Below are 121,896 nucleotides of genomic sequence, written 5' to 3'. Positions count from 1 at the left end.
TTGATTTAAGCCACTGTGGGGTGAACTCTTTCGAAAGCCCAGAGCAGACGGCTCTTGGTGTCTTGAAGGGCCAGTGGGTGCCTGGAATTCTGGGAGAATCCAGAGGGGGAATCCAGCTTTTTAGAGAAAGGGATGCTTTCTAAGGTGTAGGAAGGGTTGTTATCGACCTTCGCCATTGAAATCGCTTTGGTATCTTAAACAAAAAAAAAAGCAAGAAAGTTTATCTTTTTCTTTAGTCTATGAGTGAACAGGAAAAGGAAGGTAAAAACCAAGTTAGCTAGGGAACCCAATCGTGTCTGTTTCAGGCGGATTTGGCCAAGACAGTTCATCGTTTTTGTTAACTTAAAAAAAAATGACATTTCACATCATGAATGAATGATTTTAATATCTGAAACATATATGTACTTGCATTGTTTGGGACATATTCATACTAAAACATAACCTGAAAATTCAAATTTAACTGGGCATCCTGTATTTTGTCTGGCAGTTCTATGTGCAGGGTATCTTTATGGGCCACGGGCATTTGAAAGGTGGAGAAGGCCCATCTCAAGACAAAAAATACAGAGTAATCAGAAATAACTCTCTATGATCCTGTCATGTCTATTCAAGGCAGTTATAACCAACCTGCATTGTACTGTTTGATTTTAAAAACTTCTAAGGGAATGCTATAAAAAAGTGACTTCTTACCAACTAACCAGGATCTTATGTAGAAAAGGCATATTCCTCTCTAAGGTATACGTTGTTTTTACAGGAAAAGTTTGGCCTCAACCTTCCCAGCCTGTAGTTCATGTCTTCTTAGGACAGAAGTTTGTGTCCTTGAGACTCAGAGCTGCAAATTCATTCTCTTACTCCCCTAACGATGAGATTTTCAAGTTAGGAGTAGAGCTGCATGTCTATTTCAGTTGTCAAACCATGGAGCGAAATTTTTATTGAATGGAAAACGCTTGTTTTACTAGTCAGGTTGGAATTTAGCAGGTGAAGCTGGGGCAGGAGCAATTCTGCTTAGTTTGATTTTGCTGAGACGCCAACAAAGCAAGGCTTTTGCGTCAGTCAGACACATGGAATGCTCATTGTTTTTGCAGAAAGACAAGGACTGGAGTTTTAAGTTACTAACTTGTGTACAAGTCCTTGGGAACTCACGCACCCAAACTTCCAGTTAGTGAGTCTCATGCCAAGTTTCCCTGCTGTGTTTCTCGTTTACCTACGGAATGTCCATTGGGGTAGGCCTTAAAGAGGCCTCAAGTCGAAATATTTGGTTGAGAAACAATGTGTTCCTGTGGAAACCATGTTTCCATCTGCGTTCCACGGGAGAAAAGAGGTGAATAAGGTCCTATTTTAGTTCTATTTATACATATGTTTACTTCCAGAGGGTTTGAATCTGGGTTGACAATGTTTTTATGGGATGTACAAACCTATAACATTAGACTTAGGGAAGGGGAAATAGGAAGTTATTGTTTAATGGGGGTGGAGTTTCAGTTTGGAAGGTGAAAAAGTTCCCAACATTATGAATACACTTAATGCCACCAAAGGCACTTACTTAAACATGTCTAAAATGGTTGATTTTATGTTTTATATATCTGACTACAATAAAAAATAGATCAACATAGCAAAAGTTTTGTTTTTAGATACTTCAATTACATTGAAACATTTCCTGGGAAGCCCTCCTGTTAGGAAGGAAACACCACCCTAAATGTAATCAGAGTGATTTTTCACTTTAGTCTCAAGGGAATTTTGGAATCACAGAAGATTGAGGGCCTCATGGAAGATTCCTGGCCATTAGTACTCTGCAGCAGAGGTGGGAATTATTACTTCTCAACTAGTTGATCTTAATTGTCACTCAATTCACAATCTTTGATGTAATTTTCCAGCAAACTCTTAATATTCCAGGGAACATGCTGTTGTGATTTATCCAACTATAGACTAGTTTATTTGGCCACAGATGACTAAAGCACAACACGTGCAAAGGGGAGAGAGATTGTTTCAGATAGAACTGCTGCTGATGTTTTTCTTTTTTAAAAAGGAAAAAAGGGGGCTAGGTGTGCAAGAAGGTATTTATTAAACACTAGTAACAAGCAAGGAACTAGCAATAACGCTAACAGTATTCATTACTGTAGTTGACAATGAACTTGGCCCATTTCATGGTTCTCTGGGGCTGCAGCTGGCATCTCAGGGGATTGGGGGTGATTTGCCCAATTGGCAGCTTGAGGGGTCTGCGCCTTGGTGGGTCCTGCTTTTATAGGGTTGTAATAGGCATCCATTGCTTTTGCATATACATGGGTATGGCAGTTTGAGAATTCACCCTCAAGGGTAAAATGTTCTATCCATGATCTTTCCAGTTCTTATTTTTCTTTAACGACTAGGTCAGTCACCCTCGTCAACCCATAACTCACTGTTCCCCTAGAGAACACCCCTCCTCTTTCCTGTTGCATGGAGTCTGGAGTCCAAATTCCTTGATCTAATGCTCAACAGTCTTCCTGATCTGGCCCTGCCTCCTCTCGCTGTGCCTGCTCTTGCCTCTATGACCTCAGGCCTTGCTAAATGAACTGTGTATGTCCCTCCAGCTCCCTGATCCAGCCAAGCTTGCACTCTCTGGCAGCCTTCTCCTCTACATGCCCCTCCCCACCTTGTGTGACCTTTAACTCATTCATTGTGTTAGTTTCCACTGAAGAGGGTATCCCTTGAGGGTCTTTCTCTGCCCAATTCCCTACACCCCACTGTTCCCTATAGCACTACTATAGTTCCTTTAATGCTGGATGTTTCCATTGCCCCCGTTTGGTCATTCATGCATCTGTCTGTGTACTACACCAAGCTTCCTGAGGAACAGGCCACTGTTGGGACTTATTCTGTGCCTAGTTCACTGCCTTGAGCACCTCCCTCACTCCATAACATAGGGGCTCTCCTTTGTTTTGGTTGTTAGATGACTGATAATATAAGTAGGTGACAAAAACTTGAATTAAGGAATGAAGCAAGACCACCTTGTATTGTGATGTCTGTATCACACTTGCACTCCCTAGTGGTGTGATTAACCTCTGTTTAAATGTCAGCTTCCAGCCCCGCCAGCGTGGCTCAGTGGTTGAGCATAGACCTATGCACCAGGAGATCACGGTAGGACTCCAGGTCAGGGTTCGATCCCCGATGTGGGGCGTGCAGGAGGCAGGCAATCAATGGTTCTCATCATTGATGTTTCTCTCTCTCTCCCTTCCTCTCTGAAATCAATATATATATTTTTAAAAAAATAGTCAGCTTCCTCCTAGATTGGAGGGCAGGGCCAGTGTCTTAGCCATCCTGCTCTCCACAGGGCGCGAGCAGGGCAGATGCCTGGTCCAGTGATTGCACAGGGCAGACCCATCCCTGGAACGAGAGGAGCGCAGGGAATATACACATAGGTGCTGCCCCGAGCCACGGGAGGGCGGGACTTCCGGTCCCCTTCGCGGAGCCTTCCGGCGCGAGGCGGAAGCCGGGCTCGGTCCGGGTCGGAGCCGGAGCGCCCGGCGCTGCGTCCTCCGTGAACGCTTCCCGCCCCGCAGCCGCCGCGTGCCGCGGAGGGGAGACCGGGTAGGGACGGCGGCGTCGGGGGTCACCGCGCGGGGGAGGGAGCCTCCGGCCTCCGGGTTTGAGGGAGGGGACCGTGACGGGGGACAGGAACGGGGGAGCCCGCGGGGTAGCGGGCAGGGGCTGGGGAGGGAGGCGCCGGGACCCTGGGCGGGGAGGCCGGGGGCGGGGAGGGCGGAGGGGTAGGGGGCCGGGCGGGGATGCGGGGGGCGGGAGTGCGGTGACCGGGCGGGGGTGCGGCTGGGGGGGACAGCGTCCCGCGTGGGGGAGTGTCCCGGACTCGGTGACCGCGAGGGCGGCGCGCGGTGGCCCAGGTGGGCTCGCAGGGGCGGGATGGAGAGGAGGGTCCGCCCTGCGCGGGGCGCGCACGGGAGGGCGGCCGACCTAACGGGTCGGAAAGACGGCCGGGCACCTCCGAGTATCGGCGGCTGAGCGCGCATCGCTGCATTTTCAGTGCATGCTGTGTGTGTGTGTGTGTGTGTGTGTGTGTGTGTGTGTGTGTGTGTGTGTGTGTGTGTGTGTCAGGAAAACAGTTTGCATTCCTCGGGAAGCTGGCACCCTCCTTCATTCAGGTGCCAACCGAAGCTGCGTGTCTTTGTCAGACAGATACAGCTCTTGCAAGTCGTTTCATCCCGGCAAGCCCACCGGAGCTCTCCTTTGGAGTCCTGTCTGCCCTGCAGAGCGTGTGGGCTGTCTTGTCTCCTTTGTTGTGGAAATGAACTTTTAAGTGCATGTAGAATTAGGGTGATAATTGCATGGGAAACCCAGCTGTCAAACCGTTCGCAGTTAACAATTCATTATTTTTCGGTCTGACTCTCTCACACAGAATACTCAAAGTTGTCCTGTTGGGTTTAGTTTTAGATTAGGGTGCAATGACTAAACTACTAAGAACTTACTGTGGCTTTTGATTTCTGCTACAAGGAAATAAATCTCTTTGCCATGGGCAGTATTTAAAAAAGATATATCGGTAGCCCAAGATTTGTTGTTATATACACGTGGACACGTTTAGTTTTCCTTAATGGGCTTGTTTTTTTTTAATCATTACCGGAGATAATTATAATTATCGTCTACATTATATTTATGTTTTATTGGCTGCAATTAATATACACTTCCTAGTCTACATCATACAGTGTCTTACTTCACTGTGATGACAAAGGCTCTCTCAGCTGCAAGTAGATGGTAAGTGAATTGTTTGCCACAAACTGGGCAAGAGAGCCAGGGAGAGCCGTAGCGTTGTCATTGGTGGAGAGTGATACCAGGTGACTGTCTTCGTCCCAGAGTTTCATATTTCAAGTGTTACACTTGATTATTTTTAAAATTACTGTATTGGTGCAGCTCATTTTTAGATCTCATTTGGTCCTCTGACTTGCACTGATTCACATCAACTAGAATATTTTCTGTTTATTGGTGCCACGGTGTCTTGCTAGCTTATACATTCTTTTCCCCCAGCTTTTGGAGGTATAATTGACAAATAATAATTGTATATATTTAAGGTATAGAATGTGATGATTTGATATACATATAAATTTTGAAATGATGACCACAATCAAGCTAATCAACAGATCATAACCTCACGTTGTTACCATTTTATTTCTTTTTTGTGTGGTGAGAACACTTAGGATCTACTTTCTTCCAGATTTCAGATGTGTACAGTATTATTAGCTGTAGCTTATAAACTCTTGAGAAAAATATCTGTGCTTGAGTTTCTTATAAATTCTTAAAGCTTGTGTTGAGTCAGGGCTGCCTTTGGATTGATTGTAGCTAAGTTGCTAATGCTTTTTGTCGGGCTTAATGCTCCCTGTAGGGCTTACCCGGCAGATCATCTCCAGATTCTTCTATACAGAGTTTTCTGCAGAAAAGGGTGATCAGTGATGGTTCTCTGGACCTGGTGCCCTCACTCCCTGGGAGACCCAAGAATTACCTACAGGCTTTCCCCATGTTTGTAGTGGGTTTTCCGCTCCCTACCACTCACTTTTGCATGCATGTCTCTGAAGAACAGAAAAACACAAATCATTGGACTTACATTCTAACATACCTGCCTCCTCCTAGCCCTCACAATGAAATGTCACACTCACGTGTAGAATAGTTGAAAACCTGCTTGAAAGAAAGTATCTGGGACCCACCATTTCTCAAGTTTATGATTTTGCTTTGGAGTTTAGCCTTTGAACTCTATATGAACTCTCATCCATACTCTAAGGACTTTTAAAAACTGCCAAGAACTATAAAAAAGTAAAAAAAAAAAAAAAGACCTATAGAGGGAAAACGATCATTAATGTTCTTGGAAACTAGGCTTGCCAATGGCCTTAGTCCATTGTTATTATTATATAGATGTATAATTATGTATAGATTATATATAGACAGGCATAGATTGTATGCAGAGATTATTTCCATTTTTAGCCAATGTCAGACCTTTAAAACCCAAACTAATAGATGCATTTTTACAGCCTTGGTTCAAATCTTAGTTCTTCATCTCCATCTTTTTAAAGTTAAAATTGCCAGTAGCGAAGTCTAGCTGAGAAGAAAGCGTCTGTTAGTTGGTGAGATGAATGCTGTGTTTCTTGGCTAGTGAATGGGAAGCTAGACCTGCAGGCACTGGGTTTTCATTCCGTTAGCACCATCCTGGTAGAGGAATAGAAGGAACCCTGAACGGAGTGCTGGGATACCTGGGTTCTAGAAGCAGCTATGCTGCTAATGGGCCATGTGATTGGATGGGGTGTTTGGCCCCTTAGTCTCAGCAACTGCCTGTGAAAAGGACTGGATTCTACCAGTGTGCTGATTTCCCCCATTGCCATGGCAGTAGTATTCCTCTCTGCAGCTGCTGCTTAATTCCTAGCCATGGGAAGTCTTTTCCTAGGCTAAGCATGGCTCACTTATGGCACCCAGGGCCTCTTTCAGCTCTGATAGTCTAGAACTGTGCCTTCCAGCACAGCAGTCCCTTGCCCACAAAGCCGAGATACGACCAGCCCTTTACACAAAAAGTTTACAGTTACCTGGTATCACTAATACTTTTTAAAAAAAGATTTTTAATTGATTTTTAGAGGGAGAGGGAGAGAGAGAAACATCGATGTGAGAGCAAAACATCAATAGACTGCCTCCTGCATGCCCCCCACTGGGGATCGAGCTATAACCCGGACATGTGCCCTGACCAGGAGTCGAACTGACAACTTTTTTGGTACACGGGATGATGCTCAACCAACTGAGCCACACCAGTCAGGGCAGTAATACATTTTGAATGGAACCACAGTGTGATTTTAAGAAATTGGCTCATGAAATCGTGGGGATTGGCAAGCCCATCATTTGCAGGGCAGGCCAGTAGGCTGGAAGGTCAGGTAAGGGTTTTGCTGCGGTCTTGAGGTAGAATTCCTTCTTTGGGAAATCTTGCATTTTGCTCTTTTGGTCTACAACTCATTAAATGAGCCTCCCTGCCCCCCCTACACACACACACACACACACACACACACACACATTCAAGGGTAATCTTTACTTAAAGTCAACTTATTGCACATTAACCACAAAATACCTTTACTGCAACCCCTAGATTAATGTTTGATTAAATAACTGGGTATTATAACCTAGCCAAGTCAACACATAAGACTATCCACAGTTAGCATTTAAAACACGTTTGGTATATTAAATAACCGTCTGTATAAAGTATTGCGTAGAGATTAGCAAATAGGAGAGTATCTGTATTCATCATCGTTAAGGGATTACCTGGGTTTTTCATTCACGTATCAAAGAGTAGAAAATGGACAATTTAATGAACCTTGTCACCCTTTGAAACTTCAAAGTTATCTTCTTTTTTATCTGTCAAGCATTATTTTTTTAACTTAAGATGCCCTAGGTCATTTTAAAATGGTATAATGATTTTTGTTCTTATAAATTAATGCTCTTGCTAATCTTTTTGGATAAAACATTCTTGGAGCTGGGGGTTAGTTTACTCATGCCCATCGTTTATGGTGGAGAAACTGGTCCCAGAAGGTGGAGTGATTGGCTCGGGTAATGCCAGCGAGCAGAAGGACCAGGAGTGGAAGCCAGATCTGTTTTCCGAGCCAGTGGGCCTTCTGCTGCAAGAGGGACTACAGTTACATGAAGCGAGGAGTCAAGGGCAGGCTTTCTGAAGAGAGGGTCATTTTGAGTTTCTACTGAAGGGATTGAGTATGAATTGATAGTTAAGAGAATGGAGGGGTATACAGGCCATTCGGTGACAGGGCGGGGGGTGGGGGTGGGCAGAGAGAAGTGCGTATATCATAGGTATTTCCAAGTGGACAGCATATCCTGTTGAGGGCACATGGTGACATGTGGTACCCAGGGGGCTTGAAGAGATCTTACATGTCAGTACAAGCGAGCCATGGATGATTCACAGGGGATATTCCAAAGGGACGTAAGTAGAGAGAATGCATGGACCGAGACAGGGGACCGAGAGAGCTTGCTTGCTGGAGGAGTTGAGAAGAAGGGAACCTGCTGTGTTGGAACCCAAGTACTCCCAGGAAGCACAGGCCCGATTCGGGAAATCTAGAGGGGACCCTAGGATTCTGTGGGGCACTGAGAAAACAGTGTAGGACAGTGATGGCGAACCTGTGACACGCGTGTCAGAGGTGACACGCGAACTCATTGTTTTGGTTGATTTTTCTTTGTTAAATGGCATTTAAGTACATAAAATAAATATCAAAAATATAAATCTCTGTTTTACTATGGTTGCAAAGATCAAAAAATTTCTATATGTGACATGGCACCAGGTTAAGTTAGGGTTTTTCAAAATGCTGACACGCTGAGCTCAGAAGGTTCGCCATCGCTGGGGTAGGAGGTAAATGGAGCCTCTAGAAGGTTGCCAGGTTTTTGGCAGGATCTGAGTTTACTTCCTTACCTGCAAAATAAGCACAATGATGCCCACCGCATGCAGTTGTTCTAGAAGTGTTTTATGGTCCATTTGTTGCACTTTAAACTTCTATGAAATGCGATCAGTGTATCAGTGAATGTTTTTCCAAGGTACCAGAATTAACGTCGCATCGAAAGTAGTCGATGCTGTGACATTTGCTGCGTGGGTAACAGCAATAACAGAGAGGTGGCGGCGGACAGAGGGGGCTACTCACATAAAAATTCATTTCTTTTGGAATTCGAAGCAGGAACTTTCCTCATATTACAGGCTGCTGCAGGGCAGGGCTAGAATCCAAGCTTTGATTAAAAGCACCCAAACTCTCTTTCTCTTTTCTTTACAACCACAGTTATTGCCGGCTGAAAAGTATAATGGAGAGTAATGATGAATGCATTTCCATCTGCTGCAAAAAAATTTTTTTTAGGCCGTTTCATTCTTTTACACCTAGATAAAAAGGCCGCTTTGAAATGAAGAGTAAATTAGTGGCTGCCAAATAAGTGGTTATTAGATTCCTGCTCTGGAAACCTGTTTAGGTGATACTGACGGGGGCAGCTGCCAGTTAACAGTTCCGTCTGAAATACTTTCTCCCTGGGGGTGGGGGTGGTGGAATTCAAGCACTTAGAGACTTTCTTTCCTTTTCATCCCTAACTTGTGGGTTTCAGATAGAGGTGTTACTTTCCCTGAGACGTTCAGGTTTTATCGGCCTGTCAAGGCCAAATGCAAACCAAACTTTTGGAATGATCCGCAGTAGATCCTTTCATTCACTGGGGCGAGGACTGAGCTGGTGGAATAGGCCGTGGCTCTCATGCCCTCCTTGCCCGCTGTGGGAGGGGCTGTGGAATTGCTGTGCCTCCCCCATAGGTGATGGGTTTTGATGCTTTTTTACTTTAGTATGGTTTCATTACGGCTACCCGGCAAGATCATGTCAGCAGCAGTATATTATAGAAAAAATTTAATCAGTCCCTTAATACTGTAACCTAATTATTAGTAATTAGAACTCTGGGCTCCAGTGAGCAGATTAGTACTTTTCAAGGATTTTTTTTTTAAATATATTTTATTGATTTTTTACAGAGAGGAAGGGAGAGAGATAGAGAGTTAGAAACATCGATGAGAGAGAAATATCGATCAGCTGCCTCCTGCACACCTCCTACTGGGGATGTGCCCGCAACCCAGGTACATGCCCTCGACCGGAATCGAACCTGGGACCCTTCAGTCCACAGGCTGACGCTCTATCCACTGAGCCAAACCGGTTTCGGCCTTTTCAAGGATTTTTAAATTTGTGTTTGTTTGGTATGGGATCAGGTTATTGTATTTGCTGAATGTTGATGGGCATTAGGGTTATGTACTCCTATCAGGGAGTGAGGCACTAAAATATAATTTAACCTCAGTGCAAGGCGCTTTTTTATTATTTGTTGTTGTTAATCCTCACCCAAGGATAGTTTTTCATTGATTTTTAGAGAGAGTATAAGGGGGGTGGGATGGGAGAGACAGAGAGATAAACATCGATGTGAGAGAGACACACTGATTGGTTGCTCCCACCCGTGCCCTAACCAGGACCAGGGATCAAGCCTGCAACTGAGGTACGTGCTTTTGACCGGAATCGAACCCGGGACCCTTCAGGCCACCGGCTGATGCTCTATCCACTGAGCCAAACCAGCCAGGGCCAAGATGCTTTTTGACACTTCTGCTCCTGCGGTGTTGTAAAACAATTTTAGAAAGGGGATAATAATTCCACGCTGGCTGGCACGTATTAAATACTTACTGTGTGCCAGTTCCTGCGCTAAGTGCTTCACGTCTGTTCTATCTAATTTAATCCTCACTGTAATCCCATTAAGGGCCATTATTACGCCAACTTCACAGACATAGAAACTGAGGTAGATGGAGGCTAAATAACTTGGCCAAAAGAATAGTAATTGGAGCTGGGATTTGCATCCAGGCGACCTGACTTGAGGGCCAGGGCCCTTGCCTGCTCTGCTGTACGTCAAGCTGATGCCTCTGCTTCAGACATAAGGCAGCTCTGTGTAAGGTTTCCACTCATAAAGTTCCCCCTGTCGGTTCCCATTAGGGGCTGCGTACACAGGCCGAGTTTCCATTTCTCTTCTAATAAAACTTCATCTTTCGGTTCAGTGGTTGCCCATTGGTTTCTTGCAAAACATTCTCAGCGTCTAGCGTTTTTGTCCCAGGTGAGAGGATGGGGTCAGTTGGCTGACGCTTTGGCATCTGTGCTTGCAGGTCGGCGTGGTCAGAGCTTTGTTCTCGTAGAAATGAGCAGTCAAAGCAGTCTTTCCGTTGGGTTATAGTATAATTTGAACTCTATTTTAGACACATATGGAAATTAATTTTTATTTGATAAAATATGCAGATGGAGACATTCCGAAAGCAGCCTGTTGTAGAGGAGAAAAATCCACTCAGAATTTAAACTGGGCCATGGAGAATTAGAAGAGGGGGGGAGGGTATGGATCATCCATATGTGGGTTGTTGAATTCAAAGTTTCTCACCTTTTTCCTCCTTAGCGTTAACCTTGGAATAGTATTATTTGGAAATGCTTGACTTTCTAAACTTTAACTGAACACTTTAGGTTTGGGAGCACAATTCCTAAACCCATGACGTAATCTTCACACAGCATGATTTGATTTGATTTGTACTTTGGGATTACACACTCCTTCCTAATTTTCACAGGTTTGAATTAACTGAAGTGAGTTGCACATCTTCGAGGTGACATAATTCATAGTCTTTTTCTTTTTCTCCCAGAAAGTTTGGGGTTGGAGGGATAGGCAGCTATCTAATAAAGCAGCAACTGAGTTTTCTTTTGTTTTTAAATATGCTTTTATTGATTTTAGAGAGAGAGGGAGGGAGAGAGAGAGGGGCGAGAGAGAGAGAGAGAGAGAGAGAGAGAGAGAGAGAGAGACATTGAATGATTGCTTCCTACCTGCCCCCTACTGGGGATCGAGCCTTAACCCAGGCACGTGCCCTGACCTGGAATCGAATTAGTGACCTCTTGGTGCCCGGGATGACACAGCCACACCAACCAAGGCACAGTTGGATTTTCTTTATCTTATATGAAGTGTTAACCTTTACATTTTGCTGTGGAAGGGGCCTTGACTTTAGATTGAATTTAATCTGAAAACCTAAGCGCACATAGGCACACTTTTGAAATAGTAATGAGCTTTAGGTACTACACGTAATACAATTTCATACGGAAGCTTTTTAGTCCTGAATAAGGGAGGGATATATAGAAAGCCAAGGAGACGAGGATGGCTGAATTCTATGTAATAGTTGTGGTAGTCCTGATTGAAATAGTCTAATTCAGCAATCTAAAGCAATGCCTGCTGCTCAGTGAATACTTCACTGTCATGAAAAGAAGCGGAAGGAAATGGTATTTTGTAGATCGTGTGCCAGGCGCTGTGCTAAGATCCTGGCTTGCATGTGAAGGCCCTGGGCTCACCATCTCTTTTTTATGAAGACGAGGAAACTGATATTTCCTCATCTTTAAAAGCAATGGAAAAATATATCCTCGGCTGAGGATTAAAAAAAAAAAGTGATGGTAAACCTTCTTTAGGCTATATTTGTAAGGATATAGGTTATAGAAACATAAACACTGTTACTAGTAGAAGTTCATGCAAATTTGTCAATACCCTTGACACTCATGATATGTTCAGCATCATGTTATCAGTCCTATTCCAGTTACGTTAAGATATCGTATGTAACTGAAATAAGCAAATTTTCCTGTCAGTTACATTATAATGACCTCTTATGGGATCTCTAACCATGGCCATTTAAAAGTCTTTTGTCATTCACAGACAGTTGTTTTTCACTCCTAATCCTTTTCCAAAAGTGTTTACAATCAGCTTGAGGCGAGAATGTTCAGTGAAGCCATCACTTGACACCGTGCCAATGGACTGAATAATTTTCTAAACTAATGAAGAAGTTGATGGATTCATAGAACTGCTCACCCAAGATCAAACAGAACAAGAATTAATTACACGAACTGATGAGGATGATTGTAATTTTTAATGACTTTTTGTTTGAAACGTTGCTGGTTCTTTAATGTTTTGTTTTTCTCTTTTCTCTTAAGCTATCTATAATTTCCAGCAGTTTGGTAAAGTGTACCTTTGTGAACAAAGATGAAACAATTTTCTCCCTACGTGATCCCTCCAGAATTCAGAAAATCTTATTGAGTAATTTTAGTTTCATGGCAATATAGCTATTTACATAAGTCGAACAAGAATCCGTCTTCTGCCTTAGCCAGTTAGGCACAGCGGGCAGAGCGTTGGCTTGTGGACCGAAGGGTCCTGTGTTCGGTTGCAGGGCACATACCTTGGTTGCAGGCTGGATCCCTGGCCTGGTCAGGGTGGGTGCAGGAAGCAATCAGTCGATATGTCCCTCTCACATCAATGTTTCTTTCTCTCAGTCTCTTCTTGTCCCTTTCACTTTCTCTAAAAATCAATGGAAAAAAATATCCTCAGGTGAGGATAAAAAAATTAGGCTCAAAAAGCGTTTTGATATGAGTTTTCCTCATGTGTCTTCTGATGCATTTTTAAGTGAAAAATCATGCATGATAAAAATAATATGTGTACTGTATTTTACTTATTCTTCTTGTTTAAAGTATATATTAGGAGGGCATCTAGAATAGAAAATAACTTTAAGGCATGTTTTCTATATTCTTTCTTTGATGTAATCTTGTAATATGATTATCTACATATGATGTGATTTCCTTTGCTCACTAGATAAACACTGTTAAAAATAATATTTTAATTGAAAAGGCGCTTCACCCATCTATTTTGTAATGTGTTGAGGTTAATGCTTTATCAAGTTATTCAATCTGTAGCCGGCGGCCTTAATGTAGTGGTTCTTGGCAGTGGTTGTCAATGAGCTCTAATGGAGGAGATGAGCATTTGAGGGGAAACAATCGCTGGCTTTGTGAGCGGTGATGTTGAGCAATGACTAAGTACATTCATGTGCACGGCCAATGTAAACTCCAGACAGATTGCCCAGCCTTTTCCTCAAGTGGGTCATGTGAGTCGGTGTTTATCACCGACCTGAATAGCTTCAAGTCTTACAAACCACAAAACTTGACCATGAAACCAAGCAGCTGTTTCAAAGGACTCTTTGCAAGCAGATTTTATTTTTTATTTTTGGGGTCACTGCCATGAAAAGAAGATTGTGCAATGTGTGTATGCTCATTGGAACTGCCCTCCCCCCTCCCTTCCTTTCTTCCTCCCTTTGGCCCCTTTAAATCAGATTTCGTGCAGAGGTTTCTGCAGCACATTTGGTTGGTCCTCTCCACACGGTGCCTTCCATCAGCACAGTTGGCGTTGTGCTAAGGCTCATGGGCCATTGCATTGGAAAAAGTCAAGTAGTGTGCAGGGTACTTGGTCTCTGTCTTTCGGAAATGACAGTAGGTGATACTGTAACCTCTGTTTTATTTAGATCTGCTCTCTGCTTTGGTCGTAGGGCTAGTGGGGAAGGAGCCTAATCCCTAAACAACAGTATCTACGCTTTCAAAGAGCCTGCAAAGGTGGTTAAGTGGCACCTATGACTGATGGGTCTCTGGGATTTAGATGCCTGCGTTGTTTTCAACATAATGTTACTATTGAAATTATTCCTGGGCCCTATCTTTCTTTTGCAGGATGTGTGTACATCTTGGTTGTACAGAACCTTTAATATGCTGACCTCCAATTGCAGCAGTTCTCAACCTGTGGGTCGCGACCCCTTTGGGGGTCGAACGACCCTTTCATAGGGGTCGCTTAAGACCATCCTGCATATCAGATATTTACATGACGATTCATAACAGTAGCAACATTACAGTGATGAAGTAGAAACGAAAATAATTTTATGGTTGGGGGTCACCACATGAGGAACTGTATTTAAAAGGCCAGAAGGTTGAGAACCATTGCTAATGTGAGGTGCTTCTCTGATGATTCTCTTAAAAACTGGGCTGTTTCAACATGGAGAATGTCAGCATTATTATCTGGGTAGAGCTACTCCTCCAGGTTAAGTACCGCGCGGTTTGGCTTTTGTGTGTGTGCACGTTATGATTTTTAAGTTAGGTAATGATGTCAAAAATGGGGAGATTATTTCAGAGGCAATAAGTAGTTTATTTATTTTTTAAATCTTTTAAAAAAATTGATTTTAGAGAGAGAGGAAGGGAGAGGGATAGAGAGAGATAAACATTGATTGGCTGCCTCCTGCATGGGAGGAGCCTGTAGTGTGTGCATGTGCCCTGACGAGGAATTGAGCCAGAACCTCGAGTTCATGGATCAGTGCTGCACCACTGAGCCACACTGTCCAGGCAATAAGTTTATCTTTGGATAATAAAGGTATCTTAAATCACTTTAACAAATACATTCTAAATGTCCATGACGTATGTAGAACTCTGTTTGATGCTGGAGAATTTATAAACACCTGTAAGTTCTTATCTCTTATCCTTAAAGACCCTACATCCTATAATTGCTGAATGTAGTGTTGTAGTAGTTCAGATGAGAGAGATATTAGCACAGCACAAAGAGAGTAGAGAAAACTTTATGGACATCCTGAGCTGGGCTGGGACTCGAAGATAAGGAGACATAGCGTAGAGGAGGAAACACCCAGCAGAGGGAGCCTGAGTGAGGTGGGAATTGCAGGGTGTGCTGGAGGGACCAGTTTGGCTGTAGTAGGTGGCACAGGTGCGGGAGTAGGGAAGCCAGATCGGGGCTGGGACTCGGAGGACTTGCGTGCCATCCCGAGGAGACTCTACATCAGGGGTCCTCACACTGCGGCCCGCCGAAAACATTTATCCGGCCCACCGCAGTGTGCATAGGAATTTGTTCATAGTTTTTTTTAAACTATAGTCCGGCCCTCCAATGGTCTGAGGGACAGTGAACTGGCCTCCTGTTTAAAAAGTTTGAGGACCCCTGTTCTACATCTTGTGAAACAGTGAGATTCATTCATTTGTTAACCAACTGAATATTAATTGTGTGCCAAGTGCCAACGAGGCAGAAGAGTCTAGTGGGTAAGGGCAAGGCCCTAGAGCAGCGGTTCTCAACCTGTGGGTCGTGACCCCTTTGGCAGTCGAACGACCCTTTCACAGGGGTCGCCTAAGACCATCCTGCATATCAGATATTTACATGACGATTCATCACAGTAGCAACATGACAGTGATGAAGTAGCAACGAAAATAATTTTATGGTTGGGGGTCACAACATGAGGAACTGTATTTAAAGGGCCAGAAGGTTGAGAACCACTGCCCTAGAGCCTCTAAACTTCCTGCTGGAGTCCTGATCAACTACTTGATGGCTCACTGAGCTTGTGCACACTCTCACCCTCTGGCAGGGCTAGCCCGATCGGTGATGACAGATTTGTCAGATCACCAAGTCATTGATTCTTATCAAATTTTCTAATGTTTAAGGTCTTAATAAGAACATTCATTTTCTGGTTCCTGATCAGAAAATACGTAGAAAACTATTATTACTAACAAAAATTTTAGTATTTCACTTAGTAGTTTTTTCAGTTGAGAACCTTTTAAATGAAGGGTTGTTTTAGATATATATTTTTTTATTTCTTTTGGCTACTGTTAATTTTCAGTTAGATTTAAAATGAAAATAAAAATGAGTTAGAGTTAAGTTTTTAAGTGTAAATTTAAGTAAGTTAAAAATAAAATCCAAAAGCACTCCAAAGAAATCACAGTTAACCAGGACAGTCTTGCCCCCCTCCTGCGGGCCAGGCTGTTCAGGGTTCTGTGTGTGACCGCCCCACCTGTACCACACGGGGTGGGGAATGATTTTCACAGAGACGAGATGAATGATGGCTATTCCTTTGGTCATTGCTGTTGTTTTCTTACTCAGAAAAGGGAGTTTGGAAAGCATTGTGGACAGGCAGCCTTCGCTTCCTCTGCCTGCCTACAGCACACCCAGCTGGGCTAGACCCTGTGTCTGAGAATAGACTGAACGGAGTGGTAGGGCAGGGGAGGTGAAGTCTCTAGGACAGCCTCACAGGACGTCATCTCAGTGTGGCAGACGTGGGGGTATTGAGTGGGTCTCTCCAGATGTCCGCCTTTTTGTTCAAGTTCACTCCTTGGTCTTGGGTTGATGGCGTTTAACATTGGATGTCCCACAGGTACCCTCCAGTACTCGCTGCCTTTTTACCTTGAATTGCCTTTGGGTCTCTGATTTTAGAGACCAAATATGGACAGTTTAGTTCCATATTCAAACTGTGTGGAGAGACTCGTGTCGGAGAGTGGGAAGTGGGTTTGGCCTGAGGACAAGGGACCAGGGCAGGCCCAGGCCTGCTGTGCGCCTTGTTCCTTAGAATTTATGTCCCTTTAGTTGCTGACCGCTGCTTTGCCACGACTGCGTGAAACTTCAGTGTGATGTATGGGTTCCGAAGCGTGCGTTTCAGATGTTAGGAATTGAGCTCTAAATTCACTTGACAGAAACCAGACTCATTGTCCCTCCGAGACCCTTGGTGTAGCAGAATCGGAGCCAGAAGACCTGGGCTGGAAGCCTGGCTCCTCCTCGATTATTTGTGTCACTCTGAGCACGAAATACAGTTTTTCTTAATCTGATTTCTCTTTAATATCAAGGGAGGGATAGTTCTTCCTATCGTTGGTTGTTGCAATGAGACTTGAATAAGAGAGCATTTTATAGCATCCTAAAGAGCTATTTAATGCCAAATGTAAGGGGTGGACTCTGCCTTTGAAGACAGGCAGCGTGTCCCAAGTACCCATGTGCTAAGGATCAGATTTGAGGGCTGTGTGAGGGCAGAACCCTGTTTGCTGCCCTACTGTGTACCCAACATCTTTATAGAACTGTGCTTACACATTTATTTCTAAGTTTAAGAACTTTGCAGCATTTGTGGTCTGTTCACCAGCTTTTCTCAGATGTGTGATTGTCCCTTCCCCATCTCAGAATACATGGTTTAGGAAAGCACAGCGCCCTGTTCTGTAGCTGGACAGATAAGCTACCCCTGTGGGCTAATCCCGAACAGTAAAGAGGCAGGAGAGGCAACAGCAGGGTTCTCTCGAGTTCCCTGTCTGCCTCTGATTAAAATCAACATGATAGATGGGGATCTGGAGGACACAATACTGAAAAGAAAGATGTTTGGCGAGACTCTGTGGACAGACACAGGAATCCAGGCTTAGCAATTGAATGGAGAATCCAGAAAAGGAATTTGGTCTGCGTCCAGGGAAAGATAATGGGGCACATGAGGCTTTACCTTTGACACTCTGTCCCAGCCAGATAGTGTACTTTAAGCTTACACACCTGTAGCGCCCAGGCTGCACACTTTCAAATGCTACCCTGTTGATATTTTAAATATGCAAATCAGCATTCATATACTAATGGATGATAGTTAAGATTTTATGTATTTTAAGACAATGTCCTCTTTTTCAAAAAAATATTTTTATTGATTTCAGAGAGAAAGGGAGAGGAAGAGAGAGATAGAAACATTAATGAGGAGAGAGAATCATTGGCTGCCTCCTGTATACCCATACTGGGGGATCAAGCCCACAACCCAGGCATGTGCCCTCACAGGAAATCAAACTGTGACCTCCGGGTTCATAGGTCAGCACTCAATTAGTCAGAGAAATATATCCTAAAGTTAATTTTTTTGAAAGTGAAGTATTTGACTCTTGGCTCTATTACTCTATTACTCTATCAATCTATGAGCTGAGTGATATTGGGCAAGTTACTCAACCTCTTTTGAATGTTCTTTTTTTATTAGCTATAAAATGAAATAGTATCTTGCAGAGTTGTTGGAATGAAAAATAATATATGTAAGGTACCTAGTACAGTGGCAGGCACATAGTAGGGATTCAATTAATGATGGATTAGTTTTTGATCTTGGTTTCATGTGTAAGTATTTGTATATCATTGGCAATAAGTTTTATAGATATATGAGCATTCCAAATAGAGCCAGTCTTGTGAGTTTCAATATTTTTTTATAGACTAAATACATATTATGTTCCTTCATAGATTCCTGAGGGAGCATATACCATATTCTGTTGAATTATGTGCAGTAACTCAAAAGACATTTATCAGTTGTCAGAAGCAAAATTGTAATTTCACATTTGGAAAGGGTCACTTATTTTTAAATTTTACTTGGGTTATATCTGTATCCTTGACAAGAAAATTAATAGTCTTCGTGAACTAAATTGGAGTAATTTAGGCTATAGGACATACTAATTATATCATATTCTCTCTGTACTGGAGTCCTCATCCCTCTCCACCTTCCCATTCCCTTCCTTACCGTCTCCCTCCATCTTTGATAATACAGACAAATCTGCTAACTGTACCCCAGTAACTGGTCTTTTTTTCTTCTTTTGAGAAATAGAACTCCTAGTCCCTCCCCAGTGTGAGCTAACCCACGGCCACCCAACTACAATGTATCTCCCAGCGACACACACTAAATGGAGCTCCGTGACTCAGTGTGGGACCCTGGGATGGAAAAGGAAGAGACGTGGGCAACTTCTGGGGTCATCTCCTTACACACCAAGTCACTTGCCCTGGAAGTCCTTGTTTCCTTTTCCTCTTTGGCTGGGCAGTGACAAGAATGAAAGCAGCGGTCCTGGGCCCAGAGAGGACACTAAGTGATGGAGATGATGTACCAACCAGCTCTTCTGGGCTCCTTGGAGTAGAGCTCTCTGCCCACCCTAGATCACTCCCCCACCTGCGAACTGTTCTGAGAGAGAGAATTAAACGTCCATCTTAATGACACCCTGGTACTTTTGTATTTGTTTATTGCAGCTATTACAGTTTGTTGCAGTCTACCTAGTGGCCTAAACAAAACTCTGCTGTAAAGAGTTGTGGGTTGCTAGGGGACTGTCAAGGGTGGGGGGGAAAAAAGGACATATATGTAATACCCTTTGTAATACTTTAAGCAATAAAAAAAAAAAGAGTTGTGGGTTGTCTACTGCCTGGGAGAAAATATTTGCAAATCATATACCTGATAAGGAGTTGATATAAAAAGAGACATAAAGAACTCATACAAGCCAATAGCAAAAAACAATTTGATGAAAAAAGGGGCAGGGGATCTGAATACATTTTTCCAAAGATGACTTACAGATGGCCAACTGGTACGCAAGAAGACGCTTCATGTCATTAATCATCAGGGAAGCGCAAATCCAAAGCTAAATGATGTAGCACTTCATATCTGTTAGGATGGCTGTTATCAAAAAGACAAGAAATAGCAAATGTGGACGAGGTGTGGAGGAAAGGGAACACTTGTGCAGTGTTGGTGGGAATGGAAATTGGTTCAGCCACCATGGAAAACAGTATGGAGGTGCTTCAAAAAATTACAAATAGGACTACGATAGGATCTAGTAATTCCACTTCTGGGTATTTATCTGAAAACAAAGACATTAATCGAAAAGACATCTGCACCCCCATGTTTACTGTGGCATTATTTACAATAGCCAAGATATGGAAACAACCTAAATGTTCACTGATGGATGAATGGATGAAGAAGATGACACACACACACACACACACACACACACACACACACACACCACAAAGGCCAAGAAGTGTCAAATCACAAGAGCAACCAAAAAAGAAGAGAAAAACGAAACCATGCTGGGAAGGAAAGATGAGATGATTAGTGGTGGTTGTGGCAACCGAGATGGATCGATGTCGGGGAGGTCTGAACGTGGGTGCTGCCCCACAGAAGAGTCTGCAGCAAAAGCAGCAGCAAAAGCAGATACATGGTGTCACCATCATGGCTGCCTCCGAAGACAGTGGCAGATGCACCCTCCTTGGGGTGTGGTGTTGGGACTGGGAAAGACACCCTGGGAACTGCAGTTGTCCTTAAAGTGCTACCTTTTCACATGCTAAACACTCATCTCGGAATATAGCCCGAATAGCCCATTCGCTGCTCTGTGTTTGCGTATTTAAAATAGCATGCACACATTTGTTTCCCCAGATCTCATATCAGTGGTCCTGACCGGGATTAGCAGGCCTGGTATGTTGAGATTTCCTCTAACTGCTGTTGCTTCCTTTGATACTTTATGTTCGTTCCCAGCAGAAGGAAATACAGCCAAGATATAGTATTACCACCCATTTTACAGGAGTGGGGAAGTCAAGGTGAGGGCTCAGGGCTTCTGCACGGAATGAAGGGGAGGAGGGTTTCAAGTGTCGCTTAGAAGCCAGGAGTTTGGTGTTTTTATAGAGAAAAAGTAAGATGGCTAATTGAGCAGGCTTTCTGAATTTAACTTTTTTAATGCTGGATTCTACACTTAAGTACATTAAATCTTTCAAGTATTATCTATATCGGTACCAGCTAATCTACCTTTCGCTGTGTAATGGATGGCTGAGCCAGCCTCTCCTTTTAAGAAAATCCTTCATGTATTAGGTCGTTAAAACAAATTCTAACATTTGGTGCTCATTAGTGTTGTAACCGAAACAAAAACATTTTAATGGCTGATCCCAGAATATTTTGAAGTTAGTGTAACTTTGCTGGAAAGGTATTTAAGCTACGGTATCAGTTGCAAGTAGGCCATGAGCCAATTTTCAAAGCTGTTTCTAAGTAAGACATTGAGTTTCTCAGAATGCAGAAAACTGCATTATGTGGCACCGTGCCATGACGCAGAGCAACAGAATGAAGCAATTACAATGGGCTTTGTATCGATAATTGTATTTCTAAGTGAGTAGTTTAAGGTATTATGAAACAGAGTTTAGAATAACTCCCCAGTGTGTACAGCAGTTGCTTAATTTTAATTGTAGACCATGAAAGAGTTGTTTTGAATATAAAGAAGGAATAGCCAGATGACAAAAATTCAAACTCAATATTCAAATATTTTCCCCATTTTTTTAATTGGGTTGTCTTGTTATTGAATTTTAAGAGTTCTTTATATGTTCTGGATAGAAGTCCTTTGGTGGCTCTGTATATTTTGAATATTTTCTCCAGTGTATGGCTTGCCTTTTCATTTTCTTGGTGGTGTTTTGGGAGGGCATACATTTTTATTTTGATGTTTAGTTTATCAGTTATTCTTACCTGGTTCATACTTTTTGTACCTTGTCTAAGAAATCTTTGCCCAGCCTAGTTAAGGTCTTAAAGATTTCATCCTAGTTTTTTTGTTTTTGTTTTTGTTTTGTTTTTTTTAGAAATTTTATAATTTTTAGCTTTTACTTTTATGTCTGTAATCCATTTTGAGTTGTTTTTTGTGCATATTGAGTATGGTGTGTGTGTGTGTGTGTGTGTGTGTGTGTGTGTGTGTGTGTGTGGTTAGTAGAAACCCATTGAAAATGTTTGTACGTGGACAAACATTTAGTGACAGTGTAAAGATTGCAACCAAAAGTAAAAACATGGTGTGAGTTGATAATAACCCGAACTAGGAGAGCAGGGAAGAGGAGAGATTTGATGGCATTTTAGAGACAGAATAAATTGGATGGGGAGCGAGCATGAATTGGATGGCGAGCGAAGATGAGGCTAAGGCTTATGGTTCCAGGAAGTAGTATGGTCTGTGGCCAGGACTGGAATATAGGACAAGGAAAAGGAAAAGATTTATGATGAATGGAGAAGAGCTCTGTTCTCACACTCTTGACTCATGTGACAGCAGGGCATTTAGTCCTTGTCCCTATGCACACATGTTGGGGCATGGCCAGATTCTTAGTGAAAACACTTCTTTTTATCAACCCACTGTAACCAGTTTTCTATGTTGTTATATAGTCTCCATTCCGGTATTTTTTTTATAGCTTAACAATATTCTAGTTTTGTAATAAAGCGACGATATATCTGCTATATAAAAGAATTATCTTGTAAAAAGAAATAAATGATGCCACCAAAATGGTTTCCACTGTACTTCCCTCCTATTTCCATCACAGCATAACCACTTAGAAGGATATTCTTTCATTCTTTGTCTAGATATGCAGACATCTCACATCATACTTTTCATGCAAGTAAGATTGTGTTATCCTTATTTGTTTTTTTTTTTTAAATATATTTTTATTGATTTCAGGGAGGAAGGGAGAGGGAGAGAGAGAGAAACATCAGTGATGAGAGCGAATCACTGATCAGCTGCTTCCCGCACGCCCCCTACTGGAGATTGAGCCCGCAACCTGGGCATGTGCCCTTGACCAGAATCTAACCCGGGACCCTTCAGCAGGCTGACACTCTATCCACTGAGCCAAACCAGCTGGGGCTAGACCTCCTAATTTTTATACTGTGCTTATAGAATGGCAAGAGCTGATATTCTTTTTTTTTTTTTAATATATTTTATTGATTTTTTACAGAGAGGAAGGGAGAGAGATAGAGAGTTAGAAACATCGATGAGAGAGAAACATCGATCAGCCGCCTCCTGCACATCTCCCACTGGGGATGTGCCGGCAACCCAGGTACATGCCCTTGACCGGAATCGAACCTGGGACCCCTCAGTCCGCAGGCCGACGCTCCATCCACTGAGCCAAACCGGTTTCGGCTGATATTCTTTATGTATAGATAAATTAGGTGAAGAAATGCAACCAAGATTAGATGACAGTTATTTAGAATTGTAGGCGTTCAAGATTACAGCCTCTTTATAGGCAGAGATTATGTCTTATTTCATTTAACAAGTATTTTTTTTTTCATTTAACAAGTATTTATTGAGCACCGCAGTGTGCCAGTCGCTGAGCATAGAGCAGAACACAACTTCTACCTTGAGCACCTAAACAGCTCATATCTAAATGGGGAAACAGACATATAAAGAAATAAAATATAAACAGTGTGAAAAATACATATGTTTATATACACCAATGTTTTTAGTTGTTTTCTGCTGCTGTGGAAATATTTATATCAGAACAGCACACATTCACTGAGACATTTTCCTAAACATACGGATGGGATGATGAGAATACTTAAATAGTATTTTTATGCTAACTTCCTGGGAGCTATATTTCAAAGTACTTATTTGTCCCCCCACCTCCTACCCTCAAATTCTTATGTGATACCCATCACAAAGAAGGCAAAAGGCCACATTTTTGGAATGCTTCTTTTGTATGTTTTCTGCTTTGCAAGATGTTAACTCTGTATTCCACGTTGCATCCTGAAGAGGCACTGCATACACGCTACATATTAACGAAACGATGGTAGTTTCGGACCTCGTGCTAATATTGTTTTCTCTCACTGCCTCTTCTAGTTCTGTGACTCAAATCATGTAATTAATTTGTATTTTCATAAGGTAAATCAGTGCAGTTTAAAACCCTGGCATCTGTTCTCTATACGTTCCGCACCTGTGACACGATGATTTCAACCACTCACGTATAAAAGAGAAACACATTGTCAAGGGGCAGCCGGCTTTGAAGCATGCGTTCTATTTTTCGCTTGGTAACCATGTGAAAAACACCAATTACTGGAATTCTGAGAAGAATGAAGTTACTTGTAAACCTAGTATTCATACCAAGAAGGCTCTCTAAATCAAAACCATACAGGGATGCAATAGATCAAATCTGTGGAGCATAAACCTTTCAAGATCAATGTCGCTGAAAAAGTATCCGTGATTGGGGAAGGCAGCTTTAACAAAACAGTATTGTTACAAACAAGAAAAGTGAGACAGCTGGCGGCCAGTCCGACAAACACATACCATGCAGGGAAGCCACGCAATTCAGAGACCTCGGTGCGTGATCTGGGTGAAAGCCAGTGGACTGTTACAGGTCATACTTCTTTTCTTTTTTTATAATTTTAACTTAATTTTCAATACATGTTTTTATTGATTTCAGAGAGGAAGTGATAGGGAGAGGGAGATAGAAGCATCAGTGATGAGAGACAGTCATGGATCAGCTGCCTCCTGCACGCCCCCAACTGGGGATTGAGCCTGCAACCCAGGCATGTGCCCTGACCAGGAATCAAAACGTGACCTCCTGGTTCATGAGTCACCGCTCAACCACTGAGCCACACCGGCCAGGCATACAGGCCATATTTCTAGTACATTTTTGTTTTTATTTTAAAGCATATGAAATCTTTTGAATGGAATTTCCAGAAATTAAAAACATACATAAAAGTACCATTTCCGTTGGAATGAAAATCATGACACACAATGTTATATGTCAGTTCCATCTCAACAAAACTGGAAAATAAAATCGTGAGCCTTTCAGATCTTGAGGAGAATAATCTAGATTCTGGTTCAGTGTCTGTTAAGACAGATAATGTATTCTATGCAGCATCACTTTTCATTATTAGAAAATTGTCTTCAGGAAGAGTACAGATATGAGCGGTCTAGAGCTGCGTCTCAGAGTCAGGAAGACAGGCGGTAGAGGGGCATGGCTGTAAGGACTCCGCGGCTGGCGTTGGGATCAAACAGCAAGTCTCTGTTTATTTTTCTTTATTTACTTTTTTTGCAGGTCTCTGTTTAAATCCCAGCCCCGTCACTGGCTAGCCTACTGAACAGCAGACTCAGTCTTTGTGTGCCGGTTTCTTGAGCTGTGGAACATATAAGATAGGTCTTACACACTGACGATGTGTCAGCTTTAATTACATGAAAAATGCTGAGCTTATCATGGGCACATGAGCAGCACTGAGTAAACGCGGGCGGCCAAGGTCAGTGAGAGCAGACCTTCACCCCTCGTGTGCGTTCCCTCCATCTTCCTTTACTCCTCTGCTTGCTTTTATTTTCCCTTTTCTCTTTAGTTTTCTAATCTTCCCACCCTTTCTGTCTTTTAACTCTCTTTTCCCCCAAGTGCTTAATAGCTTTAAGTATTTCCCAATTGCTGTTATTTTGTTTGGCAGGCTCCGTGGCCATCCTTTCCTTTCCCTTCCTAGGCTTGCATCTCTGCCTCGGTGCCTCTTCACCTGAGACCTTTGAATGCCCTTCAGAGCCCTAAAAAACCCCTGACACTGAACACAAAATGGGATGAGGGGAAGGTTCCGTAGTTCTTCCCCTGGTTTCAGAGGATTTCACGCTTTCTCCAAGGTTAAGAACCACTGATCGATGGGCTGTCACTACCCTCCCTCCCAGATGACTTGTTGGGTCTCTTCACCAGTTGCCTCGTTGGTATGAGGGGACCTCTTTAGACTTGGGAAGATCTCACCACTCTGCTATCTAGACTCGGAGAGCATGCGAGATTTGTACCATAGTATTTATTATAAAGGCATTGAATTCCCAGGTAATTCATCAGCTATTGCCGTATTGTGTTGTGCTTCACTATTTGTGTAACAGCTTTGTTTTGCAAAATGTTACTGGTTTTAGAGAAACAACATTATGCATTCCATATGGCCAGCTCCATTTCAACCGAAGTAGATATTTCTCATTGTAATTTCTTTTCCATTTCTGTATGATACAGCCCAGCCAACTTGGAAACAAAGCATCCAATATTTTAGAAATCAGTTGTCTAGTGAGAAACCAATGAATTTGGAATGAGTTATAAATTCATTAGCGAAAATTCCAGATTGACAGCATTTGGGGTTTCTCTGAAGCCTTTGAAGGCAGGCATGTCAACGATAACAAAACAGTAACGTGGACTTTGGGGAGTTTTCTTCGAGTTGGCCAAAGAGCCCAAGTTGTTTTCTTAACTAAAAATCATCATTCACATGAGTCATCCTGACAGCCTGAAAAATTTCAAACTCCTCCAGGAAAAGAAGATACCCAAGAAGCACATTCTTCACACGTCCTACCATGTGCAAGAGTCCAGAGGAGAAAAACATCCCTTTGAAAAGGGCGCTGTTTTCATCTCTGTCCTGATAACTCTGGGCATAAAAATTAAACGCCCATTTTCCAGGGTGTGGATTCCACTGGGGAGTAATCAGACCCAATTACCAAACAGACCCCTTACCTCCTCACCGCCCCCACATACATAAAAAAATACGGGTAGTCAATCCTGCTTACTTAGTGTGTGGAGCTTAGCCAACACAGCAATATATATACATACATACATATACATACATACATATACATACATACATATACATACATATATATATATTTTTTAAATTATTGATTTTTTTTTTGCAGAGAGGAAGGGAGAGGGATAAAGAGTTAGAAACATCGATCAGCTGTCTCCTGCACACTCCCCACTGGGAATGTGCCCGCAACCAAGGTACATGCCCTTGACCAGAATCGGACCTGAGACCCTTCCGTCCACAGGCCGATGCTCTATCCACTGAGCCAAACCAGTTAGGGCACCATATGCATATTTATCAAAAATAAACTGAGTACCTAGCATGTGCTCTGGGTGTACAATGGTGAACATGACACTTGGGGTCCTTGCCCTTGAGAAAAACATAAATACACACACACACACATAAATACGTCTACACACATATGTATATATACATACACATACGTATGCACACGTATAGTGTGTGTGTTTCTGTACAGATAGTGGTAAGTGCAGTGAAGAAACGGATAGGGCCCGAGAAGGGTGCGTTTTCTTTAGAATGCCATCCACACCGGCCAGGGTGGCTCCGTTGGTTTGAGTGTCGTCCCCTGCACCAAGAGGCTGCAGGTTCCTTTCCTGGCCAGGGTATAAGCCCTGGTTGCAGACTCAATCCCCAGTAGGGGGCGTGCAGGAGGCTGCCAATCGATGTTTCTCTCATCATTGATGTTTCTATCTCTCTCTCCCTTTCTCTCTATAATCAAAAACATACATTAGAAAAAAAGACTTTCCTAAGAAGAGAGGGGTCGCTGCCCACCCCCTTTCCTTTATAACTAGGGAGCTACTACTGGAGACAAAGCAAAGCAACAACAACTTGAAAACAGTGAACCAATTCTTGCTTCTGTGCCAGAGGACCTTCCTGAGTAAGGGGGTTAGTGTACCAGGCGGGAGGGTTTCCTTGTATGACAAGGGGCCTCATCAGGACCCTCTCACCGGCTCCCCTATTCTTTCCTCCTACCATCCCTCCTGTGCCCTCTCCTCGTAGACAGGGAAGTGGGGAAAAGAAACAGGACACGAGTCCCACAGCGTATTTCTGTGTGTGTGTATGTGTATTTATGTTTTTCTGTGTGTGTGTGTGTATGTGTATTTATGTTTTTCTGTGTGTGTGTGTGTATGTGTATTTATGTTTTTCTGTGTGTGTGTGTGTATGTGTATTTATGTTTTTCTGTGTGTGTGTGTGTATGTGTATTTATGTTTTTTTCAAGGGCAAGGAATTGCAGAAGACCTGTTAGCAATGGCAGATTTAAGCAATTAATATTCAAAAGCCCTAAAAGTTACGTTCCTAAATCTTCTAACCCAATGGAAAAGTGCATTATGCTCATTAAGAAGGATCTACGGGGAAGTAACCGACACACTGAACTGTTTAGAAAGCAGCATATTTTAGCTAATAATGAGTCTTAACCTTTACAGGGTTAGCACATGGAAATGGTTACTGTGCACCAGCAGATAGAGCCACGACACCATACCTCTTAAGTCAAGGCCTAAGTCTTCATTCATTATGCCAGGGCGCTCTGCCTTTCCCAGTTAATCTCATTCGCCTGCTCGGTGTTTTCCATGCTTAAAGAAACGAAATGTAAAGGGATCGCTGGCTTAATTTTGCCGCGAGAAATGCTTCCTCCCTTTTATTTCTACCCTTGGAAGAGTTTTGACTGTTTCAAGTTTTGCATATGGTTAAGAGGACCCCAGTTTTTAAGCTCCGGAGGTATGCGATTTGAAGGCTCAATACCTAATGTGGCTGGAATTTTTCTCCAATTATAGAAGAGGCAGACCATCATTCTCCAGTTTCCAAAAAGGAATGCAGCTGCTTGCAAGAGGTCTAAACTAACAGGACATTTAATATTTTGAAAAATATGTCCTGGGGGGGAAAGACTTTTCTGTTCAAAAAGATATTAAATTATTTAGCTTGGCAGCTCCAAGATGTGAGTATGTTGAGCCCCGTGGATGTCACTGATGTTTTATCGAGTTCACATGGGAGCATTGAACACTTTATTCTTTATTCACACCGTCTTTTAGTAGATCTCACATTAGACCTTGGGCTGCAACTGCCTGCAGGTCCTGTGATCTGCACGGGCGCATCCTGCTTCCAGGGGATCCGTGTTTAATTTTCCAAATTCCCAGCAAATAGCAGCGCTGCAGCCTAAATCCCTTCACCGAGATTCCTTCCGGCCCAGATGCAACTAATAGTTGCAGGCTGCGTGGCTGTCACTCATGACTAATCCAGGTACGGCTGCTCACTGTTTTTAATTTTCTTGGTCGGGACCTGAAGGCAGGGTTTGCCTTTTTCCCATGAGAAGCCGGTGATCGTGGGCCTGACATTCCAGCAACTGGAGACGGCGGCCTCTCCACACCCACACAGCCCAGCTTTGTTTCAGGGCCGGCATAGACACCAGCTTGGTGATAGACATACTACAGCGGAGGACAGGCGTGTAATAGGGTGTTAAGGACAAGTAAGGATGCATGAGGGATTTCCCCTAAGTTTTTAAAGTTGGTGTCATGGAGAGCAGCCATTTCCTGCCACAAGATACCCATCGATGCCACTTGCCATTTTGGGTCAGAATGTTGAAGTGGGTGGACTGTATGTGTTTATGTTCAGGATAATTCTTGTTATAGAAATCATAGAACAAGACTGGGATGTCCTCAAGGGTAGGGATCTGTGTTCTGCTCGTCTGTGCCCACTGTCTGATGAATAGTAGAATCTTAACTGTTAACTGAATGGCTACATTTATGAATGAAAGAACTAGAATGTTTTGTTTATCACTTTTTAAAAAATATATATTTTATTGACATTTTACAGAGAGGAAGGGAGAGGGATAGAGAGTTAGAAACATCGATGAGAGAGAAACATCCACCAGCTGCCTCCTGCACCCCCCCCACTGGGGATGTGCCCGCAACCAAGGTACATGCCCTTAACTGGAATCAAACCTGGGACCCTTCAGTCCGCAGGCCGACGTTCTATCCACTGAGCCAAACCGATTAGGGCTCTTTATCACTTTTAATATTGATATAAATTCAAACTTAAAGAAGAATTACAAAATTGGTACAAGGAAATGCCATATAGTTATACTGTTTACTGAGATTTACCGATTGCGCACTCAGTTTTAAATGTATGCATAATGGTTTTCTGAACCACTTGAGAATTAGTTGCCAACATTGTGTTCATTTACCCTTATCCACTTCAGTACGTATTTCCTAAGAAGAGCATTCTCTTATAATAAAATACAGTACACTTATCAAAATCTGGAAATTTCACCTTGATATAATACCATTTTCTAGTCCATATGCAAATTTGTCCATTGTCTCAATAATATCTTTTGTAGCTATTTTTTTCTCAGTCCAGTATCCAATCCGGGAGGACACATTCCACTTGATTTTCATGTCTAATTGGCCTCCTTTAGTTTGGAATAGTTCATTAGCCTTTCTTTTTCTTTCTTGACCTGAACATATTTTGAAGGGTAGAGGCAGTTATTTTGTAGAAGAGCCCTCCCTTTGGGTTTGTCTAATCAGGTTGTCATTGGAAGGAAAGCCATGGAAGGGAGGTTGTGCTCTTCTCAGTAGATTATATCAGCAGACACAGGGCATCAGCGTGCAAATATTACTGAGTTTTCACTTGGTTGCATTATATCCACCAGGTTTCTCCACTGTCCAATTACTGCTTCTCCTTTGCAATTAATGTGTAATTTGTGGGGAGACACGTTGGAACTGAAAATGCCTTGTTTCTCATTAAACTTTCACCCCACAGTTGTTGCACCCTCATTCGTTCTTCAACATTCAGTCGTTGGCTTTATGCTCTAAGGAAGCGCTTCCTTTCCCCCTCGTCTTTATTTTTCATTTGCATTAGTTTGAACTCGTAGATTCTTATTTTATTCAAGGAGTTACATTCCATTCTGTCGTTAATTGTTTTGATTCTTGAATGATTCTAGATCTGTCCTGTGGAGCCCCTACCAACTGCTCCTCTGTCCTTGTGATATGTTTTCATCATTCTTGGGGAATTTCTTACTTTCTGGTGTAACAAGATGCCCTAAGTCCTTCCTTGCCCCAGCCCTGGGCTCAGCCTTTTTTAAGGGGCCCTGACTCCCTTTCCTGGTGAATGGTATTTAAAATCAAGATCTGGGTGTGCTCATCGCTCCACTGTACCATTGGTTCTAGAAGCTCTCAGGTCTTCGATCTCTCAGACTGAGCTAGGAAGTGTGTGTGTGTGTGTGTGTGTGTGTGTGTGTGTGTGTGTACATCTGTGTCTACGTCTATGTCTAAATTAAAGTTCTGTGTCTAATTTAAGAGTTCATAGTCATTATTCCATTTGAAATCTAGCACCCCAGGATTTATCGCAGTCCTCCATGTTGATGACTCCCTTCTCCAACAGTGAAAAACTTGGCTTCATGATACTGTTTTATATCCCTAGCATCTTGTCCAGGCCCTGGCAATATGTGATAAATACGTGTTTTAAGGATTGAAATCAGGGGTGGGGAACCTTTTTTTCTGCCAAGGGCCATTTGGATATTTATAACTTCATTCGTGAGCCATACAAAATGATCAACTTAAATATTAGCCTGCTGTATTTGGTCAAAGTTTTTTTAAAAAAATATATTTTATTGATTTTTTTACAGAGAGGAAGGGAGAGGGATAGAGAGTTAGAAACATCAATGAGAGCTAGACAATTGATCAGCTGCCTCCTGCACCCCCCCCCACTGGGGATGTGCCCGCAACCAAGGTGCATGCCCTTGACTGGAATCGAACCTGGGACCCTTCAATCCGCAGGCTGATGCTCTATCCACTGAGCCAAACCGGTTAGGGCGATTTGGTCAAACTTTTAATGAACCCACCCTTAATGCCTTGGCAGGGCCAGACCAAATGATTTCACGGGCCCTATATGGCCCGTGAGCCAGACGTTCCCACCCCTGATTTAAATGAAAGAGTAAATAAGACAGTCATGGAGTTATCTCTATAAATAGCCGCACTGCTGTGACCAATGCCTATAGCCTGACTTAGATGTTGAATAAAACTTTGGCAAACAAATGGTTCTCTCCAACATCTTCATTTTATACTTTTGAACCAGATGAAACATGACTCCATATGAGTACTCTGGTGTGTGCATTTTTTTTTTTTTTACCATTTAAATCATGAAACCAGATAAATTATTCAATGAATATGAAGTCTTTTTTGCAATAAGAAAAATTAGTAAATAAACTTGCAACATAAATAAGAAAAATAGTTCCTTTGTTTTGCTCAAAAGAAACCCCTGGAAGTGGGCAGCGCCATTGAACAGGTTTCAGTATTTCTAATTATAAAACTTGCAGCCAGCAGAGTCTGTCTGGCACATTTTTCACATTTGTCAGCCCTGGCGATGTGAAATATGTTCTTCATCTGAATTCTCTTCCTCTCCCCCCTGCTGTCAAGGCAGAAAGAATTTCCACTTCCCTGCTGCTTATTATTAAGCTCTTCTAAGCAAGGATGCTTGAAGATAACTTATGAGCCTGGGACTGGAAATTTCTGATAACCTTAAGACTCATGGCCAAATCATATGATTAACTTGGTGAGGAATCTGGGGGAAAGCAGTGGGGTTTCATTCACCTATGCCCTCAAATGTTAGAGATTTACAATTCAGGGCAGCCATTCACGATGTTACTTCTTGAAATGGGTCCCCCCCCCTCCCGCCCCCTCCCGCGCCCACCCCGCCTTAAACCCCAGGAAATGTGGTCTATTTTTCTCTCTGATGTAATTAAAACGAACAGCTTCTTGCTCATAAACTCTTAGTTTATTCTTAGAAACTTGCTTAAAAACTAGTTGCTTTTTCTGTTGACCTAAAGAATGTTCCATATAGCATATGCATTGTAACTTCTAATACAGCATTCCAAGAAACAAGGTATTTTACTAAACATAGAACAAAGTCTTCAGTTCAGGAAGACTTTTCCACAAAATTGGCTTGGGATTAATTTTTGTTTGAAAGAAGTTTTCCTGCAACATAGCTTCTTTAGCCCTTTATGGGAACATCTATTGAAAAATGTTCCCCCACGCTTACAGGGGCAGTGCCAGGAGTCTGCATCTCTCACAACGAATAGAAAAATCACGACATTTAAAGCACTTCAGTCTTGAAAGCCTTTTCTATTTAAAGAAAAAGACCAAAAAAAGTATCACTTTACATTCATCATCTTTTTTTCCACGATTAAATGATTGAAAGCGAAGTTTTATGGCTTCATATCTTTTAAGTATAGACATATAAAGCTAAAATCCCCAAATTGTTACTTAAAAAATACTTAGGGAGTAGTAGTGTTGTTATATCAGATTCCCTGATGCCAATTTTGTTTTATTGCTCCAGCATCAGCCTATGTTACTGATTTTTCTCACACACACACACACACACACACGGTATTAACTAGTAAAGGCAGCTATACTTGCCAAATTTCTAAAAAGGTCTCTGTACTTTTAGCCGAAGTTCTGTGTTTGTTCCTGTTTGAATTTTCACTTAAGGGCCCCCTGTTGTGTTTTATGATAATTCAGTATTTTCTTTGAGGAGTACAGACATCCCAGGAACATAACCCACAGGAGATGTAGTAGTCCTTCCTGTATATTCATATGTGAGTGACATGTTTATATGTAGTTGAATGAGCATCATGGAGGGATAACTAGGCCGTTAGCATTCATTATCTCATGGAGTGGGATTGAGAAGGATTATTAACTATCATTATATTCTTCTTATTTTTTTAAAAAAATATATTTTATTGATTTTTTTTTTTTACAGAGAGGAAGGGAGCGGGATAGAGAGTTAGAAACATTGATGAGAGAGAAACACTGATAAGCTGCCTCCTGCACACTCCCCACTGGGGATGTGTCCACAACCAAAGTACATGCCCTTGACTGGAATCGAACCTGGGACCCTTGAGTCCACAGGCCGATGCTCTATCCACTGAGCCAAACCGGTTAGGGCTCATTATATTATTCAATTTGTTAGAGGAAGCATCTATCACTTTTGATAGTAAAGAAATCTAATAAATAGAAATTGAAATCAATCCATAGCTTTGTGTATTTAGGATTCTTTTTTAAGAAACTTAAAACAGTGAAGTCAGGTAATAGATTTTTTTCGTAGAAGAAAAATACAGATTATCTGGCTACTGATTGGCTCAACCCTAGTATTTCTAATACCTTCACATTCTTCAGTAGCAACATCTATACAAAAAGTTACATCTCGAAGATAATTTTTAGATATGTTTCCTTAAGATCCAACTTTTCTAATGCTCATATTCTTGATTCACATAATGTTAAACATTTTTCATCTTAGTTTATTTCAGAAATCTTTTGTATTTAGCAATAAATTGATTAAACTAGTATATTCACCAATGAAAGATGAATATTGTTTCCATGTGAAACCAAGGCTAATAAATTCTCAAAGCGCCCTTTATTTAATTAAGACTCAACCTTCTTTTGCCAAGAAATGAATTGCTTGGTGTAATTACAGTCTTCTTTTTAAAAGGGAACAAAATTAATTCTCTGCATTTTGTGAATTTTCGTAAGTTTTCTAAGGCTCTGAGCCTTCAGTAATTCCAAATAAGTGTAAATGCCCTTGTAATTTTCCAACATTAGAGGAGCCTCAGGCCCTAAGAGGTGGTTTGTTTGTTTTAAATCACAGGTACTAATAAAAGAAAAAATATTTTTGAATGTAAATATTTACTGGGAGTTTCTTAACCATAGGCTTCACATAGCACTAACAAAGCAGCTCTTCACATAAAATATAAAAATTAGTCAGTTGAAAACGTCAGAAAAATGTCAGTAACAATTTGAGTGTATTTGGGATTGAGAAAACAAAATACTAATCCTTTTCTTAGTTAAGGTTTGTGTGTTACATATAATCAGTTGCTCTTGTAGCAAGCTTTTATTTTTTTCATTAAAGTAGCACCAAATTAATATCTTTTAAAGACCATGAGATTATAATCAAGATCTGATTCAAGCACTACATTTTTTTTTATTAATCCTCACCTGAGGATATTTTTCCATTGCTTTTAGATAGAGTGGAAGGGAGGGGGGTGGAGTGGGTGGGGAAGAGAGAGAGAGGAACATCAATGTGAAAGAGACACATCTATTGGTTGCCTCCCTGCAAGCACTACGTTTTAACAGGGTAATTCTTTCTCTCTGAGGAGCTAGCAACGCTTGTAAAAACCATGACCATTTGGTCTAATAGCTCATGATAGTTTTAAGGATTAGTTGATTCAGGCTATAAGAGAACAAGATAAATTATACATGATGAAACAACTATAAAGAAAAATAGAGGGATCCTATCTTCTCCTTGATCTTTTCTATATTCTGAGAGATGTAACTTACAACTGAATATGCATAGTAGCTTTTCAAATGAAACTATTAAGGTTAAGCCTGCATGAAGAATTCTGATACTATTACTATAGCTCTAAATGAAAATGAGATGATTATCAGGTCAAAGGAAATCAGTAGTTTCCTAGTTTTTGGAGAGGGTAAAGTGAAAATAGACAGTGAGAGAGCATTGGGGGCTGATAATGGGATGGGACTGTGGATCCTTTAGCTTGGGCCTTACATTCATGGAGGGCCTTAAATTTAAACTTTTAATATTATCCCTAATTAAGGTTTATTTACAGTTGTATATTTTTTGTTTTCTTTTTTTGCCTCTGTGTTAACTATAAAATGTACTATGAATTATTCTAATTATAAAATGTACCATGAATTATTCTAACTATTTTGGCTTTTTTCTTTCCTTTTCGACATGCTAGGAGCCTAGAAAGAATGGAAATGACGGGAGCATCTCTTGACCTCTTCGAGGAGCAGAATATTTTAGGTAGGAAATAGCATCAGAAAACACTAACTAGATGCCTGCTATAAGGTATTCAAATGAAAAGTGTTGGATGTCGCTGTTGTACTTTAAGATACGTATTGCTTCTGAAGTTTGCCCGGAAGGGAAAAATATGTGAAAACATCCAGGCAAATTCTGAAAAGGAAGTTCCTAAGGGAAACTTGATGTAGCAGATAGCAAAATGGGGTAACATACCTACCTCTTAGGGTTGTCATGACAACGAAAAGGTATTGTTCAGTTAAAATCCTTGGGAGAGCCCTAGACGGCTTGGCTCAGTAGATAGAGCGTCCGCCTGCGGACTGAGGGGCCCCGGGTTCAATTCTGGCCAAGGGCACATGCCTGGGTTGCAGGCTCGATCCCCAGTGGGGGGTGTGCAGGAGGCAGCCAATCAGTGATTCTCTCTCATCATTGATGTTTCTATCTCTCTCTCCTTCTCTGAAATCAATAAAGAAATATTTAAAAAAAAATCCTTGGAAGAGCATCTGACAGGGAACAATTTTTTCTCTTTTTGAGCATGCAGTATTTTTCCTTTATTCAGAATGGGCAGATTTTTCTAGCAGTCCCCACACACATGTAGTAATAGTGTAAGACACGCATGGGAGTGCGAGCCCCCAATTCAGGGCAGCGGTGACCTCCTTGGAGGGGGGGAGGGAATAGGATCCAGGATGTTCCACTTGGCTTGTGGCGTCAAGGGGCCCCCGCTTGCCTTGTAATACTTGATTTTTTTAAAAAGGCAAAACTTAAAGATTTTTCTAAGCTGGAAAGCAAGTCCATGGATCATCATTACTCAAACCCAACAGCACAGGGTTCTTTCTAACATCTCTCCTTTTCTTATTTGTAACTTTTCCCCCAGCATGAGAGAAAAGAACCTGGCTCGCATTATCTCTAATATGCTTACTTAACTCATTCAAACCTAGTAGAAGATAAAGCAGTGGTTCTAACTGGGGGCAGTTTTGTCTCCCAGGGGACGTTTCTGGCATTGGCTGGAGATGTTTTTGGTTGTCCTCAATGTCCTACAGTGCACAGGCAGCCTCCAGAAGAAAGAGGGACATAGTCCAAAATGCCAGGAGTGCCAAGGTTGAGAAAGAAACCTTGACACAAAGTCGTCTCACTAGCCGGTCCTCCCGTGACAAATAAATGTACTAACTCCAATATAATATTTGTGTACAGGTCTTTCTTTAGTCTTACAGTATTTACTCAAAACAGTGTTGTCCATGTTTATTAGGGTCAGTTCTTTCCCCCTCCAACATACTTAGGTGATTGACGATATAGTCAGGATCATCTGTTACTGTGTTTATTTCAGTTTGGCTTGTGGCATCAAGGGGCCCCCACTTGCCTTGTAATACTTGATTTTTTTAAAAAGGCAAAACTTAAAGATTTTTCTAAGCTGGAAAGCAAGTCCATGGATACTCATTACTCAAACCCAACAGCACAGGGTTCTTTCTAACATCTCTCCTTTTCTTATTTGTAACTTTTCCCCCAGCATGAGAGAAAAGAACCTGGCTCACATTATCTCTAATATGCTTACTTAACTCATTCAAGTCTTATTTATTTGTTATTGTGTGAGTGTGTGGAACATGATTCTAAGAGTCAGAGCAGGACAAAAGGGACACAGAGAAGTGGGGGAAATGGTTAAAAGTTCTCCACGTGATTCTGATGTTTACCTGTTTTCAGAACCACTGGTCTAGCTCATGGGCTTTGAAGTGAGACCTGAATGTAACTCCGGTTTCCTACCAGGTATGTGATGGTGGGTAAGTTACTTGCCCTCCCTCAGCCTCCGACTCCTACTCCTAAGGATTGATGTGAGGATGTAGAATATATATGCGGTGTTCATCATAGTGCCAGCCCGAAGGGGGGCCCCAGATGATCGCTTTTCAATTCTTCCACGTACCCTTTTAGCAAATATTGTGTTGCTACTCTGTTCTGAGGCACTGCACTTTGTCCTAACATGGTTCATGCCTTTGAGTAGTTCACATTTTAGGGGGCTTATAGCGGTTTTGCAGAAAATGCAGTGACTATTTCTTACATTGACGTGCAATATAAGAGGTTCAGATAGTCACGATTTTCTGGAACCTTTTCCCTAGAAAGCCTCACTAATGCAGACTGTGCACGTATCATGTGAACTATCAAGGTAAAAAAATACAGATAAATAGATAGTTATGTGTCTCTGCCTCTCTCAAATGTAAGTCATTTCAGGCTTTTAAAAATGGATATCAAACCACGTGAAGTTGAATTCTCAGGAGTGAATGCCTGCCGATAGGTGTTCAGTGTTCTCAGGTATGAGACATTTAAACGGTTTTATTAAGTCTGTGTAGAATGTCTACACATCATCCGGGGATCTCGTTAGAAAGCAGACTCAGTCAATAGTGTGGGGTGGGGCCTGGGAACCCGCATTTCTAACAAGCTCCCAGCAGCTGCAGCTGGTTGAGGTCGCGCTTTGAGTAGTAAGGGTTTATTGCACTGACTTTGAAAGCATGCTTTCTGGCTTTGAATCCCAGTTCTTCAACGTATCAGATGTGAGTCTGCTGTGAGGGACTGTTTTCACTCTATGTGTATATGGTACCTCGAGGTATTAGCTGTCGATGTCACCCCTTTATAACATTTGAACATTTAACAAAAAATGTTTTCAGCCAAAATCGGTTTGGCTCAGTGGATGGAGCGTCGGCCTGCGGACTGAGGGGTCCCGGGTTCGATTCCGGTCAAGGGCATGTACCTCGGTTGCAGGCACATCCCCAGTGGGAGATGTGCGGAAGGCAGCTGATCGATGTTTCTCTCTCATCAATGTTTCTAGCTCTCTATCTCTCTCCCTTCCTCTCTGTAAAAAATAATAAAATATATTTTAAAAAAATGTTTTCATTGATTTTAGAGAGGAAAGGAGAGGGAGACAGGGATAGAAACATCGATGAGAGAGAAACATCCATGTTGATCGGCTGCCTCCCGCACGCCCCCTGCCAGGGATGGAGCCTGCGACCCAGGCATGTTCCCCTGACCAGGCATGGAACCGGCAGCCTCCCAGCACATGGGTTGATGCTCAACCACTGAGCCACACTGGCTGGGCACATTTGAACATTTTAAATTAACACTCAGCACAGAAGATAAACCTCTAACAACTGATGGGTAGAACCGAAACACAGTGTCCTGAGAAGGCAGCTAAAGAGTCTCCTTTCACTTGGAGCCGCGTGTTATCTGTGAGGGTTCTTTCTCCCACTAAACCAGCGATGGCGAACCTTTTGAGCTCTGCGCATCAGCATTTTGAAAAACCCTAACTTAACTCTGGTGCCTTGTCACATATAGAAATTTTTTGATATTTGCAACCATAGTAAAACAAAGATGTATATTTTTGATATTTATTTTATATATTTAAATGCCATTTAACAAAGAAAAATCAACCAAAAAAATGAGTTCGTGTGTTGCCTCTGACACGCGAGTCATAGGTTCGCCATCACCGCACTAAGCCAAGTACCTGAAGAAACCGAAGTTAGAACCAGACTCGCAAATCACTTCACCACAAGGGGTTAAATGGAGATTGAAAAGCACACACACGTATAACAACACTGTTCTCACTGTTAACATATTAATAATCAAATAGTTTTAATGAAATAATTTTTGAACTATTAATAAATGGAAACTTTAATATATTATTTACTTCATCAGTCCTTTTAAAATTTCTAATATGTGTGTGTTTGCATTTGCCTAATTTCTTGGTATAGAAATACATTTCTATGATTTACATTCCACACTGGGGGTATGGGTTACTTTGCTCATGAGGGTGGGAGAAAAAGGTGGTGCTTCTACTGCCGTTGGCACAGAGAAGAGGGCTTTGTTCTGAAAAAAATAATGGAGGGCGGCGTTAATAGCTGTGGGAGGAAGGGCTTGCGGAGAAAGACCTCTCAGTGTTCCGTCTCCAGCTCAGATCACATTGCTGATACGCACATTCCTTCTCTATCCCTCCTCTCTGTTTTCCCGATGCTGAGGGCAGAGAGCTAGGCGTGGGGACCCAGGATAGTGAGTGCTGGGGGGACAGGAGACAGGAAGCAGAGCCATATTCGGAGGTTTATCAGATAACACACAGGAGCAGCTACCACACCTGATGGCCTGCTGTTAGATCCAGGTATGCGTGCATTCAAAAATGTTTATTGAGCACCTACTGTGCGCTTAAAAATTACATTGAAAAGACCACAGAGCCTCCAAACGTGTTTTCAGACAAAGCCGGCTCCAGTGGCTGTCTGAAGACGTATAGATGGCTCTGGTGGCTGATACCTGCATTTCTTCCTTAAGGAGGATTAACTTAGTGCAGGAGACAACCAGCCCCACTGTGGCTGGCTGGGGGCCAGCTCTTTGAAGTTCCTTCCTCACACAGACTAACCCTGTCAATCCCAAAGGCAGAGGAAGCTGGCCTGCACTTTGATGTCAGGACGGCTCTGAGAGACCATCTTAGGTTGCGCTGCCTTTGAAGCAGGGACTCAAGGCAATCTTTGCTTACACGGGGCCAATCATTTGACCTAGAAAGCCTAGAAAGAAAAACGCTTTGCCAAAAGGGACTTGGAAATAGCTACAAGTGATTGGAAACATCACGTCTCTACGGAGAGCTTCCAGAGAGATCAGTTGGAGTTAATCTGGTTTACCTAAAGGCGGAGGATTAGTTGTTCAAAATGATTCCTTATGGGTATTTGCAGGTCGATGGAGTGTGTCTCTGAATTCTTGGGGCAGCGGCTGCTTAACTGCAGACATTTCTGGGAAGAGCCAGTTTATCACTAAATGCACAACAATCCATAAACACAAAGTGTGCGGTTGAGATGTTTTTAAAAGCCAGCTCTAAAGGGTTTGGAGTGGGGAAAACAGCCCCAGAAGCCGAAGGATCGGTTTCAGCGATAGCACCTTATCAGGTTTCTCCTGATGCCAGGTCAATGGGAACCGGGAGCCGAAAGCTGGAGCGGGTTACCCACGTGAACCTTGGAGTGTTGCTTGGTAAGACAGGCGCGTTGTTGAAATATTTGTTTGAATACCTGAACTGCAAGCCCTTCTCTTCCTGGCTCTTGTCATCCTAGGGGCTGGCTGCCCCCAGCATCTGGACATTTCCCAGGCAGCTGCCATTCAGAGAAACTTGTCCAGGTGTCTTCTGCTCCCACTGCTCTTCAGTTCATAGCCAAAACACTTGTTAGTTTCAAGCGTGATAGTTGCCTGAACTAGGTAATCATTTATCAATGCCATATTGTCTTTTTGAAATTTAATCTTGTTTTATTCATCTATCTATTTATTTATTTGTTCAATTTATTTAAACAAAAAAAAAAGTTCTCCCACTGTACCCCCCCGCCTCTGGCAACCACGAACCTGTCCTCTGTATCTTATTTATGCGTGGATTATTTATTTAGATTTTTAAGTTCACATACAACAGAGATCATGTGGTATTTGTATTTGTCTAACTTATTTCACTTAGTGTGAGGCCTTCAAGTTCCATCCATGTTGTCACAAATGGAAAGATTTTATTCTTTTTTTATGGCTGAATAATATTCCATTGTATGAGTGTGTGTATACATACTTACCACAGTGTTTTTATCCACTCATCCACTGATGGACATTTACATTGTTTCTATATTTACTATAAATGATGCTGCAGTGAACATGGGGTCCATATATCTCTTTTAGTTAGTATTTTCATTTTCTTTGGGTCAGTACCCAGAAGTGCAATTGCTGGACCGTATGCTAGTTCAGTTATTATTTTAGGAACCTCCATAAGATTTTCCATAGTGGCTGCACCGATTTACATTCCCACCAACTGTGCGCAAGGGTTCCCTTTTCTCCACATCTTTGCTAGTACTTGGTATTTCTAGTCTTTTTGATGATAGCCATTTAACAGATGTGAGGTGATATCTCATTGTGGTTTTGATTTGCATTTCCCTGATAATTAGTGATGTTGAACGTCTTTTCATGTACCTGTTTGGAAAAATCAGATGATCTGCCCATTTTTAATCAGATTGTTTATTTTTTGCTGTTGAGTTGTATGAGTTCTTCATATACTTTGGATATTAGCTCCTTATCAGATATATGATTTGTAAATAGTAGGTTGCCTCTTCATTTTGTTGGTGGTTTTCTTTGCTTTAGTATCTATAAATATCGCATTAGTCTTGTTTTTTATATTTTTATGTTCAAAATAATATCTTTAAGAATAGAAAGAGAGCTTTGTCCTAATTTGGCAGGTTGGAATGGGGTTAGAGGTCAGAATAACAGAGGCCTGACACTGCTGACCCGCCATCATTTGGTCGTTTCAGTCACTGATCTGAATCACTAATCATGGGTTCCAATTGGGACGCTCTGGGCCCTTGGCTACAGATCCCTGAAGGACTTCACCCTTTTGCAAAGTGGATCTGCCTGAATGTTAGGAGCAAGTTGGCATTTCCTCCCAGTTGCTTCATTTAAGACCGTTTCTGGGAGATGGTTTAGCTCTATAGAGTTACCCCAAATAGTCCCAACATGGCCCTATTTAAGGCCCGCATTCACCTCCAAGTGATGGGTGGGCAGTGGGGAGAAAGGCCCTCTAGTAATTTTTGATTTTAGATAGACTAGCCACCCATATTCCCATGTGAAATACAGGCTGGCTACTCCATGGACATGAATGAGTTGGAGTAAAACCCTACATGCATATCATATACACAGATATGTATTGAACAAACTGAAAAGTAAGGCGTTCCAGCTATTGCATGGGTAGGACAAGTAAATCTTAAGAAGTAAAGCATTTTTAAAAGTAAAGTTTTCAGAGGTATTTTTATTACATGAAAAGAGTTAAAAAGTTCTACTTTTGGTAAATTTGTTTTCTAGAGCAAGAGAAGGCGGCGGGTGGGGCAGTATAAAAATGATAAAATTAGAATGTCCAACACAATGAGGGAGTCTTTTAAACTTTGAGTTTTTCGGTGTTTTTATCAGAAGATATTCTGATAACAGAATAAATTCAGCCGCACATTGAAGATAACAGACAAACTAGAAAGTGTTGGAATAATCCTATTTTCTCACAAACTGGGAGAGGGTAACTAAATCTTCCTAAACATCCACCGTGTTAACTTCTACCAGAACTATGAAAACTTTAACGTCTTTTTTCTTGTTATTTTTGTAACAACCTTATCTTGAGTAACTGATAATGTTCAGTTTTCTATTGTTTTTCCTACTTGAAAGACTTTTAAGAGATTTCTTAGTATATTTAGTTGTTTACTTGTTTTTAACTTGAAACATTGAAAATAAATACTTTTTTTCTGAGGTTTTAATTTAAAAAATATATTTTATACTTTGAGTAGCATGGATTTTGTATTTATGATTGCGATATATTTTGGGAAAGTGTGTTGGGATCCTTTCTGAAGTCAAGTATTTGAGGTTAAGAATGAGGAAAGAAAATACCCTTAAAATCTAAGTAAGCGAGTATTAAATAAATTGATGTTTAATCCCTTGAAAGCCAGGGTTTGGTTGGATATCCAGTTACCTCGTACGTCTTGTCTGTTGAACTGATTGATGATAGGGAATCTGTTTTCCCCAAGTAAGAGCTTTTCAGCAGTTCCTAAAGGAACTCTTTCAAGAGATTTTCTGATTAGGGGAGACAATGCCAACAGTAGCACTTGGGATACTGTCTCGTTTGTGACACTGTTGCTTCCAAATGTAAGCTGTTCATTGGTTTATCATTTTCCCCATGTGACTGCTTTTTTCATAGTCATATCCACATATTATAATTCTGTGAAATTCATATGTTTTCGGGCAAAGGCTACAAGAAACAGAAAAAGGAAAATAGTATGTTAAAAACATGGGTAATGGATGAAAGTGATTTTTAAGAGTTTCTTAACGATGCTACTATCACTTCAGCAATATAGGACATTCCAAGGAAGACCATTTTCATTTTAGACAATCTTGAAAGAAACATTTTTTAAGCCTATTCCATTGTGTTGTTTCAGAGTAGAAACCTTAACGAAGAAAGTAATGAAAAGTTCTGTATCTTCCTTGACATCATTTTGAGATCAGTCAGAGCTGAGAGCTGTGTCTTTCGAGTTCTTTTGTTGGCAGAAAACCCAATGCGAGTGGCAGAGGGGCTCTGGTAGGGAGATAACAGACCCAAGAGAAGTGTTTCCATGTGGGATTTGCCCCCTTTTTTCAGATTCCAAATGGTGAACAGGGGAAGAGTTTTAATTCTCCTGTGAGAAGTAAAGTTTAGCGATCAAAGCAGAGATCGCTGATTCACAGGAGTCCGTTGATACCAAGTCCAAAGCAAAAGCAGGAAACGTTGACACGGAGTCACAGGTTAAGCTGGATCTTTCTGGAACCTGGATAGGAGCATGTAGGAGGGAAGGCTTCGCAGTCAGTCTTGTTTGTGGCTGTTGCCATATGTTAGTGTGAATTCCCTGGCCCTGTCTACTACTAATAGTGCTTCAGCCTTGCAAAAAAAAGTATTAATAAGTTTATTCACGTAGTATACTTGGTATGAGTCCAATAAGTGATGTTGCAAGAAATAACAAGTTTTGACAGCAAAATAAATTCTTAAATTGGGGATTTGGACATGGATTCTGTGTTATGCTATTAACCTTACTAGGAGATCCAAACATTACATTATTCGAATACGGCCTAATACTCTCCACTCATGGTTTCCAGTGCTTGACATTTGCCACAGGCTACACTTATTTGTACACTTTAATAGAAGAAATGCAAAGTGAAGGTGTGAATGTGGCTGTGGAATACTCCCACATGAAATCCGAAACTGATCTGTGTAATCAGAATTAACCAAGCAATATTGACTTTAATAGTGAAACCAAAATCAGGGTAAGCAGACAAATAATTTTTTAAAATATATTTTTTATTGCCTGGCCAGTGTAGCTCAGTGGTTGAGCGTCGACCTATGAACCAAGAGGTCACAGTTCAATTTCCAGTCAGGGCACATCATGCCCAGATTGCAGGCTTGATCCCCACTGTGGGGCGTGCAGGAAGCAACTAATCAATGACTCTCTCATCATTGATGTTTCTCTCTCTTCCTCTCCCATCCTCTTTGAAATCAATAAAAATATATTCAAAGTAATAATAATAATAAAATATATTTATATACAGCAAATGCACAAATGATCTAAAAACAGACCTAATATTGTAAAACCTGAAACCAGAACTTTTAGAAGAAAACGTAGAAGGTCTTTGTGACCTTAGTGTAGGCAGAGATTTCTGCATTAGTCTGTTTAGCTGCTATGACAAAATACCACCGATGGGGGCGCTTAGGAACAGCTGGTTTTATTTCTCACAGTTCGCGAGGTTGGAAGGCCAAGGTTGGGGTGCCAACAGCGTTGGGTGAGGTGGTACACGCCTCATTGTATCCTCACGCGGTGGAAGCAGCTAGGGACCTCCTTGGGGCCGTTTTTCGAAGGGCACTAATCCTACTCATAAGGCTCCACCCACAGATTTCCCAGCTCCTAAAGGCCCCACCTCCTAATGTTACCAGATTGGACATGAGGATCCAAAATGAATTTTGGGGGGACACCCACATTCAGACCGTAGCAATTTCTTAGGACAAAAAAACCCCCCACTATTCATAAGATAAAGCAGTGTTTGATAAATTGGACTTCAAGATAATAAATTTTTCTTCTTCAAAAGATACCATTTAAAAATGAAAAAGCAAGGCACAAAACAGGACAAAATATTTGTAACACAATGTCTGACAAAGGGTTTATATCTAGAATGTTTAAAGAATTTTTACAGCACAATGATAAAGAGAAACCATTGTTTAAAATATGGGCAAAGACTTGAAAAGACACTTCAGTTACTGAAAGCCTCTAATGAGATGCCACTTAGAACCACCAGAATGGCTCACATCCAAGAGGCCGAGAATAACAAGAAGAAGAACAAGTGCAACATTGCTAACGAGAGTGTGAAATGGCATCACCACTAGCAAAGCAGGGTGCTTCGTAGGAAACATACACGTACCTTACGACCCAGCAACTCCATACCTACATATTTACCCCCAAAGAAGTAGAAACTTATGCCCCTATAGAAACAAAAGACTTATTCATGAATGTTTATATCAGCTTTATGCATACTAGTCAAAAACGGAAAGCAACCTAAATGTCTATCCAGTGGGAATGGATAAATCGTGGTGTGAACATGGAATACAATACATACTCCTCATCAATAAAAATGAATGGAGGACTGATACACGCAATTGTGATGACTCTCACAGACATCTGGTGACTAAAAGGGAGTTGGCACAAAAGAGTACATATTATATGGTTCTATTTACAAAGTTCTAGAAGAGACTTAAGTAATCTGTAAATACAGAAATTAAATCAGCGATTATGTGGATTGGAGTTCATTGGGGAGATTGGCTACCAAGGGTACAAGAAAACCTTCTGTGCTGATGGAAGAATTCTCTATCTTGATTGGGATTTATCCATTCATTTGCCAAAACTCATTGAACTATATGCTTAAAATCTGTACAATTTATTGCGTGTAAATTATACTTTAATAAAGTTTAAAAATAAGAACGTGATGACATTTAAAAAATATAAGTAAAATATTGTTAGCATCTCGTTTTGTATATTTTTTAAAAGGCATTTGCCACATAAATTTATGGGGAGTTCTATATTTCTAGGGTGCTTTATTAGGAGGCAGTTCAGTGAACCTGTCATGAATAATTTAATTTTGCACTTAATAGTCGGGTTAAGTCCAGAAATAATGAGGTAGGCCCCACTCCCTCAGGGAAACAGTCCTTAACATCTACAGCTTTCACTTTTCTTTGAGCGTTTTATAATTTAAAAATACCTACCAGTTTTATTATATTTACTTTTCTGTATTTTCAGAGGCTAAATTATGTGGTGTCTTAGTTAACCTACACATGCCTTAAAAGCGTGAGTGTGTTCACTTTGGATTTACTTTAAAAAAATACTCCATATCTAATCTGAATCAGAAGAATCTGTCTTCTTCCACGCACCTCTTAAATCTTCCCAGTTAGCCGTGCATTTTTCCTGTCTTTTTTCCCTTCTGCTTTGTGTCTTGGTGTCCTACAGGTGAATTGTTGCCATCTGATTGTTCACTGGCCACATTCTTTGAGACAAAACATAAGCTTTCTGATTAAATCCTCCTATTTGTAAGGTTCTGGTCACTTTCCGAGGGATTCTAGCTTAGAGTACATGGAAGAAATACAACGTTGGTTTGAGTGGGAAAAGTCTGCACTAGCTGATGTATCATAAAAGTTTAAGCCAGTGCCAGATGTCTTAGGGACTTAGGAGAAAGGCAAAGAAAATGTGCTGGGGGTGGGGGTGGGGGGGGTAGGGGGGGGAGAAAGGGGAAAGGGGGAAGGAGAAGGAAAGGCACAGGCACGCTCTTGAGCAGCGGTTCTCAACCTGTGGGTCGCGACCCCTTTGGCGGTCGAACGACCCTTGCACAGGGGTTGCCTAAGACCATCCTGCATATCAGATATTTACATGACGATTCATAACAGTAACAACATTACAGTTAGGAAGTAGCAACGAAAGTAATTTTATGGTTGGATCACAACATGAGGAACTGTGTTTAAAGGGCCAGAAGGTTGAGAACCGCTGCTCTAGAGAGAGTGAGCCTGGGGAAATGAGGGGGTGGGGAAAGACACTGGAGAGAAAGAGAGAGGGGGGGGGGGTCTTGCTCTAGGTCCCTTGCCTTATGGGTTTTCAAAGGCAGGAATTTTAGGGGAGGTCTCAAGGGAGGATCTTAATAGCATATTCATCAGCTTTCCTGGTATGTCCTTTCGTGTTCGCGGTCTCTACTGATTGGTCAGTGCCAGGGCTGGGGGTCATTCGTCATCGCAGTTGGTCCTGATGTCAGCCATGGCATCACCCTGCCTGGCCTTGCTGCTCTTCTGGTCCTGGAGCTGAAATACAGCTGAGGCCTAGGTGTTCTCTCTGAGGTTTAATGCTTAAGGGAGTAGTCATGCAGGCTTGTATGAGAATCTTATGAGGCCATTCTCCAGCCCCCCTTTTTCTTCTGAAGGGGTCTACCACATGACTAGCATCGTACCAGGGGAGGAAAGGCCAGGGAAAGGTCTGAACCTCATGACCAGCGATATGCTAGGGGAGGGGAAGCTCACCCTGGGGACCAGGGCCCACCCCCACATTCTTACCCTCCAAGTGTTTCCTATTGCTAGGCCCCCGGGCTTTCTGCCCTGGTGACCTTCCATACCTGACTTACCGTTCCTACTCGGCTCACGTCTGTCTAACTGCCTCCTATATCATCCCCCCCCCCCCCAAGGGTTCTTGGCTCTGAATTCTTTAAGGGAAAGGGGTGTAGGGTCTCTTCTATAGCTGCTTCCTGCTGAAGAGGGCAGTTTCCTTCAGAGCCACGTGATCCTTGCTGTCTGTCAGAGGGCTGGTGAGGCCGGGCATGGAAGGAGGCTGTGATGGGGTTTAGAATCGGTAAGCGGCTGTCTTCCTGGAGTACAAGTCGGACTTGTAACCTGGCGAAGACAAATTGTGTTATAAATGTTAATGTTATTGGAGCAGAAATTAGAACAATAAGAACCATGACGAATGGTCCAATGAAAGGCAGTATCCAGGTAAGGATACTGGGGTTCCCCCCCGCTCCCAGTCTGGCTGGCCCAGATTTTGAATGTTATTTGCCCTGACCAACAAGTAACATCTCTGGTGATGAGAAATTCAGGCCCCAGTTCAGTTGACAGGCAGAAAATAAAAGTATGAAGACAGTTAACTGGTCTGCAGTCTAATGTCCCCAACTGTGTCTTTTAGATTCTTTTGAAACTCAGTTTCCCTCCTGAATTTACTAGTACCCTCGTTTTCATCAAAGAGCCAAATGAAGACCAATGTATTTACTGCAGTAAGTCCAGTTTCAGTTTAGCCTGATTATTTGCATAAACTTAGCAAGAGTCCTAACGGGTCATAGAGGCTCTCTTACATCTGCCTTGCTGGAATCGCATAAGGAACCTCCAGCCTGAGCTTTCGTTAGCCTCCCGAGGTGAGGAAGCCACGCCGCACAGTTGCCGTCAGACTTTGCCTGCAATACCTACAGGTTTTGGATTCTTTAAGTTCTTGAGGTTCCCCCAAAGGTCCTGATTCTTCCTCTGCCATTTCCCAGGAAAGCAACCTTCATTCCTTACCTGGAAGGACTGCCCTGAACCATGTAAGTAAGCAAGGTCCCAGGCTTTTCACCAAGGGGATTGTATCTACCGCCAAAGTCTTAATTCCTTCAAGCTTTCTGGTGACATTCAGAGTCTAGGCATGTCTCCCTCTAACATGACATTGCAGTCAAAGTCCTGATACCAGAGATACTTGACCTTATCTTCCAATTTTACTGAACAATATTCCTCTAAATCTTTGACTTATCAGATACCAAACACATTCCCAGAGATGTTTGCTCAGAAGCTAGGGAGGGGATCTCTGCCTGTTAATGCCTTGTTTGGGCGGCCCCTTAGAAAGAGACAGTTGAGTGAATAAACATTGATTTTGTGCTGACATACATTTTTTATTATCCTTATCTACTTCAGTGTTTGTTTTTAGATCAAAGAAAACCTAGTATATGTGCTGTGTACTCCTGCAGCTCAGATCCCTTTTACAGAAAAGAAAGAACAGTAGCCTGCTTTTTCCTTTCCCTAATCAGGAAGAATGAGACTAATAGGTGTTGACAGCAGCTGAAAAACAGTCTCATGTCCTTTATGTAAAGGGTTAGACATCTGCAGAAATCACTTGAAACATAGAGGGTATTTGATTTCATGCCAGTGTGAGGTTTTTAATCTGTTTTATTCTTTCAAAACTAAAAAGTAATCTCCAAGATTGAGTCTGAGTTATTTGTTAGGTAGAAAACGTGTTTGTGTGAGCTCCTAAGCCTCTGCTCCTAAGAAATCTGTTAGGTCATAAGTCAGTACGAAGCCATTTGTCCTGAACTGTACTGTGGATGGTAATTATTTACTAACGTAGTTGTAGACTTTTGCAGTGCCATTTAACATGTTACTATTCTTGATGTTCAAAAGAGGCTAAAGCATCATTGCTGAAACCTTTTCTCTTAATACACCTTTTATTAAACTTAGAAAGAATAATTTATCTTTAGCTTATTCAGGGACTTTTGCTTTGCCTAATAAAGTGATTCCTAATCACTTGATTATACTATTGGAATATTTTGCTTTCCTAAGCTATATTTTACTATGTTACTAGAAAAACATAAAATATAGTAGTCATGGCTGCAAGTGATGTTTGCTGGTAAATGCAAGTTGGATAATTTATTTTGAGACTGATTTTATTTGCTTTCTGGATTAACATTTTATTATTAATATATCTTAAAATAAAAAAGGAATTAAGAAGCTACCATAAACCTTTTTTTTTTTTTTTGGAACAAGTTGGAGCATAACATGCAGAAAATAAGATGGATTATGACATATTAAGTGTTCTGTTGGGTTAACATTTTATTTTACAAGTAGTTAAATAATTTAAGAACTATTTCTCCCCTTCAGTGTTAATGCTAAATCAAGCCAGTCTGAGATACATATTAGTAATGCTCGGGACGGAGAATACACACCTGTGGTGGGAGACTAGGTCATGGTAAACATGTTTGTACAGCTGTGTGCTGATGTTAGTTATTACAGAGAACATTTACAGACTCATGTAATGAGCCTCATTTTCAAACAACCATTCACTTTGGCTTAGAAATGACTAATTAAAGAATAACTTCATTTTTCAAATGCAGACTGTGTAAACAATATATAGCATTGCCATAGCTATCTGTAAACGCTGAACACATAAATTTGATCATAAGTATATGTTGGCTAATTTCTGAGGAAATAGAGACTTGTGAGATTATTTCTTATTTATAATTTATGCTTTCCATTGCATATAATGCCTACTCTTAGTCCCAGACTGAGTTTCCATTAAACTTTATTGCACTTACATGGACTCTTCTGTCATGCTTTAATAAAATTATAAAATTACTTAATTGGGTCTGTGTGAAAGCTTCCTTTATCATTAATAATTCCATTTATTCCACGGGGTTATTAGTTTTGGATAACTTACATGACTTCATTCAGATTTGTACTAGAATATGAATAAATATTTAAAAATTAGCTAAGCATGAGTAAAAGCACATTTTAAAATGTACTCATAGGACTTTGAGGATTAAGAAAGATATTTTATTCAAAAGAGTGAATAGAATGTTATCACTATGCATGTATTGCTGTAGTGTTATCTGTACAAATATATTATCTGAAAATGTAACAGGCAGTGAGTGGCTTCATCCTTTTGTGTAACTTTTGAGCACCTATAGGTGCTGTTAAACTCCAGAATGCCAAGATGGAAGGCTTGTTTCCCGCCCTCAAATATTTTAGTTTCCGTCTACCTGGAGAGAACACCAAGCATCTACCTGTAATTATTAGCCAGTACTTTTTTAAAAATCCTTACTCAAGGATATGTTTTTATTGATTTTTGAGAGAGAAGAAGGAAGGGAGAAAGAGAGAGAGTGACAAAGAGAGAGAGAGAGAGAGAGAGAGAGAGAGAGAGAGAGAGAGAAACATCGACCAGTTTTCTCCCGTACTCACCCCTACTGGGGATTGACTGGGTGTAGGTATGTGCCTAACCTGGAATCAAACCTGCCACCTTTTGATGTATGGGACGGTGCTCCAACCAGCTAAGCCACCCGGCCAGGGCAGCAATTCCTTTTTAAAACCTGCTACATGAGAGGAAGTTATTGTAAATCTCTTCAACATAAATGTAGTGGTATCTTTATTATGCCCTTTAACTCTTTTTAGAGCTCTTTGAAATGGATACTAAGTTATGTAAGAGGGCCAAGAAAGAGAATATAGAAACTCACTCTATCTCCATTTCTACTCCTGGGAAAACCAGTTCCGAGAGCGTTGGGTCAGTTGTTTTGCCTGTTGAATTTAATTTCTAAGGTGAATACAGAAGCATGGGTGTTTCGAGTTGATTTGAGGTTAATTATGGAAGGTTTCAACCTCAGTTCTTTTCATGGCACTACACACGGTGACTAACATATTACAGGTACTTCCTAAACGTGTTGAATTATTGGATGCATACAAAGGATTGATAAAATAGCCACCATTTATTGGCAGATGAGGAGGAGAGCCTTCTAGCAGGGAGAGACAGCTGAGGTGGCAAGCACTGTGAGAGGGTTTGTTAGTTTGGCCACGAGATGAGTGGGGATCAGTGAGGAATCTAACAAGAGGGCCTTACATACTAAACCAAGGCGTCCTAGCTTTAGTATGCGATCCCTGGGTTAGTCCATGGCTTTCTGGTCTGAGGGGGATTAGTTCAGTTAACTCTATAGGATATAGTAAAAGGGGGAAGACGCTAGAGCAGTGGTTCTCAAAGTGCGGTTCCCCGGCTTCTGCGTCAGCTGGGAGCTTGTTCAGGGATGCAAACACCGGGTCTCTACTCCAGAACTACTGTATCAGAACCTCCTGCTGAGGGGTGAGGGACGGGGAGAGACCCTGCACCCCATGTGAATGGGCCTCCCAGGGACTCTGATGTCAGCAGGCTCGCCGGGTAATATCTGGAAGAGAAGGGGCTCTGTCGGAGAGATGCCCGCTGAAGTCACGTTCAGCTGTAAATGGATGGTGTCAGGATTTGATGAGTTAGGACAGCTCTGCAGAAAGGACGACTCACTGAATGGACAGCAGTAGAGAGGTCTGTGGTTTGGTGACATGACCTCAGGCTGTCAGCTTTGCAGAGGGCGGGACACTTGGCAGCTCACCCAGAACTAACTGGAGGCTTCCGATTTACAAAGCACAGTGTTAATGTATTGTTATAGTGGGCACACAACTCGCTCCAGCCAGAACAATAAATTTTACACTTGGTGTGTTTGTCCTCCTAGAAGATAAAATTATAAAGCAAAGAGGTGTGGTGGACAGAAAATTAAATCAAAGGCACTTGGATATTCCTAAGCGTTATTTATGTTGATGTGCTCTAAGCAAGTTCCTATGTCTAGAATTCTGATGGATGTTACGGATTATAATAAAAACCAAGGTGGAATCTCAAGAATGGCGGTGCCCAGGAGAGCTTAATCCTACTTTTGTAATTACTCTGTAGGTTGCCGTTGTCTCCATTTGTGGTTTTTCTCCCAATAAGTTGTTTTAGAAACCAAGATTACTACTCTGTTAGATCAGGGCATACACCGCCTAAATTTTCCTCTGCCTTACCTCATTTTCAGTGCTAGATTTCTGTCCTCTCCCTTCTGTTTCCGATTTTCCCCTCAGATTACTTTAGTTTCTGCCTTGCTTTTTCCCCCATTGTGTGATGCGTTTGTCTTAAATTTATCATATTGATACTGGGCCTGTTTTCCATTCTCCACATTCCCTTTACCATTGGCCTGTTACTTCCTTTTTCTCATTCTCTCCTCTTTCATCCCTGTTTGCCTTCGTTTCCTCATATGTCAGACTCTTTTTCTACAAGGGATTTCTTAAAGTTAATTATAGGGGGGTTGATTCATGATTAATCAAATTGCTCCTTTTAACTGGAATGTATTCTCAGGGCTTCTTAGACGGCAGAAAAATAAAAGCCAATCACACCATATCCATAAGCCTCGGTAAACTTTTGTTGAACTTATTTGGTTACTTTAGGTTTCACTAAAGAATGTGAGCTAGAAAAATAGCAGAGTGATAGGCACGTGCTTTCATGTCTGAGCACTGACAGATGAGGTAGCGGGGACCGCGATGGAGCAGGGCCGCCATATGCAGAGATGTGGCTTGAGATATGAGACAATCTGCAGGGTGCTCAACCTGAGTGAGTCTATTTTTACAGCAGGAATGCTTTAAAAAAAAGTCCTTAAAAAACATGCAACTAAAAAATAGTGATTGGAACTTAGTACATTAAAAAGATTTATTTTGATTTTTGTGAAAAGTATCACCCTCACCCTATCTCCTTGGTACTTGGTAGTCACTTGTATTCTTTTAAAAGGTTTACCTATGAAATGAAATATAAAATTACAATGGAGTCATCATATAAAATACTAAGAAGTAAGCAAATAAGTTAATGAACTAAGTTTATTTTTTGTGGATAAAATAATTAGCTTTCAGATATCAAAATATTAGTTTGTGTGTGTAATTATAGAGTGGGGATGTTACTGTTAGATCCATATTATCTAAAATATGAACTTCCAAGTGACTTTATTTGAAAAAAGAATTTGGTTCATAAAATATTACATTACTCAAATTATATTCTTTTATTTGCTTAGCAATAAGATGTTGCCCTTGTGGCTTCCTTTTCCTCTTTCCCTGTAAAAACTATTTAACCTTTAGTCTTTAAAAAAATCGTAAGATATTGGCATTAGACATTCAGTAAAAGACTTGGTGAAAAATAAAATAGGACCCTCTTACTGGCATTTATCTTTGGGATAACTCTCAAAATTTTCTGTATAATTGAACACTCCAGGCCAAGTGAGGATAACTTGTTCCCAAGTTTGTACTTGAAAGTGGGAGTCGGTCATTTCTTTAAAAACATTCTTAAAAAATAGGTAAGTTCTGTTTATATAAATAATATGATTACATGTTTCTCTCCCCCAGCCAGGACAGGCGTCCCCTGACGCCAGGTGATCCGAAGGAAATCATTAAAATCCGTGGCTGTTATAAAATTCCTCGCTCTATTTGAAGTCAGTCTTGATCAAAGGGACCAGGATTTACATTTTTAAAAGGAACTTGGGCAACGCCACAGTTGAACTTTCCAAGCATAGGACCGGAACCCAGAGTCCAGGGTATTGCTATACACAGATTTAATTGCCTTTCAACATATATTATACCAATGGGATATATTAGTTTTATGCTTTGAAGTTAGGAATCAGAAAAAAATCCCTCTTGTGACCTGGTGAGGTCTGTACGTGATTATTAATTTGGATTCAAGGTGTGTTTTTTGACCAGCTCAGTGGCTTTGCCCTCAGAGACAACACGACGTGGACACCAGGATCTTACCTCCTTTTTCTGTCTTCTCACCTGCCCCTTCCCCTTTTTTTCACTTGCCCTTTGAGAAGGACACAGAGTTATCACTGTCAGAATAAGACTGTAAATACTGTCCCTTACAGTAGATATGCTGAGAGATCTTGTCACCTTTAGTCTTCGACAGTGTCAAAGAATGTAGGGAAGTTAAGATCATGGCAGCAAATACTGAGCATCTTTCGCATATCCTGGCTTCATAAAACCGGAGCTCAGCTCTGGATGCCCCGGCCACTGCCTTTGGTACCAGTCATCAGTGTGTCACTATTGAGAGTAACCGTTGTTGTAAATAGAATCACAGATGAGCAAAAGCAGTTATTTCCAAAAGGTATGCTTTGATCTAAGTAAAAGGTACATCTGAGCGTTATTCAAGATCAGGGGTTATGTTAGAGATTTGTGACGGTTCTGCTTGTTTCTGTACAGGGGTTCTGAGCTGGATCCCTGAGGCTGGGTTTGACTCCGTGCAAAGCCAGGAGGGTGTGGACGCGTGTTGTTACTAAGGCGTTCCACTTGGCAGGGGAAGAAGTGAGTGCTGCATTGCCTCATCTCCCAGAGGGCTGGCGCAGGGAGTGCCTGCCGCTCCTTTGCTGTGACTGAGGCTGTGCCCACGGTGCCCTCACTGTGCGAGGGAATGAGACTTGAGGATGCGAAGTAGCATCCACAGGATTCCTGGTGGTTGACTGAGATGTCCAGGAAAGCAGAGACCGTTGGGTGACTAAGCAAGGCAGATGCTTTAACTTAGGAAGAGAACAAAGAGCTTACCAGTTTCATTTCTCCAGTACTCTTTTTAAAAAATAAATTTTTACTGACTTCAGAGAGGAAGGGAGAGGAAGAGAGAGAGAGAGAGAGAGAGAGAGAGAGAGAGAGAGAGAGAGAGAAATATCAAAGATGAGACAAAATCACTGATCGGCTACTTCTTGCACGCCCCCTTCTAGGGATTGAGCCGCAACCTGATCATGTGTCCTGACCAGGAATCAAACCGTGACCTCCAGGTTCATAGGTCGACACTCAACCACTGAGCCACACTTGCTGGGCTCCAACACTCTCTAAAAAAATATATATATATATATTGGTTTCAGAGAGGAAGGGAGAGGGAGGGAGAGAGAGAGATAGAAACATCAATGATGAGAGAGAATCATGGATTGGCTGCCTCCACGCCCCACACTGGGGATGGAGCTGCAACCCAGGCATGTGCCCTTGACTGAAATCGAACCCGGGACCTTCGGTCCGCAGGCCGACGCTCTATCCACTGAGCCACACCAGCTAGGGCTCCAACACTCTTGTCACCTTTTCTTCCCCGGTAGTATCAGGAATTTTCAGTGACAGAACTGTGCAGTGTCTAAATACTGGACATTGCTAGTAGCATGGTGACACACAGCTCTTTTTGGTTTCTTTTGAAGGCAGAGGTCATCTTGGTGATATCTTGCTGTTAACATAACTTGGAACTCTTCGTAAATAATTGTGGGAGCTTATTTTACTGTTGTTGCTTTGTCATCAGCGTAACCGATTGCCCATCTCCTGTGGCGTTCCTGTGCCAAAGCAGTGCGTGTTCCAGTGCTTGTTACATATTAGTCACGGTCATTTTCGTTACACAGTTTTTTGTTATAAATGAATAGAAATGTTAAATTCAGTTCAGATATTTCCCCTTGCATTTTTGTCAGAGGTTTTGCGATCTTAAGTCATTTGAGTTCCTGGGAACAGGTTAACAAGGCAAGTTGTGGATTTTTCTTCTCTAAAGATGTTGACGGTTAAGGATACCTCAGAGACTGGGGCAGGTTTCCCCTGGCCCCGGGAATAGCGTTCGGCGTCCTTTGAGGAGGCCAACGTCTAGTAGACACATCGTAGCACACACGTGGGTCTTGGTATGGGTCTCGGGGCAGCTGCCTCGTCATGTCAGTTCCCACCACCAGAGCTGGAGCGTTTACCAGTCCACACCCAGGAGGTCCATTCTGGCTGACAGCCCAGAAAGGCCTGCCACTCAGGGTGGCAGTGACCAACTGGAACACTTGCTGGGCTTTCAGCACTGGGCTTCGCAGCGAATGTGCCCGAGATGCCTGTTGTTGCAAAGCCTGAGCGTGGAGCATATCAGTCATTGTGATGACCTTTGTTTCCACGTTTTCGAAGTGGCATTTGCTGAGCTTGTGACATGCTGTCTTTAAAGATATTAAGAAAACTTTTACCTTCCATGACCTCATCCTAACGTCTAATGTCCCTCATTTATAAATGTATTCTTTCCGTCATGCCTATGGTTTAAGTCTAACAACACTGCTATGTTGGGATATTTTAAAAGATTTTTGAGAGGCCTAAATAAAATATTCTAGTATATATCTTGCATTCTTAAATTTTGATAACAAATATTCTCCGTTCCTATTTGTTATTACATTATTTCTTACCTTTTAGCAGCCATCTCACAGAATTTTATTTTATATAAAAAAGTTCTGAAGCCAGGCATAGCACGAGTTGCATAATTTTGGACTGCTGGAAACTTCTGAATAATGCATAACTGTGTTTTCAACATATAAATCAACTCCCGCTACATTTGTGAAATACCTAACCTTAATAACGCCTTCTCTTAGAGTTTGGGTAATTTAAGGTTCTTTCTTGCCAACAATAATAGGACTACATATTATAAGAAATACAAATAAATAAAATAGGGTTAAGAGTGTTCACTTGCTTTCTCCCATATGACCTCAGCTGATGCGAGAGGATATGATATGTCACAGAATTATGTAATCTAAGCATTTAACTCTGGTGACAGGTGTTCGTGTGCAGGTGACACGTGAAATCTGACTTGGAAAATTAACTTGCAGGTATTTTTATTTCATGACATAAGGAAAGTAAGGGTAACTTTCGCCATAAATATTAGAAGTCTGACTTACAGAAAATTTTGATTTATTGGTCATAATCCCTCTGAACATAGGCATAACACATTCATTTAGATTCGTTTAAGGTCTGGCACCAGTGCAACTGAAGGTGTTAAGATAATGCTCTAATTAAGTGACAGTTAAGACGCAGCGGTCTTCATTCTGGCCATGGAGCTCCTGCCAGGCGTATCTGTTGTGAAAGTAAAACATCTTATTTTGAAATCCTAGATTGCAAACCAAAAATATGTGGGACATTCTCCAGAGCCCATGGGTGTATTATGTTTTGCTTTTAAATCTTTGTGCAGCACCAGATTATATTCTTAGACGATCCACAGTCTCGTTATTTTGTTATGGCTGAAATGATCCAGTTGTTTTTGATAGAAAATGATCAAATCTGAGCCTCCTCTCTCCTCCAACACACAGCACATTCTTTATACTTCATGTGGGAGACAGACTCGGGCAGCAAGCTGTTTACACTGCTCATGTCAAGACAAAATGTTCACCAGAATTCCAGCGTGAGACCCATCGTAAACTAACCTGCTGGAGTTATTTTCACATTTTAAAAGTTTTTTTTCATAGTAATTTTTCAGTTCAGTTAAGGAGGGCTGACATTTTTGGCTGCTTTTGATATTTCCCAGTAAGATTCTTTTTTCTTCACAGAAAAAAAGAAGACTGCCTTTTGTCTGAAAGTTACTAATCTCTGTACCTTTTGCTTTAACATATATACCCGAGCTTCTGATCTTCATTCAAATTTTTGGTATGTATAGATCAATAAGTGAATTTCAGTCTGGATGATCAAAATGCTTTCTGGATTACAGTTGGTCCTTGAACAGCACAGGTTTGAACTGTACGGGTCTACTTATATGTGGATATTGTATGTATTTTCTCTTTTTATGATTTAAAAAATACTTTATTGTAAGAATACAGTATGTAATACAGATAATAGATAAAATACATATTAATGAACTTTATGTTATTGGTAAGGCTTCTTTCTCGTCAACAGGTTATTAGTAGTTAACTTTTTGGGGAGTCAAAAGTTTTATGTGGATTTTTCCACTGCACCAGGTCAGCACCTTTAACCCTCCCGCACTGTTTAAGGGTCAACTGTATGGATAATTTTTCATCGAATTAAACACAGGATGTAATGAATAAGAATTAGTTTTATTTTGAGTAAATTTCCTAGATTCACCTATTTCTAAGACACTTTATCACAGAAATCATAATTGCTACAATAAAATCAATTGGCAATTAAACAGAAAGTCCATTAAATTTAATGGCTCACTGTGGGGGAGGCCTCTTTTATTTGTTTTCATTCTTGAAAAATGTTTCTGCTAATGCCAAGGACAATCCTACCTTGGAAGCCAAACAAAAAGAAATTTTCAGAACTACCCAAGAATAAGCTTGCCTATTGGCTTCTTCCGTGACTTCTACTGGTTTAAAGAAAGGCCAGTGACTGACATCTCTTATTATTCAGCAGCAGTTGAATATTCAGGATTGAAAAGCAGAGAATAGTGCAACATGGCAGTCATACTTAAATTATATGGAATCTTGGCCGTTGTTTCTTCCCCACAACCGTGGTCCTTGGGTCCCCTATACATCAGCAGGAAAATAGGATTTGTGTACTGAATTTTATTTTGCTGACTGCGTTCCAAAACGACATATATTCTGCTTAATAAAGGACATATGTAACAGTAACAAACTATAAAACATCATTTTTTAAAATTAACATTTGTCAAGTACTGGCAGGTACTAGATCTTCCTGAGGGTATGAAAATAATAGAGCCCAGCCACCGCGGCTCAGTGGTTAGCGTTGGGAGCAGTTTGGGGGGCCGCTGTGACGATGATGAATCCGGAAGCTCTGTGTTGCTTAGGTTGAAATGTAGGAGAGCACACGTGAGTCACATCATTAGACTGTGGCAGTGATCCGAGGGGCAGTAGGACCTATATACAGGGTGTCCCAAAATTCACGCAAGATTTGAATTTTGCGTGAGCATTAACAACAACAACGACAAAAAATAAAAGCCTAATTTTACTTGGTTTATTGAAGCTGATTCTAATATCTGTTGCCCTTTGATTTCAATCCCTTCCATTTGATAAGCATGACCAACTACCAATTATCGCCCAGGAGCAGGGACAATGAAGGCCAATGAAGACCACGGCTTTGCGTATGTGCCAGCAAAGCTGTGGAGGCCATTTACCCGATGTGCTATTCCATACATAACACTATACTGTATACTTTATGAATCAATAACAAATTAACAATTTTTAATTATAAACCTGTGTTTTCTATCAAAATTACTTATTGTGTGAATTTTGGGACACCCTATAGAAAGTGGGAGTGGGAATGGGAAGGAATGGGTGGGCATATGTGCCAATGGCTGCTCTTGAAAGTAAACAAACAAGGGTAGGTGGTGGCATAAAGATCAAAGATGACTCTCATCCTAGATCCCGATGCTGCACAGATTGGTAAATAACTAAGTGAAAATTTGGGGCTCAAGGGACAACTAAAAGAAAGAAAAATCAAGATGCTACTTGAGGATGATAAGGTAATTTACATTTTAGATTATTGAGTTGGAGCTGCTGGCAGGACACATACTGAAATGTCCTTAGAGAATTTAAGGGACTGAAGTTTTGCCCACCTGAGCTGCCTTTTTGGGATATTGATTTAAGCTATTTATTGAGAAGACTTAGAGGGACCCTTTGACCCTCCCCCTCTCTCCTGCCCAAAAGATTCAGGCAGAGAAACCTGCTTTAAGAAGGAGTTCTTAGGATTTAAAGTAAGCATGGTAAATAAGAGGGCTTCAGACAGGGGCTGGTGGTTCTCAACCTTCTGGCCCTTTAAATACAGTTCCTCATGTTGTGACCCCCAACCATAACATTATTTTCGTTGCTACTTCATAACTGTCATGTTGCTACTGTGATGAATCGTCATGTAAATATCTGATATGCAGGATGGTCTTAGGCGACCTCTGTGAAAGGGTTGTTCGACCGCCAAAGGGGTCGCGACCCACAGGTTGAGAACCGCTGGGTTAGTGGCTACCTCCTGTGTCCGATTGTTTGTGACTTGCCCGGCAAGGATTTGCCTGCCGTATGTGTTCCCCTCTTCCTCAGCTCCCTGTCAGTGGCCCCTCTCACTTCTGGAATCGAAGACCCCATACCCCACCATCGGTATTCCAGAAACACCGCAGTACAATGTAGAGTGTCATCTGCAAAACTTTCCCATGGCTACTGGTTCTGAACTTGTCCTTTCAGATGGCTAAGCTGTGACTTGACCAAACTGGAAGAAAATCTGACTGATTTTTAAGGGACTCTGCTGTCTAGCTTAGCCCACAGTTTACTCAGTTATGACTGGACATTTAATACACACACACACACACACACACACATACACACACACACACACAACGATTACTAGGTGGGATTTCTAAATGTCAATAAATATAACAAAATCTAGGATTACGTTTTGGCCTGAGTTCAGATGTGAAAGAGTTTGTTAATCAGCAGGTGGTTGTGTCCCCCCCCCCCCCCCCCAGTTTCTAAAAAGTACCTGCTAGCTCTTGTCTCTCCTCCCCTCTCCCATATTCTCTCTCTAATATTGAAGACAGAAAGAAACCTAAATAAGTGATTTAACAAAAACAGGCATATTGGTTTCAGAGAACATTGGAACTTTGGTAAAGTTACTAGCATTTTCCTTTTCACTCTAATATATTGAGAAATAACTGAAGCGATTGGAAATAACACTATTATTTATAAAATAATGTATTCCACGTGACAATACTTAAAATGTACTTAAATTGTCTATTTTTACACGAACACAGCAAGATTTTAAAATTTTTATTTATGGATTTTAGAGAAAGGAAGGGAGAGAGAGAGAGAGAGAGAGAGAGAGAGAGAGAACACCATGGATTTGTTGTTCATAAGGGGATCGAACCCACTACCTTGGCATATTGGGATGATGCTCTAACTAACGGAGCTATGTAGCCAGAGCCGAAGCCAACAGTTTTAAATACAGTGGTTAAATCAGTAATCTGCTCAGTAGTGTAACGTAGAATTTGCAGGTCTATGAGTTGGGGATCTCAGGCCTTTGGTTCCTGTGACACCTGAACTCAGTAAGGGGCTTCTTGAAGTTGTTTATGGGATCAAACACCCAGAGCCTGTGTTTGCCTTTCTTGCAAGGACAAGCACAATGAAACAGTGTCAGCCTCTTTAATAAACTAAACCAAACTATCAAAGAACAGTAAACACCTCCGCTTCCATTTGAATTCTCAAATTCCTTCTTGGGGATTTTTAGGCATTATAGCAGTTGGCATACATAAGGCATGACATCAGCATGCCCTAAGATCGCAGGGACTGGGTCTTTTAATATATTTACTTGCCTAAGTGCTCCTCCTTTTCCCTCCCTCCCCCTTCCTGTCGTTCCCCTCTGCAGGACTGGCTCTCTCTACCCACTGTGAGCTCATACGTGGTCTTTCACTCCCAGCATGTGGTCTCAGAGCCGCAGCAATATCACCTGGGAACTTCCAGAAAAGCACACTCCCAGTCCCACCCCAGTCCTCAGAGTCAGGATCGCTGGGGATGGGACTCAGCAGTCTGCCCCCTAGCAGGTCTTCTAGGAGGTTCTGACGCACACTCAGGTTTGCGAATGCCCATTGGAACTATTGGTCTCATGCAGGGCGGGGAACCTTTGTTCTGCCAAGGGCCATTGGGGTGTTTATAACGTCATTCGCTTTATATAATCACGTCATATAAATTTGTGTTGCTATGAAAAAAGCTCCTAGATTTATTGAATTTTGAGTCCCGCCTGCGGTTGCCTTGGCAGGGCCGGACCAGATGACTTCTCAGGCCTTGCACAGCCCGCGGGCGGACGTTCCCCACCCCTGGCCTAATAGTTAGAAATGTATCCCTTCTTCTTATTGAGAAAGGTGTATCCGCATACTATAAAAGTCACCGTTTTAAAGCATACAATTCAGTGGGTTTTAATGTATTTAAAACTGTCACCACTGTCTAATCCAGGGGTGGGCAAACTTTTTGACTCGAGGGCCACAATGGGTTCTTAAACTGGACCGGAGGGCCGGAACCAAAGCATGGATGGAGTGTTTGTGTGGACTAATGTAAATTCAAAGTAAACATCATTACATAGAAGGGTACGGTCTTTTTTTTTTTTTTTTAGTTTTATTCATTTCAAACGGGCCGGATGCGGCCCGCGGGCCATAGTTTGCCCACAGCTGGTCTAATCCCAAAACATTTTTATCACCCAAAAAGAAACTGCATACCTATGAGCAGTCACTTCCTATCTTCTGTCCTCCCCCCAGCCCCAGGTACCCACGAATCTACCTGTTGTTTCTATGGATTTGACTGTTCTGGATATTTCGTGTAAATGGAATCATACAATATGTGACCTGTTGTACCTGGATTTCACTTAGCATATTTTCAAGGTTCATTCCTGTGGTAGCATGTATCGGTGATTCTTTTTCTTATGGCTGAATAGTGTCCCGTTGATGGATACATCGGGTTGATCCAGTCTTCTGCTGATGGGCATTTGAGTTGTTCCTTGGCTGTTATGAATAATGCTGCTCTGAACATTTGTGTACACATTTTTTGTGAATATGTTTTCAGTTCTCTTGGGGGTATACAGTTGATTCTCTTTATTTGTTCTAGTTGTATTTCAGAAAGACTGCCCACGCTGAATTGGTGCCTACTGAGTGATCACTTCGCAGGGAAATATAGGACTAGGTTACTTTGAGTTTCGGGTTACATTTTAAATAAAATATATTTTTATTGATTTCAGAGAGGAAAGGAGAGGGAGAGATTTAGAAACAGCAGTGATGAGAGAGAATCATTGATTGGCTGTCTCCTGCACACCCCCTTCTAGGGATCGAGCCTGAAATGTGGCATGTGTCCTGTCTGGAATCGAACTGCGACCTCCTGGTCCACAGGTCTACACTCAACCACTGAGCTACACCAGCCAGGCTAGAGTGACATTTTTGACAACCAGTCAATACTTGTCTTGTGTGTGTTTCTCTTTAACACACATCACAGCCTTTTTGAGCTTAGGAACTCTAGACAGCACTGCACATTACATTTGGGGGCCATTTTAAACAGTGAAATTACCAAGAAAAATCACAAAGATGTGAACAGAGGGGCACTACAGACTGTGGAAAGAACACGTGTTTACAGTCTGAGAGCTGAACCAAGAGCGCAGCCACCTGCACATCCTCACCTGGGCTCACATTCTCCACCTCTGCACGTGCATGCCTGACGCCTGCGAACGCTCCGAGGGGTTACTTTGGGTCACAAATAAATTTCAGCCAGTTTGTAAATACAGAATCCTCAAATAATGACAGTCAGCTGTACCTCCGGGTGAAATTGCTGAGTCATGTGGTAACTCTGTGTTAATTTTCTGAGGAATTGCTAGACTGTTTTCCATAATGGCTGCATCATTTTACATTCCCACCCGGGTCGCACTTTCTCCATATTCTTGCCAACGCGTGTTTTTCCTTCCTTCTTTCGGTTATAGCTATCTGAGTGGATGTGGAGTGGTGTCTCGCTGTGGTTTTACTGTGCATTTCCGTAGTGATTAGTGATGTTGAGCATCTTTCCATGTGCATATTAGCCATTTGTATCGTTTCTTCGGAAAAATGCCTATTTTCATACTTTGGTTTCTTTTAGATTGGATTATTTGTCTTTTTATTGTTGAATTGTAAGTTTTTATGTGTATTATGGATACTAGCCTCTTAGATATATGATCTGCAAATATTTTTTTCCCATTCTATGGGTTGTCTTTTTTGATGCATGCAAGTTTTTTTATTTTGATGAAGTCCAATTTTACCTATTTTTTTGTTTCATCGCTTGTGCTTTGGCGTTATTTTCTTTAATTTTGAAAGTGCTATCTTCATATAATTAATCAGTACAGCCTGTTAAAAGAATTGTTTCCATGTTTTCAGTAAAGAAATCATGGAGAATTCGATTTTATGATTTCAGTAAATGATCACTTATTTGCCAGTGGACGTCATTTGTCAATTTAAAGTGGTTGTTTGCAGGTATTTACCAGGTTTTTACGTTGTGGCTGTGGCATCAGCAGGGCCCACATGTTAAGGCCGCGTCAGTTTCATTTACCAAAGTGCTGGTTTTGTTTGGGAACACTGAAGAGAAGCACTTACAACTTTTAAACAGTATTTTCTTCTTTGAAAAAAGAAGACTCTTCCTCTTTTAAAAACGAGGAACTTTCTGCCCTAAAAAGCAGGGTCTCAAAAGCCATTTGTGAAGGAACAAAAATCCCCGGAACTCGGAAATAAACACGGATGGGTGTTTATTTGTGTTAGTTTAAATGTAGTAGCCCCGCGTGTCAGAAAACTGAATCTGCGACACTTAAGTTAGTCTAAGCAAGCAAATAATATCAGCTAGCATGGCTTTAATCTACTAAGTAACTTTAAATCCAAGAGATCAAAGGAACGCATAACTAAAAACAGCCCTTCGAGCAGTTTCTCCGTAGAAGCAGGAAAAGGCTAGAAATTACATGTCACCTTCATATCCTGGCTTGTGACCTTGTGCTCAGATCAAGCCCCTCTGTGTGCCAGCTGTTACCGTTATTAAGACCTTGCCCCTAGGGGTTAAGTAGGAGGGAAACTCCTGCCCTATAGGGGAGCAAACACTGCGAGTCCCAGCCCCTAACACGCCTCATTCAAAGCGAGCGAGCGGCACCTTCTTGTCATTCGGTCTGCCCTGCGCTCGGCTGCGGCTGCAGCTGCTGACTCCTGCCCAGCTCTGCTCGCTTTCTGCGTCCCTGTGTCCCTGCAGCGGTTGGGGCTTTTGCTGCTGCGATCCTTTGCTGACCCAAAGGAGCTGGAACTTCCTTCTTTCAACATCAAGGTAATGCTTTGCCTCCTGCCCATTTGTTATCTGGGGAGACTGGACTTGAAAAACTGGACTTTGTCCTGTGCTTCTAAGAGTTGAATTTAAAATTCCAGCTTGCAATTTCTTTTCGGAGTAAACTTGGAAGGGCTTCTCCATGCATTGAAATCCGATATTTATTTAAATTGTCGTCTTGCATTAGAAGGTGAGGCAAGCCATTTCTTAGGAAAGTTTATTAAAATGTGCTTTCTTTATGAAGTTGGAAGGAAACCGCAGATTTAAAGCAGCGTAAACCATTGTTTCCTGCTTTGAGGTTTTCCTTTAACCACTATCTAAATCAGAGAATTTAAAAAAGATGTGCTACTCTTTACCCATTAGTAGCAAACTAGACGCAGAATTATAGGAATGACTTTAATCGCTTTTGTGAATCAGATAGTGTAAGAAAGTAAGAAAGCATCAGCATCTTTCCACCTATAAAAATAGAAGTCTCGTGAAGAACCACTTAGGGACTGAACTTCCAGGCAAGTTTAATTCTTATCAGTGTTCATTTCGAAGACACAGCTTGGTATACATCCTCCAGTTGTATTTGAGTCCATTAAATGCCCTATGATGAACTATATGCATTTCAATTGTAATAACGGTAATTACATTATAATTGGATTTACTACTTAAAGCAGAAGTCAGAATATATTTGTCATATTTACTTTTGTTTAAAATGAGAATGGATGGTTTATATGTGACTGGTAGAAAAATTCAAACTAGTTTAACCTGTGAAATATTTGTGTACATAGCAAAAGGTACATCTGAGAAAATTAGATAAAAATTTCATAAAACAGATTTCATGCAAATTATGGACTGATCATAATGACTTCAGTGAAAATGCAAGAAATAGACAACGTACTTCACAGTTTGCTAAAATATTATTTGACAGGTATTCCTGTTGAAGGAAAAATGAAATATGTACTTTTTAACCACCAGAGGGTTATTATAGATGATCGTCTTTATAATTTAATGAAACCCCAGGTCCCTTTGATGGCTGGGAAGTCCCCAAACTCTGTCAATAAACTAAACCAGTGTCTCACTGTAGACAGTAGGGTCACTGTTTCCCATGGCTTTAATGTCTGCTGACACATTTCTACTTTTTAAAATGTTAAAATAAGTAGTCTTTTTGCAATATTTTATTTATTTTACAATATTGCATTTCTACAAAAAACTATCTGAGAATGCTTTCGCTGCCAAAACCTTGTATATCGGAGTATTTCATTGGACTGTGCTCCATTTGTAGTTTGCAGTAGGCAAAAATAAGGCAGAGTATTTTTAATGCTTACACCTCAGACCTGAATGATAGAACCGTGAGCATGAGCTAGTTGTATTGATTAGGCAAAAAAAGAAAGAGAGAAAGGTAATATTGAAGAATCTGGAATGATGGCCCTGCAAAGCAGTTGAGAAAATACATGTTACTGGTGAAAAAGGTGAAGGGATTAAGAAACAATAAAAGATGCAGATAACAGTATGGTGATTGCCAGAGGGAGAGGGTGTTTGGGGAGGTGGTAGAGGGCAGAGTGGGGATAGAGGGAAGGAGACTTGACTTTGGGTGGTGAGCGCACGATGCGGCGTGCAGATGATGTGTTACAAGGCTGTAACCAATGTCACCCCAACAAATTCAATTAAAAAAAGAGAAAAGAAAAGAAAATGCATGTCACCCTTGCCTCAGGCTGGGAAATGACTCATATGCCTTATAAAATTGATTCAGCCAACATTGTCATCTAATCCCAGTGGCTTTGTCATTTATACTGAACCAATAATCAGCCCTTGGCAAGCGGTGGGGAACCTGCTTTTCAGTGTTTGCTGGGCACCAGTCCCTCACCTTTCGTTGTAACTGCTGAGCTCCTGGGGCTGGAGCAGAGCGCTCACTCACAGCTCCTCTTACCACTCGTGTGGGCGACGCACAGCCTTCGCACGCTGACTGTGAACATTTCCCAGTTTTTAAAAATTGTAATTTATTGATCACATCCTAACACAGGAAGTAGACAAATGAACTGCTTAGCCTGCCAGCCTGTCGGAAAAAATATAAAACAAAGCAACTATAGCAAATTAGAAAAGGGAGATTTGGGGAAGAGGGTGCCTTTATTCTCTGTCTTCTGTTCTTTTGTCATTTTAATCTGTATTAAACAGGCTCGCTTATGACAGGCCCACATGTGAGATTGTAAGGGAAGTATTCAGGGGGAACGCTACAGGTGCTCACATGCCTATAAATAAGGAACCCGCCTAGGTAACAGAACAATATGATTTAATTACCTCTGTGTGCAAGCAGGAATCCCACAGGAACAGTAAATATCATTTCAGTTCATCTAATACACACAAGAAAGCAAATAGCAGAAATCATCAGCATTTATAGGGTAATTTAAGTAAAGAATGGAAAAAGGCCTCTGAAAGGTGTATCCAGGCTCTTATTACTAAATTAATTTCCTGACCCAATTCAAGTAAGAAAAGATGTTTTCCTACGCTTAACATCTCAGAGCCCTTTAAGTAAAAATGTGTTTCATGCAAAAACTCTGAGAGCCATTTCCCAGGTCGCTCAGTGGGCGGAGGGACCCCTTGGATGTCTGGGGCGGGGGTGGGGGGGTGGTTCCTGCGGGGAGAACCCATCTGGAAGCTGCTCTAGGAATCTCATTTGCTGCTTCTCAAACTTCCCCAAGCAGCAGGGAGTGGGGCCTGGTGGCATCAGAGACTTAGCATTTGTGGGAAAAGCTGAGATGATTCCAAGTGTAGCATTAAAACCTGCACCTTGCCATCCAAGTCAGACAACTTCCAAGGCCTTTATGGTGATTGGTCTCCGTTTCTGACTTTATGGGAGATGCCGTAAGAACTCTCCCCATCTTCTGCCTCACAGCGTCTGGGAATAGACGTTTCTTAATTGGATTGACCTCTGCGATGGATTTTTCCTTTGGGCTGCTAAGTCTGAGGTTTCGAGATGTGTGAAGTCCTAGACATGCGTGGTGACTTCAGACGCGTGTGATCCCTTCGGCAGCATTGATGATGCTCCGTAATCTGAGCCTGTTTCTGAGCAGGACGGGGGGGGGGGGGGGGGGGGGGGGGGCGGGGCGGGGTACAGGAACATTGCTCACTTATAACTTGCCTGTTTTGCGATGTTAGTGGAGCCAAATAGTTTGAGATGAAATATTATGGCCTCGCGATAGGCCTCTCCCATCTTGAGGGACCTGCTTATTACCAAGGCATCTTGTAATTCTCATTTGGCGGGGAGGTGGGGCAGGGAGCAGGCCTGGGGTCTGGAGGCGGTCTGATCCGAGAATTGGAACATTTAAGATGCTTAAAATGCAGTCAAAATCTTCCCCTTTTCTTCATTACTGGTTTATTCTTTTTGCATAAAACTTTAGGAAACGTGCCTTTATAATAGAGGGGCTTGGGCTTCGTGTTTTGGAGATTGGCAGGGGTTGGGGTATAGTTTTCCTTGAGGGTTAAATGAACTCATGAGGCAAATTGGCTATATCCTGAACTTTATTCAGATGATCTCTAAGTGATTGCGGTTATGTGACCACTCGTTTATGTCTGTACAACATTGTTCCACATACATTCTGCCCTGTTCTCTCTGAAAGTAATGTCTTAATAAAGGTTTCTCTTCACCCTTGTCCCCATGCTTACACTTACCCCTTTTCATTATAACCAACAAAAAGTTAAGATAAGCAAATACTACAGAGCATACCTAACATGAAGTACTCAGTCCAGTATTTTAAAATTATACAGCCACATTCTTTATTTCAAGCAATATGTTTTGAATGTTGACTCTTTTGAGTGGCATTTGCTTGCTCTTATAAATTGACTAGAGGCCTGGTGCACGAAATTCGTGCACTGAGGAGGGGAGACCCCTCAACCTGGATTGCGAGAGGGCACAGGCCAGGCTGAGGTACTCCACCAGTGCACAATTGGGGCTGGAGGGACACGGGAGGTTGGCCAGCCGGGGAGGGACTGCAGGAAGGCTCCAGGGCATGTCCCACCCATCTTGCTCAGTCCCAATATGCCAGACCCCAGCAGCAAGCTAACCTATCAGTCAGAGCGTCTGCCCCCTGGTGGTCAGTCCACGTTATAGCGAGCAGTTGAGCAGCCTTAGCATATCATTAGCATATTATGCTTTGATTGGTTGAACAGATGACTGGATGACCGGACACTTAGCATATTAGGCTTTTATTATATAGGATTAGCATTACTTTTATAAACTGTAAGTCATTGGTTCTCACCCCTTGCTGCACAGTAGAATCATCTGGGGAGTATTTTTAAAAATATGAATGCTGCCCTAGCTGGTTTGGCTCAGTGGATAGAGTTTCAGCCTTTGAATAAAAATATATTTTAAAAGAATACTAATGGCCACACCACATTACAGTATGGATTAAATCATAACCTCAGGGCCTGTGTCTATAATTTTTTATTTGTTTATCACTGGAGTGACTGTAATGTGCAGAAAGGGCTGAGGCTGCTGTAATAGATTTGTTACTTGTGGATATTTATGATATTTATTGCATTTCCTTCAAGATTTGCAGCAGACTCTCAGTGAATGTCTTGGCTGGTTCTTGGGTTAGTTGACAACCTCTCAGAGGACTTTCTAGAATTTGAAAGATATTTCAAATATCTATCTATTGATAGATATTTCTGATTATAGAAAACTTCTCTAGTTTTGTTTTGTATATTCTTTATTATACAAAAGAACATAAGTCTCCAGACTTAAGATTCAATAGAAATTAGTGCAACTTAATAAAACTAGTGAAATACAATTTTTTTTTTAAATCCTCATCCGAGGATATTTTTCCATTGATATTTTAGAGAGAGTGGAAGAGAGAGGGAGAGACAGAGAGAAATATCGATGTGAGAGAAACACATTGATTGGTTGGCTCCTGTACGAGCCCTGACCAGGGCCCGGGCCGGGGAGGAGCCTGCAACCGAGGTACATGCCCTTGTCGGACTCAAACCCGGGACCCTTTGGTCCGCAGTCTGACGCTCTATCCACTGAGCCAAACTGGCTAGGCCTGGAATAGAATATTTTAAGGGGAATTTAAATTCATCTGAAATAGGAACTCAAAAGATATAAGAAACCTCTCTCTCTCGATCAAGAGCATTGATGCTTATGAATATAGCACTTGTAAGTGTGGGAAAAAGTGGTGACGATTCTGTGGACTGATAAGTTTTATGGATGAACTTGGGAAATATCTCTCTCTTGAAATATATATGTAGGAAGATAGCTTTTATGCTAAAAAGAGGATGTTACTGACTATCATTTACCCCAGATTGTAAAAGATAAACTTTATTTTATACCCACATTTCTCTTCCCACATCGATCTGTTACCAAAGGCACATTGGACATAAAATAAATGAGAGAAATAAGATTCGTGTTTCCACAGCCCTGACATTCCTATTGCTCACCCCGCAGGTATAATGGCTCTGCCTTGACAGCCTAACTCATATCCAGCAACGAGATGCTTCCTAAATTCAGGGTCTTCAGATGTGCTATGGCACATACACTGTGATATCTTCCTAAGGTCATTTGATTTTTGTTGTTGCAAATATGAAAGGTAGAGGACTTTGCCTGGCAATTTTAATTGTTTCCCTGTATCATAAAGCTCTTTGTAAATATTATGAACATTTTTTGTAATAATGAAACGTATAACATTTACAGTTTATCGGTGCCTTTATCAATATATATCTCATATGGCCCTAGCTGGTTTGGCTCAGTGGATAGAGTGTCGGCCTGCAGACCAAAGGGTCCCAGGTTCGATTCTGGGCAGGGGCACATGCCCGGGGTTACGGGCTCGATCTAGGGCAGTGATGGCGAACCTTTTGAGCTCGGCGTGTCAGCATTTTGAAAAACCCTAACTGAACTCTGGTGCCGTGTCACATATAGAAATTTTTTGATCTTTGCAACCACAGTAAAACAAAGACTTATATTTTTGATATTTATTTTATATATTCAAATGCCATTTAACAAAGAAAAATCAACCAAAAAAAAGTTTGCGTGTCACCTCTGACGCGCGTGTCATAGGTTCGCCATCACTGATCTAGGGCGTGCAGGAAGCAGCCAATCAATGATTCTCTCTCATCATTGATTTTTCTCTCTCTCCCTCTCCCTTCCTCTCTGAAATCAATATATATATATATGTATATATATATATATATATATATATATATATATATATATATATCTCATATTAAAAGAGGTTATATAAAAGTGTTAGGTAGGTTTTCATTTTCAACATTGGTATTAGTTATCATAAGTTTTATCTACCTTCTTAATAATATAATTTACTAGGAAAGTAGTACATTTTCATTGTAAAAGAATAGTAATCTTTACTTTTGGATTTTTTGCTTTTTCATGGTGTGATGGAAAGCAAACTAATATCTAGAAAGTTCTTATGAAATGTGTATTTAGGGTATTCTCAAATGTATGACACTGTGTTTTGGGAAAATGGTTTCTGACGCATTGCGGTTTATGCTGAAGGGAAATAATAACTATCATTATTTTTGTATAGTTCTTTGCAACATATAAAATGTTTATAGATGACTAAGTGAAGATATTTAGAAGTGTTCTTACTGAAGGAGAGTTTAATGGTAGAAAGTTCATGAACTCGAAGAAAATTTAATTTGTCTCAGCAGGGGTGGAGATTATATTTCCTTATTTAAGACCATTCTTTATAGTTCCTTAAAAGTGCCGATTCTTTATTAAAGATTCAGATTTGCTGTCAGGTCACAAGGACATTACTTTGAAATAGTCTAAATGCTGCATGACCGCCTGGCCGGTGTTGCTCGTTGGCTGAGCATTGACCCATGAACCAAGAGGTTGCTGGTTTGATTCCTGGTCGGGGCACATGGCCTGGGTTGTGGGCTCGATCCTCAGTAGGGGGTGTGCAGGAGTCAGTTGATCGGTGTTTCTGTCTATCCCTCTCCCTTCCTCTCTCTCTATAAATCAATAAAAATATATTTTTTAAAATGCTGCATGACCATCAAGGCCAGTCCATGGCCTTGCTCTTCAGGCCTTCATAACATGATACTTAATTCACTGAAATATGTTTCTTAAGTGCGGGATTGTGCCTTTTAAGACTATCTTGGGAAATATTTTTCATGTGGACCTTCAGACCGAACTTTATATCAGTAGCCTCTAGTGGGCCTATAAAAGCTAGCTGAACTTGGCAATGCCCTAGGAGCATCCTGAGGTAGTGGAAAAGCCTTGCTTTCCGAGACATACTCGTCTGAGATTGAATTTTAATCATGTGATTTGGAGGGGTTATACTTTAATATTTTTGACCCTCAGTTTTCTCTGTAATGGTTTAATAATATCTTCATGGAGGTGTTGCAAAGAAAGTATTTCACACAGTGAGTTGTTAAAAAACACACACACATTTTTAATAGTCCGTTGAGGGAAAAGATATTCTGGGAGACAAAACCTAGTTGATGTCCTTATCCTGAATAGCCCCCGGGAGCAGATGCCTAAAACCCAGTTCTTTGTCAGTTTCTCTGGTGCTTTTAGAGAAGCTCTTTGTTCTCTGGCCACAGCACTAAGTATGAATAAGTCAGTTTAGTACCAGTGATCAGGAATGAGACCATCATTTGGGGCTAAGCATCAAGCGGTTTTAAGAGGAGCTGTTTTATATTAAATCAGGATTGGTAAGTAATGGGTATGGTACCCCCAGACTCCTTTATCCCCAGTGTGGAAAGACCCCAGCGGTCTCTCTACACCCATCTATTGATATGGAGGACCGCTGGAGAGAAAAGGACAAGCTCACCCAGTTACCTGGGCAGGTGCTTTAGTCCATGTGTGTGTTGCTCTGAAGAGGCTAAAGATTTCACTGGTTGTTTTTCTATGCACACAACAGTTGGGGTCAGAAAATAAGCCAGAATTAAACTTGGTTGTCAGTTAGAACCACTGTTGTTAAAATTTGTTGCTTTTCTCTGTTTTAATCAGAAAAAAATGGGCCTCTCTTTCTCTGTCGAGTGTTGTCCTGTCCCTACTTGTTCTATCCATCTGCTTTAATTGTGCGTCCTTTTGTCATTGCTTCAGCCTCATTCTCTTGTAGGCGCCCCGCCTAGTTTGTGGCCAGGCCTTGCTACACAAAATGCTTTCCGGGACCAGCAGGTGGCCATGCTGTTGGCAGCTTGCTGCCCCACTCCACAGGGGCTCTATCAGAATCTGCACGGTAGCATCACCCCCAGGTGGTCCTTAATGCCCGAGAAGCACTGGGCTAGTGTTGTGTATTTTTTAAAATATATTTTTATTGATTTCAGAGAGGAAGGAAGAGGGAGAGATAGAAACATCAATGATGAGAGAGAATCATCGATTGGTTGCCTCCTGCGCGCCCCCTGTTGGGGATCGAGCCCACAACCCGGGCATGTGCCCTGACCGGGAATCGAACCGTGACCTCCTAGTTCATGGGTTGATGCCCTACCACTGAGCCACACCGGCCGGGCAGTGTTGTGTATTTTATCTAGTGAACCTATGCTATCGGAGCATCGCTCTCCTGAAAAAGATGATTGGCTGCACCGTGGGGCCTTGCTGGTGATCCAGTCTTGCCATTTCTGGTTAAGTTTGGTGTTATGGAACCTCATGAAGCAAAGGGTTACCCTGGAACACATCACCTGAGCTTATGAATGTAGTTTAGCCGAAAGCCCTCCAAACCTTGGCATCAGGCTTTGAGGGGACCACTTAAGGCCGACTGTGTCTCAGGTTTTCTTTTGCAAAATGGAGTGGCAATGCCTGCCACACCTGCTCTTCTGAGGGCTATTAGGAGGAGCAACTCAAGAGAGCTCATGCGTGGGAAAGTGTTTGGAAATACCAAAGCGGTGTGCTGGTGTGGCTGTTGTGGGGTGAAGGTGATGTGCCTGCAGGCCGGAGGAGCTGTTTGTGAAGGATGGTGATGGCTTTGCTAAGTGGTTCCCGTGGTAATGGGGGCAGGTCTGTGTATCCTCTTCAACAATACATTTATATTCCAACTTGACAGTTTGCTGGCCACGCCAGCAGTTCTGACTTCCAGTTCCAAGTAGTTACCATGCGCTTTTCATAACGCTCTATTTAGATGTTGAACCACCTCAACAGTTTGCATCCTTTGGGTAAATTTGGCATCATTAGCACGTCTTGGCATGTAATATGTTGACAAATAAAATGTCCATAATTCAAACAGATCCTATTAGGATTATATGGTAGCATTTTCAGTGAGATACAACTTGTTTTTGAAGCATGGTGATTTCCTTATGCCTTATGGGTGCTGAGTTTCCTGAGTCCCAGACCAGAGTAGGATATAATCGCTCGACCCTTCTCCTCACGTGAACCCTGATGACTTTTCTCTCTACATTCCAGCATGACTGAAATGTGGCGTGTGTCTTCTCTGTCGTGTCTGCTTAATGCTTATGGAACCAGTCAGAGTGCTCTTGGCTTAGATAGCTTTAGTCCAACAAGCAATAATTATGTTTCTGAAAATTTGGAAGCTGTAAGATAAGATATATTTTTGGAACATATGTTTACATATATTTTTGAATATTTATTTTTCTGAATAGTTTGTATTCATATGTTCTTATTCCCTAGCTCCATTTTCATTCCCTGCTTTCTCCACTTGATATATTGTGCAGGGTGTTATTGTAAACGAGCACATATATAGCAGCAGATAAACATTTTTAGATGCAGCCAGTGAATAGGTATCTGGTTATCCTTTAAGGTAAAATAAGTTTGCTTTTGCATATTGATATTAATTACCTTTTGTTCATTATTAGTCACTGTGCTAGAAACTTTATGCGTCGTTTTGTTAAAATCCTATATAGAAGATACATTTGTAGTAAAAGTTGCAAGTGGTATGGAAAGTAAAATGTGAAACTTCTCCACCTTCCCAAATGGCCCAGTCCAACCTTCTGTTGCGAAATAATGGTAGCATTTTCTTAAGTCCTTCTACGAATTATCTGTGTGTTCTAACCATGTATTTGTGTCTCCCTCACATTTTGAACAAACTGGATTCATACCGTGTAGGCTGTTCTGCAGCTAGGGTTTATTTACACATGAAGATCGGCTTTGGACTTCTTTCCATAGCGGTAACCCTGAGCCAACTCATTTGTTTTCCTGTTGTACAGCACACCCAACGTATGGACATGACAGAGTTTAATTCTCGTATTGATTTAGTTCGTTTCCTGTTTTCACTGGTACAAACAATGGTGCGGTCAATAACTTTATCCATATATCATCTTTACACATTGTTCAAATATGTCCAAAGGATAAATGCCTAGTAGAATTGTTGGTCAAAGATGAGGGTATTTTAAATTTTGATTAATTGCTCTCTTAGAGGGTGGAACCAATTTGCATTTCAAACAAATTTAACTCTAAGAACAAGCAAGACTTAGAGACCCTAAGAGTGTGAGTAACTTGACCCAGGCTCTCAACTTTCAAACGCAGACCCGGCCAGGCTGTTTCTTCCAAGATACAGATGTCTCGGCTGCCATCTTAAAACACAGCTCTGGCTTTCAGACTAGGGAGCAGCATTCTGTCTTTTTTTATATTCTCACTCAATGAAGCAATAATGATAATTCATCCATTATAAAAACATTGCCCTTTATAGTTTTCAAAACATTTTTGTATTCTCATAATGATCCTATGACATGGACATTGATTACTAGCCTGATTCATACATTTGAAGAACTGAGGCTCAAAGGCAAAACACTTAAATCTTAAAATATAATCAAAAGATGGTTCTTGGCCAAAGGCCTTGTAGCCCCAACACGGTGGAAGCACCCAGAACATTAAAATGCTAATAGAAGAGGTGAAACGGGGAGATGCGATTAGTGGCTGTGACTGTATTGCCGTTGGCATATTAAGCGCATGAACAGGAAACACACTAAAGTCTCTGGCCATGGGCCCCATCACACCTCCAGAAGAGCTGTTTTCTGGCAGCCCTGTGTATTATGGCCCCGGGGAAAACGGGTGATTTCAACATAGCTGTCTTTTAAAATTGTTCATTATATTTGATCCAAAACTGAGTTTAAATTCCCACCGTGAATACCATGATCATTGCATTTCTAATCACAGAGCATTCATTACATTTACAGTAGCTCTTTTTTTATGGTGTTGACTTGCCCTCTGTCTCATCCCCTTTTCTGTTCTATCTTAGGCTCAAATCAAATCTTTTTCTCATTTGTCTCGGTTCTAAAGAGAGAAGCTCTTTTTCTATATGGCCATGGGTCAACTCTTGAGTTCAGATGGAAGCTTTGGTGTTCTCCTGGTCCCCGAATCCTACACAAGTGCATCTACTGAACTGATCCATAGACATCTCTTAGGACAATCTTTCTTCTGGTTTTGCTTTTTATTATTTTTTTACTTCTAATTCATAACTTATAAAGTCAATATGATTTTTCTCATTTTATGATTAAAGACACAATCATAGAAAGCTCATGTGACTTACTTCAACTACGAGCCAGAGTTCAAATTATTCTTTACTATCCACTAGCTCCTAATTCATCGCAAGAGGTCTCCAAGTTACGAAACAGGTTTTGTTCCAGAAACTCATTTGTAAGTCAGTGATTTGGCATTCGAACTGCATTTTACCACATTGGGGGGAAAATGTTATAAATGGTGATTGAGTCCCTTGGCTGGCTGCAAAAATCTGTTTAACTCTTGTGTAACTACAAAATGATGCATTTGTAATTTTTTAAAAAAAGAGGGAATGATAGTTGTAATTCTGGTTACAAAGAAAAAGAAAAACTATTATAATTATTTAAAAAAATATTTGTATTAATTTCAGAGATGAAGGGAGGGGGGTAGAAACATCAATGATGAAGGAGAATCATTGGTCGGCTGCCACCTGCACACCCTACACTGGGCATCGAGCCCATAACTTGGGCATGGGCTCTGACTGGGAATTGAACCATGACCTCCTGGTTCATAGGTCAGTGCTCAACCACTGAGCCACGCTGGCCTGACAAAAAATTACTTTTTCCTGAGGAAAAGCAGATTTGGTTAGAAGATAGGGAAACATGGAATTGACAAGAGCTTAGAGGGGATGTTAGGGCTCTTGGGAGAGTGTTGGAGAAAGATTGATGGCCTCTGTGTTAAGCCCAGTCTCACTTGAAAACTGAGGATTTTATTGTTAGACTAGAAGCCCAGTGCAGGAATTCATGCACCAGTGGGGTCTCTCGGCCTGGCCTGCGGGATCCGGCCGAAACCAGCTCTCCAACATCCCCTGAGGGGTCCTGGATTGTGAGGGGGCTCAGGCCAGGCCGAGAGACCCCACTGGTGTACAATCAGGCCTAGGGAGGGACACGGGAGGGCTCCAGGGCATGTCTGGACTGTCTCACTCAGTCCCGATTGGCTGGACACCAGCAGCAAGCTAACCTTTCCGTCAGAGCATCTGCCCCCTGATGGTGATAGCAAGTGGTTGAGTGGCCTTAGCATATCATTAGCATATTATGCTTTGATTGGTCAAACAGATGACTGGACGACCAGACACTTAGCATATTAGGCTTTTATTATATAGGATACTTTTACTAGCACAACTCACCCAACAGCTGTGATTAGAGTTAATAGGATTGATTGAATTAAACATTTTTTAAAAAAATAGACTCTGAGATGTTAACCAACCTGGGAAGGTAGAACCAAACCATCAAACCAGAAAAGCCTTCCTTCCGTCCTCCTGATGGAAAGGGGAAAGGGAGTCATTGATTTTCCCATTCAGCCCAGTAGATCCCATCAGCTGGTGTAGCGTGGCCGAGGTCAGGAGGGGAGGCTCCGGAGCGTGAGTCATGGGTGGAGGCGAGAAAAAGAATGTGCCCTCGGTATTTGTAGAGTGAGAGCTTCCACTTCTGGGAAATGACTGCATTTATCTCATCCAGCGTTGGCTTCTTACATTATCTAGACTGCCTTTCACTTAAGCGAACAAATAAGCATCTTACATTTCGATTAACTTTTTTTTTAAAGTGCCTTTTTAGATGGCCTTTATGTTCTGTCGTTTTCAGAGCATTTGCACACAGCGTTTTCCTTTTGTTAACAACAAAAGGGAGGATCTGCCCTTCAGTAAACAGAAGCTGAAGTGAGCAGGTCTTGCTGAGACAGCACGCTGAGAAGTGGTGGAGGATTAGAGTTGGTGCCTCCTGGGTCAGTTGGGGCTCTTCCACTCCCTACCTGCCTTCCTCCTAGCTGGATAAGAGAATACATTTCACTGCCATTGCTTGGTGTTGGGTATGTTATCTGAATATTTTATAAAACATATGAAACTATATTTTATAGTATATATGTATACCCAGGAGTGACTCAGTGAAAGAGAGAGCAACGGTATTTACTGCAACAATGCAAAAGCCCTCTCAGTACCCATTATAAAGACAGTTGGATTGGCAGACCCCTTACAAAGTGATGAGAGAGGCAACAGCTCCTTGATTTAATGTATGTTTTGATATTTATAAATGCTTTGTCTTTTTATTAAAACAGTTGATTAAATTCCATCTCTCTTAGCTCTGATACTTATGTAATGGAATGTATGTATGTGTGTGTGTGTGTCTGTGTCTATCTGTGTGTGTTTGAGGAGTTTTATCTAAAAGGTAAATAAATCAGTAATGCTAAATTTGTCTCCTAGCATAATGGGTATCTTCTGGGCATGAGGATGCAGGTGGAAACTCTATGCATTGTTCGGGCATGTTCTGCTCGGAAGTGCCCCTATTGAGTAGTTTTCATGGCGGGTGGAAACACCATGTCCGCAGATGGGAAAGAGGTGGTTTGTCCGGGCACCTGTGGTCCGCAGAGGTGGGGGGAGACTGGAGAGAGGGCGCCCCTGAAGCTGTTTTGTCTGCATAGAAGAGTGCTGTTCCAGAAGGGCTAGCGAGCCAAACCATTCTTTTCCTCTTGTTGGCTTTCATGTAAGGTTAAGTAGACCAATCAGAGCCAGAGTCCTTGTTTTCAAAGAGCTGTTTTTAAGTATCTTCCCTGACTTTCCACAGATTCGCCTGCCTCGCGATAACTGGATGGTTTTATGTCGTTGTCTTCTTTAGGGTCAAGAGATTGGAGCATGGCTATGAGCAATGGAAACAGCGATTGTGTGGTTCTGAGCAATGGCAGCCTCGCAGCCAGCGCAGCCCCCCCGAGCCCCCCGCCCCCCTCGGACGGAGACCTTGCAGCCCAGCAGCTCCCACCCAAAGAAGCACCAAGAGCAAAAGTGAGTCCAAACGGATGCCTGCAAGTAAATGGCACAGTCAAATCGTCCTTCCTGCCTTTAGACAACCAAAGAACGACGCAGCTGTTGCCACCATGCTGCCACCCTTGCCCATACCATCACCCGTTGACTAGCCATAGCAGTCACCAGGAGTGCCACCCCGAGGCCGGCTCGGCGTCCCCGTCTGCTTTGGCCTCGTGTTGCCTGCAGCCCCACTCAGAGTACTCGGCACCTCTGTGTCCACACCATGCCCCTGTTTACCAGACCGCGTGCTGCCTCCAGCCCTCTCCATCCTTCTGCCTGCATCACCCCTGGCCCGACCATTTTCAACACCAGCCTGTGCCACAGCACGTAGCCAACATCAGGTGAGTGGTCCCAACGTTCGGCTAGCCGTCAGCATTCATAATGCGACTGATTATATTGTACGGTCAGGGCACATACAGCCAATAGTGCATAAATAAGTGGAACAACAGATCGCTCTCAAAACCAGTAAATTAACAACAACAAAAAAGATTTACAGAGCAGCGTGCGCCCGCTCCAGCCTGGCGCAGCCTGGCTGGGCCCTGGAGGAAGGGCGTGTGGTTGGAGAGGAGAGGGACGCTGGGACCAAGTCCTGCAGGCACTGTCAGTCACGTTCAGGAGATCGCTAGACTTGATCCTGTGCCAGTGGGAGGTATTATGTGTGTGTGCATGGTTTCTGTGTGTGTTTTTTTATTGTGGAAAAATATATATAACAAAAGTGATCATTTCACCATCTTTAAGTGTGCAGTTCAGTAGCATTAAGTACATCCAGATGGCCATGCAGTCGTCACCACCGTCCATCTCCAGAAGATTCTTCGTCTTCCCAAACTGTAACTCCATACCCATTAAGTCCAATCACTCCCCGTTAGCCTCACCCCCAGCTCCTGCCAGCCACCATTCTCCTGTCTGCCACCAGGAATTTGGCTACTCTAGGGACCTCAGAGAATTGGAATCATAGCGTACTTGTGTCCTTTTGTGAATGGCTGATTTCACTTAGCAAGGTTCATTCACGTTCATCCAAGCCTTAGAGTAGTATGGCAGAGTTCCCTCCCCTTCTAAGGCTGAATAATACCCCATTGTAGGCGTGGATAGGCCACAGTGCGCTTATCCAGTCATCTGCCAGTGGACAGTTGGGTTGCCTCACCCTTTGGCTGTGGTGACTCACACAGCTGTGAACCCGGGTAAACAAATATCTGTTTGCGTTCCTGCTTTCACTTCTTTCGGGTCTACACCCAGAAGCACAATGACCGGATCCTATGGTCATTCTGTTTCACTTTTGGGGAGCCAGCAAACCGTTTCCACAGCTGCCGTGGCGTTTTACATTCCCACCAGCAGTACACATCCTTGCTCACACTTGTTCTTTTGTGTGGTTTTTTAAAAAAAAATTACAGCCGTCTTAATGGCTGTGACATTACAGATTTTTAAGCAAAAAGAAGTCCTGTCAGATTTGCATGTGAGAGAGGCCCCTGGTCTGTCTGCATTGTAGAGAGCAGGCTGGGCTGGGTCAGGAACACTGGAGAGAGGAGGACCAGGAGGAGGCTTGTTGCAGTAATTCAGGTGAGAGATGATGTGACTTGAACCAGGGTTTAGAAATCATTTCATGCTGGAGGGATTTACAGGTCCTACATCCAGCTGGTCATGAGAATCACCTGGAGAGTTACAAAAAACATACGTATAAAAGGAAGGGTTTTTTGCACCGGAAACAATAGAGACCCTAGGAGTTCAGAGGTGGGAAGGATCCCTGTGGAGTGAGGTCAGGGACAGTCTGATGGAGAAGAGAGAACTCGAGTGACCCTCGAAGGGCGACCAGGACGTGAGAAAGGACTGGAGGAGGCAGAGCCTGGGAGTGGGGGAAGGTATGCAAGAATAAAGCCAGGCTGAAGGAAAGTAAGGAGAATGGGTGGCGGGTCAAGGGTCATCTGGCTGGTCCCGAGCGACGATAGGTGTTCCATCCTGAACAGTCGGGCTGTCTCCGAGCCTCCAGGCTCTGGCCTGCGCTTTGTCCTGCGAGATCTGGAAAATGTCTCGCAGGAGCCAGTCACGTTCCATGTGTGCTGGTTGAAGCAAAGTGTTCATTGGGGATCTTCTTATTGCCGTATTAAATGGAAAGGGGCAATGGTTTATGACAATTACTAAGGAGTTCTGCATCCAAAAATAGCATACAAAATTTCTAATCCAAACTACACTTACCTTTTAATTTGGTGTCGCAGAGAAATGAGCTCAGTGGTACCAGAGGACTTCGTAAATGATACTTGGCAATGCCACAGACGCATGACCATGGCAGGCAACCTGTGATGGTTTTGGGCACCTGCCAAATGCCTTTTTATTTCCCTGAAGGTGGTTTCGTAGACAGATGGTCAGTTTGAGTGTTCCCCGTGGCACCCTGGAGGAGTTAGAGCTATGCAGAGTTAAGAAGGCTTGGCACAGAGGGGCCCAGCACCCCCCAGCATTAGCTCAGCCCCTTAAAGGTTAGATAAACATCATCCCCACCCCCACCCCCCATATATTGTGACTGTGTCATTTTTTGTAACCTATATTTTCTTTCTCCTTTGGCTCTTTATTAATTTTCCAATTTCTTACTCTTTTTAGAGGTTTTCTTTTTGTTTCCCCTTAGGACACTAGTTACTTTCTGTGGAGGGAACTCTTTAGAAGTAAAGATTCTTGTCTTGTGTTAAAAGAGATAGAAACTTCCACTGGAAGCCTTGTTCTTTCGTATGTGCTGTACCATAAGGCCCAGGGGTAGTTATAACGTTGAGCATCATTTTCCGAAGTGCCTTCCTTTGCTACCCCTGGCCTTCAGTGAGCCAGCCTTCCCCCTCTCCTGCGCCCTGGTGACTGTGTCGTTGCAGTTAGCTAGGGAATTGGAACCCGAAATCACTTTGAACACTTCAGCAGCATTGTAGCGTGAACCTGGACATGGACACAGACCTGAGAGTCTCTGATTGGCCCACATCACCAGACTCAACCCTATGGCTTTTCTAAGATGTTGGAGCCATGAGTGGAGACACTCAAGTTAGTTCCTCACTTATTTAGCAAGTATTTCATGAGAACTTGCTAAGTGTTAAGTGCTGGGGACAGGTTAAAAACTGAGTCCATGGTCCCCATCTTCAAAGACGTGGCAGTGATGTGGACAGGGTAAGACACTTGGATTGTGCGTGAGCCATCCACAGGTAGCTTGCCTTCCTTGATCAGCAAATATTGACTGAGTAGCTGCTTTGTTCCCTGGAGCAGCAACGGTAAATATCAGTGCTTTGTCAGGGGCATAGCTGGTTCTTCTATTAATACAAAAAGAGAGCCAGCTTTATAAGTTCATTTCCCCCTCCTTTCCTCTCTCAGCCCTGAAAGGTTACTAGTAGCTAAAAAGTCATTGGTCTTTGTTTATTGATATTCGTTGTAACCTGTCTAGGACTATGGCAGGTGCGTTGGAATCCTGGTTCTGCCATTTGCTAGCTTTGTGGCCTTGGGTAGATATTTCAGCTCTGAGCGTTAGCATCTCTCTGTAAAGATGGATAACTGTGGCCATTTTGCACATAGCACAGTGCCTAGAACCGAATAGTCATTCCTTTCTCCTCTTTGTTCCTTTCATTTTCTTCTCTTTTTCATTGGTGGTGTTCTTTACTGCCTGTGCTGATTCTGTTAACATTGTTTTAGAAACCAAGCCATTTCTGAATCCTGATGTAGCTAAGTATGGCTTTTCATTCTTATTTATCAATCGCACATTCGCCCCATCAGCCTCCAGGAAAGAGCAAGTGGAGGTCGCAGATCTGCCTCCGGAGAGGAAAGGGGGCTGTTGGGAACCAGTGGGCCTCTCCAGCCCAGAGGCTCAGGGCCCCTATACCTTCTACTAATTATATAATCTGATTAGATAGTTAATTTTAGAAGTCTGGTCAGATTAAACCTTGATTTCACTGCAACCAGGGTTTATTTTTACTTTCCTTAAAGTAGTCCAAATTAACTTTTTAAAACAGGATAATGTTTGTAAAATTTTAAATGTTCCAAGCTCGCTTGCCAAAGTAAGTGAGTTTGGCAGCCGGATTGAGCGAAGGCCTGTTTTATTAGCAGCACTTCTTTTAGAGGCTTTTTTATGTTATAAATGAGCAGGTTTTAGAGTGTGCAGTGCCTCGTGGAATGCTTTGCACGGCCTGCAATACATTTCAGAATACGAGCTTTAGTCATCTTGTATTTTAACCATCAATGTCAAGAGACAATGCCCTTCTTATTTTATAAAATTAATTAATATAACAGTTTGCCGTGAAGTAATATGTTCTTTACCCCCTTTCCATATTATTGCTTAGCAGGTACTGAGAGGGAAGAACAAAAAAGAAATGATTCAAATTTTCCTTTTTTCGTTGTGGTTAAAACTAAAGTTTAAAAAACGTAAACTATTTGGCAAACAATAAAAGGTAAATGTCATTGTTATGGATCAGCTACAGCTCTAATTCCAGGAAAAAGGCAATTATCTGTGATATCTTCTCCTCAAACTTCAGTGGATTGTTAAGTGTAATTTAAAAGAATTTATAGAACTTCATATTTATAGGAGAATTTTGATTGCTGTACTATTTTGTGTTCTTTTCAGGAAAATTGACTCTACAGAATTACATCTTTTAAAAATATTTTTTTATTCATTTCAGAGAGGAAGGGAGAGGGAGAGAGAGAGAGAAACATCAATGATGAGAGAGAATCATCAATTAGCTGTCTCCTGACCGCCCCCCACTGTCATCGAGCCTGTATCTGGGGCATGCGCCCTGACTGGGAGTCTGACTGGGACCTCCTGGCTCAACCAATGAGTCACTCTGGCCGGGCTCTTTTTTTAAATATACAAACCAGATAATCAACCAGTTGCTTCGCGTTTGGGAATTTAAAATACAGCCTACTGCCTGGGGCATATTTGGAACCAAATATTTGTTGAATGAGTGATTACCCAAAAAAAAAAAAAAAAAAAAAATATATATATATATATATATATATATATATATATATATATATATCAGGAAACAATTTTTTTTAATTTACGAAGCTTAAACCCTCACAAAGTTAGATTAGTCACTGCCATTAGGCAGCTTATAGTCTAGGAGAGAGATGATCAAGGCAGAAATAACCACACTCTCTGAGGACCAAAATCAAAGTGTAGAGGCTCGGGGAGTCCCAAAAAGGAAAGGGGCATAGGAGAGCTTAGAGGAAGCATCAGGGGAGACGTGGGCGGGGGTGTGGGGGGTGGGGGGATGCTTTAAAAAAATAACAGGAGCCCAGCTGCCCAAAGTAAGGGGACCGGAGGCCTGAAGGCCATGAGAGGGGGGGCAAGGGGAGGCAGCCTGGAGGCGGTCTCCTGTGTCTGGAGGAGGGACCAGCGGAGGCCTCACGGGCACGGTGCCCCTTGGGTTAATCCCATTGGCCCAGTCATGGGAACCTTTTGAGCTCGGCGTGTCAGCATTTTGAAAAACCCTAACTTAACTCTGGTGCGTGTCACATATAGAAATTTTTTGATATTTGCAACCACAGTAAAACAAAGACTTATATTTTTTATATTTATTTTGTATAGTTAGAGGCCATTGAACAAAGAAAAGTCAACAAAAAAATGAGTTTGCATGTCACCGCTGACACGCGTGTCATAGGTTCGCCATCACCGCATTAACCCTTTGAAATCCATACGCGTTAGTCAAGGAAGACTGCTCCCTAGAGCGCTAGAAACAGTGGGTTCCAAATGCTGAGTTTTCATTTACTTGTGTATTTATTAAGCATCTATTAAGCACCTAAGTACTCTAAATGCAGGAATTATATACTTCTACCACCTTTGGTTCCTTGCTATTTCCCTACGCTTGTTGAGCCAATTTCTTTGTCCGAATGCATAGCTCCAGGGCCTAGCAAGGAGCCGGGTACCTAGTGAGCACTCAGCAAGTCATTATTGAATGAACGGAGGAAATATTTGAGTCCCAGTCAGGTCCTTCTTCGGCAGAGCTTGATTTGAGGCTGTTCTAATTTAATGCTGAAAGTCAGGCCCCATTGGTCCAACGCCGTGAGATGTTTGCCGAACAGGAGGTTCATCAGGCTTTGAGTCCTTCTGGAAGCTGTCTTATTACTGCTGTTTGAGTTCGTTTTGGGGATGGTCCATCCTGTCCTTTAACTCTCCCCCCCCCCCATCTCCCCAAATAACTTGGTTTCTAACTTCTTAAAAATTATAGCCTTACTAAGAGGAAAGAAGGAAGGTAGAGGCCTGGTCCACTCCCCTGGTCCCTAAGCTGCTTTCTGATTTGATGCCGGAGCCGCTTTGAGGGATCCTGGGAGGGGCCCGGAGACGGCCCGGGAGAGTCAGCGCCCAGTACCCTTTCTGTTTGCTCAGCGCGGGCACCTCCAGGGTATTTGCAAATCTGGTGTATGGAACTCTGTAAGCAATCAGCAAGGTATCAAACGGGTGGATGAAACCGATCCCCGAATAAGAGTCTGGGCCTGCCTTCATGCATGTGTGTTTATGCATGTAGAAGGTGGAATAGGATGAGAGGGCCAGGAGCAGGCGTGATCACGCCTCCTTCCGTGTGACTTTGCCGAGCCGTTGGTTTGGTTAAATCAGTTTGCTTTCACCCCATTGGACTGCTCAGGACGCGGAGAGTTACCAAATGGCTTGCGATTCCGGCAGATGCTTTCTACGGGAATGGGAGCCATTTACTGCTTCCGAGCGCTGCTTGGTGCGTCCAGTCCGAAGCAGCACGGGGGACACTTACTGCATTCATTCCTCCGGACCTTTGTGCGGCTGTGGTCCCTTGGGCCAGCCCACCGCCCCCTTCCTTAAACACTGCTTCCATTATGTTGGTCCTGTCCCTGCTCAGAAGTCTCCCATGGTTTCTCCGGACTCCTAGACCTGGCATCGAGGGTCCTGGCATGGCGTGTGTCTGGGGAAGAAGGGTGTTCAGGGGGAGGAATCTTGCAGCCCTGCTTAGGAACAAGTCAGAGCTCAGTGAGTGAGATTCCTGTAATGCCTTTCCCCCTGCAGTCTAGGCGTTTAAACAGAAATCTGATCAATGACCGTGTCTTCGTTCTCACTGCTATTTAATTGACAGTTGGACTCAGATCATCATTTTGGTCCTGGCTGACACTAACTATTCTGGGTCTTGGCTTCTCAGGCATGCGTCTGGGACTTGGTTTTTCCGCTCTCAGCATTGATCGGCCTACCATCTTGGCCAGCAGAAACTGAAGCTGTTTCATTGTAAAGCTAGCCCTGGGGAGATTTATTTAAGTGTATTATTTGCTTGTTATGTTCCCCTCTAACGCAGAATTAAACCCCACATTAAGCTTCAAATTCTAGGGATTTTCTCCCCCCCTCGTACCCCAACTTCCTTCTCCCAAAGCTTAAAATTCTAGTGCCTGGGATTCTGGCTTGAGAAATTTGGACCTTGTTCCAGCATCCCATGCTCTTAAGTTAGTTAAGTTTAATAAGATTTTTCTGGCTTTCTTATGAGCTTTTCTTGGATCTCTTATTAGCGATTATTCGCATCTTATTAAGAGAAGTCTAACCTGTGTGCGTGTTTAGCATGTTTTGTACAGGGCTCGCAGCAGCAGTCCGGCAGGGAGCGGCTCGAGCTTAAGGCAAAGCACTTCATAATCGCGTGTACGTTTAAAATGTGGCACGGGGGGGGGGGGGGCCGAGAGACTGGGGGACTGGGGTGGGGTTGCGGGGGGGAGCTGCTTGCTTTAAAACCTCCACCCAAACCATGCGGCCTTCACCTCCTGGCTGGCGAAGAAGGTTTTCTTTTAACCCAGGCTACTTTGCAGCCATTTCAAAAATATTTTGAATTAACCAGTTGTCCTTTGCAGAATTCGAATTGCTTTAAACGGTTTCTGTAAAAAAAATAAATAAATAAAAAGGGCACACTTAGCCTCCTCTTTGAGGGTGTGCCTCGCGCAGGGCCTGAGCCATGTGGTCTGTTGACCTTTGGGGCTGCCCCACCCCCTCCCCCTTGTAAGTTGGTGGAGACAAAATGTGTTTGAAAAGGAATTTCCCATGCCCCGCTTCCCTCACCTCTCCGGGGCGCAGAATAGCTGCCCTTTATCTAGTGATCTGCCAGACCTCGGAACTCTCCTCGTTTCCAGGAGAAATAATTAATAATAGAAGAGGAAGTGACGCCCCTCCCCCATGCTCATCCAGTTTTGTCTGACACAATTCCTTTCTTGTTTCCCAAAATAACTGGGGGGGAAATAGCATCGTTTTCTCTTATTTATTTATTTTTTTGCTTGCTTTGCTTCTTAGGACCAAGCTCTGCTAAGAATAGAAAAAGTCTTTTAACTTATATTGGAACTCAAGCTGTTTGTTCCATGAGCATTTGATTTGTTCCAGCTTTAAGGGGTTTTGAGTCTGAGTGGGCCGGACAGACTCACGTACATTGCACACAAAACATTCTTCTTTGGAATCCTGGTATCTTTCTTTTGCCAGCGAGTTTGGTTAAGTTGGCTTGGGGCTTTATAAATACGTGCAAAAGGCACATTTTTGTCATTTTCACTGCAGTCTTTTATCACATCTCGGCGATATTCTTAGTGTCTCTAGAGGGATATTGCAAATTATTTAACAGCTGAGTTGGAGGGGGAGTTTTCTGAGCTGATCAATAGCCACTGAATGCTTAGGAGGGCTTTCCAGTAGATCGAAGTGAAGGGCTAGCAGGCTCGCCTCCTCCTTGGGGAGTTTCTCCCTAAAGCCAGCTCCACTCTGAGCTGCCACCGACCTGGGGTTTATATAGAGAGTTTATTTACATATGTTTTTCTTGATTTGAAGAGAGCAGAGTTAGGTTGCATTTCTCTCGGGATCTAAAAAGGAGAGCACTTGTGGCCTGGTCCATTGTGCACATCCTGAATTATTCGCCTTCTCCCTGTGTCCCTGTCCTCCTGTCGCCTTCCTGTTTTGGTGCTTTACTGCTGGATGCTCAACAAGGGGGAGGGGGCTGGAACTTGCAGGGGGGACAAGAGATGACAAAGGGGTGATTTCACGATGCTGGGGAAGTGCAGGGCTATCCCGAGGCAGCCTTCCTTAGGGAAGACGGTAACGCATCTTCGTCCCTCTGCCAAAGACGTTCTCGCACAAGTGAGCCAAGATGATGAAAAGATTTAAGTTTTCCATATGGAAGAGCCAGATTCGGGGCCAGGAAGAAGGAACAGAAACGTGTTCTGAACGTTTTTGACAAGAAAGAGCCCTTGGATTCTACATATGAGAGCCTTTCCCTCCCAAATACCACGGTGGAAGCCAGGTTCTGGGAAAAGGGACTGTGCTCAGTTGACTTAGGATTGAATGTGAGTTTACTTTGCACATAGTCTGTGTACACGGCGAGCACGCAGGGTCTTGCTGTAACCCCACTGCCCTGGGGGTTCCCACTGTTGCTCTGTTAGGAGGTTGTTCTGAATGAGCAGAAAGGCTTGTGAAATTTCCTTTCAGGATTTTTGTTCTAGGCCAGCGGTTCTCAACCTGTGGGTCGCGACCCCTTTGGGAGTCGAATGACCCTTTCACAGGGGTCGCCTAAGACCATCGGAAAACACATATATAATTACATATTGTTTTTGTGATGAATCACAATGCTTTAATGATTTTCAATTTGTAACAATGAAATTGGGGGTCACCACAACATGAGGAACTGTACTAAAGGGTCTCAGCATTAGGAAGGTTGAGAACCACTGTTCTAGATTACAATTTAGCAGGTGCGCGTCCTTGGGGAACTAAAGTTCTCATATTTGGTTGGGGCCCATTAATAATCTCATCTGATCTTTCATTAACTGGAATTGTCTTCAAGTAGCAGATGCAAGAATAACGCTCTAAATTACCCACCAGTTTTCTAAAGGGAATTAGGATGTCCTCCATACTCCGGCGTGGGACTTGCCCATCCTGAAGCCAAAATGACCAAAGCAGTGTGATTCTGTGAGAAGAACTGGATCAGAGGGTCCGCGAGGACAGATGAAACCTGAGTCAGTGAGCCCTTGGGCGGCTCTGCGGGCTCCACTCTCCAATGCGGCCGGGCCAACACTGTGACTTCCGACAAGCAGGATGTCCTAGGCAGCCCTTGTCAGGAAGCAGGACCGCAGAAAGCGGATCTCCTATTCCCATTCCTCCCAGTTTCCCCAGGCTGGCTAACCAAATGGGCCCCAGCCAACGGGCCCCAGCTACCCGAGAGATTATGTTCCCACTGTGGCAGTCCCGGAAGGACCAGTCAGAACCCGCACTTGTCCCAACCATCACTGAGCTCAAGGGAGCAGCTCTTGCTAGACGGCACCACACCACAGCGTGGGGGCTCGGCCAGACCATGGAAATTCAGTGTCTTGGCTGCACAGGGCGCCACAATCAGCGCACCATTGTCACAATATCAGATGCCATGGGTTTTATGAAAATGGGGTTTTGGATTCTGCTTTTCTCCATAAAACGGGGCTTTACAGAAGATGATACCTGGCGCCTCTCAAAGGCACAGTAAGTGAAACAGGGCAGACTGGCGTCTGGATCAAGGATGGCTCTTTGCTTGTAAAAGAAGTCATAGGAATTACTAACAGAACTTAAAATGCACGTCCAAAAAGTCATGGCGAAAAACATGCCACAAACCAGGGAAAAAATACTGGCCACCATTGTGATGTCTGAGCTCTCATACAGACCTCTTTTAAATAAACAGGAAACATAGACGTACATAAGCAAAAGAGACATGAAGAAATGCGTGAGTGTGACTAGTTATGTGCTGTAAGTAATGGTAAAAGAATGGGACATTATACAGCTAATAAAAACCATGTTTTCACATTTTAATTACATGGCAGAAAGCTCATTATCCAGATGGATAACACTTGAGACTATGACCCTAATTGTGCATCTTTAATGTGTATATTTAGGCACAAGGGGTAAAATACTGAAAGGAATTAGATCAAAGAGAGGTTAGATCTGTGGAGTGAGAGTTAGGGTGATTTTTTTTTCTTTATAATTTTCTGCATTTTCAGACTAAAAAAATGAATGTGTGTTTTAATCAGAAAACAAAACCAACATTAAAACACAATTGATCTCATTAAAGCTTGGCTCCTCCTTTAAAAATTAAAATTCATGTTTGAGAATGGGAAAACATTAAGCAAAAAAGTTGATCAAAGATCTTAAATAAATAAGTAAAACAATAAGAAGAGCCCTGGCTGGTGTGGCTCAGCTGGTTGAGTGTCATTCTGGGCACCAAAAGGTCGCCAGTTCGATTCCCAGGTCAGGCACATGCCGAGGTTTGGGGCTTGATCCCTGGTAGGGGGCATGCACGAGGCAACCAATTGATCTTTCTCTCTCACATTGATGTTTCTCTCTCTCTCTCTCTCTCTCTCTCTCTCTCTCAAGTCAATAAAAAGCATATATATATATATATATATATATATATATATATATATATATATATACACTAGGGGCCCGGTGCACAAAATTCGTGCACTGGGTGTGTGTGTGTGGGGGGGGGAGTGTCCCTCAGCCCAGCCTGCCCCCTCTCACATACTGGGAGCCCTCAGGCATTGACCCCCATCACCCTCCAATCGCAGGATCGGCCCCTTGCCCAGGCCTGACGCCTCCACCAGAGGTGTCCGGCTTGGACAGGGGACCCCCATCTCCCCCCGATCACTGGCTCTGACCCCCACCCAGGCCTGAGGCCTCTGGCCCAGGAATCATGCCTGGGCAGGGGACCCCCATCTCCCTCTGATCACTTGCTCCACCCCCCGCCCAAGCCTGACACCTCTGACCCAGGCTTCAGGCCTGGGCAAGGGGACCATCATATCCCCCCAATCCCTGGCTCCGCCCCCCACCCAGGCCTGATGCCTCGGCCAGAGGAGTTGACCCTCATCACCCTCCGATCACCAATCACCGGATCGGCCCCATGGTTGCAGGCTCCGCCCCTGCCCAGGCCTAACACCTCTGGCCTAGGCGTCCGGCCCGGGCAGTGGGGACCCGCAGCTGCAGTGGCCCCGCGATCGTGGGCTTCGCTTTAGGCCCAGGCAAGGGACCCCTAGCTCCCGGGACTGCCAGCTTCAACAGTGCCCAGCTCCCATCGCTGGCTCCACCCCTACTTCCTGCTATCACTGGCCAGGGCGGCAAAGGCACCTGATTCTCCGATCATGGCTGGGGGGCAGGGCAAAGGCGGCCCCAGGGCCGCCTTTGCCCTGCCCCCCAGCTCTTAGCTCCCCCCTGGGTTTCCGATCACTGTCAGTGGCAGGGGGCTTCTTCCTGCTTTCCCTTTCGCCTCCCTGCATTGTGCCTACATATGCAAATTAACCGCCATCTTGTTGGCAGTTAACTGCCAATCTTAGTTGGCAGTTAACTGCCAATCTTAGTTGGCAGTTAACTGCCAATCTTAGTTGGCAGTTAATTTGCATATAGCCCTGATTAGCCAATGAAAAGGGTATCGTCGTATGCCAATTACCATTTTTCTCTTTTATTAGATAGGATATATATATATATATATATATATATATATATATATATATATGTATATATATATATATATACATTTTTTTTTTTAAATAAAGATTTATTCTGCCTTTCTTAGATAGTGGATGGGAAACTCGGGAAAGAGGCTCTGGAAATTTAAAAACAACTCTTTTCACTTGAGCACGCTCTCCTGTTTGCTCTTCTGGTGAAACCCTTTGGGCTGGTGCAATAGACGAGTCCTGACCACTTCTTACCACGAGTGTCTTTGATGACCTGGCCCCGCTGCCTACAGCGCTTCTTCCTCCTTTGACACCTGCTGGTACAGAGGTGTTCCTGGCATCCAGTCCATCAGCCTCCCGTGCATCTAAGCTAACAGACAGGGAACTGGGCCCTCTCCTCCCACCAGCACTTTTTCATTAAACCATTTGTCTGGCCATGTAAAACACGTCTCTAGCTATTCACGTAAAGAGCCAGCATTACTTTTCAGAGCATTTTAAGACACTAGTTCTTACCTCCCTTACAGAAGGACTATTTTTATTGATTGTTCACATGGAATATTTCAATATAGAATTTTGATGGGAGAACCTGGCTTCTTCGCTTTTGCCTAGCAGTGTGTTAAAATAATTATGATCTGAAATTTCACAGGAGAAGACAGTCGAATTTCACAGCAGGAGAAGACCTTAGAAATAATTTAATCCAACTCTCTTTATTTTACAGATGAGAATGAACCCCCATTTAATAACAGGTCTTCTCTTCCTGTGGTCTCTTTAATACATTCTCCTTAGAATAAGTTCCTAAACTTTGGAGTGGCATTTGGGCATCATTGGCATATATCATAGTTTTGGGGGTTGCAAACAGACTCTACACTGTTGTGAAATGAATACATGGAATTTAAGGTTTTAGCCAAGCTGTTCCGGAAGTAGAGTGTCACAGGGGCCCCACTACAGCCTGAGAACATGTGGTCCCACCCTGGGGGGAGGGGGGTCCTCATTTTTCTTCAGAAAATCCTCAGTTGTCCTCAGTCTCAGATTCTCTTTTTTAACCTCAGACTTTTGGCTGAGAAAATCCTTTTCTATCAGTATTATTTTTATAAAATCTGGGTTCGAGTTTTGCTTTGATCTTTACTTATGAAGGCTTTTGGTGTTTGTTTGGAATACCTACATTTAATTTTTATGCTAACGGAGGACTATGAGAAAATGTAGGTAAGGAAGGAAAATCAATTCACTAGATATTGTTGTTCTTAAAAGCATAACTAAAGAATTTCTGTAGACAGGGAGGGAATAGTCTGTTCTCCTGGCTAGTAAAATGAAGATATCACAGCAGCTGCAGAGTATTGGTTTCACTGTTGGAATTCATTTTGATACAGTGGATTTTTATTATTTTTTTAACTCCCCCCAATGTGGGTGTTTTTTTTTTTAACAGCAGGTGTGACTTTTAACCTTCCAAACTGAAATTGTACAATGGCGAGTAATTTTGAAGGGGCAAAATAATCCAAAATATGTGGGAAAGGAATTGAAGAAAGATTAGTAATCTTTCCATGTAATTTTGAGCTCAAATAATAGCTCTTACATTGAACAAAATAGAGACATGTTATACTAAAAATTGAGAACTGGCAAATGTTAGAGGAGAAGATAATTGGCAAGTTTATAAATTACGATTGTTTATACTTTTAATCTCTGGTCTAATTGATGGAGGCCTTGTCTTAATAAAATAGATAACTTAAACGTATTTTCAGAAATGCAAATATATCTTCACTGAGGTTATAATTAATATATAAACTCTTATGTACATAATTTGTACAGTTGGTAATGAAAATGCAAAACATTTTACTATTTTATAGATAAGATCCATAAAACTTTGAAAGTGGAGAAATGTGTGTGTCTTTCTTATTTTAATAAAATTAATGAAATATATTTGTTGAATAAGTCCCCAAAATGTACTTATAAAAACCAGTCGTTTGGACAACCTTCTTGTGTTGTAATCCAAATTGTCATGAACTACACTTCCGTAGGCACTGCCACTATTTTTAATTCATTATATAAATAGGCATTAAATGTAGTTTTCACCATTTCTAATTGTACTTAAGGTACCTCATTATAGGTAAATATTAAACAACAGTGAGTGTGGAAATTGTTATAATATACATAGATATATAAATCTTGGTTTATCCAAAATGTCATCAGAATATTTTTCTTGTAACACCATGCATAGTTCTGACCGTTGATACTCATAGTTTTGATTCACATGTTCGTAAGATTCTCAGAAGCTGAGTCATTAAAGATAGACTTAGCCTTTTCCACTTTTCTCTCGGCACTGTAGACCTGGACCACTGCAGCAGCTCCCAACCGCGTCTCCGTATCTGTAGTGTTTCCCTTTCTAGTTCATCCTGCCCACTGCCACCAGGTCATTCATCCTGAACAGTGTTTTCATCAAGAGACTGTAGCAGCTTCCTATTTCTATTACCCATTCTAGTCTCCTGCCCCCCCCTCCCCTCCTCCCCCCCAGCTGCTACTCCAACAAGCCTCCTTCCTCCCTCTTCCCTCTCAGGAAGGCCTGGTGACGTAGCTACACTGCCCTGCAGTGCTGTTAACAGAAGTTTGGCACAAATATTTATTTCCTTTCTCTCTCCCTCCTGTTTATCCATCTGAAGCCCACCTGTCCTTTAAGACCTAGCTCAAATTCTACTTCTTACGTCAAGTTCAAGGCTACTCTTTGGACCACTCTGTTCCATTATCACCTCCCTGTGCCCCATTCACTGAATGTTTGTCCTACACCTTTAAGTTCTGATGGTCCTTGTATTACTCTCCAGTTGTTTCTTGCCTGGATGTCACATTTTCCTGGCAGATCGTCCCAGGCAGTGGTTCAAGCTCTGACCATGTAGCTCTACTCCAAGCCCCACTGAGCCAGACCCTGGGGAGGAGCCTGGAAACCCCTGCTTTAATAAGCTCCCCAGGTGATTCCAATGATGATCACATCATTTGGTGTCACTTCAACTGTGCAGTAAATCAGTTGACAGAATGAACTGTAGATTTTGTATTAAAGGTATTTTTTAAGTTCTTTGAAAGCTTATGATCCGTGTGTAGCGTTACTCTTTTTCAGTCTGTTTTAGTTAGCCAGGGTGCCCCATTCTCCCCAAATCATTATCAGTGAGAGACACTTTCAAATAAAATATTCCAGCCACATACACATAAATGAGTACGTACATATGCAATTTCCCTTTATAACAATTCTTTTCGCTTCTTAATTATACAAATAATTAATGAATATAGTCTCACGAAGAATTTAAAGATACACAAACTTACTCTTGATTTCTTCTCCCATGTCAGACAGGGCTGTCGATTTGCCATCTTCTCTTTCGAATTTTTAAAAGATTTGCTAAATTTCATTTCTAAGATTTACTAGTAAAAAGTGCTTGGTACTTATTAGATGATCTGTAAACATTAGTCCTCCACTCCCAACCTTTTCCTGCTGCCTCCTAGGTTATTTTATATTTTGTGTAGCCGTTGGGACGCTGTTCATATCAACAGTTTCAGACGTCACCATGACCAATACTTTGAGTCAACATCCCTTGGCATTCAGGAAACGCATCGCACAAGTAGTTGTGGTTATTGTTGTACTTCAGGTCACTGGACAAGACCAGAAGCATGTAGACCTGGTGCATGAAAGATGGATTAGCGGCCAGGCTGAGCATGTCCCAGGGCTCCCATGTCATCCTCGAGGCTGAACCCAAGGGTGCCAGTGGTCACTCATGCAAACCCTTCACGGTGAAGAATGGCGGTGGTTTTGTTGGAAATCTTTTCAAGAATGCTCACTGAAGTGTGGGTTCTTTATTTCCAAACGCTTTCTTCCTACCGTGTCAGCACTGAACCCGAGTTACCACTTGCAGGATGTGCATGAAAAGGCAACAGGGCCCAATCCCATGGGAGTGTTGCGACTAAGACATGCTACCTGGAGCACTTGTTTACCTAAGTTTGGTTACTGGTTCAGAACCATACAAAGCTGTTTTTTCCAGAGCTTTGATTCTCCCACGTGCTGGGCAGAGCCATCTGGAATTGGTGCAAGCTGATACTGTCCCTCCTTAAGTTGTGATATTAATCCCGCAGCTCTCTCCACAGTAGAGCTCTCCAGACGAGGGACATGTCTTCATGTTTCAGCATTCCATTTCCCTCGCCCTTCAGTCTCCCACGCTCTCCTCAAAAATTATTAAAAGATAGAGAAATGGTGAGGGAAGCAGACCATTGGTAGCTTTTTAATTTTTTTTTTCTGTTTCTTGTTAACGTTTTCCCTCCCATACAACTTACTTCTGGTTATTACCTTTAAAAAATTTCCCTTGCCTCTATCTGCCCCAGTGCCCCTCATCATGTCAAGTTCCCTTTTTCTGAGAACTTGACAGGCTCATTAGCTGTTCCCTTGACATACCCCGCTCACTGGTCACCGGCGTAGTGAAGCTGGGGCCCTGAGCTGCTGTGACAGTTCTCAGCCGGGCAGTGCCAGCGGCCAGTGATTCCTCATCACGAGTCCCGGGTTCGTAAGTGCTTCGCTGACTTACCGTCTTAGGCAGAGCTGAGCTTAGCCCTGTAACAATGTCAGTCACGCACTCTCACACAGAGACGCTTTCTTGAGTGGGAGAGAGGATGACACTCCGCCTAGGCCTCCGGGGATGGGGCCCAGCCCGCTCATCTGCGCCCCGCGTGTGGGGGAGGGTCCTGGACCTGCCAGTGTCACCCTGAAGACCGAACTGAGGGGCAGGCCGACGTGCCCACCCGAGGTTTTTTTTTGTTTGTTTTTTTTTAAATATACTTTATTGACTTCTTACAGAGAGGAAGGAAGAGAGTTAGAGAGCTAGAAACATTGATCAGCTGCCTCCTGCACATCTCCTACTGGGGATGTGCCCACAACCCAGGTACATGCCCTTGACCGGAATCGAACCTGGGACCTTTCAGTCCACAGACCGACGCTCCATCCACTGAGCCAAACCGGTTTCGGCACACCCGAGGTTTTTACTGTTTGTTTTCTGGTGTGTGTTTTGACCGGATGGTATTAAAAGGTGAAAGAACCCTGGGAAAACATTGTTTCTCTCTATAACAGAAGTTAGATTTATTTGTCTGTTTTTACGAGCTTTTATTGTCTGCGTAAGCCCGAAGTGAGTGTGGGAAATCACCTGCAGCTTTTATTAGACGGGTATTAAACGCTGCAAATGGGAAGATTTCACAGACGGAGGAAGACTCCCCTTGAGGGGTGAAAGTGTGCGGTGGGCTCCTGCCTGCTGCTCTCTCAGACGTTCTCTGCGGAGGCTGAAAGGGGAGAATGAAAGATAACACAGGGCGAATCAAAGGGCTCTCTCTCGTGTCTCACCTGTAGTTGTGGTTTGGGTGTTGCCAACATCTGCTTGTCGTGTCCGTTAGTACAAACACTTCAAAGGGATCCAGTGTTTTCCCAGGAGGGATCTTTGTGGGAACCTCAATTTTTCTTTCTCAATCGATGTCGACAATCTCCACTTAGGGTCTCAAGTTGAACATAAAATGAAGTCGTTACTCAAGCAGAAAGAATGCGATGAATCCATAGCTTTTGTCTCTGAGGAGTAAACTAGTCACAGATCCATGACTTTCTCAGGGGAAAAAAAGCAACAACAAGATAGCAGCGCAACGTAGGGAGAAATAGAATATTTACATTTGTTACAACCCAGAATGTGTATAATAAAATATTCCTTTGCAGATGCAGATCTTTTTATAGCCTGTCCCGGTGGTTCTGAGATCACTTTCGACCTACAGATAGCAAATCTCTGCTGCCCTCCCAGGATTCTTCCAGAAGGCGAGAGAAGTGAAATGCTGACTATAGACGTTAAGCCTTTATGTCCTGGCGTTTTATTTCTGATGGTTTTTCTTTTGCTTTTTTTTTTCCAGACCATCCAGACCTTTCAAGTTACCAAAAAGGTACAGTAATCGGATCATTTTATTAAATAACAATCTTGCCTGCATGCTTTCCCCTCCTCGAATTTTCTCCACGTTTTGCTGCTGTTTCCACCTTCCTCGTTCATAGTTTGTGGTTTTCATCTCCAGGTGGCTTTCCGGCCTTATCCTGTTTGTGTTTCATCGCTCACATTGGCCTAATGATTTTGCTCTCCTTTCTGTAATGGATTGATTGGCCTCTCATTGAGAAGAGAGATACATAATATTGTGCCAACTCCCATGGCTGGAATTCATGGCATTTTTTTCCAAATACATTGGTTCTGTTTCTCCCTAAGAATTCCGTTGCCCCATTAAGGTGGAGAAGACTCTTTTGCATGAAAATGTCAAAGTTTTACCTTTCCAGGGGAAGAGCAAAATTTTAAATGGATACGAGTTTCTGAACAAACGGTCTTGTCTCATCAGATGTCCTTGAACATTATGGTTCCAGGTGTAATATGATTACATCGTAAGAAACGCAAAGCCATCTTTGAAAATCACTTGCTAAAAATGCTCAGATGCGATAGCTCTGGAGCCTGCCGTGGAAGAGTTTCCTGTCTACATAAATGACTACACAAATTTTAATATGAGCAAATTCCCCTTCCATTTAAAAAATACTTATTTTTTAAAATGTTGGTAAAATAGGCACAGCATAAACTTTACTATTTTAACCATTTTTAAGTGTTCGATTCTTTGGCATTAAGTACATTCATGTTATTATGCGGCCATTGTCACCACCCATCTCCAGAACTTTTTTCATCTTGCAAAGCTGTAACTCCACCCTCCAGCCCCTGGCAACGCCCGCTCTTCTTTCTGTGTCCATGAATTACACCCCTCTATTACCTCATCTCAGTGGGACCAGGCAGTGTTTTGTGTGATTTCATCACAGGCTGATTCCACTCCACATACTGTCCTCAGGGTTCATCCATGTAGCACGTGTCAGAATTCCCCTCCTTTTAAAAAGCCGAACGCTATTCCATTGTATGCATATACTACATTCTGTTTATCCATTTTTGGTGAAAAAAAATAAAGGGAAGAGGTTATATCAGTAAAGATGGCATATTAAGAAGGTGAATTTTCTTTTTCTTTCTTTTTTTTTTCTTTTTTTAGAAATACTAGAGCCTTCTCAAGTGACTAACATTTTGCATTTGGGAAAAATGTGTCCATATTTTTTTCTGTTAGATTGGTATTTTTTCAAATCCTCATTTCTTTTCAGTGTTTGCAAATATAAATGCAACTTCTTTGAAAAAGCCTTTCCTGGCCCCACCCTCGCTGGGAGGAGTCACATGCATTTCGCCCCTCCCTTCGAAAACCCCTCTCTGCTTTCCTGGTTTTGTGGGTGTTCGTGCACCTGATTTTCTGTATTAGGTACTAAGTTCGGTGAGGGCAAGACCCGCGTCTGCCAGTTTTATATTCCCAGAATGCCCTGTGCGTTACTATGTAAATCTAATCGCTTCACAAGAAAGGCTTCTTTATCCTGTTTTCTTTCGTGACATTTCTCGAGTTTCCCTCATTCCTCCCACTAAATTGCTAGTTGATGCCACTGGATTTGTAGGTAAAAACGCTTAACTTCTGGTTTATTAGAAAGAAAATGGATCCCTTTAAAATGGGAAGCCTGTGATTACTAACATTTTAAAGTGCTCATCTTTAGAGGACAAGAGGAATAAGGAGGAGTTACTGAGGGAAGTAGAAAGGGAGAAACCGAAGATGCCATTTTTAGGAAGAGAGGGGTAGCTAGAGGGTTAAATATGGCCGAGGCCAGGACACAGGGAAACCAAGACCAGCTAGTTGATTCGGGCAGTTTCAGGAGAGCCATGAGCGCAAGGTCCAGGCTAGAAGAGGGTTCGGGACTGGGTGGTTGGTCAGGAAGAGGGGGCCTCCGGTCCAAGGCACTTACCACTCTGCAGCGTGACCGGCTGCTCGGAAGGGAAAGGGAGAAAGCAAAGTGTTTCCAGAAAGGCACTGGGGGGGGGGGGGGGGCAGAAAAACATCTTTGTGAGCTAAGGGAAAATGTGCTGGGAGGGTCTTATTGTAATAAAGGGCCATTTTCAAGAGGCCCCCTATGATGTCACTTGAACAATAAGTTTGCCCTATAAGACACTATTTATTCATTTATTTTCTTTTTTATCTTCACCTGAGGATATGTTCATTGATTTAGAGAGAGAGAGAGAGAGAGAGATCTGTTGCCTCCCACACGCGTCCCCCCTCCTCCAGTGGGGATCGAACCCGCAACCTTTAGGTGTATGGGACGATGCTCCAACCAAAACCAACTGAGCCCCACCCGGCAGGGGCTTAGTTTATTTATTTTCACTGTAATTTCTGATGTGGTTGCAGAGTAACCCCAGTGATAAGTTGGCTGCGAATCTACGAGTATACCTGAGGGACCTCCCATTGGGCGCTCGTGAAAACGCCAACGTGGCAGTAACAGCCTGGACCGGGATGCCAGGCCCGTGCCACCCACTCAGATCCACAGCTCACCACGAGCACATGTTCACTCAGCTCCTTCTGTTCCCTCACCCTGTGGAAGGAGGAGAGGCCTGAAGGTCTGTGCACGGCCTGGCCTCGCTCTGGGTGGGGCTGTGGGCCCTCATCAGGGACAACTGTCACCTGGCCGTTCACTGGAGAGGACTGCCTGCTGCAGCCAGGCCTTACGGAGGAGGGCTGCATCTTCAGTCTAAGGACGTCCACAATCAGAACAGGCAGGTGAAAGACAAGCACTGTGAGATATGTAGATGTGCAGAACATACAACAGTGAAAGGAGTGGTCCCTTTTTAAAAATATTTTTTATTGATTTCAGAGAGAGGGGGAGAGATAGAAATATCAATGATGAGAGAGAATCATGGATCGGCTGCCTTCTGGGGATTGATCCTGCAACCTAGGCATGTGCCCTGACCGGGAATCGAACCAGCGACCTTTTGGCTCCTGGGTCAGTGCTCAACCACTGAACCACACCGGCCAGGCAGGAGTGGTCTTTTTTGAAAATTCTTTAAAAAAAAAAAATATATATATATATATATAAAATTGATTTTTTTACAGAGAGGAAGGGAGAAGGATAGAGAGTTAGAAACACTGATGAGAGAGAAACATTGACCAGCTGCCTCCTGCACACCCCCCACTGGGGATGTGCCCGCAACCAAGGTACATGCCCTTGACCGGAATCGAACCCGGGACCCTTCAGTCTGCAGGCCGACGCTCTAGCCACTGAGCCACACCAGTTAGGGCTGAAAATTCTTCCATTGTACACGTGGTCCCCTTTCCAAAAAAAATAATGTTCAAGTGCTTTATTCTTTAAACTTGGTTAGAATATATACCTCAAACCGGGACTTGCCAGGAGTGGAATTAGCGAGAGTGCACAGCAGTGAGATTTCACAGGCCCTTTAATTTCCTTTATGTCCCCACCTCCCTGCTTCACTCGGTTTCCATCTTAATATCACACCCCTGTCTGCCTTTCACATTGTGCTCGACACTCGTGTCCCCTCGTGGTGCCCAGGGCCTGGGGAGCGGGAGGCGCACAGCCCCCTCAGCAGCACTGTGGTCCTGAGGAGGCATTCCCGCTGCTGTGGCTCCGGATGCCGACTGCCTGTCTCTGTGTGAACAGCTGTCCCTGGCAAGGGTGGCGCCTGAAACATCTGGTGAGGGGGGTGGTGGTGGAGTCAGGTGAAAGGCGGGGACATGCATGTAAAAGTCAGCACATGTGTGTCGTGGGTAGCGGCGCGGCCAAATCCAAACCACATGCTGTCAAGGGAGGGGAAGCGGTACTTGCAGCGGGTCTTTTAAGGTGGCTGCGCATGTGCGTGCAGAGTTTTCGAGAACACCAGACAAAAAGCCATTCTAGGGGTGCATTAACCCACAGTACGAAAGCGAAGCCATCGGGGCCCACTGCCCTCTATTGATAACGTGCCTGTAGGTAAGAATGAGTAACTTCTGGTTCATTTGAAAGAAAATGGATCCATTTAAAACAGGGCCCCGTGAGTCATTGTGGAAGCCCGGGGCATTTTCACTTCACAGGGCTGATCTTCTAAAGGTCTGGCGTGTAGAGGCCTCTGTTCGGCCTGAAGCAGTGAAGAGAAAGTCTCAAGTGCGCTATTGACCGAGGACTTGACTGCTTCAGCGCCGTGCCTTGCACCTTAGTTTGCATTTGGCAGGGGAGAAATAAAGTGTGCAGGATAGAAGCGCTGGGTGTGTTCTGTTACGTTTGAACCACCACCATCAGCCTGTTGTGCTTTATAGCTTCTCGTGTCATTCAGAATTATCCTTAAAAGGTTTCCCATCTTACCTAGCAGCGTTTCCCCTTGATGAGTGAGTCCTCATCAGACTTGAAGTCCTGTGGATCTAGGTGGTTTTGCGTTGAGAAATTAGCTGTTCGTGTGGCTTAGGCATTTAATGTTAAAATGTGAATTTGGGAAGAGGCTCACTTCTTCCAGATGTCTTTTGTTTCTCTTGTGTTTGAAGCAAGAGATGATATCATAGTGGTTAAGAGGCCAGATTCTAGAACTAGAGTACCTGGCTTCCAAGCTTTGGAACTTTATATTGAGATATAATTGGGGTAATATTATATTACTTTTAGGCGTACAACTTAATGATTCAATATTCTATATATTGCAAAAGGATTACTACAGTGAATTTAGTTAAATCAGTCACCGCACAGATTTCTTTCTTGTGATGAGGACTTTTATTTTGGCAAATACACAACACAGTATGATTAACTATAGTCCCCGTGCTGTGCATTACAGTCCATGACTGATTTATTTTATAGCTGCTGTTCCTTGGTTTCATCTCATAAGTTGTTGTGAGAATTAAATGAGATGATAATCTATATAAAGGAACTCCTTGTAAGTGCAGGCTAGCATGCTTTATTTTCCTAAGATTACTTTTAAAAGAATAACAATGAAAAATACCTCTACGCCCTTTGGCGCCCATTGGCTCAGTGATTGAACATCGACCTGTGAACTAGGAGGACACCATTCGATTCCCAGTCAGGGCACATGTCCAGGTTGTGGGCTCGATCCCCGTTGGGGGGAGGTGGGGAGAGGGCATGCAGGAGGCAGCCGATCAATGATTCTCATCACTGATGTTTCTCTCTCCCTCTCCCTCTCCCTTCCTCTGTGAAATCCATAAAAATATGATTTAAAAAAACAGCCTCTGCAAGTGCTCCTTAAAGCATAATTGTTATATTTTAATTTCCTTATTAAAATTTAGTTGGAAGCAAATATCCCCACAAAGCCAGATCTGTGAAGCTGCGAGAGTAGAATGTAAACATCAACAATCTATTCTTAGAGACACATAGCGGCTTTTTTTCAGAATGGTATTTACAGCCCCAGCTTTATTTACACAGCTAGCATCTAGCATGACGCTGAAGAAGTCATTCACAAATATATGAGCAAGAAGCCGGTTTCAGATGAGCCAGAAATGGCCATCACAGCAGCCCAGGGAGCTAGCATGGACGAGAATTTGAGAGTCATTGTCCACAAGTTAAACGTGTCTTTTTTTCTGTAATAAAACTTTAAGACACTTGGAGTTGGCAAGACAGATTCTGCATTTTAGCAAAAGTTCAGTGTAGTTAGGTTCTACCGAGCGCTCAGTTCCTATCAAGACCGGGAAGCATCAAGGTAATAAGGCGTGTGGTCCAGGTCTGGTGGGAGGGGCACAGAAGTAGGCCTTTGGGTCAGAGGTGGAGGAGGAGGGCATGGAAGGGTGTCTGGAGAGATGGCTTGATGGTGGCATTTGGTAGCAGAGCGGTTTCTGAGGCGTGGTAGGAGGCTAAAGCCAGGCGGTAGTGGTTGGACGGTGAAGGGAGGGAGGTATGGGGGTTTGTTCATCTAATCAATAGGTAGTTATTGAGCACCTTTGAAAAGGTAATGTTCTAGGCTCTGATACTGCACTAAATAAATACATAAAGCAAAACTCTCTGCCTCATGGAGCTCACAGACCAATGGACATGTTCATTATAGTTTTAGCTGGAAGGAAAGCTATAGGGGATCCTTTGGTTTGGTTCAGCCGTTTTTAAGATATACACTCTAGGAATCTGTTATTGGGCTGAATTCTTTTTCCAGAACTTCCAGAGTAAAAGTCTGGAGAAAGGGAATAACCAGACAACCAGAGTTCTGGGAGAGAGGCGAGGAGTTTGGATCCTCTGCTAGGATACATCTTCTTTCCCCAGGCACAACTGTCTATAGACCATGTTATTTGTCAGAAATAGACAGTGTTCTGACTCTCAGCCTGTGGCATGAGGACCGCTGCTACGTCATCGCAGAAATGAGAGGACAGTGATCTAGTAATCTCCTACAATTACATAGGAATACTTATAACTCATGGGAGCTCTTATTGATACATACCTGCACTGGGTCGGAGATAGCAAACACTCTCCATTGCTTCTAAGAGGCCTTCTCGGCGCTTTCTCTCTGCCTCTGTAGTTACGCGGCCCTGCTTGCCGACTGGCCCGTGGTGGTCCTGGGCATGTGCACTGTGCTCATCGTGGTGTGTGCCTTGGTCGGAGTATTGGTGCCGGAGCTTCCCGACTTCTCTGACCCATTGCTGGTAAGGAGGGTTGGGCCAGGAGCGTTTGTTTATCTATTTTCTTTAGCCCAAAACCATCTAAAAAAAAAAAAGTATGTTAATACCAATTGCATTATGTTAGATAGGATCCCATTTTTTAAAAAACCTTCTCAAGCCATTGATAGGTATACAGGTCTCTTTCAGCAAATTAGAGGTGTAGCTTCTCTGTCCTCAGATCCGTAAAGGTTAAGAAACACGCCCACCATGAAGAATCTGGGCATTGTGCTTCTCGGTCCCCATGTTTAATCTAAAGAGCAAGAAATTGGAGAATCTGCTGACTACAAAAAATTTCATGAAGTCTTTAAGCTGTCTTCTCCCGCCCTCCCCGCCCCTCCCTCACCCCCAAGAGAAGCTACAGGAATTTCGGCATTGCTAAGCGATAGTAGGGTCTGTTTCTAAGTAAAATCTGCTTTGGGGTTAAATAAAGAGGAAAATAAGAGCAAGTTGAATGATACCCTCTTTGTGAAACACTGTAACATGCACAATATAATTTAATTTGACCATAATACGTTATAACCTAAAAGTAGGCATTTACAAAAAGCTTGGGTATGAATTTGAAAGAAGCTTTAGATAAGTTTTTTCCCCTTTCCTGAGACATGTGGCACACCAAAGAGTCAGAATGTTTTGCCACAGTAAATAGGTGGTCATTATCAGGTTAAGTCACCTTGTTTTAATGCTGGTCACCTCTGGAGTAAGGAACCTCTGTGTATTTTCGGTTGAAAGCTATTCATCACCTTGACATTGCTTTCCCAAACTGCTGAACTACCTTAGCCTGAAATGAAGTACACTAACAGGAATTTCTAACTTTTTGCCTTAGGGTTTTGAACCAAGAGGGACTACAATAGGCCAGAGACTGGTCACGTGGAATAACATGGTGAAAAACACGGGATACAAAGCAACATTAGCCAATTATCCCTTTAAATATGCAGATGAGCAAGCCAAAAGGTAATCATTTATTAACGTTCAGACAAAACATTGCTTAGCGAATCCCACTTTTAAACATTGCCTGAGCAAAAAGATAAAAGGTAAAATGTGTGGCTCAAAATCTTGTTTAAATTGCCATTGTCTAGGAAGATTTTGTTGTATTGGGATGAAAAAGTGAGCATTTGGGGGCTTTTTTCCTTTCAGAAGTGAGAAAATTAATGTTGGTTGCTTATATTAATCCTTCCAACTTATTTCCATTGCTAAGTAGGCCATGACTTTGAGGATGTCCTGTTACAGGCACGTATATGGGCCTTGAAATAGCTCGCACTTTATTGAAGATCACCTTGCTCTGTTTCAGCCATCGGGATGACAGATGGTCGGACGACCATTATGAAAGAGAAAAGAGAGAAGTTGACTGGAACTTCCACAAAGACAGCTTTTTCTGCGATGTTCCAAGTGAGTGGTGTTTGTAGATGAGCATACCTCTCAGCGGCTTCCTGGCCCTCTTGAGACTGACATGACTAAGATCTAAGATCGGGACTGATAGCAGTGTGGCTGGTCTTAAAGGGATTCTAGCTTCATTAACTTGTCAGTGTACATCTCCAGGTCAGTCAGCCGCTGCTCTGAATTTGTTTGCCTATAAGGAAAATGAACAAGGAAGAGATGATGGAGTTATACTTGATTTTAAGGAGGATATAAATCTAGTAAAATTCTTGTGCTGGCCCCAAATTTCAAGTCACCTTTGTTTTGTTTTGTTTTGTTTTGTTTTGTTTTGTTTTGTTTTGTTTTGTTCATCCTCACCCAAGGTTATTTTTTCCATTGATTTTTTTTCCCCCCCAGAGAGTGTGGAAGGGAGCGGGAGAAAGAGAGAGAAACATCAATGTAAGAGAGACACATCGATTGGTTGATTGGTTACTTCCTGCACGAGCCCCAACCAGGGCCAGGGATTGAGCCTGCAACCAACGTACATGCCCTTGACCAGAATCGAACCCGAGACCCTTCAGTCCTCGGGCCCTTGCTCCCACCACAGAGCCAAACTGGCTAGGGCTCAAGTCACTTTCTAAAATTCCTCGTACTATTTAAAAAATAGTGCACCTTTTGGGATTGAACCCTGAAATAATCTACTGTATGACCAAAAATGTAGTTTTAAAATTTTGATTCCTTCAAAAAGTCTTCTGTGGCCCTAACCGGTTTGGCTCAGTGGATAGAATATCAGCCTGTGGACTCAAGGGTCCCAGGTTCGATTCCGGTCGGGGCATGTACCTTGGTTGCGGGCACATCCCAGTGGGGTGTGTGCAGGAGGCAGCTGATTGATGTTTCTAACTCTCTATCCCTCTCCCTTCCTCTCTGTAAAAAAATCAACAAAATATATTAAAAAAAAAAAAAAGTCTTCTGTGTGCCTGCCTTGTCCTTAGGCATTAGAGACAGAGAGATGAGCAGAGTCAAGCACAGAAGCCCAAAGCTTGAATGCCACAGGGACCTGGGTCAGGATGTGAGTGAGTGACCCAGGCGGGAGACAGCGAGAAGCGATGCGCATGGGGAGCTGGAGAGCGCCTCTGGGAAGAAAGCAATTGCTACTTTGCAGCAGAACATGCCCTTGCAGAAATGAAAGCCCAGATGTTGTAAGAACTTCCCTGAGGCCAGGAAGCCAGATTTATGTCAACAGCAAATTCGCTGAAAATCTGCTGTCGCCTAGAGTTGGCCTAACTCCTCTGCAGTTGCCACGGAGAGATGAGTACAGGCCAGAGCAGCGGTCGCCAACCTTTCGGGCCTCACGGACCACCGGTTGGCGACTGCTGGGCTAGAGGAAATGCATGTAAGTGTGTAAGTCGCCGATCAGCCTAGATGAGGAGTGAGGAACTGTGGAGTGAACATTAACATTAAGCTCTTTTGAGTTTTGCTTTTTTGGTTGTTGCTGAAAATCTCTCTAAAATGTAGCTTCCTGTAGATCAGATCACAGAGGACCTGATCGGCTCCCAGATGTTTCTAGATCTTGCCAAGCCCCCGGGTCTGTATTTTGGACACTGTTTCACTACATAGTCATAGCGAGATAGAAAGTAGGAGATTAGGGAGCATTTTATACCAATCCCAGGAAGCAATGCAAGGTTTTTTTCTGTCTCTTGTTGGAAAAGTTGGTTTCTGGTTAGTTGCATGTTCAGCTGGCTTGTCTCCCTCAAAGTGTTGCTAGATATTGCTTAACCAGCATCTCCCTTAACCAGCATCTCTCTTAACCAGCAAGCACATTAGCAAATTCACGAGATACAGTCTCCTTTTTATTTCTGTAGTCAGCACTAAATATTTGTCCCATGAGCAGTAGGTCCCTCCCTGATAGTCATTTCTGACTGCTCGAATGAAATGTTCCACAAAGCTTATTTTGATCTGTAAAACCAATCAACATACGATAACAGCCGTTCGATGAAGACAGGCGTTTACCAAAGAAAACTTCAGAATCGTGAACAAAGTTTACGTAATAAAAGCTTTATTCATTCATTTGCAGGTTGAGTTTCTTTGTTAGCACATTTAGGCATCTTAGCTCACGGGAAACTCATCTGCTCCGTTTTCCTTGGTTCAGATTTTTGGTCACAGCCAGGGAGGCAGAAAGAGGACCTACTGAGCACCCCTTTTCCGTCTCATTTAGTCCCCACGGCGGTTGGAGATGGTGTTGTGTCTCCATCTAACCAGTGAGGAGCCGAGGTGCAGAGAAGCAGTTAGTTGCCCAAGATCGCCAGCTAGGAATCGCCAAGACCTGGTCACACCCAGGGCTAACGCCAAAGACCACGCCCTTTCCAGAACTTCGCACAGCGTCCCTCCCTCAGAAACACGTTTTACATGAGGATGATTTCCACACAGCTTTTCTACCCTGGCGAACTCCGCCAGGATGTGGAGGGGCCTGTGATCCTGGCCAGCAGTCTGTACTTAGGGGACTGTTTCCGTGCTGTTAAATGGATCACCTGCCATGCCTCCTCTCTAGTTAGCTGCCAGAGGAAGAGAGCATCCCCACCATCCAGCCTCGCACTCCCCGGGCGTCATTCTCTGACGACGCGCCATCGTGGTGACGTGTTGGGAAATGAAGAGGGAGGCAATCGATTAACTGCCCGCTGGACATTGTGGATTGCTCTTCCTCATTAGCGTCTGACCTGCACTTCATTTGTCATGTGAGTCCTGTGGTTTTTCAGGTGCAGAGAGTAGACAAAGGCCTTGAGCGAAGACAGTGTTAGAGCGTTGCTTTTTTTTTTTTTTTTTTAACATTTTCTCCTGGAATTTGTCGAAGGAAGGGCTCCCCTGCCGGTCATGAATTGTCCATGTGGCTTCCCAGTTTGAATCGCTTCTCAATGCCAAGTCTTAGGGAATCCGTGAATAATTCATAACCCTGTTTCTTTTCTTTTTTCATATTCACAGGTGACCGCTATTCCAGGGTAGTGTTTGCTTCAGCCGGAGGAGAGACGTTATGGAATTTACCAGCAATTAAATCGATGTGCAATGTAGATAATTCAAGGGTATGTAAAGGGAAACTGAAGTAGGTTTGGCACCAATGAGGCGATGCTTTTGAAACTCTGGCTTACTGCTGAGCCCCGTCTGATCCGATGGGAGTCCTTGCGGGGCTCACCTGCGAGGCGTAAACAGCGGCAGGCCGCTTGGCAGTCTCTTAGATCCCAGGATCAAAGTGTCCCCGTCCCCACCCTCCACACTGTCTTCCCGAATAAAGGACTTGTTTCTTTCGCTCTCCTGTTCTTTGTCCGTGACAGTCTCTTGTATTCTTTCACAGCAGCTCTCCTTTCAGGATCATAGTTAAGACTCTTTTTCCTTCTTTTGTCATATTTCCTCTCCTAATCTGCTTTCATTGTTCACCACGCTTCCCCCTGAGGCAACTGTCAGCACCTTAATTATACAGCCAAATGCCTGCCTTCCTAGCAGTCCCTGCGCCATTTCCCTGTGACCTCAAAGGAAGGTTTAGAGCACAGGCTGGGGAAGGGACATCAAAGGATATGAATCGGTATCTGTGCACATGGCCGGAGCACTGCAGGCCAGGTTGCCCTCTCCTCCACACACCTTGCTCTGGGGAAGGCAGAGGATGCCGGGAGACAGCACTTCCTGTCCTGGAGCCCAAAAGCTGTCAGGCCAGAGCATGCCAAGGCCGCCTCTGGGAGAGTGTCAATTCCCCGAGTTCAGAGGCAGTTTCTCCAGGTAGAAACTGCTGTCTGATGTCACTCCTGGGCCTGTCCAAGCACAGTGACCAGCGGAAAGGAACTCATTGCATTCTTAGCGCCACCCTAAGGTACAGCTGGAAATGGAAGCGCGTGCAACGCTAAGAGCTAGTGCTAGTCTGACCATCAGCGCAATCGCCTGTTCTGGCAACAGCGTTCCTTAATGGAGTACGAGGCAGAAAGGACGCTGAGGCCACCCAGACCAGCCGTCCCATTGAGCCGAGAACTAAGTTAGTTCTCAGGTTCGCTAGTTGGCCCCAGATCTCCTGACTCTCTTCATCCTGAGAGGCGTTTATACCTTTTGGAAGTAACTCCCCGTGGGGTGAGCCATCAGGATTTGCTGCGAGTGCCATCTTGTCTCTGTCCAACTCCAAACAGGCCAGAGGCACAGACCATCAGTAAACGACAGCGGCTTCTTCCCAGGTCAGTTTTCATCGGCCGCATTTTCTCTCCCACACGATCAGGTCGTTATTGGGAAGCTGTGAAGGTGTTTCTCGTCGTCACGGGCTCCACCTTCTCCTGCAGACAGTGAGGCCCGGAGGAGGAGAGGGTGGAGTATCTGCGATGAGCAGACGATGCCCCGCCCTGTACCTACTCACTAGGCCGGTGACCGTGGGACTTGTAACGCGGTGTAAGCCGGGCTGGTTACCGGATGTTCACACCTTGGATGAGAACGGCTCCTTCCCTTCCCTACCTCCTAGTTCTCGTTACCCCACTTTCACAGTTGATCTTAGACCTTCCCCCCCCTGAAGACGCTGTAGTGACTGAATGCACGCTGTTGATTAATAGCTGATGTTTATTGAGCGCTGCTGATGTCTGCCAGGGCGTGTCCCAAACACCTAACGAATTATTGCATTATTCGTTGAATTATTATTCATTGGCACCATAGTGTTATGAATTAAGTACTATTATTGCCCATTTTATTTTTTAAATATTTTTTATTGGTTTCAGAGAGAGGAAGGGAGAGAGAGAAACATCAATGATGAGAAACATCAATCGGCTGCCTCCTGCACACCCCTTACTGGCGATCAAGCCCACAACCTAAGCATCGGCCCATGAACATGACCTCCTGGTTCATGGGTCAGTGCTTAACCACTGGGCAACACAGGCTGGGCTTACTGTCCAATTTATAGATGAGGAAAGTTCACACAGGAGGGAAGTGGCAAATGCAGGATTTGAGCCAAGTCTCACTTCAGCCTGTGCCTCATGCTCCCAAAATGCAAGAAATACACCATTTGTGTTCAGTTTTACTATGGACGCCATTTCCCACTCAAACAAACCTCAGAGTCACCATGGCCTGGAATAAGTCATTTTTAGAGCTAGCGGTTTATTCTGTGATGCCTTCAAAGACTCAAAAGCCAGAAAGCAGCGCTGAGGCACACAGCTTTCACAAGTGGGAGCAACACACTGCTTCATGTATAACCCATATCCATCCAGAGCAGATGGATAAAATCAGCATCAATAGGTGGCTTCCCGAAAGGCATACAGAACGCACACAATAAAAAAGTTGAATGAATGACACGAAGGGGAAGTAACGGGAGGAAAATCATGAAGCTAAGGGTGAGATTTAACATGAAAGAACACATACCCCGTGATCCTGTACACTGGCTGATCGGGAGCAGCAAACTTGTCTGTGCCCTCCCTGACAGCCACCGCCAAAAGCAACTCACAGTCAGGGGCGAAAGCCATAGAATAGGGTAACCAGTTTGTTTCTCGAGGACACCCAGTTTCCCCTAATAGTAAGGCAGGCGAGGACCGCCCTCACTTCTCACAGCCTTCAACAAAAAGCAGGATGTGTTCAGGGTCCTCAGCCTGCTCACAGAGATACAGGCTGGACCCTTAGCTGATGGCAGGCCCTGTCTCAGGCAGGTTGGTAGCAGGAACACGTCATAGCAGAAGCATTTCTACAAGAGATTAATGCAAGGACATCTAGGTATGTGGCCTGCTAGTGGTTTTAATACATTAGCAGAATGCAGACCATAAAGGCATGGGTGCACTCTGCTTCTTTGAGTGTTTTTCTCCCCTGGGCTCGGAATAAGGATTGGGTAGCTACGCGGTCAAGTTTGTAATCCGTAGCAAGGACACCCTAAGCATTGTGGTCCACGTGTGAAGTGTGCGGAACACACCCCAGACACGCAGCTCAGTGAGTGGCCCAGCCAGTCACAGACCCACATCAGCACGTGGACAGCTAGATCACGGGGTCCCCAAATTCGGCCTCCGAGGGCATGGCTGTCGTTTTCACTTTTTAAATTAGATGCTGTTTTTACCAATTGCTAGCGCCTTTGTATTCTCATCTCTAACTCTGCCGTGAACCCAGAACAGTAAACCTTTCCCGTAGGGATGAGATATTCAGTGGCATCTTGGTTAGCAGGTCAGATTTCAGTTATTTCAGATTGTTGCTGAGCCTTTTAGTCCCTCAGCTCTGGACCCTTTTCGGGCTTTCATTTGTTGCCGTGGTTTGAGCAAACTGTGTCTCAAGGCTACTTGGCCATCTCCTGCCACCCTCTCCCCCCAAATGCTAGTATTGTACTTCCGTACTTGGTTATTTTTTTTAATATATTTCACTGGTTTTTTACAGAGAGGAAGGGAGAGGGATAGAGAGTTAGAAACATCGATCAGCTGCCTCCTGCACACCCCCTACTGGGGATGTGCCCGCAACCAAGGTACATGCCCTTGACCGGAATCAAACCCGGGACCCTTCAGTCCGCAGGCCGACGCTCTATCCACTGAGCCAAACCGGCTAGGGCCGCACTTGATTATTAACAATATCACGTTGAATGGGACACGTACCAAATGACACAGAGCAGAAAAGCTTCACTGTCGGTAGGTCGACCCTAGAAAACGTCTGGTCCTCAGTGTAACATCCAGGGGGACCTGACTTCCGCTGTCACCTGCCTGTGCTGACAGCACACTGAGTTCACCCCCAGCGTCCATTCCCATGACAAGCCCCAGACACGCGAGTCCAGGCTGCCTTGCCCTCTGCCCCAAGAGCTTCCGCTCCCAAGCTGTCGGCTCCCTCCTGGCAGTCTGTTCCTTAGCCTTTCGCAGGAGCCTCAGTTGTCCCCCCGTCTTCGTTCCTTTTCTGCCCTGTGACCTCGGGGCCCACCAGCAGTTGGCCACTCGTGCCCAGGAGTGTGCTTTTCTAGCTTGTCTCTGCTGGAATCCCTGAGCCCTGCTTCTTAGTCTCTGCGCATCGTCAGAGGCAGGACTCTGAGCGATCGGCTGATAAAAGGGATTTGAAATTCGGTGCCTAAGACCCCGTGTTCTGGGGCAGCCCTCATGGACAGCTAGACCCTCCCCAGTGCTTGTTCTAAGGAAGCCTGGAGCCCTCGCCTTTTCTCTTCTCTCAGGTCCCTTCAGTTTTCCAGTCACAGGCCCGTGGCCACGTGGGGGAGGCGAGGCCAGCGTTACTAGAACCTGGGATCAGGGGGTGACTTGCTTCCCTTTAGCTGCTTCCCTCAGCCTCTTAAAATAGCTCCAGCTCGGCCGCCAGTTTTAAAAGCTAAGGGATGATTTAAAGCTCAGCTGCCTCCTTTTTCTCTCTTCTTCCTTTACCCCCTGTTTAAGCCAACCCCACCCCTGCTGCCGTCTAACCAGGAAATGTGCAGGGACACGGGGCAGCCACGTAAGCAGCATGGCTTTCCGCAGCAGCCGATTTGCCAGTGCCTCCAATTAAGAGTTGCGCTGCTCACGTGAGTTACAAGAAGCCGCCCTCACTCACTCTGTCCCTATGTTTATAAATGTCAAAGATTTTGAAATCATCCCTATGAACGCTTTTCCCCAAAATACGGCAGAAATATATGTCTTCTGCATAAAGACATAGCTGCTTGCCAAGCTCCGTAAGCCCCACCAGGTAATATATAACCGAGTGTCAGCCGGCTGAGTCTCACCACCAAGTGAGGGCCGCTGTCCCCCACACGGACTCCTCTTGGCATCCCCCCCGCAGGTTCACGCAGACCCTCCCGCATAACACGCTGGTCCTTCCACATGAGTTAGAATCGCTGGTTTTCTGGTCTCATTTCCCCGTCGCGAGCGAGCGACTTGAGGGCAAGGCCCGCTGTGCCGTATTCATCTGGTATGGGCGTCAGTAACATTTTTTTCTTTTGAACGGAGGGACGGATGGGACCATATGGCCTCACTCCAGACTGCCTACGCCAGTGATGGCGAACCTTTTGAGCTCGGCGTGTCAGCATTTTGGAAAACCCTAACTGAACTCTGGTGCCGTGTCACATATAGAAATTTTTTGATATTTGCAGCCATAGTAAAACAAAGACTTATATTTTTGATATTTATGTTATATATTTAAATGCCATTTAACAAAGAAAAAATCAACCAAAAAAAATGAGTTCGCGTGTCACCTCTGACACGCGTGTCATAGGTTCGCCATCACTGGCCTAGGCAGTTCCTTGTCCTGCATTCCTTTAGACTCAGGGCCTCAGGCACTAGCTTCCAACCCCGGGTAAGTGAACCGTCACCATGTCTCAGCTCTGTCCTTTCTTCTTACCCTGCACATGCCCTCGGAACCGCTTTCCAAGGTGGTCCATCCGCCAGCCCCGCCTTGGAGTCGGGATCGCCGCTCCGGAGGCTGCTGGCATTTATTTTTGATAGTGGCCATCCCAGTAGTGTTTGTCTGGTCCAACATTCTCATCTTTGATCAGACATCCTCGTGGAAAACAAAAACCCTGCTGGTATTTGTGACGGTTATTCAAAGACAGGATTCTGTGCTTGCTTTCCCAGTTCCCACTGGCAACCTGCTTCCTTTATCTTTCCGTCCGGTCACTTCATCCGCTGCAAACAGGTTCCTTCCAGCAGATCCTGGATTTCGTAATGGGTGCGATTCGTTTTCCTCCACCTGAAAATGGTCAGGCATTGCGGCTGCTTTGCCTCTCCGCTCCCCAGGCTGAGTGCAGGGGCCTGCGGGTTCTCTCTCTGCAGGGAGGGAACTGGTAGCTACCATGAAGACCGGAGGGTGCTCTCCCAGAGTTCCCTGGTGTCCGCTAGGCATCGGCCCCCCCTGACAGTCTGTGTGGCTGTCTTCACCAGGTAGCAGCTAAATAGAAATTACCCTATTTTGTGAAATGTTCACTCTTTGGAAGTGAACTTGAAAATGAGGGCTTTGTTACAATAAACATTGATTTAGTACACTTGAATGATAGCCTTTTTGACTTTTTTTTTTTTAAGTGAAGACAGAGTATCTTTAAAAACAGCAATTTTTATTATGGAAATTTTCAAACCGATGCAGAAGTAGAATAACAGAATAATTCCTCATGTGGAAGTCTCCCAGCTTCAGCAGTTCCCAGTACATGGCCAGTTTATTTTATCTGAGTCCCAGTGAAGTAGTGTTGACCTTGAACAGCATGGCGGTTTGCGGGGCCAACCCCCCGTGCTGTCGAAAATCCACATAAAACTTTTGACTCCGAAAGAGCTTAACTGCGTATCTTGACGGCCAGGGCTTAGGTTCTGAGTGACTTGGTTCTTCGGTAAGGCTCAGTTCCAAAGAGGTGATCGTGCCAACGTGTCCTCCACTTGGAGAAGGTATTTCGTGCATGATTGATAAAGCCCACTTTAATAAAGATCAAGGTGGGTTTAGTCAAAAATATTCACACCCCTCTTTTTTAAAAATATGTTTTTATTGATTTCAGAGAGGAAGGCAGTGGGAGAGAGAGAAACATCAATGATGAGAGAATCATGGATCGGCTGCCTCCTGCACGCCTCCTACTGGGGATGGAGCCCGTAACCTGGGCATGTGCCCCGACCAGGAACCGAACCGTGACCTCCTGGTTCCTAGGTCGACGCTTAATCACTGAGCCACACCAGCCGGGCACTCACACCCTTCTTGAACTTCGGAGTTTCCTCCCTGAACAGCCTTCGGCAAGTGAGACGAGGGCCCGTGAGAAGTGGGTCGTCTCTAGCTCTGGTGCTTCCAAGAGGAGTCTGCACGGGCTCCCAGGAGGGGCTGTTCCGAAGGCCGCGGACTGGCACTGGCTTCCGCACGAATCAGCAAGGCCAGGCTTGGCATTGGGACAACTTTCCCATTTTCTGTAACAAGAACAGCCGTCAGCAGAAAAGCCTTCTCCGGGAAGAGCGGCCCATGGGAAGTACTGGCCCCCTGAACCCGGGTCGTCACACCTGCTAGTACCAGGCAGCAGAGCCCTGTTTGTCGAGAGAGGAAGTTCTCCCCAAGGGGTTCGGCCACCGTGAGCAAACTTTAAAGGATGCGGAGGAAATCATTAAGCTCCTTATTTATGGTGTTAATTGTACATATTCGTTTACAATCAGATACATCCCAGGGTGGGTACAAGCAGGTTCACAGTTGTGAGTACGCGTAACACGGAGTTTCTATTCCTGTGTGATTATTGTATTATTTCTTTGCACAACTATAAACCTACTTTTGCCCACCCCTGTGAATGTACATTTTTCAGGAAACAGTTTTATTCCAGGGCTTTCATGCATCTGTCATCAGCGCTTCTGATCGCAACAGTCACTTTTTAAAAAAATTGTCTTAAAGAGGTTTTTTATTGATTCTTAGAGAGAGAGAGGAAGGGAGAGGAAGAGAAACATCGATGTGAGACGCCCCCTACCAGCTCCCTACCAGCTTGGGGAATGTGTCCCGACCTGGAGTTGAACCGGCAACCTTTAGGTGCACAGGGTGAGGCCCAACCAACTGAGCCACACCAGCCAGTTGCTTTCTGATTCGCTGACAGTTTTCTAGGAGATGTCCTGATGCTTGCAACTGGGTTGATTGAGCCAATATACCTTCATCACCCAACGGTTCCTACTGATAACCAGAAATTTTGGGCAAAGCCACAGATTGGTTTCATGAATCAATTGGCCCATTGTCCTCTTAACTGATCCAGTAGGTATGCATACCCAAGCCTCACAGCCTGTCCACGTTACTGCTTTTCAGAGGGACTTTGAAAAGGGCTGTTTACGGAAGAGGCGTTAATTTCCTCCCCTCTTTGAAACCACACCAGCACTGGCTGAAGTTGTTTCGCACTTGCCTGTCATCCCCACGCAGTACTTTGTTGTTCCGAGTAAAGTAGGCCAGCGAGGACTTTGCCACAGCAGGGCTATGAGGGGAACTCACACTGGGCATTCACACACCGAGGATGGCTATTTACCTTCTGTAACTCCCTGGCCCTTGAGGCCACCTTAACCCAGACCTCTGAGCAACCCGCTTTATTAATTTATTTATTTTAAATAGGTTTTTATTGATTTCAGAGAGGAAGGGAGAGGGGGAGAGAGAGAGAAACATCGATGAGAGAGAGGTCAAAGTGCCCAGGATGCAGAAGACCTCACTGAGCTCTTACTTTGTTTTTCTATTGTTGTTTGGTTTTTTAAAATATTTGTATTGATTTCAGAGAGGGAGAGAGAGAGAGAGAGAGAGAGAGAGAGAGAGAGAGAGAGAGAGAGAAACATCACAATGAGACAGAATCATGGATTGGCTGCCTCCTGCATGCCCCACTGGGGTTTGTGCCCGCAACCCGGTCATGTGCCCTGACCAGGAATCGAACCTTGATCTCCTGGTTCCTAGGATGATGCTCACCCACTGAGCCATGCCGCCCCGGTGAGCGACCCTGTTTTAAACGCCCGTCCTCCATGTGTCTCTCTCTGCAGATCAGGGCGCACCCCCAGTTCAGCGACCTCTGCCAGAGGACCACGGCCGCCTCCTGCTGCCCCAGCTGGACGCTGGGCAACTACATCGCCATCCTGAACAACCGGTCGTCCTGTCAGAAGATCGTGGAGCGGGACGTGACCCACACGCTGAAGCTGCTGCGCGCCTGCGCCAAGCACTACCAGAACGGCACGCTGGAGCCCGACTGCTGGGACGCGGCGGCCCGGAGGAAGGACCAGCTCAAGTGCGCCCACGTGCCCCGCAAGTGCACCAAGTACAACGCCGTCTACCAGATCCTGCACTACCTGGTGGACAAGGACTTCCTGGCCCCGCGGGCAGCCGACCAGCCCGCGCCCGCCCTCAAGTACAGCATGCTCTTCTCGCCCACCGAGAAGGGGGAGAGCATGATGGGCATCTACCTGGACAACTTCGAGCGCTGGAACGCGTCCGACGGCGTCACCACCGTCACCGGCATCGAGTTTGGGATCAAGCACAGCCTGTTCCAGGACTACCTGCTGATGGACACCGTGTACCCCGCCATCGCCATCGTCATCGTCCTGCTCGTCATGTGCGTCTACACCCGGTCCGTGTTCATCACGCTCATGACCATGTTCGCCATCATCAGCTCCCTGATCGTCTCCTACTTCCTCTACCGCGTGGTGTTCAACTTCGAGTTCTTCCCCTTCATGAACCTCACGGCGCTCATCATCCTGGTGGGGATCGGGGCAGACGACGCCTTCGTCCTGTGCGACGTCTGGAACTACACCAAGTTCGACAAGCCCCAGGCCGACACCGCGGAGACGGTGGGCGTCACCCTGCAGCACGCCGCCCTGTCCATGTTCGTCACCAGCTTCACCACGGCCGCCGCCTTCTACGCCAACTACGTGAGCAACATCACGGCCATCCGCTGCTTTGGGGTGTACGCCGGCACCGCCATCCTGGTCAACTACCTGCTCATGGTCACGTGGCTGCCCGCCGTGGTCGTGCTGCACGAGCGGTACCTGCTCAACATATTCACCTGCTTCCGGAAGCCCCAGCCGCAGGGGTACCCCCCCAAGAGCTGCTGGGCGGCCGCGTGCCGGGCGGGCCACAAGGCCCTGTTTGCCGTCTCCGAGGCCTCGCGCATTTTCTTCGAGAAGGTGTTGCCCTGCATCGTCATTAAGTTCCGCTACCTCTGGCTCTTCTGGTTCCTCGCCCTGACCGTGGGGGGCGCCTACATCGTGTGCGTGAACCCCAAGATGAAGCTGCCCTCCTTGGAGCTGTCCGAGTTCCAGGTGTTCCGGTCGTCTCACCCCTTCGAGCGCTACGACGCCGAGTACAAGAAGCTCTTCATGTTCGAGCGCGTCCACCACGGCGAGGAGCTGCACATGCCCATCACGGTGATCTGGGGGGTGTCCCCCGAGGACAACGGCAACCCGCTGAACCCCAAGAGCAAAGGCAAGCTGACCTTGGACAGCAGCTTCAACATCGCCAGCCCCGCGTCCCAGGTCTGGATTCTGCACTTCTGCCAGAAGCTGCGAAACCAGACCTTCTTCTACCAGACGGACGAGCAGGACTTCACCAGCTGCTTCATCGAGACTTTCAAGCGCTGGATGGAGAACCAGGACTGCGACGAGCCGGCCCTGTACCCCTGCTGCAGCCGCTGGAGCTTCCCCTACAAGCAGGAGGTCTTCGAGCTGTGCATCAAGAGGGCCATCATGGAGCTGGAGCGCAGCACGGGGTACCACCTGGACAGCAAGACCCCGGGGCCCCGCTTCGACGTCAACGACACCATCCGGGCCGTGGTCTTGGAGTTCCCGAGCACCTACCTCTTCACGCTGGCCTACGAGAAGATGCACCAGTTCTACCGGGAGGTAGACGCGTGGATCTCCCGCGAGCTGAGCTCGGCCCCCGAGGGCCTGGGCAACGGCTGGTTCGTCAGCAACCTGGAGTTCTACGACCTGCAGGACAGCCTCTCGGACGGCACCCTGGTCGCCATGGGGCTGTCCGTGGCCGTGGCCTTCAGCGTGATGCTGCTCACCACCTGGAACGTGATCATCAGCCTCTACGCCATCGTCTCCATCGCGGGGACCATATTTGTGACGGTCGGCTCTCTCGTCCTGCTGGGCTGGGAGCTGAACGTGTTGGAGTCTGTCACCATCTCGGTGGCGGTGGGCCTGTCGGTGGACTTCGCCGTCCACTACGGGGTGGCGTACCGCCTGGCCCCGGACGCCGACCGGGAGGGGAAGGTGGTCTTCTCCCTGAGCCGCATGGGCTCCGCCATCGCCATGGCCGCCCTCACCACCTTCGTGGCCGGGGCCATGATGATGCCGTCCACCGTCCTGGCCTACACCCAGCTGGGCACCTTCATGATGCTCATCATGTGCGTAAGCTGGGCCTTCGCCACCTTCTTCTTCCAGTGCCTGTGCCGGTGCCTCGGGCCGCAGGGCGCCTGCGGGCAGATCCCTCTGCCCAGGAAGCTCCAGTGCAACGCCTTCTCCCGCCCCTCGCCCGCGAGTCCCCGGGACAAGGGACCGAGCAAAACGCACAGCGCGAATGCTTATCACGCGGGTCCCCGGGGCCAGAAATCGGACGCGGAGCATGAGTTCTACGAATTGGAGCCTCTGGCGTCCCCCAGCCGCCCCGCCTCTGAGAAGGCCGCCTACGAAGAGACCCACGTCTGCTCCGAGTGTCTCAGCGGCCCGGCCAAGAGTGCGGGGATGCCCGTGCCCGCGGCTTACAACGGCGAGCTGGGCCAGAGCGCCCGGGGCGAGCCGAGCTCTGCCTTGTTGCAGCCGGCGCTGGACCAGCGCGCCGTGCGCCACTTCTTCTCTCTGAGTCAGAGATGCGGCTGCCCAGCTGCCTACAGACACGTGCAATACGGCCCACACTCCTGCCACCAGATGGGCGACTGCTTGTGCCACCAGTGTGCCCGCGCTGCCGGCGGCTTCGTGCACGTGCAGAACGGCGTGGCACCTCTGCCCATGGCGCACCGAGCCCCTGAGGGCTGCGTGCCCCCCGTCCCGCACGTCTACCACTGCCCCTGCCTGCAGGGCAGAGCCCACCCCCCCGCAGCGCAGAGCCCTCTGCCGCGGAGCTGCTGCCTCCCCCCAGGGCAGCACCTGCAGGCCCCGGACCCAGCGGGCAGGGGCAGCGGACACAGCCTGCAGGGCCTCGAGGAGCCGTCAGCACTCGTCTGCAGGAGCGCGGGGTCCTCGCAAAGAGCAGGTGATCCTGAGAACAGCCAAAGGGGACCCGGTCCGCACAGAGACACGGGGACCGCGGTCGGCGGGGCAGGGGCTGAGGACACGGACTCCGGGTCCCCGGGGCAGCCCGACACGGCGGAAAGGGGGGCTGAGCCCTGCTCGTCACAGACCGACGTCCCCGTGAGCTCAGAACGTTTGCATCCGAACGAACCAACATTTCTATTGAACCATTTCGTGGGGGAGGCTGGGTGCGGGTCCTGCCCGAACCGCCCCCAGGGCTGCGGGAGGATGGCGCGGGCGCGGTGCGGTGCCCACTGCCGGATGCCCGCCTTTGAGGCCTCCGTGCCTGCTGTCTTAGCACACGCGGAACTTTCTGGTGAAAGTCTGTTAATAAAAACACTTTAATAAATGCAGTATTAAATTCTAAATTCCGAACCGGCGCCTCGATTGTTCCTTTGAAGGGGAAATGAAACCCAGAAGGTTAGAAAAGGAGCCCAGAGGTGCAGGAAGGAGAAGGTTTCACTTGTTAAAAGTCACGGGAGACTTTGGTATTCCGTGTGAACGGTCGGACACGTATCTAAGAAGTGGCGGTGGATCCTGTTTTATACTTTCAAAAAGTCCAGTTGTCTTACATCTAAATCCAGTTTGAAAAATAATGGTCTCTCCTAGCAGTGAGTCAGAGCGGAGTGTGAGTTACCTAGAAGTTTCCATTCTCCCGGAAACCCCGTTTGCCTGATAGCTGCTTCTAGCTGCTTCTGGTGCCGTGGCTGTCAGTAGTCAGGACCTGTGATTGCACACCACGAATGTAGGTTTTGGTAGAGCTCCTTTCGCTGGAATTCAGGAGGTGGATCCCTCGGCAGCCTGCCCCCTCTGAAGAAAACCGGTGGAGATATTTCTAAATACCACGTTCCCCCCTATAAGTTGCATTTGTTATTTTCTAGGAATAGTTTTCCAAATTAGATCTGCCTCTTAGGGCTTTCAAAAAAGATTTGGAAGGGATCTCCTGGTGTCCTGACTCCAAGCCACCGCCACCAAACCACAGTTCTAGGTGGCTTTCCAGCGTTCGCTTGAATACTTCAGTGACATTAATTCCTTATCACTGGGCAGCACCATATCACTATTTCTAACTCTGTATTGTCCTAGAGAATTGCAAAGCAGGTAATAGATTAAGTGATAAGAGAAAAGGGCCCTTTCACTGAAATATTTGTAACTGGGAGGGTATTTGTTTAGTGAAGGAGTTACAGGCTGTTCCGAGGACTTGCCTTTGAGGTTGGGGTCCCCGTGACCACAGTCGGTTCCTGACTTCCCTGCAAGGTCACCTTCTAAGTCCCGGCTGACTGGGAAGTGGGGTGGGCCCAGAGTGTCACAGAGAAGAGCTGTATTGTTTGAAAGAAGCTTCGCGGCTTCCTCTTGCTGTGATTACTGTGAAATGCACACCCCCCTAAGACAATATTCTTTAAAGTTATGCCGGGCTGCTCTGATATTAAATGTCATTGCAAGAATAGATGCCCCAGCCTCAATCATCCTCACTTTTGAAACTTTGTGTCACGGGTAATACGAAGAGTAGTTTTACAAATGGGGTCTCACGGACCATTAAATGTTCCTGATTCACGTTGGTTCACATGGAAACCGCCTTTCCACCAGCCGTTAGGACCGTTCCTGAAGGAAACATGAGGAAACAATGACTTTGAAAGCAGCTGTCTTTTCTCTTAAAAGAGAGGGGTCATGTGAGAAGGAAAAAAAATGAAGCCTGGGTTAAAAAAACTCAAAGACCCAATTGAGATTGCTTCTCATTGGATTCAGACATAGCCACGAGAGTAGAAATTTGTTGAAATTATGAGGTACGTTTTTTGGTTTTTTTTTTAATGCAAAGGTAACTATCATGTTCAAATATTCTTCACAGCACAGAGGATTTTTCCAAAATGCTCGCTGGCTTTTAGTTTATCTCCAGTTGCTACACTAATCTATGGAATCCATGATGGGGTTTTTTGTTGTTAAAACGGCCACTTTCATTAATGTTTGATTTTTATACACTCAGAGGTTTTATATCTTTGCACTAAATAGATAGAAAAAGAGATAAGGCATGAATATCCGTAGCTGACTAGTAGAATCTTGTACCTTTTGTTGTTGACAGTGTTTTAACTGCCCTGATTTTGGATTTGTGTGTGTGTGTGTGTGTGTGTGTGTGTGTATT

General features: G+C 43.8%; 1 protein-coding gene across 10 annotated transcripts; it reads left to right on the top strand.

Moving 5' to 3' along the window:
* The first annotated feature begins 3,434 nt into the window (after positions 1-3,434).
* On the top strand, positions 3,435-120,130 carry DISP1 (dispatched RND transporter family member 1). Of its 10 annotated transcripts, XM_059677512.1 has the most exons (11): positions 3,435-3,555; positions 24,712-24,907; positions 34,971-35,035; positions 36,725-36,787; positions 78,698-79,223; positions 97,177-97,206; positions 103,632-103,755; positions 104,591-104,718; positions 105,056-105,153; positions 108,097-108,194; positions 116,520-120,130. In XM_059677512.1, the coding sequence occupies exons 4-11, from the start codon at positions 36,742-36,744 to the stop codon at positions 120,105-120,107; spliced, it is 4,638 nt and encodes a 1,545-aa protein (XP_059533495.1). In that variant the 5' UTR covers positions 3,435-3,555; positions 24,712-24,907; positions 34,971-35,035; positions 36,725-36,741; the 3' UTR covers positions 120,108-120,130. The 10 variants fall into 10 exon arrangements, with proteins under 10 accessions (XP_059533495.1, XP_059533493.1, XP_059533491.1 ...); XM_059677510.1 differs by lacking the exon at positions 36,725-36,787; XM_059677511.1 differs by lacking the exon at positions 24,712-24,907 and having other exon boundaries at positions 3,455-3,555.
* The last annotated feature ends 1,766 nt before the right edge of the window (positions 120,131-121,896 follow it).

This window comes from Myotis daubentonii, chromosome 20 (genome assembly GCF_963259705.1).
Source record: "Myotis daubentonii chromosome 20, mMyoDau2.1, whole genome shotgun sequence".
Taxonomy (NCBI): Eukaryota; Metazoa; Chordata; class Mammalia; order Chiroptera; family Vespertilionidae; genus Myotis; species Myotis daubentonii.
The sequence above is the reverse complement of the archived record's forward strand: the minus strand, read 5'-3'. Positions and strand labels throughout refer to the sequence as shown.

Coding starts and splice junctions, on each gene's coding strand:
- DISP1 (XM_059677510.1), top strand. CDS start 34,984: ATGGAAATGACGGGAGCATCTCTTGACCTCTTCGAGGAGCAGAATATT. Junction 103,756..104,590: donor ACTTCTCTGACCCATTGCTG/GTAAGGAGGGTT, acceptor TTTTTGCCTTAG/GGTTTTGAACCAAGAGGGAC. Junction 105,154..108,096: donor CTTTTTCTGCGATGTTCCAA/GTGAGTGGTGTT, acceptor TCATATTCACAG/GTGACCGCTATTCCAGGGTA.